Raw genomic sequence first — 144,179 nt, 5'->3', positions numbered from 1 at the left:
AGTTGAGTCAGGTAGCGATTGAAACCACTTCAAAGGTTCGCCCACCAGCGAAAGATAGAACCATGGAGCGACTTCTTCCAATTTGTATGGCTCCCTAAACATAGCACACATGTATCCATACAAATGAGCTTCGGGGTCTTCTACCCCACTAAACAATTTCAACACATGCATGATCCTCTGAGATGATACTTCCTCGGTTTCCTCAGTTTTAGTTCTATCGTCCATCACCTCTTCCGTTGGCTCTTCCTCCAAAACAGACACGTATAAACCATTTCCCACATTCCTTTTCTCATCGGAGTCCAACAGCTCCTCCTTAAATTCGCAGAATGACCCTACCCCCAAGTTTTCCTCCAACTTAGATCCGATTGCACTTACCCCATGGCTAGTTTTCTCGATGGCATTGAGTTCAAGCACTCCTACTATGACGGGTTCTATGTGAGCACTCGGCCTTCCGGCACCATTCCCCAACTTCCTCCGTTTAGTATGAGCCATTTTCGGTTCCTCCTCAACTGTTAAGGCGTAGTAGTACATTTGATTGAAATTGGTGAAAGGCACATACCGCAGCTCCTCCTTAATATACGACGATGTGTTGCCAATTACCATTCGGATCTGATCCTGCTCAAGCGGCTCCTGCTTTATCACTGCCGCCTTGGCTCTCCACTTGCCCACAAAGTCAAACAAGGACTCCCCCGCTTGCTGCTTGGTGCTCTCTAGCTCCTTCAAAGTAACCTCCAACATAGTGTTGAAACTATATCAGGTAATGAATGCCTTTGCTAGTTCCTTCCAATTTCTCTTTGTTATCAACGGCAACGCATGAAACCATATGAGGGCAGCTCCCTCTAGATAGGTATTAAACAGTCCCAGGACTTGATCCTCAGTCAGGATCGTGTGCTTCATTACTACAACATACTGATTCATGTGGGCAGTAGGATCCCCTGTTCCATCAAACTTCCCCATGTCCGGGATCCGAAATTTCAAAGGCAAAGCGGTTGCCGATAAACAGTTCTTCAAATCATAAAAATCCTGACCCCCGGAGCTTCCTCCATGCAAATCTTGCACCTCCTGAGTGATGTGCTGCTTCCATTCCTCTCATTTAACTTTCTCCTTCTCAAGATGTTTCTGGATGTAATCCTGATAGTCATCCTCGTTCCCAAAGCGGAGACCGGTGTTCACGTCATTCTGAGTACGCTTACTCCTACTCTTGTTATCCTTCAATGCCAGCCCAGTTAGCTGGTTTAAAATTGTAGTCAACTGATCGCTGATATTGTTTACGACTCTTTCTAACCCAGCAATCCTCTCATCTGGTGTAGACATACTGACAGAATATCAAGCTGACTTGAACGAAGATGATTCAGAAGCCACTACTCTCGATTCGGAACTTCAATCCGTAGCTGATCAAACTGCCCGACTAGCCGGTTACTCTCGCGAAACCACAACCGCTGAATGATGAAGTCTGTGCGAATGGCATCCATTAGTATGTATGCATGATTTTATATGCATGATTCGTGGTGTGTGCGTTTATTTATTTACGGATATATAAGATAAGAAGAACAAACGTCAGTCTAATTACACGTATCACAGCATCTCTCTTCCACCCTTATTCCTCCGCACACTCGATGGTCCAAGTCTCTTTCTTAGGATTTTGGTTTGGGGCTCACATTGCGGTCCAGGGGACGCGTGATGCCGATGATTATTACGGAAAAAGTAAATCATCCATCAGACAATACAGTTCGTTTTGACGTATCCACATCCAGTGACTAAGATATCGACCAAATGGATTGTTCTTTCGAATAACTCGTCTTTTGTCATTTCGCGAGATGCATTAGTTCGGGTTTTGATTCCCTTTTGAGCGTATCTCGGATTTAGACGTGGTACGAGTTATTCTTTTGGTTCAATTGTTCGTTATTGACAATGACTCGTTCCCTTTTATTTGTGTGGGTTCGTGTCTCGATTTTTGGATTACAACGGAATCTTTTTGGATCTATCGAGAGACATAACCACATGTTTATTTAGTGATGAAATCACTTTTTATTTTAGGGAATGGACTCATCGCATAATGGGTTTGTTTTTAGCGTCAAGAATCCGTTTGCTCGTTTTGGCTATATGAAAAGACGGCGAGTCTTATTTGAGCACACGGTAATCTTTTTGCTATTAACAACTCTTTATTTCTTCCAATCTACGGGATATATCACCCTAGCGTGGTTATAGAAAATCAACGTTTCGTTGAATCGCATGCTTATTCGAAGCAGGGATATCACCGTTCTTTTTCATTTAGGCACGAGTCAAGCAAGCACGCAGATCGGGCCATACTTCTTGTAGTTTTGGTAACGGTCGAAATGATCGAGCCATTAGTCAAACCCACAGTCTCGTCCATATGGCGCAATTATATGGTTTAGCTTAATTCGGCTTTATGATTTTAAACGGCGTACATACCGGCTCGAGGCACGTATTTAACGGCATTGGTTCATTTTCTTTAACTACCCTCGGGATGGATATATATCGTAGATACAAAATGATTTTGGTCGTTTGTTTATTTTTGCTTTTATTTTCTTAGTCACCTTCGCGGATACACCCATTTCTCTTAAGAACAACACAAGGCATAACGTAAGAGTTTATTTTTCATTCCGAAGGGACGGGCCACGTTTATGAAACTCTTTACGTTACAACGGGGTCATTCGAAACAAAAATGTTCTTTGTTTTCATTTTGTCATAATCTCGTTTTATCCCAACCTATTTAAAGAATGTGAATAACGGCTACTGTTAAATAGTCTTTTGAATCGAGATATAACTATCCTTAATACCAAACCGATTCATACTAATACGTGCTTACGTCATAACGCATTTCCTGAACATGTGCCTTCTTCGGGACACGGAAAGGGACCAGACGGGTTGCACAAGTTCATTCCTACGAGATGACTAAGTTGTCTTTAGTTCGAATCGTTTCGATGTTTTGGGGTAGTTTGTACATCGGTTTAAGAGTATATATTAACGTATCGTTTCATTTTCTTTACATATTTTAGGATTAGACACGTATCATGGCAATTTGAAAACACGAACTGATTCATTCATCACATCAAAAATGGTAATGGGTAATCCTATGGCAACTTCTAAGGCTACTATATGCTGACATGGCTAATCGCGGGACCTCACAAGACCGCACAAATTCGCCCCTAACGAATGGATGGGGACCCTTTGGCGCCTTACTGTAAGGGGGAACTTACACTAGCCTCTTTCGAGCGACGAATGGACTCTCGCTAGAGGTTTCGCGGAAATTACCCAAAAGGTTTGCAATAATGCTTATGAATGCATACGAAAAGAAATAATACGATCAGTCCCCGTTAAGGGCTTAATACACGCCTTCCGGAATCAAATTTCTCGCTTCCCCAGCGGAGTCGCCACTTGTTAGACAAGGTGCCGAACGGCCTTGCCCGGGCGGACCGGGGGGTGGACACCTCATGGCGATGTAAGCGGTGATTGGCGCCGAAAGCAACCAATCATGGAATCAAGCTGCTCGGCAGGACCGGAGCTCAGAGTATGGAAGAGTCGCCACCCACGAATGGGAAAATGAACACCGATCCCTTGCGGGAGACCGGTGAGGGTTCTGGAAACTTAGGTACGAGCCGAGAAGGCTAGCTCCTTTCCGGAGAAAGGCTACTAGGCACCCCGACATCGCCCGGTTATGAACCACCGGCCTCCTACTCAGCGTGTTAAGCGATAACGGACTAATCGCATATCTCTTTAAGTTTAAAATTCATTTGAAACCTTTTCTTTCTCGCTTTGAAAACCGTTTTGAGCATGTTATTCGAAAGCCACTTTAGTAAAGAATCACCCATTTTGCATAAATTTAAAGTATATAGGAGAGAGAGGGGGAGAAGAAAGAATTGATTTATTCACAGTGTGATTTTATGCTTTAGACTATACACTAACTCTAAGCTAATCTCATTCCCCAAAAATGAGTTTATTTACATGGTTCGTACCTCGGTCGCCGTTGGAACGATTTAGGTACGTTTCAAAATCCCGTTAATTAACATGACATCGACTCGAATCGCCTTTGGAACGATCCGAGTGTTTGAAAGCGTGAGATAAAAAGCTTTAACAAGAAAACGTGATTAAGCATACAAGTACATTTATTTTTGTACAAAACCATTTGAATAGGAAAACGATTCAAAACACTATTATGTACAATTGAAAGACGATTTTAATTACAAGGTTCGCTTAATCCGTCGTTGGAACGAATTAAGGTTTTAAAACATGATATTTTGGAAACGGTTTAAAAAGGACAAGAAAACGTTATTTACACTTTAGGAATATCTAGAAAAGCTTTAATTTAAACAAACAAATTAAACTTTCTTTTTGTGGTTTATTTTCCCCTTTTTCCACTCAATTATCCTTTATGTGAATAAAATGACAACAAGTAAGGAATTAAATCCAAATTCACCCAACCAAAACACTTTTCAAATCATATATATACATATAGGAAATTTAAAAGGAGAAGAAGAAAAATATACATATATATTTTGATAGAAATGATAACTATACATATATATATTTAAAAGGTAAATAATGAAAAATATAATTAATAGATAAAAATGACAATAATATTCACAAATGATAAGAAACTAACTTTTAGCCCAAAAACTAACAAAATTCCTGACATCAAGGAATACCTCTGAGACTATGTTCGGAAATGGATGAAGGGACCCGTTGAAGAAAGCAAACCTGCCTCCACCGTCCAACTAGTGGATCTTGAAGAAGTGCCCCCGAAGTCTGGCGAGGAGCTGATAACCGATGGCACCGTTCTTCCTGGGGAAATACTTTCTGTGGAAAAGGAAGTCCCCTTAGCGAGCGTATCCGAGGCTGTCGAGAAGGAAGCCTCTCAAACATGTGCTTCTCAAGCGGGTGCTTCTGGCGAGAAGAATGTTAAGGAGGATGCTCCTGTGATTACTTGATGTTTTTGTTTTGTAAAACTTGTTAAGTACAATTTGTTTAATCCTCATGGTAGCTATTTGTTTTACCTTTACATCTGCGTAAGTAAATATATAAGTGTCTAGGATTTATTTTGGAGTAGGTGGCCAGCCATACTCCATTGTGCGAACCTTTGTGAAGGTTTGAAGCTGTTTTATTCCTTTAGAGGAAGTAAAGCTGCCTTCAGGGATCATCTTGCAACCTATCTTTGAGGTGAAGTGATTCGCCTAGAGGACTTTGTAGACCCTTCTTTCGAAAGGGAGTAAGAGAGTGTAAAGACCTTGCGTCCAAGGATCGTTTTAACTCTATCTCGAATGGGGATCCTCTAGAGATGGATCTGCCCATGAGATTTGTCCTCTTATCTTTGAGGAGAAAAAGTAGCTATAAAATAGCAGTACTTTCTCGATGTGGAGAGCGTTGGATGCCCCCCTTCTTTTTAAGACTGGAATATTTATATTGCTGCAATAAATTTTTTTAAAAAGAACATAGACCATAGAACAATTGGCGTTTATTGATAGGAGAAATGCCTTATTATAGCAAGCAGGTCTTACATGTGAGCCTCGTTAAAACCTCTAATAAGAAAAACCACATGGGAAAAAAGCTTACTAAAGGAAAACGAGTACTTAAGACCGTATGCACATCTTATTTTCTGACAAAGTATTTGCGGAGATTTTGGAGGTTCCACGTGCGTGGTAATGTGTTCCCCTCCATGTCTTGAATCTTAAATGTGGCGAACCCAATCTTGTCCACTATTTGATATGGTCCCGTCTAGGTGAGCCCTAGCTTGCCCTTCCCTTCTCGAGACTGGATTTTGTCCGCCTTGTGGAGCACGAGGTCTCCCACATTCAGGTCTACATGTTTGGCATTTTTGTTATGGTAAGCGGCGATCTGCTGCTTGTATGCCGCCATACGTACATAAGCCTTGTCTCTTCGCTCCTCCACTTGATCAAGACTCTCTGTTAGTCTGTGGTTGTTGGCCTCCTCGCAATAGAATGCAACTCTATCACTTGGGACTAGTATTTCAACCGGGATTACAGCTTCCACGCCATGAGAAAGGGCAAATGGTGTTTCTCCTGTGGCCGTTCTAGGAGTGGTGCGATACGCCCATAAGACGCTTGTTAACTGATCTGCCCACTTCTTATCATGTTCCCCCAATCTTTTCTTTATTCCTTTTACGATCGTCCGATTCGTAACTTCAGTCATACCGTTGGATTAAGGATAATAAACGGAGGCGAATCTGTTCAAAATGCCCAATTTCTCACAGAAAGTTTTGAATTCGTCACAGTTGAACTGTGTTCCGTTATCAGTGATGATGGTGTGGGGTACGCCATATCTTCCCACGATATTGTCTTTGACAAATTCCACCATTCGTTCGGCCATGATGGAGGAGACAGCTTCGACTTCTACCCACTTGGTGAAGTGATCTACTGCCACTACCACATATTTCCTCTGTCTACGAGTTGGAGGAAACGGTCCCACGATGTCAATTCCCCAGATGGCAAAGGGTCGCCCTTCAATGATAGGCCTCTAGAGATGTTTGGCCGTGTGTGATTCATTCGCATGAATCTGACAACTATGGCATGATTCCACCAATTTTTGTGCATCAAGCTCCGCAGTGGGCCAATAAAACCCTGCTAACCTGGATTTTTTTACGATAGTGGCAGATGCCTCATGGCCCCCACATGATCCCTCATGCAGCTCCTTGAGGACCTGTTGTCCCTCTTCTGGCAGAATGCATTTTAACCATGGATGGCTAAATGACTTTCTATAGAGGCAATCATTGGTCATGGAGAAATAGGCCACTTTTCTAACGATCCGCCGAGCCTCCTCCTTATCGATGGGTAGAGCTCCATCTGACAAATACTGGCGAAGGGCTATCCGCCAATCATCTTCTACTGTTGTGACTAGGGATACTTCTTCGAAGACGATTGTCGGAGCTGCTTTAACCTCAAAGGGACACTGCGGATCTGTCCAGCTTTCTTCACTGGAAGCCATTTTTGTTAGGTGGTCGGCTTCAGTGTTTGATTCTCGGGGCACATGGACCAATTCCCATTTGGTTTCTTTAGCTTCGAGGTGGTCCAGCAACTTTTTGACCTCGGCAATGTATTTGGCCAGAACGTCATCCTTCACCTCATAATTTTTTATCACTTGATTGACCATCAACTTGGAGTCACTATAGATCACAATCCGCTCGGGAGTGATTTCCTTAAGCAGGCGTAACCCTAATATTAGAGCCTCATATTCTGCGGCATTGTTGGTGGCATGGAAATCCAACTTTGCTGCGTACCGTAATTTTATGTACTGGGGGCCCTTGATCACGATACCTATGCCAGCTCCATCTGCAGAGGAAGCCCCATCCGTGTACATCGTCCACTCCTCTACTTGAGATTTAGGGAGATTCACCCCTTCCTCTGTGAATTCATTCACAAAGTCTGCCAAGACCTGACTTTTCAAGGCGGTTCGGCTCTCATATTGCACATCAAATTCTCCGAGGTGAATTTCCCATTCCATTAATCTCCCTGAAGTATCAGGCTTTTGCAATACCTTTCTCATGGGTATATTCGTACGAACTATGACAGTATGGGCCTGGAAGTATGGCTAAGGCGGATTGCCGTGGTGACGACGGCCAGAGCCATTTTATCAAGTTTAGAATACCTGGTTTCAGCATCCTTCAATACTTTGCTCACATAATAGATAGGATACTGCTGGCCATCCTGTTCTCTTATCATGACTGTGCATACAGCTTTCTCTGTAACTGAGATATACATGTAGAGATTTTCACCTTTTAGGGGTCGGCTCATCATGGGCGGTTCCGTGAGAAACCGTTTGATCCCCTCGAAAGCCATTTCACAGTCCTCATTCCACTCGAATGCCTTTTTCTTCTTGATGACTTCATAAAAGGGCTGACACCTACGAGCTGAACAGGAAATAAACATGCCTAAGGCCACGATCCGCCCGTTGAGGCGTTGCACTTCCCTGATGTTCCATGGTGCCTGCATTTCCAGAACAGCCTTAACTTTGTCGGGATTTGGGCTCACGCCTTTTTCACTAATCATGCATCCCAGGAACTTTCCATATGTTGCACCAAAAGTACATTTTTCCGGGTTTAGCTTAATATTGTGGCGTCGGAGTACGGCCAGTACCTCCCTTACATCATCTGCGTGCTTCTCCACAGTGGTGCTTTTGATGATCATGTCATCTACATAGACAGAGTAGTTATCACCTTTGCTTTCTGCGAATATTTTGTTCATCATCCGCTGATAAGTGGCGCCTGCGTTCTTAAGCCCAAAGGGCATGACCTTGAAGCAATAAGTAGCTTGGTGAGTCACGAACGAGGTCTTGATTCTATCTGAAGGCTCCATGGGGATTTGATGATAACTCGACTTCACGTCTGTGAAGGAATACATAGCATGTCCAGCGGTTCCATCTACGAGTATGTCAATACACGGCAAAGGATAATTGTCCTTGGGACAAGCTTTGTTGAGATCCGTAAAGTCGATGCACATGCGGTAGGATCCGCCTGCCTTCTTCACCAAAACGACGTTCGCCAACCATTGTGTATAAAGGACCTCTTCAATAGCGTCCGCTCATTGGAGCTTGGTGATCTCTTCCTCTATCACCTTCTGCCTTTCAAGGCTATGGTTTCTCCGTTTCTGAGCTACGGGAACTGCATCTTTGTCGATGTTAAGTTTGTGAGTGATCACGTCTGGACTGATCCCTGGGAGGATCTCATCTTTCCATGCAAAGACGTCCTCCGCTTCATGGAGAACTTTGGTGATTGCTTCTTTAACTTCGCCTTTGAGCCCTTTAGCCATTCGGACCTGCTTTTCGTCCGTCATGAGGTACATTTCTGTCTCGCCCAAGGCCATTGTGATGAGTTCCTCCTCATCTTCGTCCTTAGATTGGGGGCGGATTATTAGTGATGCCGAATATGTCTCCTGAGCCATCTTTTGGCTCCCTCTGATCATCACACCTCCCTTGGTCATAGGGATGTAAAGAGTTAAGTGGCGTATGGAGATGAGGGCAGCTGCCTCGGAGATAAAGGGTCGTCCGAGTATAATATTATAGGCTAACTGACCATCCAAGATAGAAAATTTCAGATCACCCCTCCAGACTTGATCTTCATCTGCTAACTCACAATCCAACGTTACCTGGCCTTTTGTCTGAATGGTATGTCCTGTCACTCCTAGGATATCCACTACAATTGGTTCTACTTGGACTGGATCGACCATGAGTTTGGCGAAAGCTCCTCTGGTGATGACATTGCATGAGCTCCCAGTATCGATCATCACCCTTTTCATCTCCCAGCCTTCCATCATCATAGTAATGACCAAGGCATCTTCATGAGGAGAGATCTCTGGTCCTGCGTCTGCAAATGGGCGATTCAGCGATGTCCTGTCAAGAGCAGTGGTTTTTGCCTTTTTCAGTACTCGTTGATATCCAGGTCTGCCTGCTATGACATTGATGGTCCCCTTTCCTTTCTTCTTTGGGTCATCCTTGGATCTATCACCATCTCCCTTTTTGCCATCATTTTGGATGAACCGATCCAATTTGCCCCTCTCAATGAGACGCTCTATTTCTCGAGCTAACTCCCAGCATGCATCTGTGTCATGGCCGTTTTTCCTGTGATACTTACAATAATTTTTAGGATTTTTACCAGTATTGGTATACTCCCCCCCTTTTGGTTCGGGGTATGAAATGCTCCGCTTGTGTTGACTGTTCTCAATCCACATAAGCACTTCACTTTTGGAAGCATTGAGAGGTGTGAAGGAGGTGACAAATGCCGATTTGTTCTTAGAACCTCTTCGCCTACTTCGAGAGGAGGAATCCTGATGCTTGTCCTTTTCCCTATCTCGATGACGAGATTCGCTTTTGTCCTTCCTAGGCGGAGATGCTGATTCACGACGAATGTCATCTACCTCCATAAAGTCCTTGCAACGCTCTATTAGTTCTGCCATGCTGGTAGGCTTCTTGCGAATTAGATCCTCCTGTAAACTCTTACAAGTGGTATTTTTTACCAGAGATTCCACTTCCATGGAGATATCTACATCCACAATTTGTATACACAATTTGTTGAAGGAGTTTATATAATCTCGAAGGGATTCATTCGCCTTCTGCTTTAATTCAAAGAGCTTCCTGGATTTGACCACTGGAGGGATGCAGCCAGCGAATTTAGCACAAAACTCTCTGCTTAGTTGGTCCCAACTATCTATGGAGCCAGGTGGTAGCGATTGAAACCAGCCATAAGCGGGACCTCCTAACGTGGTGATAAACATTTTGCACAGCACTGGTTCAGTTGCACGGTTGAGGCGAAGCAATATTCGGTATTTTCGGACATGGGCCTCTGGGTTGTCAACACCCGTGTATATGGCGAGATTTGGTATTTTAAAATGCCTATCCGTTTCCTCTGCTTCAATCCAAGCCGTGAAGGGCGAATCTCGATTGGCGAACGGATTATGCCTGGCATTCTCCTCATTCATGCGAAGCACCGCAGCTCGAACTCTGTCGTCAAAATTCTCTGGATCCGCCCTTGGGCGACCCCTCCGTGGAGATCTGCTTGGAGAAGATGATGAACTAGATCCCGAAGATGGATCTGAGGGTGACCGTCCACCACGTCCGCCTCCGTTTCCACATCCGCCACTTCCTCCACCTCCACCTCCTCCACCTGGGGGAGCCTGACCGTTACCCCCTCCAGAGCCTCCAAAAGGAATGTGCCCCTCATTCCCGTGGTGTGGTGGTGGTGGTGGCCCGCTTGGATGTGGCGTGTCTATTGGCCTTTTGCTCTATCTACGCCCAGTAGGTGGGGGTGATCTGCCTTTGCGGGAGGATCTCGATCTTCGGGGCGAGGGCGATTCGGACCGCCTACTTTTCTCTTTTCTAAGCTTTTTGTGTTTTCTCCCTTTCGATCCACCTAAGGAAAGATTTGACCGTGGCTGCCTTGGGATATCCGATCCGCCCAGATTGATCCCATGGCTAGTAGATCCGCCAGCAAGAGTTTGATTGTTCCTTTGACTCCCTCCTGAGCCAGCAGGGAATAACTCTCGATTGATCGGTCGCTCTCCCAACGCCGCCGTGGTAGTTACCATGGATTCTGTATTATGGGCTTGGAGAAATGAAGAATTGTGGGCGTTTGGTCCTAGAGTCATCTGGGGCCAAAAAGATATCATAGACGAAGACGGCAAACTCCAAAACGGGGGAATGGTCATGAACGACCGCAGGCGATCACCTGTTTCAGGGCCAAACTTTTCCCTTATAGCTTCTGCACACATGTTGATGAATGTGTCCGGGGGCATACTACTTTCAGCTTGCGTTATGGGAGCATTAGAATCAGTGCGGCCACCACTAGTTATTGGTGGTGTTTCAACCCCTGAGGAGGGGTTATGATCTCCATTTGTCATACTTCTTATAACCGTGAATGAAAACCCTTTACTTGTTTAAGGATTCCACGTTCACCGCACCACCAATTGATGACAAGTAGGGAAATTCTGATCAACTTCCGTCCCTATGGGGGCGTCGTTGGGTTCGACGGGGGGAAGCTCCGATGCCAAAGTCAGTATAGTGGAACAAGAGAGCAAACTGAATTGACAAAGGGTAAGGGAATGTCTACCTGGATAGCCTGAGACATAGGCTATATATAGCTAGAAAGTTGTAACCTTCAGTAACTAGAAAGTCTCCATTAATGCTCCATTAATGGCGGTTACAAGTTATCCTTAAGCTGGCGGTTAGCTAATTGATAGCTCATTAATGGTCTTTATGGCTAGGTCGGCCCAGCCGTTATAATGGCGAATGAGTGTTCAAGGAGATTCGCCTCATAGGTTCGCCGGCGGATCTCCTTTGATGGGTCCTTGGAGATCCGGTGATTCGCCAGTCGGATCTCGTCAATACGCGGCATTTCCTTAGGTGAATATCCCTCTTAGTCCTCAGGATAATATCTCAATGTTATCATAAGTGTATATAGAAAATAACCCCTAATAACCCCAAAATGACAAGTATGTATAGTTTAAATGAATTTAAAGGAAAATCTATATATATACATATAATTTTATCAAATCAAATTAATGAAAAATAATATCCAAACACATTAAATAAATATATACAAAATATTTAAAAATAGCCTGAATGCATATATTACATAATTATACATATGTATATAAAGGACCAAAAGTCTAAAAGTTGAGAAAGAGGGACCAAAACAGCATTTTTTTTTACATTTCATCAGCTTTACCGACGGAAAATCCGTCGGTAAACAGCCTTTAGTGACAGAAAACGGAAAATTACAGAATTAGTCCAACAATTTCCAGATTTATTCAAAAGCTTTAGATTAGATCTATTCTATCATTTTGGGTCCCCGAACTACCAAAATTGGATCATAGTCTATAACGGAGATTCCTAAAACGATGTTTTATTTCAAAACGTTATTTAGAAATATTTTCAAAAACTTATAATTACAACGTTTTATAATCCCGAACTACCTTTGAATCGGATCACGGTTCGTATTGGGATATTAAAACGAGGTTTTTATTTCAAAACAAAACCAAACGTTTATTTAATACGAGACGAAAATTAAATAAATACTAAATAAAACGTGATAAATAAATAACTAACTAAGTAAATAAAATTATAACATAAAAACAAATAAATAAAGAAAATAAATTAAATAAAATAAAACGAGTCTAGTCCTCGGATGATACCTCAAGTTCGATATTGACAGTTGAAGTCGGTTGATTTCACGAATCGTGATTTTCCGGTGTTTTTGGTTTTTTAGTAAATATTTAACTTTTAGGAAATTCGGACTTTTTGAGGAAAAAAAATATTTTCCTCAAAAAAATTCACTTTCTCTCTCTAAAAATGTATAGAGTGAGAAAGCTCTCCCCAAAATTCCCCCCTCCAAATGCATGGGGATCCGTGCCTTATATAGGCGAGGATCCCCGGAAACTTTGGGCGACGCCCGATTAAAATTGGGCATCGCCCAAAGGAGGTTGGGCGATCGCCCAACACTAGTTGGGCGGACGCCCAACTTATGTTGGGCGAACGCCCAACTTGGTTGGGCGTTCGTCCAACGTCGTTGGGCGTTCGCCCAACGGACGTTAGGCGCTCGCCTCACCTACGTCGGGCGCTCGCCCCACGTCGTTGGGCGCTCGCCCAGAGGCTGTCGGGCGTGCGCACCCAGCGGCCGTCGGGCGTGCGTCCCGCGCTGTCGGACGCGCGTCCAACTGTCATCGGGCGCGTGCCGACTGTCGCTAGGAGCTCGCACCACGTCGCTGAGCACTCGCGAGCCGTCCACTCGACGATCGCAACTCCTACTGACCTCTCGTTTTTTATTATATATTTTTTTTGCTTTAAAACTTCCAAAACCAACCGCTTCAACCGTCTCGTTACAGGTTTTCGTCACATGTCCTCCGACTCGGTGTCTACAACACCCTGGCAAACTTGCCTCTTACTGCCCCAACGGTAATTTTGTCTACATGGTGAACTTTCCCAACAAGGCCACCAATCTTATTCAGAAATCTTTCGTTATAGTACTCAATAAGTAATCCTGGGAATCTAACCCAAGTAAGGATCCTGTTCACAGAGCAATCAAATGAATTAAAATTTGGGACCCATGGCCTCAGCGCCAAAACATGATTGGAAATGATATAAGGTCCACCATTAACAACTGCATTATAATCTTCTGCCCGTGTAAACTTGATGACATAATAGTCATTCTCAAGGTCCATAATGGTAACCTTCCCTTTCTTCGCCCATTGAGCCTGGATCCTCTGGGCAAAGTAATTAAAGCTTATCCTTTTCCCAAGCACAGTGACAATTAAGGCAAGTTTCCATTTGGCTCTAAGAATACGCTTATCTTCAGAAGAAAGTCGGATCACAAGACACAACGGGTCCTCTTGTTCACCATCCTCAACATCAGAGTCGGAAAAGACTTCCTCCGACTCCTTTTCGATAATGTCATCCTCCATCATGGGTCCTCTTCCACCACCCCCAACACCTTATCTCTCCAGGAAAATTTCCTTGGGCCTTTTCCATAATTCAAAAAATCCATTGGATTAATATTAGGAAATGACACATTAAGTCCCGCAGCCCCTGGGGCCAACGCCCCACCCAAAGGGACTGCCTCAGCTTCCCTATTTGTCTTAGAACCCATGGGTTCCGCCGATGCAGGTGCCCTTGCTAGGGCAGTATCCATAACAGCCGGCACAGCCACAGCCCTGATGCTCTCTCCTGCACTAGTGCCAGGTCCCCTCCCGCCACACTCCCCAGTGGGAATGCTTCCACCTGCCGTAGGGGAAACCTGCGCGCCAGGACCAGGAGGCCGCACCTCCTTCATCCCAGAGACGGAGTCGCTCTCCGACCCACCCGTGGCTGAAACCAGCGCCCCGACAGTCCCCGCGGCAACCTGCCCGCCTCCCACAACACCGAGAGTCGTAGCCCACAAATCCTGCTCCCGTCCCTGCTCAGTACCAAAATCCCCTACGCCCACAACCATCCCCGCCGGATCCGGCACATCACCCCCGTCGCAGGCAGACCGGACCCGCTCCCTCGATCTCTCCCTCACGCGGTCACCGCTCCTCCGCCTGTCACGCGGCGACTCCGTCCCTTCCACAGAACTTCCAATCTGTGGCGACACCACCGATCTCCCAACTCCATCCGCCCCCAGCCCAACCGATAACGGATCCGCAACCAGCGCCCTATCCGCCGGCAGATCCGCCAATCCAAGCACCAAACGGCCGCTCGTACCGCCCTTCACCGAAGCCGCACTCAGTTTCGCCGCCGTCGCTTTTGGTTTCGGCATGACTCTCACTTTTCACAGATCGCTCGCCCTAGCCCAATCGCAGATCGCCAAATCGCCCTCAAAAGGACCCTGGGAATTTCGCCCTGAATCTCAACGCTATACAAAGAAATTATTTTCTTAAATTGGAACCAATCGCAGATCGCCAAATCGCCCTCTCCTTTATAAACCTAATACTCACTCATTTGGAATAAAATTCCGCATTTGACAAAGACATTCACATTGATATCCTTCTCTCATTTCAAATCTTTTGATTTTCCACGTAGATCTTCCAAGTTTATGGCTCACAAAAGATTGTTTTCATTTCTCATTTTATTTTTGGATTTTAATTGTATTTCTGAAATTTAAGGCATTCCTGCATGTTGTATCTAATCATTGGTTTCAAGTTTTTAGATGTTGATTTTGGGTCAGATTTATGTCTTTCATGAAAAATCAAGACAAAGTTGATATTCTTCTTCGGAGGTGATTAATTCTTGCCTTTTTATATTTGTTTAGTGGCTTATGTTAATTTTAGGCGTTTCTTATTATAGATTTATGTTTGTTGTTATCACTATCTATATTTCGTTTTATTTTTTTCTTCATTCTCTACTATTGAATTTTATAATAACTTTTTTCAATGTCCGACCATATTGATTTTATTTTGTCAAATGGTTCTCTCTTTGTTCTCTCTACTTTTTGTATTCCCTTCTTTAAGATTTTTTTCCTTACATCCTTCTTTTTTATTATAATGTTAAAATAATTTGGTGATAGGTAAATGATATAAAAGATTTAAAGCATAAATGCATGAAAATGAATTTCTATTGTAATAAAGTGTTATATGTTAGTGAAAAGTAGTACATTATAGATATACATGAAAAACAGACTTTGCAGAGATCTATTTCTCTCTGTCGAATAAATCAAGTTCGACTATAGCTCCTCTCAACATTTTCGTTATGGATTTTGTGGAAGAGATTGAGATTTAACATAGAATAATTGGAATTTAAGGGACAGATTTTAATTAAAGGTTATCTTTTCCCTCCTCGTATTAGCCGTCTAGTGACTCGACGTTCTTCTGTCGCATCAAAGTTCTGGTTGCCTAATGTCACTGACTGTTCTTCGTTCTTCATGGAAGTAATTGATGTCATATGGTAACAGCTAGAAACAAATACAAATGAAACAATAAACTAATTGGATTCTCTTTCTTTCTTTAAGAAAAGAGCTCTTGGAGAAAAAATAGGATCTTGGAGAAATAATAGGATCTTGTGATAAATCCTCTTGGCGATTAACCTTGCGATCGTCGTTCGGTCTCCCAATGGAGACCCTTCAGCCGCCCGTCTTTGGCCGGCCGCCGGCTGACCCTCCGAATCCGTTTTCTTCTGATCCATAGGGGCCTTCGTGGTCGAGATTGAATCCTGGTGCGGAGCCACCACGTAGGAACTGGAGAGACCTATTGCTGAATAAAGAAGTGATACGGGATTCCAAGGTTCGTGAAAACCTTCGTGAGAATGGGAAAGTGGTGATTACTTTTGATGAGGCGAATCCTTTATACCCAAAGGTATCACTTGACTCATCCCTGAAACAACAATTAACAACTCAATGGAATAGTGCCCTAATCATTAAGCTGCTTGGGAGAAAGCTGGGATATATTGCCTTGCACAAGAAGGTTTCAGATTTGTGGAAGCTGATTGCCAACTTTAAGATGATGGAAGTTGGGAATGGTTTTTATGTTGTTAAATTTGATGACCCCCTGGACATAGAGCATATAATACTGGATGGACCTTGGATTGTTCAAGGAAATTATCTGACAGTGCGTACCTGGTCCCCCACGTTTTCTCCTTCAGACTCCCTAATTGAATCTACCCTTGTGTGGCTTAGGTTCCCTCAAATACCATTATTCTGTTATAATCAAGATATTCTTTTGGCTATTGCCGAAGCTATTGGAAAGCCTATTAAGGTCAACGATAACACGTCCTTTGCTGATCGCGGTAAGTTTGCAAGGGTCTGTGTTGAGATTAACCTGCTGAAACCCCTTATTGCTTGTTTTGATCTTGATGGGATGGAGCAGAGAGTAGAATATGAAGGTTTACATATCGTGTATACTGGTTGCGGTCGTTATGGTCATCTTAGATAGGTTTGCTCTTGGCCTAGTGTCAATGAAGTTTTGTGCACAAGAGTGACACGAGCTGAGAGTGATATAATGGAGCATACTAAGAAGCCTATAATGGACCCTATGATTGAAGGAAACAATAGTGAGTCAATTCCGATTCCCACTGCTACTATTTCAAGTCGGGAGGAGCAGGAGTATGGACATTGGATGGATGTGCCCCGAAGGAAGCAAGCTTCTCGTGTTAGAGTCCCTTCTAAGCCGCTTGCTGTTGACCCTAGGAATGTTGATGTGAATCCATTTGAGGGAGTCCATTCGGATTGGGGCAAGAGTAAGGAAATTGGTAGCAAGGTCTTTGCTAGCTCAAGGCTAAATGAGGCTGATGCGAGTCGAAACAAGAAAGGGAAGAGGTTGAATGTGGTTACAAGTAGCAGCTCTTTTGTGAGCAAGAACTCTTTTGGGGACTTGGCTGGTCCTGAGTCGAATGAGGCTAACAAGGCCTTGAAGTTGGCTCCAACTGGCTTTGATGCAAGGAAAAATAAAGGTAAACGGATTCGGTTGCAGTCGGATGCTGGGGGACAGACTAACGGCCTCCATCCTAGTCAAAGTGAATGTTTGGCTACTGGTAGGATATTTGAGGAGTTAGAGAACATGGAAGGAGTTGTGGAAGAGAGGTTGCACCTCCCTAGATAAGCGTTGTTGGTGCTCTTTGCTTCTCTTTTTGTTTTTTCCTTTAATGCGTTTTGTTATTTGGAATTGCTTTGGTGCTGGAGGAAGGGTCTTCCAGAGGTTGCTGTTTCATCTTATTAGGACCCATCGTCCTTCTATTGTTGTTCTTCTTGAACCTAGGATTCCTGGCTCTCGTGCTGACCAAATTCGGAAAGGTATGGGGTTTAGTTCTATGGAGATTGTGGAAACTGATGGCTTCAGGGGAGGGATTTGGATGTTCTGGGATGCTGCTGAGGTGCTAGTTGATGTTCAATACAAAAATTACCAATTTATTCATGCCTGTGTCACTATCCTTGTTGGTAGCTCAAAGGGAGTTAAGTTTGAGCTTACTGCTGTTTACGTAAGACCCCAGGGTGCTGCTAAGAGTCAGTTTATGGCCGATATGGTGAGTGTGAAGTCCTCTGTCAGACTTCCCTGGGTTATTGCAGGAGACTTCAACTGTATTAAATCCGCTGAGGAAAAATTAGGAGGCTCAAGTGTCTCTGCTTCTCGTTGTGCTTCTTTTTCTAATTGGATTAACTCTCTCCAGCTCATTGATGTGGGGTTTGTTGGCCCCCCTTTTACTTAGTTTCATGGGTGCTCCCCTCGCACTCGTGTTGCCTGTAGGTTGGATCGGGCTCTATGTGATTCTGGCTGAAGGCATTTGTTTCCTAACAGGATTGTTCGGCATCTCCCGAGACACAACTTTGACCACACACCTATTTTGATTGATGTAATGGATGGTAGCCCGAGGCATAGCCGTACTCCGTTTAGATTTCAGGCTGCTTGGGCTGAACACCCTGGTTTCGCTACTGTCCTTAGAGATAATTGGGATGGGTCGAATGGGTTGGTTAAGGTCCTCTAGCATCTGGCTTCTAGTCTTTAGAATTGGAACTCTAGCACTTTTGGTAATATCTTCTATAGAAAGAAAAGGCTTATGGCTCGTCTTGATGGTGTTCAAAAAAGGTTATGTCAGGTTAATGAGGGAGGCCTATTTAAACTAGAAAGGCGATTGTCTAATGAGTTGTCAGCGGTTCTTCTACAGGAGGAACTTCTTTGGTTCCAGAAATCCCATGTTCAATGGATTAAATGTGGTGATCGGAACTCCAGGTTTTTTCATACTTCGACCTTGATCCGTAAGAGGAGAAATCGCATTGATGGCCTTCAAGATATTAGGGATGAGTGGATTTGGGATGATAGTCGTTTGAAGCAGCTAGCAGTTAGCTACTTTCAGGGAGTGTACATGGATGATGTGAGGGGTAGACCAAAGCTCAGGACTTGTCAGAGTTTTCTGAATTGGAACGCTACGGCCATTGATGGTTTGAACAGGTTGTTTTCTACTGAGGATGTCAGGAGAGCAATTTTCACTATGCCCCCTTTTAAAGCACCTGGCAAAGATAGGTTCCAGGCTTTTCTCTACCAGAAGTTCTGGGACATCCTTAGGCCCGTTGCTTGCACTTGTGCTCTAAAGGCGCTCAATTCGGGAGTTTTGGAGGAGGGTTTAAACACAACCCTCATTACCCTTATTCCTAAAGTGGCCAATCCTGTTAACCTGACCCAATTCTGACCCATTAGCTTGTGTAACGTGCTGTATAAGGCCATTCTGAGATTAAAAGATCACCTCCAGTATCTCATTGGCCCGTGTCAGAGTAGTTTTGTTCCGGGTAGGCAGATTTCTGATAATGTTATTCTTATGCAAGAGGTTGTGCGTTCCCTTAAACGAAGATCAGGTAGAACGGGAGTCATGATCCTTAAGCTTGATCTGGAGAAAGCTTATGACCGCATTAATTGGGATTTCCTCCGTGATACGCTGGTGCTTCTTAATATTCCTCCTCATTGGGTGGACTTGATTATGACGTGTGTTTCTACTCCGCGTATGTCAGTTCTGTGGAATGGAGAAGAGTCTCAGGAGTTCAGCCCGAACCGTGGTCTTCGCCGAGGGGATCATCTGTCCCCTTATTTGTTTGTGCTTTGTATTGAGCGACTGAGCCATCTTATTGGTGATGCCATTGGGAATGGGAGCTGGAAGGCAATACATGTGTCTAGAAGAGGTCCTAAGGTCTCTCATTTGATGTTTGCTAATGATATCGTACTGATGGCACAAACGTCGGTAGATCAAGCCATCACGATGAAAGGCGTCCTGGACAGTTTTTGTTTTGCTTCAGGGCAGTGTGTTAGCTTCTCCAAATCGAGGGTCTCCTTCTCCTCTAATGTTTCGAAATGGGTTACTTCTAGGATTTGCACGGTGTTGCAAGTGGCACCGACTACGAACCTGGGTAAGTATCTGGGAGTGTTTCTCTTCCATAAACGAGTGGATCGCAGTGACTTTCAGTATGTAGTGGATAGAGTGCAAAACAGGCTGAATGGGTGGAAGAGTCATTGCCTATCCCTTGCTGGTAGAACCACCCTGATTCGCTATGTTGCATCCTCTATTCCTTCTTACATTATGCAGATGACGATCATGCCGATAAATGTGTGTCGCCTTTTGGATCATTTGAATCGTCAATTTTTGTGGGGTAGTGTGGGTAGCCGGCGTAAAATTCACATTGTCCGATGGGACATTGTGTGCCGGCCAAGATTCGACCCTTTGGGTTCAAGTTTTGAGGAACTGGTATATGAGAGGTACGTCTGATCTTAAGGAGATTCGTGCTAAGCAAAATTCTAGTCATGTTTGGAAGAACATTGTGCAGGGTTCAGTTTTATTGAATCATGGGCTTGAAAGGCTCGTCGGGAATGGTACTTCAACGAAATTCTGGACTGATAGATGGGTGGGGGATAGCACTCTTGAGGAAAATTGTATTTCAGTGATTCCTGAGACTGTTAGAGGTAGATCTATAGCTTCCTATTGGAGGAGGGAAGGGGGATGGGATTGGGAGATGCTTCATGGTCTGATTTTGAGCTCTACTTTGCTTCATCTGGCATCAATAGTCGTTTTTCCTAGCGACCAGCAGCAAGATTCCTAGAGGTGGCGGCTCACTAGTTCAGGTATGTTTAGCGTCAAATCTGCGTTTAGTTTAACCCAAGTCCAGGGGAGGGATTTGATGCATACTAAGAATTGGAAGATGATTTGGAATTTGCAAATCCCGTAGAGATTGAAATACTTTATTTGGTTACTAATGTATCAAGCTGTTTTGGTTAATACGGTTCGGATGGCGAGACATCTGAGCGAGTCTGATGTGTGCTTAGCATGCGGGTTGTCGGAGTCATTATTGTATGTTTTGAGGGACTGCAGTGAGGCCGTGGGGCTTTGGCGGATCCTGATACCTGCTGCGGATTGGATTGAGTTTTACCGCGCTGATCTTAATTCTTGGCTGTTAGTTGGTCTCAGTAAAAAGGGGAATTGGTGTGGTATAGGCTGGAGTACCGTGTTTGTCTACACCATCTGGTGGTTGTGGCAGTGGAGATGCTCGGCGGTGTTCGATCCGGATACTACTGTTTGTCAAAATAAGCTGGAATTTGTATATGGTAAAGCTGGGGAATGTCAGAAAGCCTTTTTAGATGAGCAACGCGTGAGAAATAGAAGTAGAAGGGCTGTCATGGTTAGTTGGAAGCCCCCGTCGAAGGGCTGGATCAAGGTGAATAGTGATGGCGCTTGTAAGGGAGCCCCGGGTCCGGCGGCTGCAGGGGGCATTGCTCGAAATGACAATGGAGTTTGGGTAGGAGGGTTCGCTGTTAACTTAGGTATTTGTAGTGCTGTGCTTGCGGAGCTATGGGGTCTGTACTTCAGGTTGAAGTTTGCTTGGGATAGACATTTCCATAGAGTTGTATTCGAAATGGACTCGCTTGTGGTTGTGGATTTGGTGAAGAATGGTAAGGATCATAGGCATAGGTTCTTTTGGCTGATTGATGAGTGTCAAAGATTGTTAAGACAGGATTGGGAAGAGGTTAGGTTGATTCATGTCCTCCGCGAAGGTAACCGTGCCGTGGACTGGATGGCGAATTACGCAGGAAGTTTACCCGTGGGTCTTCAAGAGTGTGAGGTGCCCCCTGCAGACATTCTGGATATCTTATTTTCTGATATTTGTGGTACTTGTCTTCCTAGGATGACTAGTATCACTTAGCTTTTTTTTGTTGTGCTCCGGGGTTTCGTCCCCTCCATTAGAATAAAAAAAAGAAACAAATACAAATTGAAGTAACGGCCAGAAACAGATACAAATTGAAGAAAACTAATAGTGATTAATTAAGTTTTAATAAAATAATAAAAAAAGTAAGCTTTTAAGGTTTTTTCTCTTATAATTAAGAGTTAAGTAACAGCTAGAAACATATGCAAATTAATAAAACCCAATGGTGATTAATAAGTTTTTAAGAGTTTTTCACTAATGGTTAAGAGTTAAATAAACATATACAAATTGAATAAAACTGATGGTGATTAATAATATATGTCCAATGTCGTTTTGATTAAAAATGTCTCGCTATTGGCGAGTTTTTTTTTTCTTTGAGGTTTCTTTTCCTTTTTTTTATCCTCTCTCTCCGATGCCACAGTTTGTATGCTAGTAGACTTTGTGTCTCGCTATAAACATGATTTTTTTTTTTTATAGAAGTGAAATATAATAGAAATAAAATTGAGTCAATAGGTTTCAAAAACAATTGAGGCAATAAAAAATAAACTTGCTTATGTTGGGCTTTTCTTTGTGGAACTAATTAATTATGTAGGTGGGCTTGCTCTTTTATGGAAGGCCAATTGTACGACTCGGTTATTGGGCTATTTTAGAAACTTTATTGATGTTAAGTTGTCTATCCAAGGGATTGAAAATTGGCGTCTCACAGGCTATTATTGTTTCCTTGAGAGGAATCGTAGAAAGGATTCTTGGAACATCTTGAAACATCTTAATCGGTGTTCTACCATTCCATGGCTCATAATGAGATTTCAATAATCTGTTATATCAATTTGAGAAAAAAGAATAAGGTAATTGACATCTTAATATTTGTTAAGAGCACTACGTCGAATACCCTTTTAGATGACGGTTCAACACCGTCGTCCCGCAAGATATAAAACTGTCACGAGACTCGCTGTCGTCTTATGGTGCATCAGACAACGGTGTTGTTCAGTCATCTCTAGCAGCATCACATGACAGATGCTTACTTGTGCTCTATCAATTTTTCATTGTTACGATGACGGTATTATTATTAGGAACTGTTAATGTATACACTATAGTACTTACAGAAAATAAGGTTGTACATCTTCATAGTTTTGCAAAATTGTTAAATGAGCCATATGTAGTTGTTCTGTGTCATCCATGATAATAGTAGGCGCAGATAAAGACTTGCATCCATTTACTAGTCCCTTCATGTTTCTTTTGGGAAGCCACACAGTTGTAACACCTCCATTACTCATATGCTTTTGAACAAATTCTACGGCTTCTTCAACAATGTAGCACTCTATAATGTAACCCTCAGGAAATTGTCTATTGTTCCTCTAAACATTTACATATACCTCTCAAAGGGGTACATCCATCTATAAAAAAATATTGGACCGCACAACTTGGCTTCTCTTACAACATGTAGGGTTAAGTGAATCATTATGTCAAAGAATGAGAGTGGGAAAAACTTTTCAAGCAGACAAAGGGTATTGGCAATGTTTGTTTTGACTTTTTGAAGGACTGAAGTGCAAACAAATTTAAAGAATAAGCATAATCGAATGATGGAAATTCTAACAGGTTTGTCCAACACTAAACGCAGTGCAATAGGCAAGAGAAATTGCATTATAACATAAAAATCATGGGATTTTAAATTTCCTATTGTAGAATCTTTTAACGAAACTAGGTTTCGTACAATAGAGGAAAAGCGAAAGAAAGTCTTCATATTGAAAAATGAATTCCAAACAATCTTTCGTTCTTCTGCATACAAGTTGATCTGACTTATAGGCAACTTGTCTCTCTTTTCACCAGGTGCGGGTCTCAAGTCAGTATAGATTCCCATATCAACCATATCATTTCTAGCTGCAACGCCATCCTTTGTTTTACTCGGTATGTTCAATAACGTCCCAATAATAGACTCATAAAAATTCTTTTCAATATGCATTACATCTAGATTATGTTTGACTGTATAAAATTTCCAATATTCTAATTCGTAAAATGTGGACTTCTTCTTCCATCATGGTCTACACTCATGGTCACCCTTATATGGAAGAGGTTTCTCTCCCTTCCCACTAGCTTTGGGCAAGAATTAAACTCTTTCATATAATTGCTCTCACATTAATGGTTTAGGATGATCATCCTTTTCTACAATGTTATCAAAAGCATAAGTTTGCTTTCTATAAGGATGATTCCTTGTAGTCCACCTATGAGTCCTTATATAAACCATCTTTTTAGAATACTTCAACCTTATCGGTTTGGTCTAGTCAATACATATAGGACATGCATTGTACCATTTAACAATGCTTCCTGATAAGTTCCCATATGCGGGAAAATCGTTAATAGTCCAATAAGACCCCTCTCAACCTAAGTATTCTCCTCTCACTAAATCATACACCCAATCAATTCCATCATTCCACAATAATTTTAGGTCATCAATTAAAGGTTGCAAGTACACATCAATATCATTTCCAGGATGCTTGGGTCCGGAAATTAACAAAGTTAACATCATGTACTTTCGTTGCATGCATAGTCATGACAGAAGGTTATAAACAACCATGATCACTAGCCAACACGAGTAGGTGCTATTAAGGGTGCTAAATGGGTTAAACGCATCTAAAGATAGTCATATCCTAAGGTTCCTAGGTTCTTTACCAAAATCTGGCCACTTTGTGTCAATAATTTGTCAAGTTGGGGAATGAGCTAGATGTCTCATCAATCTATCCATTTTCCTACTAGTCGAGTGCCAAGTAAGTTCCTTAGCAGTAACTGTAGACTGAAATATTCTTCTAAATCTTGGGTTTGGTGGAAAATACCATAAACTCTTAGCTGCTACCCTACTTTCTTTGTGTTATCATAAGCTAGTTTCCACATAGAGGCATTACAAGATGGACATCATGTAGCGCTCTCATTAACATCTCTATACAAAATGCAATCGTTAGGATATGTATCGATCTTCTCATATTTCATCCCTAAAGCATGAAGAGTTTTTTTTTGCCTCATTGGCAGACATTGGCATTTCATTCCCATCAGATAGAAGGGTGTGAAACAATAATAAAATACCGGTATAACAAGACTCGGTCAGATCATGTTTGCCTTTCAGATTAAAGGTTCATATCAAACCATTCATCTTAGTTGATTTAGTACAACCAGGATACAAAAGCGTGTCTTCATCATGTACGAAGTGCATAAAATCATCTGACTATCTTGAGCATCCATCTTCTTCTAAATCTCTCCCTAAGTCATGGTTCATTTCAACTGTTTCAGAACCCTTACTAATATGATTTGAGTCTGCAATAGAACACTCATTATGTCATATCCAATTTGTATATGTGTTATCGTCGTAATTTATAGCATTTTCAGTACTTAATTAATACATTTGTAGTGATATTTTGATAATTTTTAATAATGGTTTTTGTATATTTTCTTCATTTTATGTATCTAAATCATTTTGTGTGTTTTCAGGCACTTTCGCAAGGTTTTCGGCATAAATAACCAAAGTCGGGGCTTAAGGCGAGAACTCGGGAGTAAAATGGAGTGAAAATTGAGTTTTTAGTGATTTCCCGTATGCATCTCATCGAGATGCACAAGCATCTCGTCGAGATGGAGCTGGTAGTAATACATGTCTAATTGTTCACATTAGGACAGATTTGACACATTTTCGTATTTTCATCGTATCTCCCTCATACGAACTCGGATTGAGGCGATTCAAAATGCGTTGGAAAGCTAAGAGAAAGATGTACAAATTACTAACAATAATCATTTCCAAATTCGAAGTGCAACAGGCTCAAAAAATTATCCTAAGTTGATGAACATGTTGAAGCCTATGATTCCTGGTAAATGTCGTTCTGAATAGGGACAAATGGATCTTATTATCTACAATCCTCCTGAGTTGGATATTATGACCCTCAAACCATCAAAGTAGTATATATTGACCAAATAACCAAACTTTAATTCTTGAATATTTTCATTTTGAGGTCGTTAACGATCGTTAATGGTCATTTTGAAAAGTTAGTTAAATTTGAGTGGCCGCCGATGTTAAAAAATGTAAAGTTCAGTAGCCAAACCGAGAAAAAATGAAGTTCAATTGCCATAATATGAAAATGGGTAAAGTTCAGTGGCCATAGGTGTAATTTACCCTGAGCCAAATTTATATAATGTTACCATCTTATATATTTTAACCATTTTATATATAAATAAAAAAATAAAAAACCATTGATGTTTCAACGTTTGTTTGGAATAATCTCTTCCAAACATTTTAAATAAAAAAGAAAAACAAAACAATTGAAAATCACACCGTTTGAAAGAATTGTTTTTTCAATATTTTCTGAGACAGATGAAAGGGACCCACCATCATTTACCTTTTTTGCATGTAATTATATACAACACCACGCCTACTAGGAGATTGTGAAGTACACGTACAAATTTGATTGCAGCATTGCACCCCAACTTCTTCCCACGCGTGAGCTTGATTTTCTTGATTTTCTGCTGGAGAGTCGCCAAATCCAGCGACTCTCCAGCTTTGGGAGACTCTCAAACTTGTGATTCTAATGGTCAGAGTTGCTTGCAAATTACAAATTGGTCCTTTTTTTTCCTCCACTAGGGTTGCTCTAAGGATAATATGATTTACTTATAATCTATACTATATATAATTACGGAAGCAGAGAGTAATGAGAATAAGTGTTTTAGAGGTCTTTTTGATAAGTTGTCAACGTAGTAAAAAATCAAATTAAAAATATTTAATTAATTAAAAATAACAAATTTATATTTATAATATATTAAATAATTACTAGCCTATTAATTAAAATAATAAAAGAAAGCAAGAGTTACGGGAAGATGAAAAAACACAAAGCAAAGGAAATCCAAAAGTCACAAATAAACTTCTATATAAAGCATGATAGATGTCACATCCGTGTCCCTAATTTTAGTTATTATACCATAATATTGGGTTATATTATAGTTATTTATTAATTGGAGAATTAATTGAGTATTATGGACATAGTTTGAAGGTCAATTTCATATTTTAAGTGTAAAATTAAAAGTTCAGGGTAAGTTTTAAAAGAAGCTAAAGTTTAAAGGGATCCAAAGGGACATTTTCCCTTATTGGGAACATAAATTTCCAATTTCCATACATGCAATTTCGGATATCAAAGTAGTTGAATAAAAAAAAAAAGAATCATAATTCAATTTATATTTCCATTTAATCTTCTCCATCTTTCTCTCCATTAATCCAAACTTACCTAGCTTTGATCAAACCTTGATATCTAGAGATTTAACCGTCGGATCGAGCTCATTTTTTTACAGTAGGTTCTAGACATCCTAATACACATTGTGGTCGGTGTGATTTTGATTTGGAGATTGATACATAGGGTTCGACCTAGGCAGATTATGGTGGTGGATTTGAGGTTTTAATGTGTTTTTCTCTCAATTAGTGCTAAAGTAAGTAATTATCAACTACCCTTTTGAGTTTTTATGTATATATATGTATATACAACTCTATATTTTCCAGAAAATTGAATTTTTGTGGTGATTTTTGACAAGCATTTGATTAATTGGAGTTTTTATGAATTAGTTTTTAACATGAGCTTAAAGTTAAGTTCAAGTAATTATATATGTATTTGTATGTTAATTTTAACATATAATATATAATTATATATACATGATTTGGATTTTGTTTTGATAAGCTTAGTATATTTGATTAATAGTTGTGTAAGATTTGATACTTTGAGGAGTAGAATTTAAGAAAAATGTATTGAGAAACTTTATTAAAGTTGATTTATGGATAAATGTGTATACATATATATATATATTAAGTGATTTTCTATAGATTTATTTCTCAAAGTAAATTTTAGTTTTAATTAAAGATTATTAAAATATAAATTTTGATGAATTTATGAATTATTGAAATAAAGTATTTATATATGATGATTTATGTGCTTATTTTAAGAGATTGAAGTTAGTGTTGATAAGTATATTTTAAATTATTTATTGGTGATTTTAGCTAACAATGATTTATGACTTAATATTTTGGAGAATGAAATTGAAGGAAGGCACTTGAAAATTTTATGATGTTGATTTATGAGTTATATATATATATATATATATATATATATATATATATATATATATATATATATATATATATATATTTCTGATTTTAATTATATTAAATGAGTATTTGATTTTAAATGATTTTGTATTTTGAGCAATTTTTAGAAAATATTTGAATAATTGTGGCTCTTTTGCGGAAGCCAAATGGTTTATGGTTTATGGTTGTGAAAAAAAAAATTATGAAATTTGATTGTGAAAAGAGATTTGAGTATATTATAATTTTATGATATAAGATTTTTAGTATCCATCAAGAGTAATCTGGATATGTGGTTTAATTAAAGTCCGTATTTAGTGAGAAATACGGCCTGTGTACACAGTTAAAACCTAATAGGGTATGGCAAAGAAGTGTTGAGTAAGACCATGCAGGGTTAGGCAAACTTATGAGATATCTCGATTATATTATATTGTGGGGATTGATACATACGAGGATTATCTCTCGGATGGATACAATGTGCAAAGTATTTATTGATATACGATTTGCGAAGTATTTATTGATATATGGTTTGCGAAATATTTATTGGGGTACAATTGGTGAATCATTTATTGATATACAGTTTATGAAGTATTTTATTAAGATACAGTTTATAAAGTATTTATCGAAATACGGTTAATTGCAAACTTATTTATATTGTGATATTTGAGAAATAATGCTTATAACAAGCTTATGATATTTTAAAGTACATATTTGGTTAAACGTACTATTTTAAGTATTTTACTATGATTTAATCCATAAAGTGTTCATTTTTAAGAATATGAATTTTATATGATGCATTTTGAAAATTAAACTATATATATAGTTATTTTGAGTATAAGTACTTTATGTAGTTGATAATTGCTTACTGAGATTTCTGTCTCACTTTTTAAATGTTTTAATGTTTTAGGTGAGAAAGTACAGGATAGAGAGAATGTTATCGGCCGATTAGGCGAGGATTGAAAGTTGAGGCTTATGGTTAGAATTATCATTAGAACTTTAGTATTTCAATTGTAATATAATGCAGTTGGAAAATATATTGGAGCTTCTTGAAGGACTAATGTAGTAGGAATATGAGTTATTATTTCAGAATATATCAAAGAGAAATCTTGAAAATGTGAAACTTATGGTATTTGGGAAATTTTGGAGATTGTTAAGTGCCGATTGTGATCTTTTATTATCACGCCCGATGCCGATTAAGGTCGTCTAGGGTCGGGTGTGACAATAGATAGTATTCCACCATTATATTCATTGGTCACGATAGATAGTATTATATTTCTGAAGGTAAATATTCGATTTTTTTCATATGTTGTAGTTATTTTGTTCTCAATTATGTTGTTGTTTTATTTTTATTAAACAATAGTTGTTATAGTTTTATCTTTCAGATTCATTTCTGTTATTACCCAGGTTCTATACCTCTCGCTATCTTATCCATGTTTTCTTTTTTATTTGTCTTTTTTTTTTCCAAACTGATAGCTTCAATTGAAGAAATCCAACAGACATAGAAGATGCATGAACAACTAAAACCGAAAAACACAAAAGTGTCAAAAATTACAAGAAATTCTTATGTTTTTCAAGGTAATTATTCAAATTTTTTTCATATGTTGTAGTTATTTTTGTTCTCAATTGTGTTGTTGTTTTCTTTTTATTAAACAATAGTTGTTATAGTTTCATTTTTCAGAGATGAAATTCCATTTATGTCGTTACCCAGGTTCCATACTTCTCGCTACCTTATCCATGGTTTCTTTTTTATTTGTCTTTTTTTTTCAAAATGACTAAAATAAAGATTTTGTAAACTTGTATTCTTTTTTAGTATATGTTGCTAGGTGTTATCGTTTCGATTGCTAACTCTTAACTAAAATTTAGATTTTCGACTTTATATGAACTCAATTTTTGGCTTTCTCAATTGTGATGTTGTTTTATTTTTATTAAACAATTGTTGTTATAGTTTCATCTTTTAGAGATGAAATTCCATTTCTGTCGTTATCCAGATTCCATACCTCTCGCTACCTTATCTATGTTTTTTTTATTTATTTATTTTTCAAAATGACTAAAATAAAGATTTTGTATATTTGCATTCTTTTTTAGTATATGTTCCTAGGTGTTATCGTTTTGATTGTTAACTCTAACTAAAATTTAGATTTTCGGCTTTTTATGATTAAATTTTTAGTTTTAATTGAAGTTAGATTAATTTTTCTAATTCGGAACATGTTGAAATCCACTTATTTTTTTAGTTTGAGTTTAGCTAATTGATATGAATTGTATTATTTATTTTTATGCATTTTAGTACAAATAGATATAAAGTTTCACACGATAGTTGTTCATTGAAGTTTGAGACATATTAAATAAAATATTAAAGAGATATTGGAATATTATACTTATAATGAAGTTTATTTCAATATAAATTATGTTATATTATTATTATTATTATTATTATTATTATCAAGAAGTTATTTTTTCCCAATTTTCTAGACAATGAGATTGTAAGCGTCTAATACGCTTGATAAGATGTTTATTCTTGAAGAATGTGGATTATGCTAGATACGAATTCAAAATCAAGGTAAATAAAAATAAATTTTGATGCTCAAAATCCTAAAATGTACATTAATTATGGATATTGAGATAATTGCTTTTGCAACACTGACTTATATAATTTTTAACTATTATATTATGGTTCGTACAAAATTGTTAGTATTTCAAGAGTTTTTAACAGATGAAAATGAAATATGATCATAGGACAAATTATTGAAAAATATTAATTAAGAAAATATTATTATTTGAATCTCTTCAAATTCTCAAATGTTGAGCATAATGATTCTAATTAATATAATTAATTTCACACATTAATTATAAAACGTTTTTTTTACTGAGTGGTTACAATTGCGATTTAATTCTATTTAACTAAAATTAATTTATGGACTTAATACTTTATTAAGAAAAAATAAAATGTTTAATTAATGGGCAAAAAATATTTTCGCTCTCCTCTTTATACGGTTATGTCTCGACATTCTCTCTTATTTTCAAAAAAAAAAACCCGAGAGGAAGATGGTTCTCTCCTAATTATTTTTTTCGTCCCTTCATTTTTTTTTTCAATTCTTTTGTTTGTTTTTCTTACTTACAAAATTCAAGAATATATAATTATTAGAAAATATTAATGAAGTCAAATAAGTGATATCTGCGAGTATGGTTGATATTCTATATAGTGAAAGAATGAAGAACAAATTGATCGAATGTCTTGATGAGATATTACGAGATGAAAATAAGAGAAATCATCATCTTAAACTAATTCAACTAGTCGAAAACCCGTGCGTTGCACGGGATACAAAACTTTTATATAATTTACATAAATAAATAAATTGACATATTTATTTTAAGTAATTTTATATCATGCTATGAGAAATTTGTATATTATGTATATTTGAAATTAATATATATTTTTTATTGATAATTCAAATCAAATCAAATTAATTATAAAAATAATTGATTAATGTTTTTTTATAGAATTTTAACTAAAGGTGAATGATTTATTTATTTTTACAAAATTCAATGATTTATACTTTTTAGTAATTTTAATATATTTTCATATTTTCTTATAACTGGAATTCTATGAAACAATAATAATAAAATAGGAGATTAATTAAGAAATATATTAGAATATAATAATTGACTACTTTTTTTTATAGAATTTTTACTAAAGATGAATGATTTATTTATTTTTACAAAATTCAATGATTTGTACTTTTTAAGAATTTTAATACATTTTCATATTCCAAATATTCTGTGAAACAATAATAATAAAATAGCAGATTAATTAAGAAATATATTAGAATATAATAAAAAAACCAAAAATTGAATTAAACTATAATTAAAATTAAATAGTATAATTACGATACAAAAGAATTACAATATAGGTTAAACAAAAATTGAATTAAACTAAAATTAAAATTAAATATTATATCTACGATACAAAAAAAATTACAATCTATGTTAAAATGGAAGCAACATCAATATATTATTCTATAAACTATTACAATCAATATTTTTCTAATGTTGCATATTAAGAAACTTTATCAATTCAATATGTTACATATAAAAAAAAAATTCGTAAGAATTAGTCACAATTTCATCTTGATGATAATTATTTTGGTTGATGGAATTTCATGATCACCAAGTATTCGAATTCAATTATTCATTCTGCTACAATAACCCAATATATCTAATTGAATCAGTTTAAGATGATGATTTCTCTTATTTTCATCTCGTAATATCTCATCAAGACATTCGATCAAATTGTTCTTCATTCTTTCACTATATAGAGTATCAGCCATACTCGCAGATATCTCTTATTTGACTTCATTAATATTTTCTAATAATTATATATTATTGAATTTTGTAAGTAAGAAAAGAATTGAAAAAAAAAATGAAGGGACGAAAAAAATAATTAGGAGAGAACCATCTTCCTCTCGGGTTTTTTTTTTAAAAAAATAAGAGAGAATATCGAGACATAAGCGTATAAAGAGGAGAGTGAAAATATTTTTTGCCCATTAATTAAACATTTTATTTTTTCTTAATAAAGTATTAAGTCCATAAATTAATTTTAGTTAAATAGAATTAAATCGCAATTGTAACCACTCAGTACAAAAAAAAAAACGTTTTATAATTAATATGTGAAATTAATTATATTAATTAGAATCATTATGCTCAACATTTGAGAATTTGAAGAGATTCAAATAATAATATTTTCTTAATTAATATTTTTCAATAATTTGTCCTATGATCATATTTCATTTTCATCTGTTAAAAACTCTTAAAATACTAACAATTTTGTACGAACCATAATATAATAGTTAAAAATTATATAAGCCAATGTTGCAAAAGCAATTATCTCAATATCCATAATTAATGTACATTTTTAGGATTTTGAGCATCAAAATTTATTTTTATTTACCTTGATTTTTAATTCGTATCTAGCATAATCCACATTCTTCAAGAATAAACATCTTATCAAGCGTATTAGACGCTTACAATATCCTTGTCTAGAAAATTGGGAAAAAATAACCTCTTGATAATAATAATAATAATATAACATAATTTATATTGAAATAAACTTCATTGTAAGTATAATATTCCAATATCTCTTTAATATTTTATTTAATATGTCTCAAACTTCAATGAACATCTATCGTGTGAAACTTTATATCTATTTGTACTAAAATGTATAAAAATAAAAAATACAATCCATATCAATTAGCTAAACTCAAACTAAAAAATTGAGTGGATTTCAACATGTTCCGAATTAGAAAAATTAATCTAACTTCAATTAAAACTAAAAATCGAGTTCATAAAAAGCCAAAAATCTAAATTTTAGTTAGAGTTAACAATCAAAACGATAACACCTAGGAACATATACTAAAAAAGAATGCAAATATACAAAATCTTTATTTTAGTCATTTTGAAAAATAAATAAATAAAAAAGAAAACATGGATAAGGTAGCGAGAGGTATGGAATCTGGATAACGACAGAAATGGAATTTCATCTCTGAAAGATGAAACTATTACAACAATTGTTTAATAAAAAATAAAACAACAGCACAATTAAGAAAGACAAAAATTGAGTTCATATAAAGCCGAAAATCTAAATTTTAGTTAAGAGTTAGCAATCGAAACGATAACACCTAGCAACATATACTAAAAAAGAATACAAATTTACAAAATCTTTATTTTAGCCATTTTGAGAAAAAAAAGACAAATAAAAAAGAAAACATGGATAAGGTAGCAAGAGGTATGGAACCTGGGTAACGACAGAAATGAAATTTCATCTCTGAAAAATGAAACTATAACAACTATTGTTTAATAAAAAGAAAACAACAACACAATTGAGAACAAAAATAACCACAACATATGAAAAAAGATCGAATAATTACCTTGAGAAATATAAGAATTTCTTGTAATTTTTGACACTTTTGTGTTTTCCGGTTTTAGTTGTTCATGCATCTTCTATTTCTGTCGGATTTCTTCTATTGAAGTTATCAGTTTGGAAAAAAAAAGACAAATAAAAAAGAAAACATGGATAAGATAGCGAGAGGTATAGAACCTGGGTAACAACAGAAATGAATCTGAAAGATGAAACTATAACAACTATTGTTTAATAAAAATAAAACAACAACATAATTGAGAAACAAAATAACTACAACATATGAAAAAAATCGAATATTTACCTTCAGAAATATAATACTATCTATCGTGATCAATGAATATAATGGTGGAATACTATCTATCATGCTTTATATAGAAGTTTATGGATAAATTACACCAATAGTACCTGAACTTTACCGATTTCACACTTTGGTACCTAGATTACATTTTGTCCCAAAAATATACCCGAAGTAATGATGACCGGACAATTTACTAAATTTTACCGGTAAATGACCGGTCAATGCAAGTTTGTCTGAGTAAATTACATCAATGGTACCAGAAATTTTCTTAATTCACATTTTGGTACCTAGATTTTTTTTGTCCTAAAAATATAATTCAAGTGAAGGTGACCGGATAATTTAGTACATATGATCGGTTAGTGAAGGTGAACGGATAATTTAGTACATATGATCGGTTAGTGACCAATCAACAAAAGTTTGACCATTTTGAATTAAAAATTAGGACATACAATACACTAACATAAAATTATAATACTACCATTTAATATATATGTAGAGCTAACGGGTAGTATTATATATGTTAATTGAGTGTATGATTGGTCTAAATTTCTAATTTGAAATGGTCAAACTCACGTTGACCGGTCAAATATACTAAATTATCGATTAATCTTTACTTGAAGTGTATTTTTTGGACAAAATAAAATTTAGGTACCAAAGTGTGAATTAGGGTAAAGTTTAGGTACCATTCGTGTAATTTACTCATCAAACCCACATTGACCGGTTATTGACCGGTAAAATGTACTAAATTGTCCAGTCATCGTTAGTTCAGGTATATTTCCGGGACAAAATGTAATCTAGGTACCAAAGTGTGAATTAGGATAAAGTTCAGGTACTATTGATATAATTTACTCAGAAGTTTATTTGTGACTTTTGGATTTCCTTTGCTTTGTGTTTTTTCATCTTCCCGTAACTCTTGTTTTCTTTTATTATTTTAATTAATAGGCTAGTAATTATTTAATATATTATAAATATAAATTTGTTATTTTTAATTAATTAAATATTTATTTTTAATTAATTAAATATTTTTAATCTGATTTTTTTACTACGTTGACAACTCATCAAAAAGACCTCTAAAACACTTCTTCTCATTTCTCTCTGCTTCCGTAATTATATATAGTATAGATTAGATATATTGAGTTATTGTAGCAGAATGAATAATTGAATTCGAATACTTGGTGATCATGAAATTCCATCAACCAAAATAATTATTACCAAGATGAATTTGTGACTAATTCTTACGAATTTTATTTTTTTATATGTAACATATTGAATTTATAAAGTTTCTTCATAGGCAACATTAGAAAAGTATTGATTGTAATAGTTTATAGAATAATATATTGATGTTGCTTCCATTTTAACATAGATTGTAATTCTTTTGTATCGTAGATATAATATTTAATTTTAATTGTAGTTTAATTCAATTATTGTTTAACCTATATTGTAATTCTTTTGTATCGTAAATATAATATTTAATTTTAATTATAGTTTAATTCAATTTTTGGTTTTTTATTATATTCTAATATATTTCTTAATTAATCTGCTATTTTATTATTATTGTTTCACAGAATATTTGGAATATGAAAATGTATTAAAATTTTTAAAAAGTACAAATCATTGAATTTTGTAAAAATAAATAAATCATTCATCTTTAGTTAAAATTCTATAAAAAAAGTAGTCAATTATTTTTAAAATTAATTTAATTTGAATTAACATAAAAAATATATATATTAATTTCAAATATACATAATATAAATTTTTTTCATAGCATGATATAAAATTATTTAAAAGTAAATATGTCAATTTATTTATTTATCGAAATTATATAAAAGTTTCATACCCCGTGCATCGCACAGATTTTCGACTAGTTTTAGCTAATCTATATATAATATAAAACAGTAACGATGGAACTGAGGTGTCAATTCCTCATTTTTTTAGTGATAAAAAATTTAATATATTAATTTTAATTTTATTATATATATTTATCTATAAAAAGATTATTTTATTCGTACTATATCTAAGAGTTCTACAGAATCTATATATAATATAAAACAGTAACGATGGAACTGAGGTGTCACTTCCTCCTTTTTAGTGATAAAAAATTTAATATATTAATTTTAATTTTATTATATATATTTATCTATAAAAATATTATTTTATCCGTACTATATCTAAGAGTTCTACAGAATTTAAATTAATCCCTAAAATCTCTCTAATTCTCTACACATCTATCTATATATAATATAAAACAGTAACGATGGAACTGAGGTGTCATTTCCTCCTTTTTTAGTGATAAAAAATTTAATATATTAAATATATTTATCTATAAAAAGATTATTGTATCCGTACTATATCTAAGAGTTCTACAGATTTAAATTAATCCCTAAAATCTCTCTAATTCTCTACACATCTATATATAATATAAAACAGTAACGATGGAACTGAGGTGTCACTTCCTCCTTTTTTAGTGATAAAAAATTTAATATATTAATTTTAATTTTATTATATATATTTATCTATAAAAAGATTATTTTATCCGTACTATATTTAAGAGTTCTACAGAATTTAAATTAATCCCTAAAATCTCTCTAATTCTCTACATGTCTATATATAATATAAAACAGTAATGATGGAACTGAGGTGTCACTTCCTCCTTTTTTAGTGATAAAAAATTTAATATATTAATTTTAATTTTATTATGTATATTTATCTATAAAAAGATTATTTTATCCCATATATCTAAGAGTACTACATAATTTAAATTAATCCCTAAAATCTCTCTAATTCTCTACATATCTATATATATAATATAAAACAGTAACGATGGAACTGAGGTGTCAATTCCTCATTTTTTAGTGATAAAAAATTTAATATATATGTAGAGCTAACGGGTAGTATTATATATGTTAATTGAGTGTATGATTGGTCTAAATTTCTAATTTGAAATGGTCAAACTCACGTTGACCGGTCAAATATACTAAATTATCGATTAATCTTTACTTGAAGTGTATTTTTTGGACAAAATAAAATTTAGGTACCAAAGTGTGAATTAGGGTAAAGTTTAGGTACCATTCGTGTAATTTACTCATCAAACCCACATTGACCGGTTATTGACCGGTAAAATGTACTAAATTGTCCAGTCATCGTTAGTTCAGGTATATTTCCGGGACAAAATGTAATCTAGGTACCAAAGTGTGAATTAGGATAAAGTTCAGGTACTATTGATATAATTTACTCAGAAGTTTATTTGTGACTTTTGGATTTCCTTTGCTTTGTGTTTTTTCATCTTCCCGTAACTCTTGTTTTCTTTTATTATTTTAATTAATAGGCTAGTAATTATTTAATATATTATAAATATAAATTTGTTATTTTTAATTAATTAAATATTTATTTTTAATTAATTAAATATTTTTAATCTGATTTTTTTACTACGTTGACAACTCATCAAAAAGACCTCTAAAACACTTCTTCTCATTTCTCTCTGCTTCCGTAATTATATATAGTATAGATTAGATATATTGAGTTATTGTAGCAGAATGAATAATTGAATTCGAATACTTGGTGATCATGAAATTCCATCAACCAAAATAATTATTACCAAGATGAATTTGTGACTAATTCTTACGAATTTTATTTTTTTATATGTAACATATTGAATTTATAAAGTTTCTTCATAGGCAACATTAGAAAAGTATTGATTGTAATAGTTTATAGAATAATATATTGATGTTGCTTCCATTTTAACATAGATTGTAATTCTTTTGTATCGTAGATATAATATTTAATTTTAATTGTAGTTTAATTCAATTATTGTTTAACCTATATTGTAATTCTTTTGTATCGTAAATATAATATTTAATTTTAATTATAGTTTAATTCAATTTTTGGTTTTTTATTATATTCTAATATATTTCTTAATTAATCTGCTATTTTATTATTATTGTTTCACAGAATATTTGGAATATGAAAATGTATTAAAATTTTTAAAAAGTACAAATCATTGAATTTTGTAAAAATAAATAAATCATTCATCTTTAGTTAAAATTCTATAAAAAAAGTAGTCAATTATTTTTAAAATTAATTTAATTTGAATTAACATAAAAAATATATATATTAATTTCAAATATACATAATATAAATTTTTTTCATAGCATGATATAAAATTATTTAAAAGTAAATATGTCAATTTATTTATTTATCGAAATTATATAAAAGTTTCATACCCCGTGCATCGCACAGATTTTCGACTAGTTTTAGCTAATCTATATATAATATAAAACAGTAACGATGGAACTGAGGTGTCAATTCCTCATTTTTTTAGTGATAAAAAATTTAATATATTAATTTTAATTTTATTATATATATTTATCTATAAAAAGATTATTTTATTCGTACTATATCTAAGAGTTCTACAGAATCTATATATAATATAAAACAGTAACGATGGAACTGAGGTGTCACTTCCTCCTTTTTAGTGATAAAAAATTTAATATATTAATTTTAATTTTATTATATATATTTATCTATAAAAATATTATTTTATCCGTACTATATCTAAGAGTTCTACAGAATTTAAATTAATCCCTAAAATCTCTCTAATTCTCTACACATCTATCTATATATAATATAAAACAGTAACGATGGAACTGAGGTGTCATTTCCTCCTTTTTTAGTGATAAAAAATTTAATATATTAAATATATTTATCTATAAAAAGATTATTGTATCCGTACTATATCTAAGAGTTCTACAGATTTAAATTAATCCCTAAAATCTCTCTAATTCTCTACACATCTATATATAATATAAAACAGTAACGATGGAACTGAGGTGTCACTTCCTCCTTTTTTAGTGATAAAAAATTTAATATATTAATTTTAATTTTATTATATATATTTATCTATAAAAAGATTATTTTATCCGTACTATATTTAAGAGTTCTACAGAATTTAAATTAATCCCTAAAATCTCTCTAATTCTCTACATGTCTATATATAATATAAAACAGTAATGATGGAACTGAGGTGTCACTTCCTCCTTTTTTAGTGATAAAAAATTTAATATATTAATTTTAATTTTATTATGTATATTTATCTATAAAAAGATTATTTTATCCCATATATCTAAGAGTACTACATAATTTAAATTAATCCCTAAAATCTCTCTAATTCTCTACATATCTATATATATAATATAAAACAGTAACGATGGAACTGAGGTGTCAATTCCTCATTTTTTAGTGATAAAAAATTTAATATATATGTAGAGCTAACGGGTAGTATTATATATGTTAATTGAGTGTATGATTGGTCTAAATTTCTAATTTGAAATGGTCAAACTCACGTTGACCGGTCAAATATACTAAATTATCGATTAATCTTTACTTGAAGTGTATTTTTTGGACAAAATAAAATTTAGGTACCAAAGTGTGAATTAGGGTAAAGTTTAGGTACCATTCGTGTAATTTACTCATCAAACCCACATTGACCGGTTATTGACCGGTAAAATGTACTAAATTGTCCAGTCATCGTTAGTTCAGGTATATTTCCGGGACAAAATGTAATCTAGGTACCAAAGTGTGAATTAGGATAAAGTTCAGGTACTATTGATATAATTTACTCAGAAGTTTATTTGTGACTTTTGGATTTCCTTTGCTTTGTGTTTTTTCATCTTCCCGTAACTCTTGTTTTCTTTTATTATTTTAATTAATAGGCTAGTAATTATTTAATATATTATAAATATAAATTTGTTATTTTTAATTAATTAAATATTTATTTTTAATTAATTAAATATTTTTAATCTGATTTTTTTACTACGTTGACAACTCATCAAAAAGACCTCTAAAACACTTCTTCTCATTTCTCTCTGCTTCCGTAATTATATATAGTATAGATTAGATATATTGAGTTATTGTAGCAGAATGAATAATTGAATTCGAATACTTGGTGATCATGAAATTCCATCAACCAAAATAATTATTACCAAGATGAATTTGTGACTAATTCTTACGAATTTTATTTTTTTATATGTAACATATTGAATTTATAAAGTTTCTTCATAGGCAACATTAGAAAAGTATTGATTGTAATAGTTTATAGAATAATATATTGATGTTGCTTCCATTTTAACATAGATTGTAATTCTTTTGTATCGTAGATATAATATTTAATTTTAATTGTAGTTTAATTCAATTATTGTTTAACCTATATTGTAATTCTTTTGTATCGTAAATATAATATTTAATTTTAATTATAGTTTAATTCAATTTTTGGTTTTTTATTATATTCTAATATATTTCTTAATTAATCTGCTATTTTATTATTATTGTTTCACAGAATATTTGGAATATGAAAATGTATTAAAATTTTTAAAAAGTACAAATCATTGAATTTTGTAAAAATAAATAAATCATTCATCTTTAGTTAAAATTCTATAAAAAAAGTAGTCAATTATTTTTAAAATTAATTTAATTTGAATTAACATAAAAAATATATATATTAATTTCAAATATACATAATATAAATTTTTTTCATAGCATGATATAAAATTATTTAAAAGTAAATATGTCAATTTATTTATTTATCGAAATTATATAAAAGTTTCATACCCCGTGCATCGCACAGATTTTCGACTAGTTTTAGCTAATCTATATATAATATAAAACAGTAACGATGGAACTGAGGTGTCAATTCCTCATTTTTTTAGTGATAAAAAATTTAATATATTAATTTTAATTTTATTATATATATTTATCTATAAAAAGATTATTTTATTCGTACTATATCTAAGAGTTCTACAGAATCTATATATAATATAAAACAGTAACGATGGAACTGAGGTGTCACTTCCTCCTTTTTAGTGATAAAAAATTTAATATATTAATTTTAATTTTATTATATATATTTATCTATAAAAATATTATTTTATCCGTACTATATCTAAGAGTTCTACAGAATTTAAATTAATCCCTAAAATCTCTCTAATTCTCTACACATCTATCTATATATAATATAAAACAGTAACGATGGAACTGAGGTGTCATTTCCTCCTTTTTTAGTGATAAAAAATTTAATATATTAAATATATTTATCTATAAAAAGATTATTGTATCCGTACTATATCTAAGAGTTCTACAGATTTAAATTAATCCCTAAAATCTCTCTAATTCTCTACACATCTATATATAATATAAAACAGTAACGATGGAACTGAGGTGTCACTTCCTCCTTTTTTAGTGATAAAAAATTTAATATATTAATTTTAATTTTATTATATATATTTATCTATAAAAAGATTATTTTATCCGTACTATATTTAAGAGTTCTACAGAATTTAAATTAATCCCTAAAATCTCTCTAATTCTCTACATGTCTATATATAATATAAAACAGTAATGATGGAACTGAGGTGTCACTTCCTCCTTTTTTAGTGATAAAAAATTTAATATATTAATTTTAATTTTATTATGTATATTTATCTATAAAAAGATTATTTTATCCCATATATCTAAGAGTACTACATAATTTAAATTAATCCCTAAAATCTCTCTAATTCTCTACATATCTATATATATAATATAAAACAGTAACGATGGAACTGAGGTGTCAATTCCTCATTTTTTAGTGATAAAAAATTTAATATATATGTAGAGCTAACGGGTAGTATTATATATGTTAATTGAGTGTATGATTGGTCTAAATTTCTAATTTGAAATGGTCAAACTCACGTTGACCGGTCAAATATACTAAATTATCGATTAATCTTTACTTGAAGTGTATTTTTTGGACAAAATAAAATTTAGGTACCAAAGTGTGAATTAGGGTAAAGTTTAGGTACCATTCGTGTAATTTACTCATCAAACCCACATTGACCGGTTATTGACCGGTAAAATGTACTAAATTGTCCAGTCATCGTTAGTTCAGGTATATTTCCGGGACAAAATGTAATCTAGGTACCAAAGTGTGAATTAGGATAAAGTTCAGGTACTATTGATATAATTTACTCAGAAGTTTATTTGTGACTTTTGGATTTCCTTTGCTTTGTGTTTTTTCATCTTCCCGTAACTCTTGTTTTCTTTTATTATTTTAATTAATAGGCTAGTAATTATTTAATATATTATAAATATAAATTTGTTATTTTTAATTAATTAAATATTTATTTTTAATTAATTAAATATTTTTAATCTGATTTTTTTACTACGTTGACAACTCATCAAAAAGACCTCTAAAACACTTCTTCTCATTTCTCTCTGCTTCCGTAATTATATATAGTATAGATTAGATATATTGAGTTATTGTAGCAGAATGAATAATTGAATTCGAATACTTGGTGATCATGAAATTCCATCAACCAAAATAATTATTACCAAGATGAATTTGTGACTAATTCTTACGAATTTTATTTTTTTATATGTAACATATTGAATTTATAAAGTTTCTTCATAGGCAACATTAGAAAAGTATTGATTGTAATAGTTTATAGAATAATATATTGATGTTGCTTCCATTTTAACATAGATTGTAATTCTTTTGTATCGTAGATATAATATTTAATTTTAATTGTAGTTTAATTCAATTATTGTTTAACCTATATTGTAATTCTTTTGTATCGTAAATATAATATTTAATTTTAATTATAGTTTAATTCAATTTTTGGTTTTTTATTATATTCTAATATATTTCTTAATTAATCTGCTATTTTATTATTATTGTTTCACAGAATATTTGGAATATGAAAATGTATTAAAATTTTTAAAAAGTACAAATCATTGAATTTTGTAAAAATAAATAAATCATTCATCTTTAGTTAAAATTCTATAAAAAAAGTAGTCAATTATTTTTAAAATTAATTTAATTTGAATTAACATAAAAAATATATATATTAATTTCAAATATACATAATATAAATTTTTTTCATAGCATGATATAAAATTATTTAAAAGTAAATATGTCAATTTATTTATTTATCGAAATTATATAAAAGTTTCATACCCCGTGCATCGCACAGATTTTCGACTAGTTTTAGCTAATCTATATATAATATAAAACAATAACGATGGAACTGAGGTGTCAATTCCTCATTTTTTTAGTGATAAAAAATTTAATATATTAATTTTAATTTTATTATATATATTTATCTATAAAAAGATTATTTTATTCGTACTATATCTAAGAGTTCTACAGAATCTATATATAATATAAAACAGTAACGATGGAACTGAGGTGTCACTTCCTCCTTTTTAGTGATAAAAAATTTAATATATTAATTTTAATTTTATTATATATATTTATCTATAAAAATATTATTTTATCCGTACTATATCTAAGAGTTCTACAGAATTTAAATTAATCCCTAAAATCTCTCTAATTCTCTACACATCTATCTATATATAATATAAAACAGTAACGATGGAACTGAGGTGTCATTTCCTCCTTTTTTAGTGATAAAAAATTTAATATATTAAATATATTTATCTATAAAAAGATTATTGTATCCGTACTATATCTAAGAGTTCTACAGATTTAAATTAATCCCTAAAATCTCTCTAATTCTCTACACATCTATATATAATATAAAACAGTAACGATGGAACTGAGGTGTCACTTCCTCCTTTTTTAGTGATAAAAAATTTAATATATTAATTTTAATTTTATTATATATATTTATCTATAAAAAGATTATTTTATCCGTACTATATTTAAGAGTTCTACAGAATTTAAATTAATCCCTAAAATCTCTCTAATTCTCTACATGTCTATATATAATATAAAACAGTAATGATGGAACTGAGGTGTCACTTCCTCCTTTTTTAGTGATAAAAAATTTAATATATTAATTTTAATTTTATTATGTATATTTATCTATAAAAAGATTATTTTATCCCATATATCTAAGAGTACTACATAATTTAAATTAATCCCTAAAATCTCTCTAATTCTCTACATATCTATATATATAATATAAAACAGTAACGATGGAACTGAGGTGTCAATTCCTCATTTTTTAGTGATAAAAAATTTAATATATATGTAGAGCTAACGGGTAGTATTATATATGTTAATTGAGTGTATGATTGGTCTAAATTTCTAATTTGAAATGGTCAAACTCACGTTGACCGGTCAAATATACTAAATTATCGATTAATCTTTACTTGAAGTGTATTTTTTGGACAAAATAAAATTTAGGTACCAAAGTGTGAATTAGGGTAAAGTTTAGGTACCATTCGTGTAATTTACTCATCAAACCCACATTGACCGGTTATTGACCGGTAAAATGTACTAAATTGTCCAGTCATCGTTAGTTCAGGTATATTTCCGGGACAAAATGTAATCTAGGTACCAAAGTGTGAATTAGGATAAAGTTCAGGTACTATTGATATAATTTACTCAGAAGTTTATTTGTGACTTTTGGATTTCCTTTGCTTTGTGTTTTTTCATCTTCCCGTAACTCTTGTTTTCTTTTATTATTTTAATTAATAGGCTAGTAATTATTTAATATATTATAAATATAAATTTGTTATTTTTAATTAATTAAATATTTATTTTTAATTAATTAAATATTTTTAATCTGATTTTTTTACTACGTTGACAACTCATCAAAAAGACCTCTAAAACACTTCTTCTCATTTCTCTCTGCTTCCGTAATTATATATAGTATAGATTAGATATATTGAGTTATTGTAGCAGAATGAATAATTGAATTCGAATACTTGGTGATCATGAAATTCCATCAACCAAAATAATTATTACCAAGATGAATTTGTGACTAATTCTTACGAATTTTATTTTTTTATATGTAACATATTGAATTTATAAAGTTTCTTCATAGGCAACATTAGAAAAGTATTGATTGTAATAGTTTATAGAATAATATATTGATGTTGCTTCCATTTTAACATAGATTGTAATTCTTTTGTATCGTAGATATAATATTTAATTTTAATTGTAGTTTAATTCAATTATTGTTTAACCTATATTGTAATTCTTTTGTATCGTAAATATAATATTTAATTTTAATTATAGTTTAATTCAATTTTTGGTTTTTTATTATATTCTAATATATTTCTTAATTAATCTGCTATTTTATTATTATTGTTTCACAGAATATTTGGAATATGAAAATGTATTAAAATTTTTAAAAAGTACAAATCATTGAATTTTGTAAAAATAAATAAATCATTCATCTTTAGTTAAAATTCTATAAAAAAAGTAGTCAATTATTTTTAAAATTAATTTAATTTGAATTAACATAAAAAATATATATATTAATTTCAAATATACATAATATAAATTTTTTTCATAGCATGATATAAAATTATTTAAAAGTAAATATGTCAATTTATTTATTTATCGAAATTATATAAAAGTTTCATACCCCGTGCATCGCACAGATTTTCGACTAGTTTTAGCTAATCTATATATAATATAAAACAGTAACGATGGAACTGAGGTGTCAATTCCTCATTTTTTTAGTGATAAAAAATTTAATATATTAATTTTAATTTTATTATATATATTTATCTATAAAAAGATTATTTTATTCGTACTATATCTAAGAGTTCTACAGAATCTATATATAATATAAAACAGTAACGATGGAACTGAGGTGTCACTTCCTCCTTTTTAGTGATAAAAAATTTAATATATTAATTTTAATTTTATTATATATATTTATCTATAAAAATATTATTTTATCCGTACTATATCTAAGAGTTCTACAGAATTTAAATTAATCCCTAAAATCTCTCTAATTCTCTACACATCTATCTATATATAATATAAAACAGTAACGATGGAACTGAGGTGTCATTTCCTCCTTTTTTAGTGATAAAAAATTTAATATATTAAATATATTTATCTATAAAAAGATTATTGTATCCGTACTATATCTAAGAGTTCTACAGATTTAAATTAATCCCTAAAATCTCTCTAATTCTCTACACATCTATATATAATATAAAACAGTAACGATGGAACTGAGGTGTCACTTCCTCCTTTTTTAGTGATAAAAAATTTAATATATTAATTTTAATTTTATTATATATATTTATCTATAAAAAGATTATTTTATCCGTACTATATTTAAGAGTTCTACAGAATTTAAATTAATCCCTAAAATCTCTCTAATTCTCTACATGTCTATATATAATATAAAACAGTAATGATGGAACTGAGGTGTCACTTCCTCCTTTTTTAGTGATAAAAAATTTAATATATTAATTTTAATTTTATTATGTATATTTATCTATAAAAAGATTATTTTATCCCATATATCTAAGAGTACTACATAATTTAAATTAATCCCTAAAATCTCTCTAATTCTCTACATATCTATATATATAATATAAAACAGTAACGATGGAACTGAGGTGTCAATTCCTCATTTTTTAGTGATAAAAAATTTAATATATTAATTTTAATTTTATTATATATATTTATCTATAAAAAGATTATTTTATCCGTACTATATCTAAGAGTTATACAGAATCTATATATAATATAAAACAGTAACGATGGAACTGAGGTGTCACTTCCTCCTTTTTAGTGATAAAAAATTTAATATATTAATTTTAATTTTATTATATATATTTATCTATAAAAATATTATTTTATCCGTACTATATCTAAGAGTTCTACAGAATTTAAATTAATCCCTAAAATCTCTCTAATTCTCTACACATCTATATATAATATAAAACAGTAACGATGGAACTGAGGTGTCATTTCCTCCTTTTTTAGTGATAAAAAATTTAATATATTAATTTTAATATATTAAATATATTTATCTATAAAAAGATTATTGTATCCGTACTATATACAGAATTTAAATTAATCCCTAAAATCTATCTAATTCTCTACACATCTATCTATATATAATATAAAACAGTAACGATGGAACTGAGGTGTCACTTCCTCCTTTTTTAGTGATAAAAAATTTAATATATTAATTTTAATTTTATTATATATATTTATCTATAAAAAGATTATTTTATCCGTACTATATTTAAGAGTTCTACAGAATTTAAATTAATCCCTAAAATCTCTCTAATTCTCTACATATATATATATAATATAAAACAGTAATGATGGAACTGAGGTGTCACTTCCTCCTTTTTTAGTGATAAAAAATTTAATATATTAATTTTAATTTTATTATGTATATTTATCTATAAAAAGATTATTTTATCCCATATATCTAAGAGTACTACATAATTTAAATTAATCCCTAAAATCTCTCTAATTCTCTACATATCTATATATATAATATAAAACAGTAACGATGGAACTGAGGTATCACTTCCTCCTTTTTTACTGATAAAAAATATAATATAATATATAATATATTAGTTTTTATTTTATTATTATATTTATCTATAAAAATATTATTTAAAGTAAATGTGAAAATCAAATAATAATATTTAATTTATATAACACATTTATGTCATTAATTGTAATTATTAGATTGTATTTTTATTAATATTTATATATTAAGATGAATCCGTGCATCACACGGGTCAAAAACTAGTTACTGTAACTAAAAAAACCCAAAACATACCCCTGTCAAAATGATCTGAAGTCGGAGGGTCAGAACTGTCCTTAAGGAAATTTCATTCAAATTTGACCTAAGTAGACAGATGCAATGAAACAATGTCGTTTCAGTGTGTAAGCCCTCCATAAACCCTAGAACAGAACAATTGAGAGCACAAAATAAATAGCCTCCATAAAACCCTAATACAACAATTGAGAGCACAAGTAGGCTCCAATTCCATTAAAGGCTGCCGGTTATAAAGGAGACCGTGGAATCGCTACTTATCTCATTGGCTTCAAATCCATTGCCATATCCAGTTCCAAACCGGTAATATCAAGTCTGGTTGCTTAGCCTTTTTTGAAATTTTATTATCTGTCAAAAATTGGATGGAAATGATGGTTATAAGTAAAAGGTATGAGCAGTAAGATCAATGGAGGTAGTAATGGATGTAAAAATGGGGGAAAAGGAGAGGGCCCTAGTCCTTGTTTGAGTTATTGCATTGTGCTGTCGCAACCTCTCCTAAAACAAACATGCCTTAAGCTTCGGCATTGGCCAAGGGTTGAAATAAAAGGCGTGGGTTGCATTCTAACATTGAATGCTAATCTAGACTTCTCCCGACATTTTGCTTCTTCTCCCGTTTTCTATACATTCATTTTCTGCCGCCAGGATTACTGCGTTGATCAAACCTAAATGCTGATCCATTCCACATTGTCAATTATTATTTTTTTTATTATTTTACTCAACTTGAAGTTCTTAATATTTATTTGGGTAAAGTAAAAAAAACACTCTTTACTCTCATGTTTTGTCAAACAGATACCCGTGTAATTTTCTTTTTGTCCAAACTGGACTGAGTGTTTTTTTGGGGACATTGAAACCAGAGATTAACGAGGTTTTTTCTTTTTGTTAAAAACAATGACCTCAAAATTGAATGATTTAGATACTTGATGATATTTCAATCAACTTTTAATTCTTCAACTTTTCAATTTCAATGTCATTTTGTTGTTGTCTGGTGAGAGAGAAATTGAATGGGTAAAGAGGAAAATCTCCGAAAATGATAGATTTTGTAAAATGAAAAATTTGGTTCCATGTGCTACTAAGCAACTTTAATTCTTATAATTTTCCATTTTGAGGTCTTTAAACGTCATTTTTTAACAGTGTCAAAGTAAAAGATTCTCATTCTTAGGTTTTTTTTAGACTTCAGCCTATTTATTTCATGAATACTTGTTTATCTGATATAAATTTTTTATCCGTTTCTATCTCACATTGCACTGCCCCTTGGAGACTTACGACTGTTGTACCAGAAATCTCCGGTATGTGCTCAAATACTTTCTCTTTGTGTTTTTCCCATAGCTAAATATTACCCTTTGTTTAGTTTGCAATATAAATGTAAAAGGGGTAGTTGCCGCTAAGTCTGCTTAGCTTGAAAACGGTGGCTTAACACGTCAGGTTTAGGTGGTTTGCATGTTCCTGCTGTGGGTATATATGCACTTTGCTGTATGGTTGTGCACTTTGTTGTATGGTTGTTTCTCACATTTAGGTAGCTTCAGTGCTGGAAAACAATCTGCTCTGTTTATTTGGTTATAAATGCTGTCAGGACCTTACTTAGTGATAATGTTTAAATTCAAAATGATAGAAGTTTGAGATTGGAGTTCTAAGTGTCAAAATCCCATTTAGCCCTGTACAAGAATATAAAATTTGAATGGCCTATTGGACCTGATTTCTTTAGCCCATTATGGCTTTGAGATATTGCATTTGTTTATCACTTTGATACAACTGATGCTAGCATTTGGGAAAGCAAAAAGGTACTGAGCTCTGTTGGCTACTAGATGGGCTAGACTTTGGATCAAGATATATGAGGCCCATGGATTGCTTGACGTGCAGATTTTTTATTATGTTTGAAATTTTGGGGTTTTTTATGCTTAATGTTTGTGAATAAGAAAGATAGAATCCAAGAGAAAGACTAGTGGATTTTAATTAATAAAAAATGGAAAAACTTGGGAATTTGCTAGTTTACTTGATAAATAAGAGGAACACCCCAAGTTTCACAACTAGAAGGCATCACATTTGTATTCAAGAAGATTACCTACAGGCTTATGTAAGACAATTAATCTAAGATTGAGATTCTATTACAGTAGCTCTTTAAGTAAAGGACTTCACTCTAATGTGTTTTTTTTTACCCCCCTTCAATTTTTGGATCAGAAGTTAATCAAATGGAGCAGCTTGAATGAAGTGTGTAATTGGCTCATGAAATGGAGCACAGGGTCAAATTAGTCTATTACAGTAGCTCTTTAAGTAAAGGACTTCACTCTAATGTGTTTTTTTTACCCCCCTTCAATTTTTGGATCAGAAGTTAATCAAATGGAGCAGCTTGAATGAAGTGTGTAATTGGACCATGAAATGGAGCACAGGGTCAAATTAGTCTATAGTCTAAAAGAAAAAGGACCAAATTGACTCATCACTTGGTCATTTATTGCCAAGCTCACCCATGTGTATGCCTCACACTTGGAAAAAGATGTTTGACTCGTTATAGTTCTACCAAATGTAGAATGAGTTTTTTTTTTTCCAACTCAATGGACGGGCCTTTGCTCCCATTCATGTGGCAATTTGGTATTTAATCTAATCCAAAACAGTTTTCATTCTGAAGTGGACCTGTTTATGGCAGTTACTTACGAGATCTTTTAGCTATATTTTCTGATCAATTGTTTAAATTTGCACTTCTCTTTCTTTCAAATTCTTATTGATTGCTTTTAGTAAAAAAATTGTTTGTTTCTATATTGATTTCCTTGGGTTTTTCAAAGTTTGTAACCATAGTTCTAATGATTGGGATTTTTGACGTAGGTGAATATTGGCCAAGAAGATGAAAATAATAAACCTATTCATGTTCATTTGGGAACTTATGTTAGTTACTGTTTATTTCTTGACTAGGGGATAAACAGAATTATTAAAGTTTTAGGTTCTATATTGTTAGATTAGAGGTGTTACGGATGGATTCTGAAAGGAAATAGAACTTTCAGATATGGCATGCATATGAATTATTTTTCTTGTATTCTTTTCCTTGTTTCTTGTCCTATTTCTGGTATCCTTCACTTTTAATCTAGTCATATAGAGGATTCATTGAATTGAACTGCTATAAATCACAAATAACCAAAATGCTGATAATTTGCGTCACTCATTCTTACATGCAGGTCCTTTTGGCTTTACAGATTTGAATGGGTTATACTTTGACAAGAAAATTGACTGAGTGATAAAGCTGTTGGGTGAGACACTTGGTAAAGTAGACACTAGACAGACAAAAGTGAGTGTGGTTGATGAACTGCCACTCCCATATTTGAGCATTCAGAAACTTGTGGTTTCCTTAGCGTTTGGGACTCTTGGATTGTCCTTCTTACAAAAGGTAAATCAATCAAAATTATTGGATACTCCTATCCTGAACTTTTGACTCTAATGTGGAGTCAATAATATGGTAATTTGATTGCTATTTAATTATAATCCAAAGGTTGACAATTGCCTAAAAGAACTATTGTTTTAATCTTAAAAGGGCATCACTTTCTATTGTACACATTATTTAAAATGCCGCCCCACTCGTGTACTATAAATTTATGTACAAGTTGATGTTTCATAAATCTATTGGTATTGGTGCTCTTGTAGTCTTATTATTTCACGCATGACGTCTTCTTTTCTTTGCTGTATTCAATTTATGAGAATTAGGATGGAGGTACTTATTGGATATATCCTCAGAAAAAGCATCACCATGGGATGAGCTATGAGCTGAATAATTAGGTTTTTATTGGAGTAAATGTTGTTAACAATCAATTTCAATTTATTAGTTAAAATGTTTTATTTTTGTAATTTCATTGTTGTGTGTACACGTCAAAAAGGTTTTAGTGTTGATGAATTTTAGAGAAAAGTAAAAAAAATAATCGCCGTGGTTTAGTCGATTTACAAAGACAGTCTTCGTAGTTTAAATAGGGGTTTGTGTTCTGTGCAGTTTATGAAATCAATTAAAAAGATGGACTTTGCAAGTTATTCAAAATACAAACTTTACAAATTAATTAAAGGGTAAATTTCAAATAAAACTTTTGTGGTTTTACTAATTTTCAGATAAATGATTGTGGTTTACTTTTTGTCAAAACGAGGATTGAGGTTTCGCACTTGGATTAATGCTATTAAAACCATATTTAACGATCTGAAAATGAAAATTTTCAAGAATTAAAGTTGTTCAATGTCATATTTTTTATTGAACTACATTTTCGATTTTCGAAAATCATCTTTTTCCTAACTTTCTTTCTCTAAACATTAACTTTCTCTCTCTTTACCAAACGTCATTTAAATAATCTCAAAATAAAAAAGTTGAAGAATTAAAGTTGTTTAGAATATTAGTAGTTTTTAAAATATGTCATTTTTGAAGTCGTCAAGAGTGATATTAATAGTATTAATCGAAAAAGTCCTTATTTTATTAAAGGTGAAAACTTCAATCCTCGGTTTGATAAAAAGTAAACCACAGTCCTTTATCTGAAAATTAGTGAAATCATAAAAGTTTTATTTGAAATTTACCCTTAACTAAATCACAAGTATTGTTTAAGACTCAGATTTAACTTTAAATTTCACAAAACAAATACTCCATGTATCCTTATCTGCTGTGTATAGATGTAGTCAAAACAGGAAAATGGGAGTAGTAATCCACATGGAAAGAAGCACTAAATGATGGTTGTAACTTGTATATCTATACCACATATCCCATTTAAGAAAAATAAACATTTAAGAAAAAAAAGAGAAGGTCAATCCATTTTTAAAATAATTTTCTTCAGTGGGTAGCAAAGTGTCCCGTAAAACTAGCAATTTTAGTAGAAGTGGCAATTTGTGTTTGTGTCATGTTTGTTTTATATCCTGTTTATGTAGTGGCTATATGCTTATTTTGATTTTGATTTTTATTTATTATCTCTGTTGATAAAATATAGGAAAATATTTTTATATATTTGTATCATTTTGCATTAATAAATTTATTTTACTATTTAAAAATGTCAATATTATATTGAGATAAATATAAGATTTAGTCTTAATCTTAGGTGCTGTTTGATAAAAATGAAAATTAAGTACTGAAAAAATAAGTACGTTGATAAATACTAAAAATAAATGCTAAATATAAATATTTTGACTTATCAAAATAAGTGATTTTTAACTTAATTGATTAATTTAAGTGGTGGAGAAATAACTCTTATCAAACACACTTAACATAAATAAGTGTTTAATAATATAATTTAAGTGATAAAACTTGTTATCAAACGAGGCCTTAAAAATGCAGATTTAATCTTAATGTATAAAATAGTGTAAATTTAATCTTAATGTTTTCAAACAAGATCATTTTAAGTCATACATTATCAAAAATTAGAAAAATTGGTTTGACTGATATTTAGCTATCATTTCAGACATTTCAAATATCAATTATGTCTAAGATATTTAGTGTATTACTAACAAAATTGTAAAAATTTATTAAAATGTTAAAAACTAAATCTGCTACCTATAAGTTAATTATATTTTTTTCTCAAATTGTATAAAATATTTATTGTATTATTAATATAGTTACAGAAAATGTATAAAGGTGCTTCAATTTGTAACATGTTTGGAAGGTTTGATGTGACAGTTGAATAATAGTCAAACTAATTTTTTCAAATTTTTTTATAATGCAAGATTAAAATTGATCTTATTTAGAAATATTAGGGTTAAATTTACATTATTTTATATATTAGGACTAAATATGCAATTCGTTTCAAATGTTAGGGTTAAATTTAATCATCATTCCTATTATATTGGATTCAATGTGTTAAAGAGATCAATAATTTTTACAAAATATCAAAAATCTGAAGCAACAATTGGTAAATATCTTAGGGAAGTTTGGAAATAAAAACATTTTGGTTATCTGAAGTAGGAACGACAACTGTATAGAACTTAATTCTAATGAGATTATCTGAATTCCGAATAAAATGATTTGGGATGAGAATGTAATTTAAAAAATGTATCTGTGATAGATATGAGATGAGAATGGTATTTCCTTTTAGGGTATTTGCTACTCCATGATCTTCATGCATAATTTGAAAGTTAATACATAACAAAGAAATGGAGAAGAAATGAAAATTTAATTTTATATTATTATTGAGATGCATATTTTACTTTTAAAACTTTAATATTTGATTTTTTTTTGGTTAAATTTGTGACTGAATTTGTTAAACTTATGGAATATTAAATTTCTGTTTATTTTGTTATATTAATAATCTATTTACTTAAAAAATATTATCTATTGTATTATTTAATTCATAAATTTAAATAGATAAAAATGCTCGTAGATATTCATGGATTATATAGAATCAGAATAAGATTAAGTTTATCTACCTTTTATGGTATGGATTGGGACGTAAACCCTCTAAAAAGTGATTGTGTTTATAAGACATTTGATGCGGACATCCTCGCTAGAACCGGCGGATCCTAGGCGTATCGGATCCTAGACGCATCCTGGCGGATCCTAGGGGGGGCACTAGAGTTGGCGGATCACTGGGGCGTACGAGAGGAGGATCCTCAAGCTATTCCTGGGCGGATCGTCAGGTTTACTTCCTCCCGAAGGAATTCACCAACAACCTTGACACTCCGTACCTGTACCTTTGTACTGATTGTCGGGGCGTATTACCTATTTTACCCTTTTGTTGATAACCTTATTGTAACACTAGTAGGGGTAGTCCTTGTCCTTTTGTTATCTTTAGGGGGGGACGTATTTAAACCCCCATTTTGTAAGGATGAGTCAACTTTTAATCAATCTAAAATCATTCTCTTTGAGAACCTAAGGTTTATACCTTGTTTATTGGGATTCACTCCTTCTAGTTTAGCTAGAGAAGAACCTCTTTGTTGGTTTACGATTAAAACCTTCATTTATCGCTTTCAATCTGTATCAGTTGGTATCAGAGCCGATCGTTTTCTGACCCGAAACTTCTTTTGGAAATGGTTCAACCCCAACAACCGCAAGATTCCATGGAGGCCAGCGACTGGAGATATGAGGAGCTGAGAGAGCACCTCGCGGAGCAGATCCAAGCCAGCCATGAGCGGTAGAGGCAAACCGACCAACGGTTCCTGGAGCTAGCCACCTCCCAAGAAAACTTCAAACTGGAAGTTCTGGCTCTAATCCGACCCACCGCGGGAGGATCAAACCAGAGAAAGGAAGGAGTCCCTGAACAACAGCTTCCACAAATGGGTCCTAGGGATCCTGAGGTAAGAAGACCCAACTATGTCCTTGTGCATAATGCTGATAGTGATAGTGATGACTTTGAGGGTATTGGGGATGATGATACCGTTAGAACTACGAGGGATGTTGGGCCTGTTGACAACCGGCGTGTGGATGTTGCTAGAGTATACCCAGGTCTAGGAAACTTTGATAGAGATGATGCCTTTAAGCTAAAAATAGACTTACCATCTTTTGGAGGCGAACTGGATATAGAGGGATTCTTAGACTGGTTATCGGAAGTTGAACGTTTCTTTGAGTATGCTGGGATTCCTGATGAGAGGAAAGTGAGGCTGGTGGCGTATAGCTTGAAGGGTGGCGCATCAGTTTGGTGGGATCAGATGAGGGAAGAAAGAAGAAGAGGGGGCAGAGATCCGATTAGATCTTGGCTATGGATGAAGGCGATGTTAAGGGAGCAGTTCTTACCGCCGGACTATGAGCAGTATATTTACAGCTCCTACAGGGGATGCTCTCAAGGGACCCGAAGTGTCCATGAATATACCTCAGAGTTCTTGAGGCTTTCGGCAAGGGCCAACTTGTCAGAAACTGAAAGCCAAAAGACCTCTAGGTATCTAGAAGGGTTGAGATACAACATCCAGGATCGTATTGGCACACAGATGGTGGTTCAGGTACAAGATGCCAGGAATTTAGCCCTCAAGGCTGAATCCCAACTAACCGGGAGATCCAGGAGATCCGCCACTGCTGAGTGTACGCCTGGAGGAGGAGGCAATATGAAGTCCTATGACAAAGGCAAACAGGTGGCGAATGCCAGTGGGGCCAAGATCAGTAACGCTGGAAGAGGATCTGGAGGAGATACTAGGCCTTACAAGGAGGTACCCATACCACCTAAGAACAACAACCCATACGCCAGGCCAACCCCTTTCAAAATGTTTCAGGTGCAATGAGCCAGGCCATAGGTCCAACGAGTGCCCTAGGCGGAAGAGCGCCAACATGGTGGAAAGATATGAAGATGATTATGAAGAGGGGGATGAAGTGTTTTGTGAACCCTTAGGGGAATACGATGACGAGGCGGATGAGGAAAGACACGCCATTCATGTGATACGGTGATTATTAGTCTCCAGCTGGGTAGAGGGAGATCAGAGGCACCAACTATTCAGGACTCGCTGTCTTGTGAACAGTGGGCGATGCAACGTAATAATTGATAGTGGTAGCTAGGAGAACATTATGAGCAGCAGCGCCGTTCGAAAATTCGGGTTGTTGGCGGAGGCGCATCCTGACCCCTACAGAGTTGGATGGATCAAGAATGTGGGTGAACTCAGAATGACCCAGAAGTGTAAGGTCCCTATTGAGATTGGTGAGTATAGGGATAAAGTCTGTTGTGACGTGGTCGATATGGATGCTTGCCACCTATTATTGGGCAGACCATGGCAATTTGATAACGACGCCATCCATGCCGGAAGAAGGAACACTTACAGATTTATGAAGGATGGGGTGAAGTTCGTACTTACGCCAATGATGAGAGAACCAAAGGCCGATGAGAAGTCTACCTTGGTGGTCTGCCCCACACACAAATCATTCGTTAGCGAATGTGAGGAGAGACAGATGGTGTATATTATAATGGTGAGGGCGAATCACGAATCATTCCCAAAGGAGCAAAAGGGAGATGCCGAATGAAGTGACCCGCCTACTTGGCGAATATCAGGATCTGTTCCCTGAAGGGCTACCAAGTGGGTTACCACCTTTGAGGGACATCCAACATCATATCGATCTTGTGCCTGGGGCTAGTTTACCAAGCCTCCCACATTATCGAATGAGCCCAAAGGAGAATGACATCATGAGACAGAAAGTGCAGGAACTCATCGAGATGGGATACGTTAGGGAGAGCATGAGTCCTTGCGCCGTTCCAGCTTTACTTACACCCAAGAAGGATGGATCTTGGCGGATGTGTGTTGACAGCAGAGCCATTAACAAGATCACCATCAAGTACAAGTTCCCAATCCTAAGGATGGATGATATGTTGGATCAGCTTTGCGGATCCAAAGTCTTCTCCAAGATTGACCTCAGGAGTGGCTATCATCAAATACGGGTTCGGGCTGGGGATGAGTGGAAGACTGCTTTCAAGACCAGAGATGGATTGTATGAGTGGTTAGTAATGCCATTCGGGATGACTAACGCCCCCAGTACATTTATGAGGCTGATGAACCAGGTGCTCCGCCCAGTAATTGGCAAATTTGTAGTTGTGTATTTTGATGATATTCTGATTCATAGCCAGACCTTGGCGGAACATGTGGAACACTTGCGGACAGTATTTGACCTGTTAAGGAAACACCAGCTATACGCCAACACTAAGAAGTGTGATTTTGTCATGGAGAGCCTGGTTTTCCTTGGGTTCGTGGTCAGTGGCGATGGAGTCCAAATTGACGGGGAGAAGGTAAGAGCTATCCGAGAATGGCCTACTCCGAGGAACGTGGGGGACATCAGGAGTTTTCACGGGCTAGCAACCTTTTATCAGCGATTCATTAAAAACTTCAGTTCCATAGTCGCCCCGTTGACGGAATGTTTGAAGAAGGGAAAGGGGTTCGAGTGGGCGGATGCCCAAGAGGAGAGCTTCGCCCTGATCAAGGAAAAGTTGAGTACAACGCCCGTGCTGGCGTATCCCAATTTTGATAAACTGTTTGAAGTTGAGTGTGATGCCAGTGGAGTTGGGATTGGTGGTGTCTTGATGCAAGAAAAGAGGCCCATCGCGTATTTCAGTGAAAAGCTCTGTGAGGCAAGGCAAAAGTGGGCCACGTATGATCAGGAATTTTATGCTGTAGTTAGGGCGTTAAAGGTATGAGAGCATTACTTGGTGGGGAAGGAATTCATCCTCTACACTGACCACCAAGCCCTCAAGTATCTGGGGAGTCAGAAGCAACTTCGAAGCTCCATGCATGCCCGATGGTCCGCCTTCATAGATAAGTTCCCCTATAAACTTGTCCATAAGGCTGGAAAACAGAACAAGGTGGCGGATGCCCTGAGCCGAAGGGTGTCACTACTAAAGACAGTAAACCTGGAAGTCGAGTGTTTTGAACACATCCGGGGAGAGTACAGGGCGGAACCAGATTTTGACGGTATTTGGGAAAAGTGCCAGCACTAGCATAGAGATGGGGCGTATCACTTGGTGGACGAGTATCTTATGAGGGAAAACCAACTTTGATTACCATGCACTTCCATCCGTGAGAAAGTGGTGCGTGATCTCCATGGCGGATGTCTGGGAGGAAACTTTGGGCGGGACAAAACGTATGAAGCAGTGAGTTTCCGTTATTTTTGGCCTAAGATGAGAAGAGACGTAGCCTACTTAGTGGAAAGATGCTATATCTGCCAGACCGCCAAGGGACACCCGACAAACGCCGGCTTGCATCTACCCCTGCCCGTGCCGGAAACTATATGGGAGGATCTATCCATGGATTTTATCCTAGGACTACCCAAAACTCAAAGAAGCGTGGATTCCATCTTTGTCGTGGTTGACAGGTTTTCAAAAATGGCGTATTTCATACCATGCCGGAAGACCAACGATGCCTCCGCAATTGCCAAGCTATTCTTCAAAGAAATAGTCAGGTTACATGGCGTACCGAAGAGTATTGTATCAGATCGAGATACGAAGTTCCTAAGTCATTTTTGGCGGACGTTGTGGACTCTTTTTGATACGTCTCTGAAGTTTAGTACCACTGCCCACCCTCAGACAGACGGGCAGACAGAGGTGGTCAACCGAACATTGGGAAACTTACTGCGCAGCAAATGTAAGGACAAGCCCAGGATGTGGGACGTGGTTTTAGCCTAAGCTGAGTTCGCCTACAACGGATCGGTACATTCGGTCATCGGGAAATCCCCATTTGAGGTGGTATATACGAAGATTCCAAACCATACTCTGGATGTAGCACACCTTCCTAAAGGAAATGCGACTGCTACCCAGTTCCCAAAGACTATGTACAGATGCACCAAGAGGTGAAAGACACTCTGGAGGAGAGAAACGAAAAGTTAAAGGCTAAGGCGGATGAGCACCGTAGGGACTTATAGTTTGAAGTCGGGGATGAGGTTATGGTCTATTTGGGCAAAGAAAGACTAGCCAGCGCCCCAAGCAGTAAGCTTCGATCCAGGAAATACGGGCCTTATAAAGTCACTAAGAAGGTCAATGCCAATGCTTATCATATCGCGCTGCCAAATTGGCTTGGTAAAATGTCACCAGCTTTCAACGTCCGTGACCTTAGCCCGTGGAAGCCAGATGGTCCTTTGGAGCTTGACAAGAACACACTAGCGTCTAGCTCTTTCAAAGAAAGAGAGAATGATGCGGACATCCTCGCTAGAACCGGCGGATCCTAGGCGTATCTGATCCTAGACGCATCCTGGCGGATCCTAGGGGGGGCACTAGAGTTGGCGGATCACTGGGGCGTACGAGAGGAGGATCCTCAAGCTATTCCTGGGCGGATCGTCAGGTTTACTTCCTCTCGAAGGAATTCACCAACAACCCTGACACTCCGTACATGTACCTTTGTACTGATTGTCGGGGCGTATTACCTATTTTACCCTTTTGTTGATAACCTTATTGTAACCCTAGTAGGGGTAGTCCTTGTCCTTTTGTTATCTTTAGGGGGGACGTATTTAAACCTCCATTTTGTAAGGATGAGTCAACTTTTAATCAATCTAAAATCATTCTCTTTGAGAACCTAAGGTTTATACCTTGTTTATTGGGATTCACTCCTAGTTTAGCTAGAGAAGAATCTCTTTGTTGGTTTACGATTAAAACCTTCATTTATCGCTTTCAATCTGTATCAACATTGTTTGTTTATCGAAAAATATTGGATAAGTGATAATTTTATATTTGAAAATAAAATAATTTTTCGATATTTTGTTACCATAACAAAAAAAAAAAAAAAATAAGCGATTACTATTTCTAAAAATATTTTTTTTCCAATTTTTTATATGTTTTTTCATCGATTAATCTAAAACTATCCATTGATTTATTTTTCTAAACTGAAAAATCTAAAGAAAATATTTTCTTGCACAATTTTTTTTTAGAACACAATTTTATTTATTTATGGTAAACCAAAGAAGAAGAAAAAAAGCCGACAAAGCAACTCATTTGCATCCCTATCTAAATTCCCAATTGTGATTGAACAAGTGGCTCTTTCTCATCCAATTAATTTCAAATCACTTGTTATTTTTAGTATGGTTGGTAATCAACATTTTATTATAAATAAATGTTCTTCACTACTAAAACTGTCCCATATTTCTTATTTAAGAAACTGGAACAATATTATTTTTATGAATATGACTGTTGTTGTAGCACCGACTTTAATTAATTTGTTCTTTTTTAACTAAGACAAAAGTAATGTTATAAATATTTATGCTCAAAAATAGTGATGCCCACCATGTGATTATTATCTTATTAAACTCGTTGGCTATTCTATTGTAGATTGGGGATTTGCTAAAGTGGAACAACCATATTTAGATATAATTATTGGATTGAGCTACTGATGACAAACCTATAACAATAAAATAGCATGTGGTGTGATAGAAAATAATAGTCTTAAATACATAGACTGGGGGTTAAAGCACTATTTCGTCCATAATCTATCCAAAATTTTGTTATTTAGCTCTGATCTAGTATTTAGTTCATTTGACCATTGATCTATCTCAATTAGTGAAATTTTACCCAATTTATATTCAAACTTAACTGAGGCTTTATCTCATTAATAAATAACGATATTTTGACACTTGAACTTAATAGGTTTTAGTTTATGATTTGTTTTTTTGTTTTTTTAATCTAATTAATTATTTCCACGTAATGTGGCAAAAAAAACTTTAACAAAATATCACGTTTCAAATTCAAGTGTCAAAATATATTGTTACTTGTCAATGAGATAACGATTTCATTAAGTATTCATACAAATTGGGTGAAATTTCACCAAATATGATAGGTCAAGGGCCAAATATGACCAAACAATAGATCAGGGGCCAAAGGATAAAATTTTAGATAGGTCAAGGGCCAAATAATGCTTTAAGCCCATAGACTGGTATCAAAGATATACCAAATTTAAAATTTGTTATTTTGATATGCACGTTTTACAGTTAGTACATGTCAAATCTAATGGTCCCATCAAAGGATATACTCCCTTTCACGTCTTTACACTTGTCCGTAACATAAGTTAAGGCACCAAAATCGACATCTTACCAAAATGCTCCCAACACATCTTGTAAATAGAATAAAATTATTGTATAACTAAGGCATTTCATCACAAAATCTTAGAATTTTCTCCTTTTTCATTTCCATATATCAAATTCTGTTAACTTAGACATCAGACTTAGATCGCGGGTTCTCGGCTTCTCCTTTAACTCATTTCTGTATTATTACAAAAGATTACTATAAAATCATTCTCAAGATTTTCTACGTTAATTATAATTCATAATGAATCAACGTTTGCCAATGGAGATGCTCCAATATTTATGAGTGTTAGTTAAAAATTATACTTGTCTTTATTCTTAAAAATTTAAAACTCCATACATGATATCCGAAGGAAATAAAAATTAACACGTGGAAAAGTGAGAGCCTTCAGATCCACTAAATCGCATGGAAGAATAAGAGCCTTCGGATCCAACAAACTTTCATGAACCGTTTTTCATAAAGGAAGAAGGCTCTCCTGCTAACAGATAGAGACCGCCCCGAAAGCGTCATTTAGAAGAAGACTCATCCTAAAGGATTCTCCTAATAGAAAAAGAATTCCCAGAAGAAAAAGGAATCGGAATACCATAAATAGATCGGTATGGCAAATCCTAAAGGGACGTCAAAATCACTATCTCATAATAAATTCATCACCTTCAACCCTTTCATCCCTCGCTTACTTAGACAATGGAGCGGGTTCGTCGGACTCCGGCCCTTCTCTGATTGATTGTTCTATCTTGTAGGTGTCCCAAGGAAGGATTCACCAGGAGCTTCAAAAACATAGTTAAAATTAGTGCGGTGAGCGTTGACCCTCAAACAAACACGTGAATTCAGAAAAAGCAATGATCCCAAGAGGAAGCCACACACAATGTCCCACTGTCAGCAAAGCCCTTCTATCAGAAATCTATGAAGAAAATATAGAGGACTCTAAGTCAGAATCTAGACATCGAGAGCCGCTGTAATCTCAATACTAAAGGCTAGTGGATGAGATTATAGGCCATTTTACCCAAAATTTGGGAAAAATCCAAAAAAAGACGGATGACATCAGAGTAGCGCATGCATTATTGGAGATGACAATGTTAAAATAAAAACTGAAAAAGGTAAATGAAATAATGCGCGATAACCAAAACAACACCAAAAAATCTAGCCACCGTCCATCTCTGCTAGCAAAACAATATGCCAAGAGCCCATTCCCATACAGGAAATGGTCTAGATCACGTAGCCCTTCTAGACGGAGGGAAGATTCAGGAATTTCTAAAAGAAGGATGTGACATCATTCAGAAGCAAAAGGCAGAAGCGATAAGAAAGCTTTCCACAAAAACCGATCAGCTCACAAGAACAAACCAAAAATAGAATGACGAAGATATACCCATCAATAAAAAGGAGATGTATGATATACACTAGAACTTCGGGCTTAATAGATACATGCACACCTTTATCTATAGAAATACAACGCTGACCAATGCACATGGGGTTTCACATCCCTACTTTTAGCCAATATGGGGGCTGTGGACATCCCGTGAATCATATAAAAAATTCCAAAAGAATCATGGAAGCAACAAACGCTACTGATGCAGTTCTTTGTCGCCTTTTCCCCACAACTTTGAAGGATTCAACAACCTTCTGGTATGAGCAACTCCTCCCAGGATCTATCCACAATTTTAACCAGATGGTGAAATCCTTCATAGACCATTTCATATCCTTCATACCGAAAGGAAAAACAATGCAGGACTTGAATATAATGGTCCAGACCGAAAGGGAAACCCTAGCCCAATTTATTAAATGGTTTCAGGCCCTAGTCACTCGGGTAAACAAATTTAGTGTTGGAAATCGAGCATTATAACAAAGCATCATCACCTTCAGTCCTAAAGATTTTGAGGAGCTGATGAAGAGGGCAAGAAGTTCTACTTGTTGGGACAAACACAAACTGAATCCTCTACTAAAAAAGGAGCTAGGCCCAAATAACAACAACAAATTGTCAAGAGAAAAAAAGCATAAAGAAAGGAATCCACAATTCGAGAGTAAAGTGACAAACCACATGTCACCTTTAATGCTTCAAGGCAAGTTAGGCTCTTCTAGGTAGAAGACAACCAAATGTGAATCCAATACCCACCCAGGCTCAAGAAAGGTCAAAGCAATGGGAAATATTGCCACTTTCACAATACCGAAGGCCATAAGACAGAAGATTTTAGGCAATTGATTATAGAGCTTGAGAAGAGAAGTTAAGAAACAAGCATCTTCATCAGAAAGATAGGACCAAAAGAAAAAGCATTAGCATCATAATGTTGTTTGTGTTTTTTTACAGTACTCAATAAAATATTGATAGAAACGTATCATAGTAAGACTAATATCTACAAGCTTAGAGATAACCTCCCCATAGTTCATTTTCAGATGAGTAACCTTATTTTTAGAAGCTTGAATCTTGAACCGACGATGAAAAAATGATGTATTTCCATTTCCTAATTAAATCCATTAAACACGAGCTTTTTGTTTAAAGAAAAATTCTCATCCCTCAAAAGTATCCTCAAATGACTGCTCGTTACACGTTCTTCATTAAGCAAATCAAAATTTAGCGGATCTCGTTGAAGATTAATTTGAAAATCTTCAACCAACTTCTTTTGTTGTTGAACCCTTAAAGGAATATCACTAAGAACCTCCTTATTAAGCTGCAAAAGAAACATTTAATAGCCCTCAAGTTGCACCAGACTCTAAGCATGTTACTCCCCATCATATCGTGCTTCCACAACTCTCTAATAGTAAGCCCAAACTCTTGATGTTGCATCCACATATTATAGAACTAGACACAAACCCTTCCTTTTCTATCTAAATAAACTGCCTTGCATCCTCTGAATCATTAACGACGAGTGGTCCAAAATACACGAAGGTAAAACATTCCCCACATAATCAGGAAATACGTCAAGCCACACTTTATTACACAAAGACTAGTCCAACTTGTACCAAATTCTATTATTATCAGTTTGATTGTTAGTCCATGTGTATCTACACCCTTTCCACACTAACTCAACCAAATCCAAGTTAACAACTATAACCTTAAACACAACACAATCACCATCATCCTCATTACCACCTATGTTCTCATTAGCAAACAATGAAGAGTTAAAATCCTCCTAGATAAGACATGCTCCTACCGCTTACCATTGCAGCACATGGAAGCTCTCACATAAGGCACATCTACCTTCACAAGAATTAGCAGCATAAACCACTCTCCACTAAAAAAATGATACACCTCATAGAAACTTTACAGTGCAAAAATTGCTCAGAACTAAGAACCACAGAAATAACAACCTCCCGACGATTGAAAATAATCCAAATTCGAATTAATTGATTCTAACCCGTATTATGTAATAACTTCCAATTCATAAGCTTTAACCCTTTCCAAACCTTTTTCACATTATTCTGCAGAATCCGAGTTTCTAGAATACCAAAGGAAAAAAAATTATGAGTTTTAATCAACTTGTGAACCTCACCCTGCTTCACCGGGTCATTGAGGCCACCACATATACTCCAAGCGCCTAATACCATTTATGAGGGGTTTGCGCATCCATCTTCCCAACCTCCCATCTCTAGTAATACCAAAAGCCTGATCAGTTTGTAAACCAGTATCATTCTCGACAGACACATAAGCCTTAACTTTTTTACATTTCACAATTGTCAGCCAATCCTCATCTCTAACACTAGGCCCATTCTTATGTATAATTGGTGAATTGCTACATGTTTTATTCACATATTCAGGCTCAATACTACTAATAGTATCACTAACCTTTTCAATACGTTGAACATGAAAAACATTCACATGAGAAGGTGCAACGACATATTTCGACCTCCATATTTTCACCAACTTCTTAGAACACGTATTCTCATGATACCCAATCCCTTTGCAAACAGAGCATAGAACAATTTTCCACTTATGTATGACCTTTATGTTCAAACCTCTCACATGCTTCATCTTCCAAAACTACCATATTAGGAAAAGCTCCATTTATTTGCATATCAATAAATACCTAGCATATCCAAAGCCTTGATTTTGTTGTAGTACATTCATGGCAAACAAAAAAAAAGAGAAACCCCAATAGGACTTGCCATTCTACTTAACATATTTAGATACCAAAATTCTTATAACAAACCAGCAAATTGAATCCATACAAAGAAGTTTTTGAATAAATTCCATATCTAACTTCATTCTAGATGTCCAAATTCTACCCAATAATACAAAACAACTCAATTTTATCCTCATAATAAAAATTCCAACTCAATTTTACCATTTTATTCTCTTATTTTTTTTTATATAAATTTACTTTGAAAAATATAAAATTAAACTAGATTTTTCATCACGGGAATAAAACTTTGAATGTAAAAATAAAACTCAACTATATTTTATAGCATCATTGTAAAATTAATCTTCTCCAACAAACATAAATAAACTATTTAAAATTGGCAAAAAACATCATTAGACCCTGATCTTATATTTTTTGGTTCATTAAGATTTTGATCTTTTATTTGAATATATTAAAACCACTGATCATTTATTTTTGGTCTTATTAAGCCCTTGATGACCAAAAATAATAATTTTGACCATAAAATTCGGTTAACAGATTGTTATTCATTGCACATGCATTCGAAATTTATATATTTTCACTGTTTGAAAGTAGTTTTGGATGTGTAAAGTTGTTATAAGAAAATCTTAATTCAAACTGTAAAAAATATTTTTTTTTCAATAATTTCAAATACAGAGAAAGTTAATAACATCTATTTAATAGAATTACATGTTAACAACTTACTAATTTGGTCATTAAGGGCTTAATGAAATAAAAATAAATGATTAAGGGGTTAATATATATAAATAAAAGATCAAAGATTTAATGCACCAAAAAATGAAAGATATGCTTTTTGGCTTTAAAATTTGATATACAAGCTTACAAGTTAAAAAGTAATTAAAAATAAAAAAAAAAGATAATAAAAATATCAGAATGTTTTATTTAGCAGAAACGGACATAAAATTATCTGACTGTTAAATCTCCGCCCTTCCTTCCTTATCGTGCCCACCTCTCTTATATCTATTCCTTTCCGTCCCCATTTCTATACTCAAACCTTCAATCTTCATTCATGCCTTCTTCATTTTCCTACCTTTAACTATCTTCCTTCTTTCCCTCCTCCCTTTTCAGTTTCACCATATCTATCTATTATATATACACGCTTATTTTTAAGCAATATATATACATATATAGTTGGTGCAACTTATATTATACTGCGCTACCTTATCTACTTCTCTCAATGCATTAATTTACTCTCTTCTTCCTCTAGTTTTGCTGTTTGGTAATCATTTCTGCTAAAACTTTGAATTACCGAACTTTTTGTTTTGGATAAGGTTTTGATTTTTGAATGGGTGTTTTGGTAATTGGATTGGTTAAATTAGTTTGTTGAAATAGGTGGCAAGAAGAAAGAACAGAGTGCTTTTTAATTTACCAGAGAAGAGACTGAGAAAATGGCACCTGCAAGGAACAGTCGTGGAAAGGCGAAAGGAGATAAGAAGAAGAAAGACGAAAAGGGTATATATATATAAATAAACTCTTTATGGTTACATTGTTGGATTTTTATTAATTTTACTGCTAATTATTTTAAATTATGATTCTGCAGTTCTTCCTGTTGTTACTGATATCACAGTCAATCTCCCCGACGAAACTCGTGTCGTTTTAAAGGTTTGCTCGTCTTTGTTTATTTTTTTTATAAGAGGATGAGTTCGAACACGCAACGGAATTTGTTATTTGATATTTTGCATTTATAAATATCATTCATTTAGTGTTTTCTGTTTCTGTTTTTTATTTAATGTAACTGCTTTCTCCACAACGGGGTCTCCTATTAGCTCATTGGCTATATTGAAATCCAGTACAAATTAAATGTCATATGTTGTTTAGAAAAAATGGTCCACAACATGATTTCAAGGATTAAATATAAAAAGAAATTAAAGTTTATGTTTTGTTATTTGTGGATACAAGTTAACTTATTTTTATCGGCACTTGGATTTTTTATTTTTTATTTTTAGATATTCTAATTTGTGAATATGATAAAATTGAAAATATTGAGCAGGGGATATCCACTGATAGGATTATAGATGTTCGTCGGCTTTTATCGGTGAACACGGAAACTTGCTACATCACCAATTTTTCTTTGTCCCATGAGGTATGAATGACTTTCTTTGCTTAACAATTAAAAATGTCTTTATCTCTATTTTGCGTAACTCAACCAGGTTTTCTATTAACATTGTCAATTTTTGGGCGCAAAACTCCAATATGTATCTTGGCATAGAGTGAAATAATGCAATTTTTGGTCCATTATGGAACTTTCAAGTTTTAATTTCGGACAAAATTATGAAAAAAGAATCTCTAAGTGTCAATCAGTCATTAATATATAGATAATAATTATTTTCTCAATAAATGATTTTTTATTTTTTTTATGTTATAGGTAAGGGGGCCACAGTTAAAGGACACTGTGGACGTTTCAGCTCTCAAGCCGTGTGTTCTCACGTTAAGCGAAGGTACAATACGACGTCATTTCGTTAAAACATATGTAGTAGCTTGAAAACGACGTCGTGCGTGAATTACTTTTTTGAGAACGCCTTTTGTAATATCTAAACGGCGTCGTGCTATGTATATTATGTCACTGAAAAATGATGAGTGCTTCTTCCTCCTCTTGTGACTTCGTATTAGTAACGATGTTTATTCTCCTTGAGCAGAGGATTACGATGAGGAGCTTGCCGTGGCGCATGTTAGACGGCTGCTGGACATCGTCGCCTGCACAACCTGGTTTGGTCCGTCGGCGAACGGGCAGGATAAGTCCAAGTCTGATTCTGGAAAAAATGTGCCTGTTACGCAGGATAAGACTGTTAAGAAAAACGCAATCAAGTCTCAAGCCACGACGACGACGGCTGCTACTGCTAAACAAACAGCGTCGTTAAAAGATGCGCCAATTGATGCAGAAGGAGAAATGAGCCACTCTTGTCCCAAGCTTGGAAGTTTTTACGAGTTCTTCTCACTCTCCCACCTGACTCCTCCTCTTCAATGTACTCCCTTCTTCTACTTACACAGAGAACGTAGCTTTTGAAATTATCGAAGTAAAATCGAAAATTAGAAGATGATGAATATTGTGATGAATGTTGCAGTTATAAGGAAGGCAACCAAACGGCAGATTGAAGATATTGCAGAGGAGGATCATCTCTTCTCCTTGGATGTACGAACTTTTCTTTTCTTCTATCTATTTATCTACATATTTATATACTGATTTGAAATATTTTATTCGATTATCAGGTGAAGCTCTGTAACGGGAAGCTGGTTCAAGTTGAAGCTTGCAGAAAGGGGTTCTATAATTTTGGGAAGCAGCGGATTCTGTATCACGATCTCGTTGACTTGCTGCGGCAACTCAGTAGAGCCTTTGATAATGTTAATCTTGCTACTTTTACTCAATTTTATCTCGCCTTTGGATTTATTTTAGATATGTTTTCATTGTATGACTCTTCAATCCATATTCTAAATTATGAAATGGAAGCATTTAGATTAGAAACAATCAATTTATCAGGAAAATTCTAAATTCATGGCCGTGACTTTGTGCGAGGCACTTATCATATCGCCTTATTTTAGAAGCAGCTTTTTCTTGAATTATAGTCTCTTATCCTCAATATCCCTAAGCTTAATACAAGTTGTCTGTGTCTCATCGTCTCTGATTCCTCAAGCATAATGTCACTGATATAGGATTGTTGTTTTCTTAGAAATGGTAAATTTTGGTTTTGGAATTTCTGCTTATGGTCTATTGATTTCATAAATCCTTTGGACAAAGAATTATTCACGTGGATATGCTGGATGTGTTTCTTACAGTTTTTGTCCCATGAATTTTGGTCGTCCAAAGTTAATCTAGTCAAGCAGTTTCCCTTTTTTCTTTGATTGATGCTTTTCAATTTATACGTTTTGACTGGTTAAAATTTGGTCTGTTGTTGTGTCTCAAATGTCAGGCTTATGATGATCTGATGAAAGCATTTTCAGAACGTAACAAGGTATACAGCCGTTTTGCTGAATCTTACTATTCCTTCTCTCTCCTCCCTTCTTAACTTATGCTGGTTGATAATTAAAAAAAGGGAAAGAAAAAGCCAATGAGATTTTGAAATACTGTCATAAGGAAATAGAATGAAGTTCAACAATATAGTTTATTGACTTTTATACTGCTGCTTTATGCTGAATTACTCCCTTGCAGTTTGGGAATCTTCCATATGGCTTTAGAGCGAACACATGGCTTATTCCACCATTCTCGGCACAGTCACCTTCCATTTTCCCTTCTCTACCTGTTGAGGATGAAGTGTGGGGAGGAAATGGAGGTGGCCTTGGAAGAGACGGGAAAAGTGATTTAATACCCTGGGCTAACGAATTTATGTATGTTGCATCTATGCCCTGCAAGACAGCAGAGGAGAGGCAGATTCGAGATAGGAAAGCCTTCCTTCTTCACAGCTTATTTGTTGACATTGCCATTTTCAGAGCCATTAAGGCTGTGCAGCATGTTAAAGAAAATCTAGACTTAACGTGTTCAGTTGGAAGTGGTGAAATTCTTTTTACAGAGAGAGTTGGGGACTTAAGCATCACAGTGACAAAAGACGCTTCCAATGCAAGCTCTAAGATAGACACTAAAATTGATGGAATTCAAGCAACTAGAGTTGATAAAAAAAATCTGCTAGAGCGGAACCTACTGAAAGGAATTACTGCTGATGAGAATACAGCTGCACATGTAAGTTTCTGTAGTATCATCAATTATATGATGCTTGGACTTTAGGATCTTATTCTATTGTAATCAATAAATTTATGAAAAATATGTTACATTATGAGTGCAGGACATTTCCACACTCGGTATTGTTAATGTGAGATTCTGTGGTTATATTGCTGTTGTAAAAGTCGAGGAAAGAGAGGAGAAGAATGTCAGTCCATATCAGAGTATTGAAATTGAGCAGCCAGAAGGCGGTGCCAATGCCCTTAACATTAACAGGTTTTCTCATCTTTGCCATGGATCAGCAATATATTAACCAATATGGCTGCAAAAGTTTGTGGTTTCACATGAATCTTAGGGTTTTACAATGAAATTAATAAATATTTATGTTATTGGCTTGGATCTAGCTTGCAACAACCTCATAGTTAAATCTGTGCCTTAGGCTATTCATTTAAAGAAATTTGAAAATATATGCTAGTCATTTATCAAACTTTTTGCATTTGGAAGTGGGTGCTTTGCTGGAAGCTTGAATGTTTCAGATGTTCTAAGAATCTACTGGAATACTGCCATCTCCTGTATTATTTGGATCTTCACTAAGATGTGTGAAGGTTAAATTTAATTTCTCCTATAGAATTCGAAAGCTAAGATGAACTCCTAAAGAATCTTCATTTTTCTATATTGGCAAATTTTTGTTTCTTCTGCTATGAATTATTGGAAAATAAGAAATAGGAATATTGATTATGCTCTACATAAGAAATAAAAAATTCTCCTCAGATTTTTTCCAAAGATTCTTCAAAGGGATGCTTGATTTATTTATGCATCCATGGTGTAACGTTAGTTACTGTTATTGGATACTACTGATGCTTGGCATCATTTCCTGGATGTCTGGCTTTGTCTTCTTTATAGCATCCGTTACTTCTTCATAAATGGCTTTACCTTCTTTTCAGTTTGAGACTACTTCTTCACAAGACAACAGCTTCAGGAAGCAGTAAACCAGTTAATTTGCAAACTTCAGAGCGAGAAGAGCTCATTGCTTCTGAAGGTTTTGTGGAGACAATGCTGGAAGAAAGTCTTGCCAAGCTTCAGCAAGAGCAATTGGAGCAGGATGGTTTTATGAGATGGGAACTTGGAGCCTGCTGGATTCAACATTTGCAGGACCAGAAAAATACAGAAAAAGATAAGAAGCTGCCAATTGAGAAGGGCAAGAAGCCCTCCACAGAAAAAGAAATGAAGGTTGAGGGACTTGGCACCCCCCTTAGGTCCCTTAAGAACAACAAGAAAAAAATGGATGACAGCAATATGAAAATGCAGTCTGAGAACTCAAGATATCCTGTTGGTGGTGTAACTGGGGATGTTCATGATACTACTTCAGCTTCTAAAGAATCTCAGCTTGAAAACACTGCCAAACAGAACGAGCTTGCACTAAAGCAGTTGGTATCTGATGCAGCCTTCGCTCGGTTAAGAGACTCAGATACCGGACTTCATCGCAAGGTAGCCCTTCTTGATATTATTTGGCCATGTTCATTTTTATGTTTTAGCGTGAACTGACCAAAGATGTGATCAACAGTCTCTGCAAGAGCTAATTGACATGTCTCAAAAATATTATAGTGAAGTTGCTCTTCCAAAACTGGTAATTTCTTGATCTGATTTGGTGTATATTTATCTACCCATTTTGAATATCTGGATCATGTATTAACAATAGAATACAGGTAGCAGATTTTGGGTCTCTGGAGCTATCACCAGTGGATGGACGGACTCTTACTGATTTTATGCACACTAGAGGTCTTCGGATGCGCTCGTTAGGGCACGTTGTAAGGCTCCTTTTCTCACGACTGAAGGATTTTTTCTTTAGAATATGTGTTCACTTTTATATTTTTATTCTGTCTATAAAGGAAATTGTTTTTACCCTTCTCTTTGTTTGCAAGAATGCACTTTCTAATTCTTTCTAGTTTTTCAAATCTGATATTGTGCATCCATGCTGTATATACTACGATTCTAGTGCTCTCAGGCATTACTTATAGAATACAAACAAGAAAATTATTGCCTATAGTTTTTTACTTGCAGATATCTCAATATGTTGAAATAACTTACATTGTCCTCAAGTTTTAAAGCAGCTCCAAGTTGCTCTATGTATGATCTGTCTAATGTACTCTCGAAGTCACGCCTCATCACGAGGAGGTGAAATGTTCTCTTTAGGAGTTAGTTTCCTAGTTGTAATTTAAATGGATGGTTCATGAGTGAAGGCTACATGTTTTATGCTATTCTTTTAGGTGCATGGGGTGAATGATTTTTGGACTGAAGAATTACTTGCTTTTTACACTTCTCATAAGTTTTCAATGCTTAATGATTCTCTAAAGGTGGCAATGCCTCTTTTTGCTGGCTCAATTAAATGACAAGCCTTGCATAAATATATTATACATAATTTGCAGATGTATAAAAATTGTTTATTGTACTGTATACGTGTGGTGAGGGGTAGGGGAAGACCTAAGCAAACTTGGAGGAGGGTGATCGAGAGTGATATGAGTTTATTGGGAATTGAGGAAAATATGGTAGTGGATAGGACGGAGTGGAGGGAGCGAATCTGTGTCGCTGACACGACTTGATTTTCACGGTTTTATATGATGGTTCATGTTAGCCGACCCCGAATCATTTCGGGACTAAGGCTTTGTTGTTGTTGTTGTTGTTGTACTGTATACGTGTTTACAAAATATTTTTCTTTTGTTCTTTCTCATTTCCCGTTTATTTTAGAATGCTTATTGTTGTAATCCTATCTGTTTCTATGTTGTCAAACAATTTTATTACCTAAAGGAAATACATTTGTCAGATCTTGTATTTCATTTTAATATAATCAAAATGTTGGTAATGATACATATTGTGCCCAACTCGCTGTTTTACCCAGGTAAAGCTTTCTGAAAAGTTGTCACATGTACAGTCGCTCTGCATTCATGAGATGATTGTACGAGCTTTTAAGCATATCCTTCAGGCTGTGATTGCAGCTGTTGCTAACCATGATAAGATGGCTGTATCTATTGCTGCTGCATTAAATCTGATGCTTGGAGTTCCTGAAAGTGGAGATTCAAGCAAGTCTTGTAATGTCCATTCTCTTGTATGGAGATGGCTGGAGGTGTTTTTGAAGAAGCGGTATGAATGGAATTTTAGCAGCTCAAACTTCAGAGATGTGAGGAAATTTGCAATCCTTCGTGGATTGTGTCACAAGGTATATCTTTCTAGAATGCTTTATAAAGGTCTGGAAATTTTGAATGTCTTAATGCATGGTATTTGAGGTTTCGTAATTGTGGAATCCACAATATGCTTTTACAGTTTTCATTGTTTTAAGGATTGCTTTGTGTTTGGAACACATCGCAGCCAATTAATACATCTCATCTGAGTCATGAGTTGAGACCTGACAAGATATTGGAATGGCTCAATGACTTGAACAAGGAAATAACTTGCTGGAATCCGAACTTGACCATGTGATTTTTACATAAATGGATGACTGTAATGGCCATTTCTCAAAGTTAACTGTTCATCTTATTTATTTTTGACAATGATGAAGATGCCCATTTGTCGAGGTTATTTGGACAGTGCAATTATAAGTGGATCAGTTTTTGGTTTTCACCAATATGGTTGCTGAATAGGTGGTATTATGGTATAGTTTCATCTATCTTTGAAGTACTCATCTCATTGCAATAAACTCCTTTAGCCGGATTGCAAAAATAGGCAGATGCATTTAATGGTTAACTTGACTGGACACTGAAAATTTGGTGCTAAATAGAGTGCAATGGAGAAAAAGAAGATTCACAAGAGGTCGACTAGTTTAAGATTATGGCTTAGCTAAGGAAAATAAGAATATAACTTATACTCCTTTTCTTTGGGCCTTTGTGGTGCCTTTTTTTAGGTGGGTATTGAATTGGTTCCGAGGGATTTTGATATGGATTCTCCACAGCCATTCAGGAAATCAGATATTGTCAGCCTTGTTCCGGTGCATAAGGTGATGAATAGAATATAGAATGCATAAGCTTTTCTCAATTTTTTTGAGAGCTACTCAAATTTGCCCTTAATGTGTTTTCTAATTATTTTCAGCAAGCAGCTTGTTCCTCTGCTGATGGAAGGCAACTACTGGAGTCATCAAAGACAGCCTTAGACAAGGGAAAACTTGAGGATGCAGTTACCTATGGGACAAAGGTTTATCTCCTGTTATAGAATGCCTGCTTCATTATATGCCAACTGAAAGTCCTCCGACATACCCCTTTGTCCTCATATGGATGAATTGCTTCTACAGTTACTTATAACCCTCTCCGTTGGCCCTGTAGCAAGAAAAAACTGACTAAATTCTGTGGTTTTCCAGGCTCTGGCAAAGCTGGTGGCAGTTTGTGGTCCTTACCATAGAATGACTGCAGGAGCTTACAGCCTTCTTGCTGTTGTTTTGTATCACACTGGAGATTTCAATCAGGTCTATTCTTTGTCTATTTATTTTGTTACTGCAAAATATCCTTAGTAGATCTATCACCTTGCTAAGTTGTATATGATTTAGTGACAGAATAGGCATTTGTCCTCTGCACCTTATCGCGTTGGTTTAATTTAATGCTGTTTCAACTTTGCAGGCTACTATATATCAGCAGAAAGCCTTGGATATCAATGAGAGGGAGTTAGGACTTGACCATCCCGATACAATGAAAAGCTATGGGGATCTTGCCGTGTTCTATTACAGACTTCAACATACAGAGTTGGCTCTCAAGTATGCTTTATTTTTCTTGCAAGAAGTTTTCCATTTGAACTTTGAACGAGGAAATTATGCTTTTTGTTTGTCTTGTTTCTTACCTTTTTCCACTTGATTTCAATTATTACGGTGTGGTCATGCTCTATTTTCTTTCTCTTACATATCATGCTTACATTCATTATTAGAATGAGCAAAGTTCAACCACTAAGCAATGATTTGGTGGCTACCACACTCCAAAAAGGGGTGTGGTCTTATGGGTTCAATCCCCGCTATCTCTAAAGTTGGCAAAAATTCCCCAAGTTTATCAAAAAGAAAAAAAGAAAGAAAGGAAAAAGAATAGAATGAGCAAAAATCCTGCTTCTTGGTGCTGTTAGATTTGAGAACTGTGATTCTTATCATTATTTTGCTTAAGATGGCATCCTTTTTGCCCCTTCAAAGTTTCTTTCTCAGCATTTTCCTTCTTTTTTCCATTCAGTTCTGGGATATCATCGGTGTTACATGTGTATGTCCTTTTCATTTGTGGATATTCAATCTTCATGTATCTTGATGGCCTTCTTTGCCTAGTGTGAACATTAGTATTTTATTGTTGTCCAGGTATGTAAAGCGTGCTTTATATCTTCTACATCTCACGTGTGGTCCATCACACCCAAACACTGCTGCAACATACATCAATGTGGCCATGATGGAGGAAGGTCTGGGAAATGTTCATATTGCCCTCAGATATCTTCATAAGGCTCTGAAGTGCAACCAAAGGTTACTTGGTCCAGATCACATTCAGGTGCCGTGTTGCTTTGACTGTGATTATTCAATATTATATTTTGCCATAAAAAGTTTTACTTTCTGGTTGAAATCTAGCAATATTGGTGCTGTTAGAAAGAGATAATAAAAACTATTACTGGAACCTTACCTATTAGTTTAAGCTTTTCGATTGGGTGGTTCTTAATATGTCACTAGGGCTTTCTGAACCACGGGGTCTAAAGTTCGAAGCAGACCCATTTATTAGTGAAGTTTCAGCACAAAGTAGAGTGGCTATGTACTTGTACACCCTTTAAGCTCAAGGTGCTTTCATGTGCAGGGATATGTTAGTGATAATGAAAAATATCCTTTAGTAAGCTTTTGGATGGAGTGGGTTCTTTGACAGGTGCAAGTACTAGATTTGGAGATTCTTTTGTTCCATGCCATGGCGATGTCCCCCCTCTCTCTTTTCTTTTTGTCTTTTGGTTCAATGGAGAGAAGAGCAGGGGGGTTGAATTCTTAAGTGTCCATTCCATGGGAAGTTATGCTTTATCTGGATGATTTATTTGCCCTATAATTACCGGCGTCCCCTTTAAAGAGTAGAAGCACTGTTTTGTTTTGTTTTCTTTTTCCTGATGGTCCATTTTATACTAAAGTATCTTTGCTTTAGGGTCAATTTGTTTTTTACTCTGTTTATGGCATAAGTGCTTGACACAAATGATATAACTTTTTCAATCTGTATGTTTTATGCTTGTTAAATAATGAGCGGCTTGCTGTAGCTTTTTGTAAGTTTTGCATCCCACATTTCTTATTGAATTTTGAGTTTTGACTTTGATCTCAGACAGCAGCAAGCTACCATGCAATAGCAATTGCACTCTCACTGATGGAAGCATACCCATTAAGTGTGCAGCACGAACAAACAACCTTACAAATTCTCCGAGCAAAGCTTGGTCCAGATGATTTGCGTACTCAGGTTAGATCATGAGTTAATCTGCCCTCCCTTTTCCTCTTTTCAGCACGGACATCCTCTGCTACTTATGCTCGTCTATAACAGTAAATTATTCAAAGGGTTAGAAATGCATTGAATGTTGATAGTTCACTAAAGAATTATAGTTTTTAACATGACAAGACTCCAATTGAACAAGCAAAATTGAAGCCACTGTGCTAGGTTTCTCTCTCTATACATACATCTGACTGGGTAGTCCATGTCTTTTTCAATGAAATGCTGCAGGATGCTGCTGCCTGGCTTGAGTACTTTGAGTCCAAGGCCTTCGAACAGCAAGAAGCTGCACGGAATGGTACTAGGAAGCCTGATGCATCCATTGCTAGCAAAGGTCATCTAAGGTGAATGAGTTTAATACTGTCCTTGGTGATATGGATTTTTATGCATTAATCATATTCTGGGTTTGAGTCTTAGGAGCAGCCAGGCTTGCCCCCGGTACACCCTTGTGGTGGGACCCCTCCCCGGATCCTCGCTCAACGGGGACGCGTAGTGCGACCGGGCCGCCCTTTTTTTTTTTTAATCATATTCTGGGTTCGTTGTACTTTATTTTCGTAATTCTTGGAACAATCAGCTATCAACAACTGCAATGTGGATTTTGGTTTCCGGCAGCCTTTGTGTGACTTCCGGGTTACATGTAATTCATTCGAGTTTCTTTGCTAGAAACTTCCATGCAACTTACGAAGGATATCCTGATATTTGGTTGCTTCACTGAAAATCTTGTGGTCATGAACCAACCTGTCATACTCTTCAGTCAATCTTCCTGGCTGGAGTACTTCTACAGTGCTGTTTAAATTCGCAGTCTATCAAGGAATTTTACGTGAATGCTTATGAGAATCTACCGGTAGTTACCTTTATTTGTTCTGTAAATATAAGAACCATGAATGCGCTATTGCCAGCTAAGATATGCTTATGATACATGTTCTTATGATACAGATACATTTTCCTGTTACTGACAAGTCACTTAATTTTATATTTGACAGTGTTTCTGACCTACTGGACTATATTAATCCAAGTCGTGACACAAAGGGGAGAGATTTTATATCAGTAAAGAGGAAAAGCTATATTACAAAGGTAAACGGGATTAACAGTTTGCTGTTATATAATAAACTTTACCCAACTGACAATGGAATCTTGTCTAAAGCCTATGGTAGTTTTAACTTTTGTATTTGATTTTTATTAAAGCCATTTTGTTCGATTGGGCAATTTGGTGGTGTTTTTTTTTTTTCTCGACAATAGTTTCAATATTTCTGCACATAAAGTAATCAAAATCAAAATATTATTGTAAAGACAAGTGCAGTTGGTCAATTTTGTGAAAATATGGTTTCTCAAGCTATAAAAGGATGACAGAGTCCACTAGGGCTAGGGATTTTCCTAGAGTTATGGCCCATGGGAATGATATTCAAACCTATCAAACCTGCAAATAGATAGATGAATATATAGATATGGGCCTTTTAACTTTGTTACCTTGCCTTCAGTTAAATGGTCCAAGCTGTTTTAGTTGTCTTGAATTATAAACCATTCTTATTGATTGTTTTATACTGTGGGACTGTTGTCCGTTACCATATTCCAACATATTTCCCTAACTGAACATTTTGGACTGACTGAATTGTATTGTCTTTATGTTACTATTATGTTATTTTTAATGCTTGTCATACAATTCTTAATTTTCAATTTCAGATAAAGGAAAAAATCGAGCCAGATGCAAATCTATTGATCACCGATGAATCTCCAAAAGAGATACCCAAAGAAATTTCTGATGAAGAGACAACGATTGCCCCTGTTCCTAACCAAGAGAGTAGCTCTACTCAAGCAGAGTTCCAGCAGCCCAGTGTGGAAGAAACTGCAGAGAATAAATCTGCCACAACAAATGAAACATTGTTGGAAACACATGGCGAAGGAGATGATGGATGGCAACCAGTTCAAAGACCGAGATCAGCTGGCTCATATGGGCGACGGCTGAAGCAGCGGCGAGGAATTATTGGCAAGGTTTATCAGAAGAAGATTGTGGATAATAATATGGAGTACCCTCCTGTCAAGAATGCTCACCAGAATAATAGGTATTACCTTTTGAAAAAACGGACACTATCTCATGGAAGTTATGTTGATCACCATGCTGCAAATCCTTCCCATGGTACCAAATTTGGGCGGAGAGTAGTGAAAGCTGTCACATACAGGGTCAAGTCTATCCCTTCAGCTAATAAACCTGCTACAGCAGAGGATTCACAAATTGCTGGCAAAGTTCTCACAACTTCGTCGGAGTCTACTCCAATTTCTGCCTCCAATGATGTTGGTCTAATGAAGAATCTTGTGATCAGTCTTGGGAAGTGCCCTTCATACAAGGAAGTAGCATTGGCACCGCCAGGAACTATTGCCAAGTTTCAGGTCTGGAGTCCACAAAGTGATGTTCCAGATAACCAAGATAATCAGGAAAATGGTGTTGAAAAACATAATGTTCCAGATAACCAAGAGGCAAATGAAGCAACTAATATTTCGCATGTTAGGATTTCAGATTCGCAAGATGCATGTGGAGGCAAGAGTAATAATTCTGCAGAAGGCTCCTCAGATCAAGTGCAAAACGCAACTGACCTTGTTGAGAGTAAAGAAGTGAACTCAATTGATGCAAAGGAAGATGATACTTTGGGTGTGACTCGGGACATATTGGGATCTGAATCTGGTATTCTCGAGGTTGGTGAAGTCATGAAGAATAATATCTTGAGTGATAGCACGTCAGATGCAATGGATTCTGTCCCACAAAATCTCTCCCCTGAGAAGGATTCACCTAAGGAGGAAGGCGTTTCTGATTCTAGCTTGCCTCAAGTAGAGGATTTGAAGGATAAACCATTGGTTGTCAATTCAGGTGAGACTCATGGACTCCCCAATAAGAAGTTGTCAGCTTCTGCTGCTCCATTTAACCCATCACCAGCCATTTCACGTGCTGCCCCAGCTGCTGTGACCATTCCTTTACCGTCTGTCCCAGGTATGGCACCGTGGCCAGTAAACATGGCTCTTCATGGACCTCCTAATGTCTTACCAGGGGTTAGTCCAATGTCCTCCCCTCATCACCCATACCCATCACCTCCAGGAACCCCAAACATGATGCATGCCTTGCCCTTTATGTACCCTCCTTACAGTCAAAGCCAAGCAGGTCCAACTAGTACCTTTCCTGTAACCAGCAGTGCTTTTCATCCCAATCATTTCTCTTGGCGGTGTAATGTGAACCATACTGTATCAGAGTTCATTCCTGGCCCAATGTGGCCTGTGTGCCATGGTATGGAGTTTTCTATCCCGCCACCTGTTACTGAGTCAATTCCTGATTCTAACTTGGAGCCTAAAATGCAATTGGAGAGACTTGACAGCACTAGTCCACCTCCAGTTCTTCCGGTAGATATTGACAATGTAGAAGTTAAGGAAGAAGTGCACCTTCTGGCACCAGAGAAAGCGGATAATGTGAATGAACTTGCTGGGGTTGGCTCAGAAAATGCAAAGGAAAATGGTCATTCAACTCAGTGTAAATTTGAATTTCCTGGCAGCGATTTAAGCCCAAACAAAAGCTTCAAAGAAGATACTAGCAGCATTAATGAAAGGAAGACTGACGGTGATAAAACCTTTAGCATTTTGATAAGAGGAAGAAGAAACAGAAAGCAGACTTTGAGGATGCCAATAAGTTTGCTTAGTAGACCTTATGGCTCGCAGTCCTTTAAGGTTATATATAACAGAGTAGTAAGAGGTAGTGAAAGTCCAAAACCCACAGGGATTTCATCTAGTGAGGATTATACTGCTAGTGCCACATGATCTAGGTTCTGCTTATCATCCTAATCAAGTGATTATCAATTTGGAGGGATGTAGATGGTAGGAAGCTTATTTATGCATAAGAAGGATCTGGGTATCTTTGACATGTTCCGACTTTAATGATCAGATCGCCTTCTAAAAACATGCAGGTCAGTTTTCTATTATCAAAACCAGAGCCTTCACTTCTTAACTAGCACATGCCAATTCCTGATAAAAGCTGAATACAAGTCATGGCTTCAAATTTCTAGTTTCTTGCTTTCTTTTAATGAAGTAACTATTGATTATCGTACCGGGTCTATGGAATATGGAACTTTTGCTTACAATTTAATGCTTTTATTGACATCTGAATTTTATATTGAGAAAACTTTTCGCAGAAGCTCTGGATTTGACTGTCTCTTTCTGTGCAACAGAGTGGATATTGGAGGGCAAAGGAGATGCTTTAGTTACTTAAGGTATTACCAGAAAATAATTTACTTTTCTTTCTCTTCTCCAAATATTTATAGTTCTAAAAGAGGATGCAATTTACCTACAATATATTTATAAGAGAGAAATTATGCCTTCGGTTTAATTGCTCTTTAGATTATTGCCGTAAACCATATGCCCTGTGAGATAATCAGAGATTATGAACATTAAATTGAAGTAGCTGAAATTTATGAATGCTTCTATTCTGCCAATACACTGAGCCCCTAAATTTTTCTGACCATCTGTTTACTTGATTTTCAGGTTGAGGCAGTTGTTTACTTTTGGGATCTTTGAAATGTTCGTTGAGGCGACAATTTTGGCTTACAATACAAGTTAGATTTTTTCTGATATTTACCTAATAAGTGATGGAACTAATTTTAAATTATTAGGACATTCCAACATCCGAAGACACTTCAGTTTTTTTTTTTTCTTTTTCTTTATGTGCAATTAGAAATTAATTTGATTGAACTGTAAATAATTGCAATTGTTTCATTGAATTGGGCGGTGGCACTTTATTCAAGCCAACTCATGCTCATTTTGCCGTTTAATTATTGTTTTATCGGAGACGAGGATACATTTTGCAGAAAAACAACTGAGGTTCACTCCCAATTCATAGACGAGAATCCTAATGGTAACTTCGTCATATTAATTGCCTATATTGACATATAGTATCTTCTTGTTATAAACTTATAGTTACTGATATTCGGCTCCAGGTTAGTGACATTGCTGTGAAAATTTGGCAATGATGTTCATGGTTATTGCTGACTTAGTAATTAATTTTTCTTTGGGTAGTTTCTCTATTTTGTTGAAACCATCACATAAATACACTTCTTTTGGGAACTTTCATTTTGTTTTTTAATCAAATTTCTTGTTTAGTAGTAATAGAAAGAAATTATTCAGTTATTTCTTAAAAAAGGAAGTTAATTTGAGATAACATTATCATATAAAAATTTGATTATAGACAATTCACAAGGTCTGATAAACAGGACAAAACTTTTCTTTCTTGTGATCACTCACTCTACTACGGCTGTAGTTTTCAAACAGCAATAAAGCCCAAAGGAAGCTCACTGTTACTATTAGTTAGGTGTTGTTTGCTACTAAAACTGAAAATTAAGTGCTGAAAAAATAAGTGCTGAATTTTAAATGCTGAATATTATAAGTACGGAAAGTATTGAATGATATGAATTTATAAAAATATTAGTTGATAATATCTAACTTAAAATGTTAAGTTAAATATTTTGACTTATCAAAATAAGTGATTTTTAACTTAATTAACTAATTTAAGTGGTGGAGAAACAACGTTATCAAACGCACTTAAATTAAATAAGTGCTTAATATTTTAAGTTAAGTAATTAAGTGATTTATCAAACAAGGCCTTAGTGTTTTTTTTTTTTTTCACAATCTTGGTCACTTCAGCTTCACAAACAATTATCCATACATCCAATTTTTCTTCATGCATTCACCCAGATAATGAATGGTTTGTAGAGCAACATTTCGCTATGGTTCAGTTGAAAAAGAATGAAATTTGGCATAGCTTTTTCGACTTCTTACAAGGGGACCTCACCAAATTCAAAATTGTAAACCCTGTTTGAGGAAAACTTGTCTTGAGAATCCAGTATTATACAGAGAAGATCCACAAATGTGCAGAACTAAAAGATCAGACCTGAAATTTATTTATGAAATTGAATTCATCTGGAAGGAAGGATGTGGAGTAGTTTCTGGTGTCCTCATCCTAGACAAAGTTTCTAGGATAATAGACGTGATTACAATTGTAGCAATTAGTAAGCCATAACATAATTTCCATGCAATTCCTGCTGATCCAGCCTGAATTCCCAATACCACATTCAGAGCTCCAAAAAAGAGGGCAATCCTTCCAAACCAACCATGATACCAGTTCCAGTACCGACGGATCTTGGCATCCTTCTGGGGTCGTAGGAAAAATGCCAATATCTAAAATTCCAAATTACATACATATTAGAATAAATGCATCATGTATAACATAAATTAAGTAGAACAAGTTGGGATTGATTAATACCTGAAGAATAGTAATGGTGAGAACAAAAATCCCTATAGCTCGGTGTGCCGGTATTGAAGCATTGATTTTAGCATAGAGTTGCTGTCCTAAGACTACAGTTGCTAAGGCAAACAGAAATCCCACAAACTGAATTCCAGCATGTAGATAGTACCAAAGTGGATCTTTATGCCTCAAGTATCTAGCAACTATTGCCCCAGCAGGAAGTAGCAATGCCCATGCAAATATTCCCAATATCCCATGATTCTTCTTCATCTCCCCAGGATTTACATACTCAGCAGAAGCTGAACCTGTGCATAGAAGAACAAATTAGACCAAAATCTGACATTATTGAAGTAAAGTAAATAGGAAGAGGAGAGTGAACAAACCGGCAGAGAAATCGAAAATAATGGTGGTTTTATCCTCATGAATCGATAAGTGGCGGTGATTAGGATTTTTGGTACTAAAAGCTAAGAGAATTGGCTGACGAGTGAGACTTGTTTCAAACTTGGCTTGAAATGCTAAATGAATCATAGGGCCATGAAGAGCAACAGCAGGTGGAACTTTAGTAAGATCAATTTCACCAGCATCTGGTATTACCTGAGAAGACTTTCTGCCTTGTAAAAAGTACTGTTTGATTCTAGCATGACCTTCTTTTGTAAACCAACCAACCATGGCACTTGATCCAACCATCATTCCATCTCTTGAAAATCCTATTCCTACCCATCCAGCTGTGTATACACCTGATAATATGAATGTCACCAAGTTCCCTTCTCTCTTGTGATACTGCAATAAAAAAACACTTAAAAGACTTAATTTTTCAAGTTTTGTACGAAAATTTCTACAATGGGACGGAGCTAGTAGTGGTCCCGCTCCCTCAGATAATGCCATGTCAGTTCAATTATTGAGTTATCATATGAGTGGAAGGACCAACGTCCCGGTCTACAGTAAAATTTCTCATTTTGCAGTCAGTAACAGAGCCGACACCTAAGAATTTGGTGTCCAACAATATATAACAAGCGAAAGCGATATCGTTTTGGTCTAGCTAGAATTTTTTTTTCTCAGAATTAGGAAATCTGGTTAAAATTTCAGGATTCTTTTACTCCCAGTCATATCCTGTGCGGGTCCCACAAGTGATTCGGGGAATCTCATCCAAAAATAAATGAGAATAATTCATTAATATAAAAAAACAATAATTTAAGAAAATAGTTATAATAAGCAGGAAATTGGTTATTATGAGAAATTTTACTATACTACTGAAATAATACACTAAATCAATCTAAATAGTAATACATATTATTTTCACAGAAGAGGAATGACGTAACAAGAAAAATATGCACATTTAGTATTAATTGATTCTGTAGGTGTATTAATCTCAAAATATTCTATTTTTTTTTTAATTAATTTATCAAAATTATTTTTATAATTAAAGTTCCATTGATATTTGATAATTTAAAAAATTGAGATTAGTTCTAATCAAGTTAACTATATATGGTAAACAACTAAATATATATAAAAATGTATATAACATAATTAAAACTATCAATATTCAAAGATCTCTCCGGGGATTCTCCGAAGATCCTCGGGAGATTTATTCAGAGACAGAGCGGAGATGACCAAGGTTTGGGAATATACCCCGCCCAATCCCCATTTGGACTTAAAATGTGTCCAGTCCCCGTCCCTGTCTTTGAATGATTTCCGTTTCTGTCGCGAGTATCAGAGTATTCTCCATTGCATTGCCACCCCTAGTGTTCTTACAACCCAACACTGCCCTCTCTGGCAGGCGGGATTGAACCACTAGGTTCTCTGGCACCTCGGGACCCGTGCCTCCGGGTCTGTAATTGGAAAGATTAAGAAATGAGGACATACCCTTAAGATGAAAGTATTCCAAACAGGTGCGCAGGCCATGTTAGATATGTTGTTGTAGGGAGGAGGAAGAAAGCTACTCATATCAGTATTACATAGCTCTGATCTATTATCAACAACTTCTTCTTCTGCTGCTGCTGCTGGAGAGGAGGTGATTGTAATTAATGTAAGAAGAAAGAAAGATGATAAAAGAAGCACATTACTATAATTTTCCATATCCAAAGTTATGGCAACAAGGTGCATGTGAGTCCAGTGAAAGTTGAAGAAGAGAAAGAGAGAGTGGGTGAGAGGTTTCTATTGCTTTAAACTCAAGATTACATCATTTGGTGGTTACTCATCAATCATCATTTCCTCTTAAACTTGCAAACTCATCACCCAACAAAATCATATTATCAATACTCTTTTCTTTACACTAACTAAATTATATCTTACTCTATATACAAATTATACTCTTATCATGTAATGACCCGATCCACAGTAGGTGGCGCCGGGTTAGAAGGTCTGAGCAAGGAATGATCTCAAGAGATGATGATGGGACATAAATGAACTGAATCCCAGATCGGAAATGGAGAGAGAGTAACGGTTAGTAAATTGAGAATCCAATACATATAGACGCGTTTTAAAACCATGAGATCTAAGATGTTAAATTTTGATTAAAGTAGACAATAACTATATGGTACTCTGCTAGGTTATTACATATCACCATATTTCATATTTATGTTATTAGGTTATTACATATCACGATATTTCATATTTATGTTTCACTTGTGACATTATATAAATACTATTTGTATACACGTGTTCTCATTTTAAATTAATAGGAACATATGAAGTAAGAATGATTATCATATTCGATTGTATTGTACATAATTAATGGTAAATAATTTATTAGTTTCTACATTTTAAATTAATACGCTGTTTAGTTTTCATATTTTAATAATACATTATTTAGTCTTTAATTTTTTTGTACTTACTACTCTCATTTTAAATTCTACTAACTTATGCATCAGAGGGGGATCACGGTCAACGTTCTTATATTGATCTTTTTGCTATCTTACTTCAAGCATAAAAAGAATTCTCGCATATCGCAACACTATCACACAAATTAATCGTGTCAAAATGGTGCTGTAAGCGTGGATGAAATATACGAACTCCGAGTCAAGAAATTTATAAAAGTAAATGAAATATTTTTATTATTTATTCCAATCATAAATCATTTATAAATGAATTTAGTGTTTATTTATAACTGAAATCTGCTTTTTAAATTTATTAACTTCAAACAATGTTTATTGTTTTAAATTAGAGTATTGTGAATGACAAAAACAGTCATTGAATTATTGAAAGAACTTTACTATTTTTGAAGATTGATTATTTCAGACCCAAATCAGTATTCAGTTGTATAGTCAAAATCAAAACACAAAAAAACACAACACTATTGTTTCTATATATATGAAAAGTTGCTTTAATTATTTTAGGGTGTTGTTATAGCCTCCATTTCCCACTCGGACGTATGAACATTACGTCCGACCTATGGTGCGGGCGTATGAACATTACGCCCGACCTGTGGTTCGGACGTTTGATCATTACGCCCGACCTATGGTGCGGGCGTGATAGGTCGGACGTGATGTTCAAACGCCCGAACCACAGGTCGGGCGTACATTACGCCCGAGTGCGATTCCGACGATTTTTAAAAATCCCTCACAAATTCAAAAAACAACAACAAATCAACAAAATAAAACCATAAATCATACCATTTTTTCTTTCCCTTTACCGCCCCTATCACCAGGGACGAATCCAGGATTTCTCCTCCATGGGGGCAACAATACGACTAAAATAATTTTTATCCAAAAAATAATAATTATAGAAAACCAAGGATCAAAGCTCAAGTTCAAGTAAAATAGTAGCAGAAATATCAAAGAGGATTTAGATGGAGTGCTGGACCAACGATCCAAGTACGGAGGGATTAGCTGCCGATTTTGATTTAATCTTACTTAGGATTAGAGATTTCAATTTAGACTTAAGAAGAAAGAGGAATTGAGGAACAAGTAGGAGCAAAAAAATACCAAAGCAGGGAGGATCTAGACGGAGTGTTAGACCAACGATCCAAGTACGGAGGGATTAGCTGCCGATTTTGATTTAATCTTACTTAGGATTAGAGATTTCAATTTAGACTTAAGAAGAAAGAGGAATTGAGGAAGAAGAACTAAATAGATTAAAGAGAGACGAATGGTTTGATTTAGAACTTTTTTTTTTTTTGGCAGGGATTAGAACCTATTTAGTTTTACATTTAAATATTTACTTTTTATTTTTGTTGTAAATAAAACGACATAGTTCTAATTAAATAAAACGATGTTGTTTTGCTTTAAAACAGAATTAAAAAAAAATCTTAAATTTAAAATCATTCTTTATCCTCAATTATAAAACCAATAAACCCTAAACCTGAGGGGGGCAAAGCACTAAAACTTCAAAATTAATACCTGGATTTAAAAAAAAATACAAATGTCAGTGGGGGCAACTGCCCCCACTGCCCTCATACTGGATTCCCCCCTGCCTATCACGATCCATGGTTTGGTTGAGAAATTGGTCCGGATTTGATCCAATAGCGGTGTTTGAGAGGTTTTGAGATTTTTGAAAAATTGTCCAAAGGATATTTCCGTCTATTCACGAGACTAGAGGTAGGAAATTGTGGCTATGTATAGTAATTCACTTATTTTAAGGATAAATAATTTATTAGCCCCCCATCTTTTGACGTAATATACTATTTAGTTTCCTATTTTAAAAAGGGTAAATTCCAAAAAAAAACCCCTGTGGTTTGATGTTGTTCCAAAAAAACCCTTGTGGTTTGTTATTACAAAAAAAAGGACTGTGGTTTGCGCCGTTAACCAAAAAACGGAAAATGGCTTAACGGTGTTAAAATGCTGACGTGGCACAGAGGTAAGGTTGGAAATTCGATTTTTTTAATTTTTTTTTAAATTTTTCTTTTTTCTTTTTCTTTTGTCTTTTTCTTTTTCTTCTTCTTCCTCTCCTCCTTCTTCTTCTCCCTCCTCCTTCATCTTCTTCCTTCTCCCTTCTTCTTATTCCTTCTTCTTCTTCTTCCTTCTCTCCTCCTCCTTCTTCCTTCTCTCCTCCTTCTTCTTCCTTTTTTTTCTTCTATTCTTTTTTTTTTAATTTTCGATACTCGAAGAAATCTGGAGATTTGCGGAAATCTGGAAATTTCCAGATTTCTGGAAAATTTCCAGAAATCTGGAAATTTCACACCCTTTTACACAGAGGCTACTGTTCATGCTTCTGTCCAAAATCCATTTTCAGTTGACTCGATGATGGAAACTTCAAGGAAAGAAAAAAAAGAAAATATATTGTAGGTTCCTTACGATCTCATCTTCCTTCAAGAAGACGCAAGGAGGACTGTTATCACCGCACACTTCTCTTCTGCTTATCTCTTTCATTTAAGGTTCTCTTTTTCTTTTTGATTTGTTTGTATATGGCTGCTGCTATCTAAAGATTTAATTTGATTTGCACTATTCAATTACAGAGTAACATTTGGAATCTTATGGATTGAAATTAATTTGGTGGTATGAGTTTGAGATTTAATTAAAGGTTTAATTTGCAGCATTACGCGAAGCAGCAACGTTAAAGGCCAGATCATTGAAGGAGGTATGGAATATATCAGCAATGATTCCTGCGGAGGAAGGATTAAACGCAGGGGCAGTCGGAAATTTTCCAGAAATCTGGAATTTTTCCAGATTTACGGAAATCTGGAAAAATTCTGGAAATTTCTGACAATCTGGATTCCAGATTTCGGAAATTTCCAGATTTCTTTGGAAATCGGAAATTAAAAAAAAAGAATGGAAGAAAAAAAAAAAGAAGAAGGAGGAGGAAGAAGAGGAGGAGAGGAAGAAGAAGGAAGGAGGGGGAAGAAGAAGAAGGAAGAAGAAGAAGGAGGAGAAGGAGAAGGATGAAGAAGAAGGAAGAATGAGGAGGAGAAGGAGGAAGGAGAAGAAGAGGAGAGAGAAAAAATAAAAAAATAAAAAAAAATTCGAATTTCCAACTCTACCCCTGTGCCACGTCAGCATTTTAACACCGTTAAGCCATTTTCCGTTTTTTGGTTAACGGCGCAAACCACAGTCCTTTTTTTTTGTAATAACAAATCACAAGGGTTTTTTTGGAACAACATCAAACCACAGGGTTTTTTTTTGGAATTTACCCTTTTAAAAAACATACCATTAATCCTTTGACCCTTTTGACTATTTTTTTTAGATTTTTAACTAAACATATCTTAATTCTCATGACAGCCATAACGCGATACAAAATGACTCTGTTACTCTGTTTGTCTGACGGTTTATGCCTTAAACTCAAGTGTGACTTTCTGATACTCAGGAGTGTACTTAAACTTATCAGGCAGCTTGGCTATGATATGCCGCAAGTAGAATCAGTGAACTGCATTAGAAAGTATAACTATAATAGCTCCATTTATGCTCTCACATTGATGTGTGAGGATCGCATGAGGTTCTCATTCCATTACCCCAATCTAAGTTTAGAACACCCACTTAAAAGAGTCAGTATCTTCATTAGATATTAGAGCACAATCTAATATCATTAATCTCCCACGAGGATTCACAACCATAAATGTCACAAATAACATTTTATATTTGTTAACAGAATAAGTTGTGTCAAAGTTCACTATATCATTGAATTCTTCAAATGCTGCATTTGAGCGTGGATGAATTCATACAAAACATCCTACAGTTTTCCTTCATCATCCATATTGGTCAAATAGAAAAATCTCGATCTTTCTTTTGCCAATCATAAAAAAGTTTGCTTATTGCATCCGCATCGTCAAAACCGAAATCGTCCAAACCAAGCCTTCGTCTTTTGCTACTGTTAATGAAATTCCCGCAAGTAACCAAAGTTTTCTGGTTCACCACTCTGAACTTGCATGATTTTAATGCTCTTAGATACCTTATTGCTACCATATCATTGGCTTCCAGTTTTTTTCTTTGCGTGGATAGTCAAATTTCTTTCACTAGGCATCATTATTTTCAATGCTGGATGCAATCCTTGGTTGTGGTCGTCAATTCAACTTTTAACTAACCAACAACCATTTTCAAATGCATCACTGATTTTAGTTTTGCAACCTACCTTTTTGAAATTTTTCCGAGCTGCTCTTTTCCTCACTCTGTCACACGTTAACAACCTATACTTATCATCGCCTCCTCTATCTTTCCTAGACGATGGTATTATAACATACAAATCTTTGAAACTAACATATTGTCGGTATACATCAGTCAAACTCTGTAAAGTCGAATATGACATTCCTATTTGTGAACCATATTCCACGTCTATATTATTATCATATGATCTAGCTACTTCTTTATCAATGGTATTGTGCTCAACTAAAATGTTAGGTGCTTGATGTTCAGACTTGTAGTATCATTAGAACCATCGCTATTGTTGTCTACTTCATTATGCAGTCCTATGCTATCACCTTCACTATCCAAACATCTATTGAATCGATTGGTTTCCATACTGATCATCCATCTCTCTTGTGAATAAAGTAAAATTTGATGTTCAATTTATTTTTCAAGGAACAATATGCAATTCTCGTAAACGGAGATAATTAAATAGATGATGTTGTTTAATAATCCAATCAACCATTATCTCTCTCAGAAATTAGAACATTTAGAGATAACACTTGTTTAAGCGGAGTTTGGATGTACAATTATTCCCACCGAAATATTTTGACGCCTAGCTATACAAGATAGTTTAGGAAGAACATTTTTATTACGTCAAACATCATTACCATTAAAAAAAATTAAAATACGATGGAAACACTTATTAAAACTAAATTGAATAGAAAGACATACATATATAGTACAATTAAATGAGATTGGGAGAAGAAATGGCAGCTTGTTTGATGAGGTTGAAAGACACAACAATATCGTCAATAAGCTGGTGAGGATCTGGAATGGTCCCTTCATCTACTGATACTACCACACTCATCTTTTGAGCATAACTCTGGAAGTTTATCATCAATGCCTATAAATAAACACAATTTACTTAATTAAACATTATTAACATTTAATTAATTATTATTATTAAAATTCAAATGAAAATGATATACTGTATACGTACGTGTGGTTGATTATAAGAGCTTGGAGCTATATAAGCCAATTGATGTCCATAAAAAGTCAGCTCTTCTTGTGGTCCAACCAGATTTGAGAAACACATTGTTGTGTTGTGGATCGCTCTATGGGATAATCCACTTGCTTTCTGTCAACATAACCCTAATTATATATATAATCATGTATTAAGAAGTACTATTAATTAGGTGTTTAGGTACCTTAATACCGAAAAGTTTGAGGAAGATATCAGCAATACAGAAAGTGAAAAAGGCTTCCAGAGAATGCTTTTTTCGATCAACGGTGGATTTAGCTTCACGAACATAATCTAATGGATCATCTTTGATGGCTATGGTAATTGGTAGTAGAACGTAGCCTATCCAATTACCCCACTTTGCTTTTGTATCCTTCTCCATCATATCAGCTAATGCCTGAATCCCTGCAACTGGTCTTATATTTATCAGAAGAGTTGCTCTCAGCCTAATATTCTTAGGAAGGTTGTTCTTCACTTCACTTGCTTCTTCTTCCTCATTCATCTTCTCTTCTCCTGTTATTTTAATAATATTTTTAGTAATACATAGTAGATATAAAAATAGATTTCAGATAACAAAATGTAAACATGATAAAGTTTCGTATAAAAAATATAATTATATTTTCTGGATTGATTTGATACCCGTCAATTTTAGATTTTGTTTGGATAGAGTATAATTAAACTAAGGTAGAAATACGTGAGTCGTATGAAAAACTATTCAAAATTCATTTTCATTATGGCTTACTATTCTCATTCATTATGAGTTTACTATTGTCTTAAATTACAACTCAATACAAACAAGATTACCTAAATATATTTATGGTTACTTTGTTTTTGACAAAGTACCATTACTTGGTGTGTTTTCACCATTGGATGGTGGATTAAAAAATTAATCCAATGGTGAAAACACACAAAGTAAGGCCAAAACAAAGTAAGTATAGCCTTTACCTATCCTCACTTATTTTAAAATACTATGTCCAAACAATCTAAATTAATAACTAAAAATTGATAAGGCTGAATTACGCTTATGCTAATTTTAAAAGCCAATTTTAGCCTTTATTAGAAAAATGTAAATATAACACTCATTTTAACTTTTAAAAAAATCAATTACAACTTTAAACTATCAAAATCATCAATTAGATTCTTGAATTAAATAAAAATCATTAATAGAATTCCTATCTTAACCTAAAATAAAAAAAAAACGGTAATTATTTGATATGAATTGTAATAATTTTTTATGTTGTTTCAAAATGGGGTTGGAGAAAGCAAATATATGCCAAAAATATATATTTGAGGCTAAATTATATGTAGCAAAAATAAAACAGCTCACCATATTTTCTATTAAGATAACGTGACAAACCAGCTTGTGTAGCTCCCAAAGCGACATCGTTTATGGTCTGTATATAAACCCCAATATTATACTATCATTTATGAAAAACCACGTTAAATAAAGAAGTGAACTGAACTCACAGCATTCATAGCATTCTTGACCAACTTAAAATCATCCAAAGAGAGATTCCGCCAAACAAATCGCCGAGGAGTAAACTCAACGCCGTCTCCACCTTTAAGCGGCGTCTCCGTATCCTTCCAAAACGCCGTCGTCGCTATAAACATAAGCACATCAATCACAGTATTCAAAACCAACCCAACGAACCACCAAATCCCCATTACAAATCTCTCAAATCTCCCATTTTTAAGCTGCTGTGCTCTTTTCATCTTACTCCTTCCGGCAGTCGGAATTGTAGGGAGCGCGTTCGGATCAGAAGTTTGGCGAGTGCAAGCGAGAAGTAGAGACATAAGAGAAGTTCCATCGCCGAGTGAATGGTGTGCTCTTAAAACGCCAACAGATTCAGCGTCTTTAGTTTTCAGATTGAGCAGATGCATATCCCATAGAGGCTGAGACATGGTTATGGTGGTTTTGCTGAGCTCGTGGATGTAGTCTTCTACCCATTTGTCTGTGTTTTCGATGTTTTCGTCTAGTTTTGGTACTACTATGTGATTCTCTAAATCAACTTGTGTTTTCACCCATTTCATTTTGTTCTGATCTTTCTCGTCTACTACCTGTGAAATAAATGAATGTAATTTACTCATTCAAAAAGGGGGAAAAAGCGGAAGAAGATAGGTCTAGTTACCTGCAAACTGGAGAAGCGAGGGTGCTTAAGCAAAGTGTGGGGTAAATTGGATTTGACAATCTGTGGATCAATTGGGGTTTTCAAGCCACTAATGGCTATGATGTATAGATTGAAATTGGGTTCGTGCAACAATCGAGATGATGGGCTTAAAAATTCTTCTTCTTCTTTGAATTGTGATGTGGTTGATGATGAGGAGCCCTTAATTTGAATTGATTGAAGATGTGGTTTTCTCCATTTGAGACCTTTCTTTTTCTCATCCATTGGAGCTAAGTTTAGATAGATGGATAGATAGATGTTGATGATGGTGGGGAAATGCATATAGAGGGAAGAAATAAAGGGGGTGGGTGTTGATTACAGGTGTTGCTGATGATGCCATGGAACTTGTCTGTAAGTAGGAACACTAAGGAAGGAAGGATGAAAACAAATGTTTTTCTTGTTTATTGCATCATAATAATGTAACTGCTTAGAAAATGAGTTGAAAGTTTTGAGTGTCATAAATGGAAGTTGACTATTGTTTAGGTTTTCTATGTAGCGGTGAAAGAAAGGATGCATGCAGCAGGTGTCTTCACTTCATCGCGGCAATTCTAGACTGGAATTCGTCAGCTTCGATAAAGATAAAAGTAAAACACAATAAACCAAAGCTAGTAAAAGGAGTTATATGATACTATGGGAAACAATTTAACGTGGGGGTGTAGCTCATATGGTAGAGCGCTTGCTTCGCATGCGAGAGGCACGGGGTTCGATTCCCCGCACCTCCAAATTTTTTTTCCCATTTTGTTGAAAGCGTGTTTCTCTTTTAACACCTGGCGTAGCTTGTTTGGCTATGAAACTGTTATATCATTTTTCTCATTTTCTTTTTTGGGCTTTCGTTTCATTGTTTGGGAAAAAAAAAAAAAACATTGAAGTTCCTTATTAAAATTCAATTATTTATCAGGTGTTTTTCTACATTTGAAAATATCTTTAATACACAACAACTTAATAATTACTAATTGCCTAAATACATTTTTCACAAACTATTTTCAATTTTTCTCAAAAAAAAAAAACTATTTTCAATTGAAATTGAATTCTGATAAAATCATTTATAATTAGATATAAAATTACAATCAAATCATATTACCAAATTTAATTCTAAATATATCACGTTTTTCTATATATCATAAATAAATGGTTTTATATCATAATTTATAAATCTATAATAAATCATAAACTTAAAAAATATATATTCTAGATTTATAATTTATAAACTTTAATTCTTTTTTTAAGCAATAAATCTTAATTCTTAAAATATATTAAAAAAAATAATTTATTTAGTTTAATATAATTAAAATTATTATTTGATATAGTTATATAGATAATTTTTAAAAAATAAATTATATGTACATTTCACATTGTTTTTCTCACATCACAAGTCCAAAATATGAGCAAATTCATTTTTTTTTCTCTTTTAAACATAAAAATTGAGCAAACAGAATTGAATTCCATCCAAAATTAGTTTTCCAACCACTGTAAATAAATATGTATCTTCTTATGTGTGTGGCACATAGGTTAAATTCATATAAGTCTTTGAATTTTTAGGATTCTCTCATCATTTTTTTTTTCAAATTAAGCCCATGAATTTTGATTTTCATATACATTGAGCCTCACTAACTAACAGTTCAATTAGCTAAATTGTTAGTGAATATTGTAAAAATTAAAGGAGGGTCTAATACTTAAAACCTTAAAAAATTCAAGGACTTACCTACATGTTTTGATAATTGTTTACTTAATTATCTTATTTTTTTTTAAAATAATAAATAAATAGTTTTTTTTCTAAAGTTTAAATATATATATATATATATTTATATATTTAATAATTAAAAAATATATATCTAATAATTAAAGAACTTGAAATGAAGAACCAGAATCTTATCAAGGCTATTTTGAGGCTTCGTCCTGCCTTTCGGTGGAATCTGATAATTTGGAGGCGATCAACAGGATTTCTGATAGCCAGGCTGTTGGTCTGAAGAACCAGAATCTTATCAAGGCTATTTTGAGGCTTCGTCCTGCCTTTCGGTGGAATCTGATAATTTGGAGGCGATCAACAGGATTTCTGATAGCCAGACTGTTGGTCTGAAGAACCAGAATCTTATCAAGGCTATTTTGAGGCTTCGTCCTGCCTTTGAGGCTCTTAGTTTCTCCCATATCTATAGGGAGCAAAACCGCGTGGCGGATCGCTTGGCTGCTGCTGGGCATGGGGGGATGTTAGGTGTTTCTACCCTTTCTGTTCCTCCCTCTTTTCTGTTGTCTATCCTTCTTGAGGATAGGGTTGGGGTCAGCCTTCCTAGACTGATCCCGGGTTAGGTTTTTTGTTTGTTTGTTTTTCTTTTCTTTTCCTACCAAAAAAAAGAACTTGAAATGAAAAATAAAAGTTTCGTGGTAATAATTTTGTGTTTTTGACTTTAAACAATATTATTTGAATTAGTAATTGAATTGATTATTTTACTTCCAAACTAATACATAAAAAGAGTCTAATAAAAAAATATATCACTAATATTGGTTACACAAACTTACGTTCATATACAAGCATCATATATTAAGCTAACTTATAATAAATTTAGTATATTCAATTCATAGTCATTTTTTACTATTATAGGCAAAAAAATTATAATTTTCTTGATTAAACTCATGACCTTTATAATTTTTCTTGATTAATCCTATTATTTTTATAACTTTTCTGATTAAACTCGTGATCTTTAATTTTACATACATTGAATCTTTCACTAATAACTTAGTAATGAAACCTTCAGTAGTTCAATGTTTGGAAAAATTAAAGTGTAGGAAGTTATAAATGATTAGAAATTTAACATTAAAATCATAAAAGTTCAATGATTTAATTATGGGTTTCATGACAAGCGGAGAAATTCTGGTCAACTTCCGTCCCTGTGGGGGCGTCGTTGGGTTCGACGGGAGGGGGGGGGGGGAAGCTCCGATGCCAAAGTCAGTAAGGAAGAACAAGAGGGCAAACTGAATTGACAAAGGGTAAGTGAATGTGTACCTGGATAGCCCGAGACGTAGGCTATATATAGCTAGAAAGTTGTAACCTTCAGTAACTAGAAAGTCTCCATTAATGTTCCATTAATGGCGGTTACAAGTTATCTTTAAGCTGGCGGTTAGCCAATTAATAGCTCATTAATGGTCTTTATGGCCAGGTCGGCCCAACCGTTCTAATGACGAATGAGTGTTCAAGGAGATTCGCCTCATAGGTTCGCCGGCAGGTCTCTTTTGATGGGACTTTGATGATCCGCCAGGCGGATTTCTTTGGAGGATCAATACGCGGCGCTCTTTAGGTGAATATCCCGTTTGATCCTCGGGATAATATCTCAATGTTATCAGAAGCCCCCCCTAAAGTTCCCTTAAAGTCCTTTAGGACTTTTGATCTTCTACGCGCCGTCTTGACTACCTGCATTAATGAGCACTCTGTTCGATGCCAATCGCAGGGTGACACGTGTAACGAGCGCCCTGTCCAAGGAAAGAGAAGACGCCGTCTTCTTCCTTCTCTTTCTCTTTCTTCCCTATTTCGTTTCCATTTACCTTTTCACTGCTCGAAGCTTTTCTTGGGAGTTTCAGAGTTCCTTCAAAGCTTTCTTACATGTAAGTTCATCTTTTCTCCTTCTATTTTTTCTGAATGTTTAGGAGTTCTTCGTCCTCCTCTAGATCGACCTCTGAGCTTTTTAATTTGACCCCTCCTCCTGAAATTGTAGTTAGTTTTAGTTGGACCACTTCGTCATCGGGAAATTCATCTTCCTCCGAGGACACAGTTAGCTCCGATTTAGCCGAGTTACGTGACTCGGCGTGTAATCGTTATCGAACTCGTTCCACTAGGAGTCAAATTCTTTCTACTTCGGCCACCGGTGTTGCGCCGGCCGTAGATTTTAGGCATTTTTCGGGAACAATGGCCTCTTCCTCTTCCCTACCTAGGAAAAAGAATCCTCGAGCGGAGTCCACTTCGTCTCGCATGAATGCCGCGGATCTAGCGGATCTGGCAATTCGCTTCCCATGGATCAATAACTATGAGACTCAATTAGCGGCGGCTCATCAACGTCCCTCCTATCCGCCAAGTGGCTTTCTAACCGTATATTGTAGTCACGTAGAGAGAGGGTTCCGACTTTCTCTTCCCAAGATGATGGCGGACATCCTTTCCTATTTTGATATCACCGCCAGCCAACTACACCCCAATGGCTGGTTAGATATTGCTTTAGATTGCTATCTAGCTTCGAATTTAGGGGTAGTATTCACTGGGCGGATCTTTAGAGCTTTTCATAAACCGTCAAAGCGAAAGTCGGAGTCGTTTCTTACTTTTGCAAAATTTGGAGTGTATTCGCCATTCAGTGGCAAAATGTCCAATGTCCACTGTTGGGATGAGAAATTCTTCTACGTGAAGATAAACGAGGGCGAATCACTGGGTTTTCCAACATTCTGGAATCCCAAACCTTTGCATATGGCGGGTGATATGCGAATATTGACGGCGAGTGATGAGGTTATGGCGGAGCTCATGAAGAGTGTCAAGGCGGATGCCTGGACATATGCGGACGCTTTAGCCTTCATGATGAGTGATATTCCCTTGATTCGCAATGATGGGGACAAGTTCATTTACTCGAAGATTACACAGTTTGACCAAGGTAACTTTGTTTTCTTCTTGAACCTTGATTACTTTATTGTTTTCTTTGACATGGGTTTATCTAAGGCCAATCACACTCTTGCAGAGAAGCGTAGGAAGTTGTTGGAGGATGAAGCTCGCAAGAAAGCTCAGGTGGCGAATCCTCAAAAGGACACAGGGAAACGTCTGGCGGATGCAATGGTCGATCCGCCTCTGAAAAGGAGGAAGCCTGCAGCTTCTGGTGGTCCCAAGTTTATGGCGGATGCCATGAGATCCGCCATGCCTGCGGGGGAGATGGAACAAGTAGGTTGCCTTTACCTTTCACTTGTTCATTACGTTTAGAATTTAAGTTTTGATCCTTACTTCTTTGTGCAGACGGCGAAGCCTGACCTAGGCAAATACTGGTCCGCTAAGTATGGGGCCGAAGGATCCTTGGAGAATGAGTCTGTTATCAACGACTTGGATGAGGCTCTGGGCCAGTTGGGTGAGGTGCAGAGGAATCAGAATCAGATTCCCAGATCAATTCATGCTCAAAGGGGGAAGACTGAGCTTCTCACGGTAGGTCCCCTTGCTAGAAAGGAACTTTTTCAGAAAAAGCTATACCTTTGTTCTTTCATTCTTGACAAAAAGGTTTGCCTTTGACAGATGTACACTCGCATACGTGCTATGGAGGCGGAGCTCCTTCAAGGTGTGGCGGATAAGGCTACCATAGATAGATTGGAGAAAGAAATAGCTGACGCCAAGGCGAATATAGCATCCGCCACGACTGCCATGGCCCTTAAGGATGCCGAGATAAAAAAGCTGAAGGAGAAGATCGAGGCTGATGCCAAGGAGCTTGAGAATGCTGTAGGAGAAGCTGAGTACATGGCTGGTGAGCAGGCTTTCTTTTACGGCGAACTGATCATGGCGTATGTCTCGCTGGCGCATCCTGAGATCGATTTCACAGATCCGCAGTTCGCCGTTCCAGAGCCAGAAGATGTTCTTAAATTTAACAAAATCCCTGACATCAAGGAATACCTCCGAGACTATGTTCGGAAATGGATGAAGGGACCCGTTGAAGAAAGCAAACCTGCCACCAACGTCCAGCTAGTGGATCTCGAGGAAGTGCCTCCGAAGTCTGGTGAGGAGCTGATAACCGATGGTCCCTCTCTTCCAAGGGAAACACCTTCCGTGGAAAAGGAAGTCTCCTTAGAGGGCGTATCCGAGGCTGTCGAGAAGGAAGCCTCTCAAACAGGTGCTTCTCAAGCGGGTGCTTCTGGCGAGAAGAATTTTAAGGAGGATGCTCCTGTGATTACTTGATGTCTTTTTTGTTTTGTAAAACTTGTTAAGTACAATTTGTTTAATCCTCATGGTAGCTATTTATTTTACCTTTACATTTGCGTAAGTAAATATATAAGCGTCTAGGATTTATTTTGGAGTAGGTGGCCAGCCATACTCCATTGTGCGAACCTTTGTGAAGGTTTGAAGCTGTTTTATTCCTTTAGAGGAAGTAAAGCTGCCTTCAGAGGATCATCTTGCAACCTATCTTTGAGGTGAAATGATTCGTCAAGAGGACTTTGTAGACCCTTTTTTGGAAAGGGAGTAAGAGAGTGTAAAGACCTTGCGTCCAAGGATCGTTTTAACTCTATCTCGAATGGGGATCCTCTAGAGATGGATCCGCCCATGAGACTTATCCTCTTATCTTTGAGGAGAAAAAGTAGCTATGAGATAGCAGTACTTTCTCAATGTGGAGAGCGTTGGATGCCCCCCTTCTTTTTAAGACTGGAATATTTATATTGCTGCAATAAATTTTTTAAAAAGAACATAGACAATAGAACAATTGATGTTTATTGATAGGAGAAATGCCTTATTACAGCAAGCAGGTCTTACATGTGAGCCTCATTAAAACCTTTAATAAGAAAAACCACATGGGAAAAAAGCTTACTAAAGGAAAAGGAGTACTCAAGACCGTATGTATATCTTATTTTCTGACAAAGTATTTGCGGAGATTTTGGAGGTTCCACGTGCGTGGTAATGTGTTCCCCTCCATGTCTTGAATCTTAAATGTGGCGAACCCAATCTTGTCCACTATTTGATATGGTCCCGTCCAGGTGAGCCCTGTTGAGCGATTTCCGCAAGTGCACGGTATACGCTTGTAGTAATAAAAGATATCGATCCCACAGGGAACGCTTTTTTAAACAAAACTTATTTATAATCGGTTAAATTTACTTTTAGGTTTATGATATGGAAAATTCGTTTAATCGGTTTTGGTTTTGAAATAGCTAGAATAAGAATTAGATTAGAATATGAAGATGTTAGAAAATATCTGATTTAAGATTGAATTTGCAAAACAGGAACGTTTTAGTACTTTAGAAAAGTAAACAGGTATATTTGTTTGCATTAAGCAAAGAAACAACTTTAAACTTTGTACGAATTATAAAGATGAAATAAATGACGGAACCTCTAATTAATTGGCTTTGAACGCGACAAAACCCTTTCGGGATAGTTGCCCTTAATCAAATTAAAACTCTTTCGAGATGATAATTTGCCTAAGTGTTCAACAAAGTTTCCTTGTAAAGATTTGAATTAAATACGTTTTAATGAAAACACCAGCATCAATCCACTTCGGCTCATTTACCAAAGTGCTGCATAAAAATCTATCGAATAGAACAGACTTTATTAGATGAAATATAAATTGATACAAGTTTACAGAGAACATGGAGCATTGAATTCTTCGACGGCGTGCAAGTGAACGAGTTGTCAATCCTTTCCTTGGGTTTCGTTCGAGTTTGTCAGGCTCAGGGGCGAATCCTCTACTCAATCTTCTCGTTGAATCTTCGTAATAGAGACTGGGTCGGTCTACTACCAAAATGAAAACTAAACTGGAACAATGTCTAAACACTACTGAATTTGTTATTAATTTGTAAACAATGTGTGTACATCATATTGCTTTTTACAGAATCTAAATCTAACTTCTGAATCACTTGATTCGGAATTTCTGCATAAATTCTACACTAATCTCTTTCTTCTACACATATATCATTATATGTCATTATTCTCTCATCAACTCTCCATCAACTCTTTATTTATAGATGTTGAAGAGTATTGATCGAAGTGTCGTGTCCGTTGCGAAAAGACGTATCCGTTGTGGAGAGTCGTATACCTTGTGAAGGGACGTATACCTTGTGAAGGGACGTATACCTTGTGAAGGGACGTTCTTATCCACCCGAACGATCGCGTTCCGTCGAAAACGAAAGTGTGTAACTAGGCTTCTAAATCTCCTGCTCGTACCGAGATTTATCAAATTCACTACCGAGAATGGAGGAGCATCAATTGTACTTCGGATGAAGGGGAAAAGTGACTGGCGACGCGTGTCGCGACCGTGAAAAGGGGAAGCCACGGTCGCGGCACGGAGCTTTTTTCGTTTTTCAGCTCTCGTTCGTGTCCTCGACTTGGCGTTATTAATTTTCGTCGTCTTCGACTCCTTTTGTAGGGCTTTTCTTCTATTTTTGAGCTCTATTTACTCCTATTTGGATTTTACCAAATATTTATGTACCTTGCATGAAAGAAACATATTCGAAAGTAAAAGCTTTCTAAATAGGTATAAATAGCATAAATTCGTAGCAATATTGATGTAATTATTGATGATATTTTAGGTATATTTTGGGCTTAACAAATCTCCACACTTAATCTTTTGCTAGTCCCGAGCAAAATTTCACTGAATTTATTCTTTAACTGATCTCTTTATGAAAATAAAACATATATCTTTGTATTATCTTTTGAATTAGTTAAGCCGAAAAGACTAACTTCGCATGGCAAATTTATACGCAAAATATCAAACTAACTTAGTATAAATACGATATATCATTCGTCTTGTATTTCCAATTTTGAATTGAAGCATTCGGGACGATATAAGCACGCATGTTATTGAGTCTTTCATCTCAAGGCATTTCAAAGCACAAAATTTCCTTTCCCAAACCTAAACTAATATATAAGATATATAAAAATGAATAAGTACTTGATTTTAATTTATTCGCTTGGTTACGCCCGAAATAAGGGTGGTTTCAACCGTAACCTTATACGCTTTTATTGCTTTGTGTTTGCTTAAGAGGTACCGACCATGCCATGGGTGGACGCAATCGTTACTTTAAACTTATACACGCTTATTATTATTATTTTTTTTAAACGTTCCTTTCATACCTCGATTGTGATAAGGGTGGTCGCAACCGTGGCCAAAAGTAAACGGTACTTTAATTTTCTTCTCTTTCATACCTCGATTGTGATAAGGTTGGTCTCAATCGTGGCCAAAAGTTAAGAATTCAACTAATTGATTAATTAACATGAATTATAAAATTATAAGTTGGGAAAAAGAAAAATAGCACATTCATCCTATATTGACTTAAAATTCAACATGTATTATGGCTAAAGTTTCCTTAAAAACTTCAATTGGTTTTAATGTAAGACGAAATCAAACCGAGCTAAAATTGTTAATTCAATTTAATGCCTATAAACCTAATTGAAAACTTAAAATAAGATTTATTGTATCATGAATTGCATGATATAAAAATAGAGATTGAATAAAGAATTTTTACTTAAATACATTCACTCGAGACAATTTTACTTAAAATCGTATCGGAGATTTGTGAAAAATTTGAAAAATATATTACCCGTATAGAAATATTATTTCTAACGATAATGATAACCTAAAAAATAATCATAAAAACTTATATGATTAACTTTCTAAAAATATATGAAAAATGTTAAGTTATTGTGAAAAATGTTTGCAATATATATATGTGTTGCATTTGCATGAATATCATTCGTTGCAATTATTATTTTGTTTTGCAAAATAATATCTTTGTTGAATTTATTCGTATTTTGTATTTATGTAGAAATTGATATATGTATGTCTCCTCCCACACTTAAATTGGACCATGTCCTCATTGGTGCAAAAATAATGGAGAAAATATAGAATACGAAATAAGGCATACGAAACAAAAATGTAAATTAAGCAAATGAAACATTCAACATAAAAAAAAAATTGTACCAAACATAATAAAAGAAAATGTATCAAACATATAACAAGATAAAAATAAAATGAAAGGAAAACAACCTAAGCATGAGGTGGTGAATCGGGAGGTGTAGGTGACGTCTCCATATTGCGGCGTCGGAAAAAGGAAAGCATCCGATGCCGAGTCGATCGATGTTCACGCCTCAAAAGATTGAGGTTGTCATTCATCACCATATTGTTTTCAACCAAATCATCAATGCGTAGATTCATTGAGCGATTGTTGGAATTGATTGGGTCCAAAATCCTCCTCAAATCTACCGGATCATCCTCCGCTTGAGGTGCTTGGGGTTGTGCTTGAGCCGGTGGTGCATCCTCCTCTCCTTCCGCATCTCCGCCGCCTTCGGTACCTACAAATTGAGAACTTGAAGCGCCACCACCCATAGTGCCACGAAGATGGGCAATACGGGTAGCATAGGAAATAAAGACGGGAGGTCCTTGGGGAAGCAATAAATGAGCTCGCTCAAGAGCCGAGATGTCCAAAAGCGGAACATACCCACGGTAGGTAGACATGTCATAGTCGGCCAATTCTCCCCGTGCTCCCAACACAAGACCGGTGATAAAATTACAAAGAGGGATTTGAATTGTACTAGCCCTCGAAGCACGGAACAAATTGTCAAACATGATTCCAATACTATCAATCCTCAAACCTTTAAGCAAACTATCCAAAACATACAAATCCCGAACTTGGACCTTTGAACTCTCAACACGACCAAACAAGGAGAAACTCAAAAATTTGTGAAAGAAGAACACACAATTGTCCTTAATCAACTTGCTTGAAGTGTTTTTTGAATTAAAATAATCTTGGTCCGAGAGAGTTTGCCAAACAGCATCATTATCAAAATCCTTAGGCTTATCGTAAAAATCAGAAGTAGGGAAGCCAAACATGTTTCGCATTGCTTCATAATCAATGGTATAAGGTATACCATTACTCCTAAAAGAAATTGAAGTTTTCTTCTTGTTCATGGACAAAGTGACCAAAAATTCCACAACATACTCATTAATACGCGGGAAACTCATATTAACGAACTCTTGCCAACCCAAAGCTTCAATAAAGGCATCAATTCGAGTAGAGAAATTTAATACTCTTACCGAATGGAAGTCTAAGAAGTGCATATCCACAAATTGGCGGTCGGCTTGTGAAAAATGTTTGAAACGAGAGGCTTCTTCCTCCGAATAGATGTCAAAATAAGCTCCGTATTGAATCCGGAGGCGATTAGCTTCCGTAACAGCGGGCTTGTTACCAACACGCTTTGTCCTAACCATGGTGATGGTGTTTAGGGGCTTATGGTATGAGAAAAAGAAGAAGAAGAAGAAGAAGAAGTGAAAGAGAAAAGCTTGAAGATGAGTTTGGGGTTGTGAAATGGAAGTGATTGAAAATAGGAAATTGGATAGAAATTGGAGTGAATAAATTGGGAAGATAAAAAGTAGATTTTTGGGGAAGAGTTTAGAGTAAGGGATTGGGTAAAAATAGAGGTGATGTGAGGTGTTGTGTAAGAGGTAGGGTTATATAGGGTGATTAGGTAAGTGAATAGGTAGAAATAGAATAGGAATAGGCAAAATCGGATTTAATAGGGCAATTTGGACGCATGTCGCGACCGCGAATGGCATAGCCGCGGCCGCGGCACGCGATTTTCAGGCAATTTTTTGCCCTGAAATCGGTCCAAACCTGCTGCTCATACCAAGAATTTCTTAATTCTCGGTAGAGAATTGGTTGAAATAGCCAAATTTGGTTCCTTTTGACTTGGTTTGTGCATTGTTTTTGTTGAAAAGGTTCCTGAACTTAATATTAATTGTTCCTGTACTAAAAACGTTAAATAAATGACATTAATTGCAAGGAAAACCAAAGGTTTTACCTTAATAAATTGAATTGAAGTATAATAAATTGATTTATGAGTAATTAATGAAACTTAAATGTTCATTTATGCATATAAGTTAAGAGAACCATATTAAATGCATAATAAGTGCATGTTAATACATATTTAACACATGAATTAAAATGATAAAAAGATAGCTTAATTTATTGAAAATAAATTGAGTTACAAAATAAAATTAAACGTGGATAAATGTGTGGAAAAAAAACAAATAAAAAAAACACATATTTAGTTCAAGTGAATCTTTTTAATCTTAATTTAAATAAGAAAAAGTAGAAAGTACCCATATGAAATATGCTAAGTATAGATAATGGATCAAATGGATAAAAATTAAGAATTAAACTAAATAAGATTTTTATTATATAAACATATGTACAAAATAATGAAAACAACCCAATAATCAAAACAAAACAAAATATATACAAAAAAAAACAGAAACTATTTTACATATTCATCCCTATCTAACGGGATATTTCTGGCCTTAATACGATCAATTTGAAACTGCACGAAAGTTTCACGTTCCGGTGCAGACAAAAATTGAGGCCCTGCTCGAAAGACACGTTTCACAAGTCATTCGCGCTCGAGAAATTCATAGTCAATTGTCGGAAAGAATTCATCTTCACTCCAGGGAACATCAATAGTACCCTTTGAACCAAGAATTATTCCACAGATTATATTGCCGAACCCAATCTTCTTATCTTTGGATCGAGAAGCGGCGACAAGACCTTCCATCAGAATTTTGGAAGAATCCACTGCATTGCCCTGGAATATATCTCCAAGAACATACAAATCTGTGTCGCGGACCACACTACTGAATGTGCGCCCAAATAAACTGTGACACAGAAATTTATGTAAATACAGCATGGAGTTGGAGCGAAAAGAGTGATTATAGGCGAGTTTTGAATTGAATCGCCAGAATCCTGTAAGCATTCTCCAAATGTCCGAGGATGTCATGTCTCGTCCAGGATGACGTTTGATTGTATCCCTCGGGGGAAAACCAAACCAAGCATGCAACTCGGGATAGCCGAAAGTGAAGATTTCGCCTTCTCGATGAAAACTGAGACGTACTCGTCGTTTATTAGTAAAACGCACGGTACAGAAGAATTCGAGTATCCAGTCGCCTATTATTGGAAATCGCATTTGGGCGAATTTTGTCCACCCTAGGCGCTCCATATAGCGGCTCATGTCATCAGTAATGCCTAATTGGTTGTTAAGGAATTCATCCATATACAACATTCCGGTGAAGAATGTGTAACGGTGATTCCAATAACGTCTATTTTCATCGTGGTTGAAGATAGGAAAAGGCGCTCCATATCGCTTGGATAAGTCTGGGCGTTTGTTGATTGAGGCAACATTGTGCCTAGGTGATTTGTATTTGGTAGGCATGGTGAAAAATTAGTGTAACTTTAGCAAAGAACGGTATTTGCGAAGAAAAATCAGAGTTCTGACAAAGATGAAAAGAATTGGAACAGAACCTGAATCCTCTAAGATTAATTTATAAGAGTTTAGGATGAAAAGAGGTATTGTTTTAATTATAAAAAGGTATAATTTGTACCTTTCTGGAATGAAAAAACTTAATGTTTCAATTCCCAAGAGGTTCGTCGAAAGGGTGAGAGTGTTTCAGACCTGATAGTGCAGGAAATACGCGTGTCGCGACCACGAATGGCAAAGCCACGGTCGCGACACACTGATTTCCTTGCGGAAATCAGGTATCAAAGCCACCTCCTGATTCACGGTAGAAAATTTAAATATTCTCGGTATGACCAGAGAAATCCGAATCAACATAGACAATTCTGAAACAGAGTATTCTCGGCAGGGAATTTCCAATTCTCGGTAGAGAATTGCCTTAAACTACAAAATCATCCTAATTTCCTAAAAATTAAATCTAAAATCATGAAATAAAAATATTTACGTTACTAAATCATAACATAAAGTAATCTAATCATAAAAATGGCATTTTGAAATAAAAAAAATAAAAAAATAAAAAAAATAAAATAAAATAAACAAAAACATAAGAAAAACAAAATAAATTGTGCAAGAAAAACTGAGTAATTTATACGTCAGATAATCTCGTTACGAACGGAATTTCAATTTGTGAAATATTTTCGTAATAGATTTTACATCGATTACCATTAACTTTGAATCGAACTCCGTTAGGACCTTCTAGTTCCAAAGAACCATAATCGAATGTTTTGACGACTAAATATGGTCCTAACCATCTGGACTTAAGTTTTCCTGGAAATAAACGAAGTCGTGAATTAAATAACAGCACTTTATCCCCAACATTAAAGTGTTTAACTCTAATTTTGGCATCGTGCCATTTTTTCACTTTTTCTTTATAAATCTTTGCATTTTCGTAAGATAGATGACGCAACTCATCTAACTCATTTAAATTGAGCAAACGTTTCTTACCTGCTTGATGTAAGTCAAAGTTAAGTTCTCTAATAGCCCAATAGGCTTTATGTTCTAATTCGACTGGCAAATGACATGCTTTACCATACACTAAACGGTACAGAGTCATTCCTATTGGTGTTTTAAACGCAGTACGGTATGCCCATAACGAATTATTAAGTTTAGAAGACCAATCTTTTCTAGAAGATGAGACCGTTTTCTCGAGAATCCATTTGAGTTCTCTGTTTGATATCTCTGCCTGACCATTTGACTGAGGATGGTACGGCGTTGATACGCGGTGGCGTACTCCATATTTTTTCATAAGCGTTTCAAAACTCTTGTTTATAAAATGAGCACCACCATCACTAACGATAACTCTTGGGCAACCAAATCTACAAAATATATCGTCAAGAAAATTAACGACAACCTTAGAATCACTCGTCGGGGTTGCAATTGCTTCAACCCACTTTGAAACATAATCAACGGCAACTAATATGTAAGTTTTACCATTGGAAGGGGGAAAAGGTCCCATGAAATCTATTCCCCACATATCGAAGACTTTAACTTCTAATACGGTTGTGAGGGGCATCTCATCTTTCCTTCCTAGATTTCCTGTTCTTTGGCACTTATCACAACGAGTAATAAATGAACGGACATCTTTAAACATCGTAGGCCAAAAGAAACCACTTTCAAATATTCTAGCTGCTGTCTTGTTAACTCCATTATGTCCTCCATAAGAGCTAGAATGACATTCTGACATTATGGATTCAAATTCATTTTCACCAACGCATCTCCTAATTATCCCGTCACCACAAGTCTTGAACAAAAAGGGATCTTCCCAAAAGTATTGTTTAATATCGAAGAAAAATTTCTTCCTTTGGTGGGAATTTAATCCTTCCGGAACAATATTGGCTGCGAGGTAATTAGCAATATCTGCATACCAAGGTGATATAAAAATTTTCATTTGATAGAGATGTTCATCAGGGAAATCATCTCGTATACCGATAGTTTCACCTATAGGACCATTTTCATCTTCAAGTCTCGATAGATAATCGGCGACAAGGTTTTCAACTCCCTTTTTGTCTTTAATTTCTATATCAAATTCTTGCAACAATAAAACCCATCTAATTAGACGTGGTTTTGCATCCTTTTTAGCAAATAAATATCTTAATGCTGCATGATCAGTATAAATAATAACTTTCGAACCTAACAAGTATGACCTAAACTTGTCACATGCAAAAACTACGGCTAACATTTCTTTTTCTGTTGTGGTGTAGTTTAATTGTGCACCAGACAGTGTGTGACTTGCATAATAAATGACATGAAGTTTCTTATCTTTCCTTTGACCTAAAACACATCCGACAGCTAAATCACTTGCATCACACATGATTTCAAAGGGTAAATCTCAATCGGGTTTAGCAATAATAGGTGCACTGACTAAAGCAGTTTTCAATGTTTCGAAAGCTTTAACGCATTCTTCATTAAAATCAAAGGTTGAATCTTTCATGAGTAAATTAGTAAGTGGTTTGGAAATTACAGAAAAATTCTTAATAAATCTTCTGTAAAAACCAGCATGTCCTAAGAATGATCTTACTCCCTTTACAGTAGTTGGAGGGGGTAATTTCTCTATTACTGAGGTTTTTGCTCTATCTACTTCTAATCCTTTTTCAGAGATTTTGTGACCTAAAACAATTCCTTCGTCAACCATGAAATGACATTTTTCCCAGTTTAATACCAAATTTGTTTCTTCACACCTAGACAGAACTTTATCCAAGTTTTCTAGGCATGAATCAAAATAATCTCCATAAACTGAAAAATCGTCCATAAAAACTTCCATGATATCTTTAATGAAATCATTAAAAATCGCAGTCATACAACGTTGAAATGTTGCAGGTGCGTTACATAGACCAAAAGGCATTCTTCTATATGCAAATGTTCCATAAGGACATGTGAAAGTTGTTTTATCTTGGTCATCCGGGTAAATGTATATTTGAAAGAATCCGGAGTAACCATCAAGAAAACAGTAGAAAGCATGACCAGCTATCCTTTCGATCATTTGATCAATGAAAGGAAGAGGAAAATGATCTTTCCTAGTTGCTTTATTTAAATTTCTATAATCTATACAAACCCTCCAATTTTTAGGTACACAATGGATTGGACTAACCCATTCACTATCCGAGATAGGGTAGATGATTCCATTGTCCAGAAGTTTAGTAATCTCATTTTTTACTACTTCTTTCATGTTCGGATTTAGGCGCCTTTGCCTATCCGCTTTAGGTGGCTTATCTTCTTCTAAGTGAATTCTATGCATTACAATACTTGGATTAATACCTTTTAAGTCTGAAATTTGCCAACCCATACTTCCTATCCTATTTCTAACAACTTCTTTCAATTTCTCTTCTTGAACTCGTGTCAACTTGTTAGAGATAATTATAGGTAGAGAATCGCCTTCGCCTAAGAAAGCGTACCTCAAATGACCTGGTAATTCCTTAAGTTCTAATTTAGGTGGAACTATAATCGAAGGCGGAACTGGTCCATCTTCTCGAATCAAAGATTCTGGGTCCTTATCTTCTAGTTCCTTACTCATTATAGGTTCTATTATTTCTTCTTTTTGAACAATGTCATTTACACATTCTTCAATTTAATCAAGTTTCATACAAGCGAAATCCTTCATAGGATATTTCATCGCTTGATTCATATCAAACTCAATCTTATCATCTCCTATTCGTAAAACTACTTTCCCTTCCGACACATCAACTAGAGCACGTCCCGTGTTCATGAATGGTCTACCAAAGATTAGCGGACAATTTACATCATAAGAAAAATCTAAAATAACGAAATCGGTAGGAAAAATAAATTTGTCAACTTTAACTAAAACATCCTCAATTATACCGTATGGTCTTTTAGTGGTTTGATCCGCTAATTGTAAAACCATGTTGGTACGTTTGATGTCTTCTTCTAAACCTAACTTATTAAATATAGATAATGGCATCAAGTTAATGCTTGCTCCTAAATCACAAAGACAACTGGGGAATTCTATATCTCCCAATTTACACGGAATGGTAAAACATCCGGGATCTTTGAGTTTTGTGGGCAATTTACACAATCGAACTGCAATCTTCAGTTAGTGAAATGGATGAAATCCCTTCCCAACTGATTTTCTTTGAAATTAAATCTTTGAGGAATTTACCATAATTGGGAATTTGCGTAATCGCATCCATAAACGTTAAATTAATATGCAAATTCTTAAGTTTGTCTAAAAATGTTAAAAGTTGTTTATCATAGTCCTTGTTGCGGACTTTGTGTGGAAAAGGTGGTTTGGGTACAAAAGTTTTTGTACTAGAGTCAATCGGTGCATCTTTTTGATTTAACGTATCTTCTTTGGGCTTTGGTAAATTAGTTCCAGGTAAAATCGAATTTCCGGGCAATTCCGGACCTAAGTAATTTTTCCCTGAACGAAGAGTGATAGCCTTAACATGCTCTTTTGGATTTTCTTCCATATGGCTTGGAAGACTTCCCTCTTTGCGGGATGGAATCGATTTAGCGAGTTGTCCAATTTGAATCTCCAAATTATGGATGCTAGATGATTGGCTTTTAATAAGCTGATCGAATTTATTCTCGATCCGTTTAAAACCATCGTCGTGATTACTTATTTTTCCGCTCATCGCATCAATGAATTTGTCGATTTTAGAAGATAATGTGCTAATCGTATCTCTTGATTGATTTTGATAATTAGTAGTACGATTTTGATTAGCATTAACATTATTATTGTTATTATCTCTCCAGTTAAAGTTAGGATGATTTCTCCATCCAGGATTATATGTATTGGAATAAGGATTATTAGTTTGGTTTTGCCCTTGGACAAAATTTACCTGTTCAATCTCACTCATACCTTCGTAATCCACATATGTTTGGATTGGTTTACCATTAGGATCACACGGTGCCATAAACCTATCAATTTTGTGTGACAAGGCAGAAAATTGGGCTTGCAACATCGCTACTGGATCAAGATTCACTATACCTTTAACTGATGATGTTGTTGAGGATGATGGTTTCGCTGATGGTAGGTGTCCACGTTCCGCGGGCCACATACTGCTGTTGATTGCCATTTCCTCCAAAAGTTCTCTTGCTTGGGCAGATGTTTTCTTCATGAATAACCCTCCAGACATAGCATCCAATGAACCTCTAGTTGTAGGATTTAGTCCATTATAAAATGTTTGCATTAAAAGTTCAGCGGGCAATTGGTGGTGTGGGCATAAACGTTGAAGTTCTTTAAAACGTTCCCAAGCCTCATAAAGAGTTTCGTTATCATTTTGAGAAAAAGATGTTAACTCTTTAATGACTCTTGCGGTTTTTGCTAAAGGAAAATTTTTTGATAAAAATGCTTGGGCTAATTGCTCCCAAGTCTCAATTGATGCGGCTGGCATAGAAGTTAACCACTCTTTGGCTAGATCCTTCAAAGTAAAAGGAAAAAGGCGAAGATTGATTGCTTCTGCAGTCACATTTGGTATTTTTAAAGTGTCACAAATTTCTAAGAAATTTGTCAGATGGGTATTAGGATTTTCGTTAAGTAACCCGTAAAACGTTACATTATTTTGCAACATGTTAAGCAACGCAGGCTTAATTTCAAATTGATTTGAATTGATTTGGGGTCTAACTATACTGTTTGTTACACCGGCCACTCCTGGCCTAGCGTAATCCATAAGTGTGGCCATTACTTCTGGCTCGGTAATTTTAGTTTTTATTGGGGTTTGGTTTTTCTTTTTCTTTTCTCTCTTGTTCTTTTTAAGAGTTCTTTCAATTTCTGGGTCAATAGGATCTGGTGACGTGCCCGAACTTTGAGAACTGCGCATGAACTTGAAATTTCGCACGAACCGAAACTACCTACAAAATAGAACTTGAAAAATAAATAAGTTAGTAATTGAAAATAAGTAAAAATATAAAAGTTTGAATAAGTATGAATAAACCTAGATTCGTAATAAAACACGAAAAATTTAAAATTTTGTCAAAAATTTTGGCGTCTCCCCGGCAACGGCGCCAAAAACTTGTTGAGCGATTTCCGCAAGTGCACGGTATACGCTTGTAGTAATAAAAGATATCGATCCCACAGGGAACGCTTTTTTAAACAAAACTTATTTATAATCGGTTAAATTTACTTTTAGGTTTATGATATGAAAAAATCGTTTAATCGGTTTTGGTTTTGAAATAGCTAGAATAAGAATTAGATTAGAATATGAAGATGTTAGAAAATATCTGATTTAAGATTGAATTTGCAAAACAGGAACGTTTTAGTACTTTAGAAAAGTAAACAGGTATATTTATTTGCATTAAGCAAAGAAACAACTTTAAACTTTGTACGAATTATAAAGATGAAATAAATGACGGAACCTCTAATTAATTGGCTTTGAACGCGACAAAACCCTTTCGGGATAGTTGCCCTTAATCAAATTAAAACTCTTTCGAGATGATAATTTGCCTAAGTGTTCAATAAAATTTCCTTGTAAAGATTTGAATTAAATACGTTTTAATGAAAACACCAGCATCAATCCACTTCGGCTCATTTACCAAAGTGCTGCATAAAAATCTATCGAATAGAACGGACTTTATTAGATGAAATATAAATTGATACAAGTTTACAGAGAACATGGAGCATTGAATTCTTCGACGGCGTGCAAGTGAACGGGTTGTCAATCCTTTCCTTGGGTTTCGTTCGAGTTTGTCAGGCTCAGGGGCGAATCCTCTACTCAATCTTCTCGTTGAATCTTCGTAATAGAGACTGGGTCGGTCTACTACCAAAATGAAAACTAAACTGGAACAATGTCTAAACGCTACTGAATTTGTTATTAATTTGTAAACAATGTGTGTACATCATATTGCTTTTTACAGAATCTAAATCTAACTTCTGAATCACTTGATTCGGAATTTCTGCATAAATTCTACACTAATCTCTTTCTTCTACACATATATCATTATATGTCATTATTCTCTCATCAACTCTCCATTAACTCTTTATTTATAGATGTTGAAGAGTCTTGATCGAAGTGTCGTGTCCGTTGCGAAAAGACGTATCCGTTGTGGAGAGTCGTATACCTTGTGAAGGGACGTATACCTTATGAAGGGACGTTCTTATCCACCCGAACGATCGCGTTCCGTCGAAAACGAAAGTGTGTAACTAGGCTTCTAAATCTCCTGCTCGTACCGAGATTTATCAAATTCACTACCGAGAATGGGGGAGCATCAATTGTACTTCGGACGAAGGGGAAAAGTGACTGGCGACGCGTGTCGCGACCGTGAAAAGGGGAAGCCGCGGTCGCGGCACGGAGCTTTTTTCGTTTTTCAGCTCTCGTTCGTGTCCTCGACTTGGCGTTATTAATTTTCGTCGTCTTCGACTCCTTTTGTAGGGCTTTTCTTCTATTTTTGAGCTCTATTTACTCCTATTTGGATTTTACCAAATATTTATGTACCTTGCATGAAAGAAACATATTCGAAAGTAAAAGTTTTCTAAATAGGTATAAATAGCATAAATTCGTAGCAATATGATGTAATTATTGATGATATTTTAGGTATATTTTGGGCTTAACAAGCCCTAGCTTGCCCTTCCCTTCGCGAGACTGGATTTTGTCCGCTTTGCGGAGCACGAGGTCTCCCATATTCAGGTCTACAGGTTTGGCATTTTTGTCATGGTAAGCGGCGATCCGCTGCTTGTATGCCGCCATACGTACATAAGCCTTGTCTCTTCGCTCCTCCACTTGATCAAGACTCTCTGTTAATCTGTGGTTGTTGTCCTCCTCGCAATAGAATGCAACTCTATCACTTGGGACCAGTATTTCAACTGGGATTACAGCTTCTACGCCATGAGAGAGGGCAAATGGTGTTTCTCCTGTGGCCGTTCTAGGAGTGATGCAATACGCCCATAAGACACTTGTCAACTGATCCGCCCACTTCTTATCATGTTCCCCCAATCTTTTCTTTATTCCTTTTACGATCGTCCGATTCGTAACTTCAGTCATACCGTTGGATTGAGGATAATAAACGGAGGCGAATCTGTTCAAAATTCCCAATTTCTCACAGAAAGTTTTGAACTGTGTTCCGTTATCAGTGATGATGGTGTGGGGTACGCCATATCTTCCCACGATATTGTCTTTAACAAATTCCACTATTCGTTCGGTCGTGATGGAGGAGACAGCTTCGGCTTCTACCCACTTGGTGAAGTGATCTACTGCCACTACCACATATTTCCTCTGTCTACGAGTAGGAGGAAACGGTCCAATGATGTCAATTCCCCAGATGGCAAAGGGTCGCCCTTCAATGATAGGCCTCTGGAGATGTTTGGCCGTGTGTGATTCATTCGCATGAATCTGACAACTATGACATGATTCCACCAATTTTTGTGCATCAAGCTCGGCAGTGGGCCAATAAAACCCTGCTAACTTGGATTTTTTTAAGATAGTGGCGGATGCCTCATGGGCCTCACATGATCCCTCGTGCAGCTCCTTGAGGACTTGTTGTCCTTCTTCTGGCAGAATACATTTTAACCAAGGATGGCTAAATGACTTTCTATAGAGGTAATCGTTGATCATGGAGAAATAGGCCGCTTTTCTGACGATCCGCCGAGCCTCCTCCTTATCGATGGGTAGAGCTCCATCTGACAAATACTAGCGAAGGGCTGTCCATCAATCATCCTCTACTGTTGTGAGTAGGGATACTTCTTCGGAGACGAATGCCGGAGCTGCTTTAACCTCGAAGGGACATTGCGGATCTGTCCAGCTCTCTTCACTGGAAGCCATTTTTGCTAGGTGATCGGCTTCAGTGTTTGATTCTCGAGGCACATGGACCAATTCCCATTTGGTTTCTTTAGCTTCGAGGTGATCCAGTAACTTTTTGACCTCGGCAACGTATTTGGCCAGAACGTCATCCTTCACCTCGTAATTTTTGATCACTTGATTGACCATCAACTTGGAGTCACTATAGATCACGATCCGCTCGGGAGTGATTTCTTTAAGCAGGCGTAACCCTAATATTAGAGCCTCATATTCGGCGGCATTGTTGGTGGCATGGAAATCCAACTTTGCTGCGTACTGTAATTTTATGTACTGGGGGCCCTTGATCACGATACCTATGCCAGCTCCATCTGCAAAGGAAGCCCCATCCGTGTACATCGTCCACCCCTCTACTTGAGATTTAGGGAGATTCACCCCTTCTTCTGTGAATTCATTCACAAAGTCTGCCAAGACCTGACTTTTCAAGGCGGTCCTGCTCTCATATCGCACATCAAATTCTCCGAGGCGAATTGCCCATTCCATCAATCTCCCTGAAGTGTCCGGCTTTTGCAATACCTTTCTCATGGTTATATTCGTACGAACTATGACAGTGTGGGCCTGGAAGTATGGCCTAAGGCGGATTGCCGTGGTGACGACGGCTAGAGCCATTTTATCAAGTTTAGAATACCTGGTTTCAGCATCCTTCAATACTTTGCTCACATAATAGATAGGATACTGCTGGCCATCCTCTTCTCTTATCATGACTGTGCACACAGCTTTTTCTGTAACTGAGACATACATGTAGAGATTTTCACCTTTTAGGGGTCGGCTCATCATGGGCGGTTCTGTGAGAAACCGTTTGATCCCCTCGAAAGCCTTTTCACAATCCTCATTCCACTCGAATGCCTTTTGCTTCTTGATGACCTCATAAAAGGGCTGACACCTACGAGCTGAACAGGAGATAAACCTGCCCAAGGCCACGATCCGCCCGTTGAGGCATTGCACTTCTCTGATGTTCCGTGGTGCCTGCATTTCCAGAACAGCCTTAACCTTGTCGGGATTTGGGCTCACTCCTTTTTCACTAATCATGAATCCTAGGAACTTTCCATATGTCACACCAAAAGTACATTTTTCCGGGTTTAGCTTAATATTGTGGCATCGGAGTACGACCAGTACCTCCCTTACATCATCTGCATGCTTCTCCACAGTGGTGCTTTTGATGATCATGTCATCTACATAGACAGAGTAGTTATCACCTTTGCTTTCTGTGAATATTTTGTTCATCATCCGCTGATAGGTGGCACCTGCGTTCTTAAGCCCAAAGGGCATGACCTTGAAGCAATAAGTGGCTTGGTGAGTCACGAACGAGGTCTTGATTCTATCCGAAGGTTCCATGGGGATTTGATGATAACTCGACTTTACGTCTGTGAAGGAGTACATAGCATGTCCAGCGGTTCCATCTACGAGTATGTCTATACACGGCAAAGGATAATTGTCCTTAGGACAAGCTTTATTGAGATCCGTAAAATCAATGCACATGCGGTAGGATCCGCCTGCCTTCTTCACCAAAACGACGTTCGCCAACCATTGTGTATAAAGGACCTCTTCAATGGCGTCCGCCCGTTGGAGCTTGGTGATCTCTTCCTCTATCACCTTCTGCCTTTCAAGGCCATGGTTTCTCCGTTTCTGAGCTACGGGAACTGCATTTTTGTCGATGTTAAGTTTGTGAGTGATCACGTCTGGACTGATCCCTGGGAGGATCTCATCTTTCCATGCAAAGACGTCCTCCGCTTCATGGAGAACTTTGGTGATTGCTTCTTTAACTTCACCTTTGAGACCTTTAGCCATTCGTACCTGCTTTTCATCCGCCATGAGGTACATTTCTGTCTCGCCCAAGGCCATTGTGACGAGTTCCTCTTCATCTTCGTCCTTAGATTGGGGGCGGATCATTAGTGATGCCGAATATGTCTCCTGAGCCACCTTTTGGCTCCCTCTGATCATTACACCTCCCTTGGTCGTAGGGATGTAAAGAGTTAAGTGGCGTATGGAGATGAGGGCAGCTGCCTCGGAGATAAAGGGTCGTCCGAGGATAATATTATAGGCTAACTGACCATCCAAGATAGAAAATTCCAGATCACCCTTCCAGACTTGATCCTCATCTGCTAACTCACAATCCAACGTTACTTGGCCTTTTGTCTGAATGGTATGTCCTGTTACTCCCAGGATATCCACTACAGTTGGTTCTACTTGGACTGGATCGACCATGAGTTTGGCGAAAGCCGCTCTTGTGATGACATTGCACGAGCTCCCAGTATCGATCATCACCCTTTTTATCTCCCAGCCTTCCATCATCATAGTAATGACCAAGGCATCTGCATGAGGAGAGATCTCTGGTCCTACGTCTGCAAATGGGCGATTCAACGATGTCCTGTCAAGAGCAGTGGTTTTTGCCTTTTTCAGTACTGGTTGATACCCAGGTCCGCCTGCTATGACATTGATGGTCCCCTTTCCTTTCTTCTTTGGGTCATCCCTGGATCTATCACCATCTCCCTTTTTGCCATCATTTTGGATGAACCGATCCAACTTGCCCCTCTCAATGAGACGCTCTATTTCTCGAGCTAACTCCCAGCATGCATCTGTGTCATGGCCGTTTTTCCTGTGATACTTACAATAATTTTTAGGATTTTTACCAGTATTGGTGTACTCCCCCCTTTTGGTTCGGGGTATGAAATGCTCCGCTTGTGTTGACTGTTCTCAATCCACATAAGCACTTCACTTTTGGAAGCATTGAGAGGTGTGAAGGAGGTGACAAATGCCGATTTGTTCTTAGAACCCCTTCGCCTACTTCTAGAGGAGGAATCTTGATGCTTGTCCTTTTCCCTATCTCGATGGCGAGATTCGCTTTTGTCCCTCCTAGGCGGAGATGCTGATTCACGGCGAATGTCATCCACCTCCATAAAGTCCTTGTAGCGCTCTATTAATTCTGCCATGCTGGTGGGCTTCTTGCGAATTAGATCCTCCTGTAAACTCTTACAAGTGGTATTTTTTACCAGAGATTCCACTGCCATGGAGATATCTACATCAACAATTTGTATACATAATTTGTTGAAGGAGTTTATATAATCTCGAAGGGATTCATTCGCCTTCTGCTTTAATTCAAAGAGCTTCCTGGATTTGACCATTGGAGGGATACAGCCGGCGAATTTAGCACAAAACTCTCTGCTTAGTTGGTCCCAACTATCTATCGAGCTAGGTAGTAGTGATTGGAACCAGCCATAAGCGGGACCTCCTAACGTGGTGACAAACATTTTACACAGCACTGGTTCAGTTGCACGGTTGAGGCGAAGCAATATTCAGTATTTTCTGACATGGGCCTCTGGGTTATCAACACCCGTGTATATAGCGAGATTTGGTATTTTAAAATGCCTATCCGTTTCCTCTGCTTCAATCCAAGCCGTGAAGGGCGAATCTCGATTGGCGAACGGATTATGCCTGGCATTCTCCTCATTCATGCGAAGCACCGCAGCTCGAACTCTGTCGTCAAAATTCTCCGGATCCGCCCTTGGGCGACCCCTCCGTGGAGATCTGCTTGGAGAAGATGATGAGCTAGATCCCGAAGATGGATCTGAGGGTGATCGTCTGCCACGCCCGCCTCCGTTTCCACGTCCGCCACCTCCTCCACCTTCACCTCCTCCGCCCGGGGGAGCCTGACCGTTACCCCCTCCAAAGCCTCCTGAAGGAATATGCCCATCATTCCCGTGGTGTGGTGGTGGTGGTGGCCCGCTTGGATGTGGCGTGTCTACTGGCCTTTTGCTCTGTCTACGTCTAGTAGGTGGGGGTGATCTGCCTTTGCGGGAGGGTCTCGGTCTTCAGGGCGAAGGCGATTCGGACCGCCTACTTTTCTCTTTTCTACGCTTTTTGTGTTTTCGCCCTTCCGATCCACCCAAGGAGAGATTTGACCGTGGTCGCCTTGGGATATCTGATCCACCCAGATTGATCCCATGGCTAGTAGATCCGCCAGCAAGAGTTTGATTGTTCATTTGACTTCCTCCTGCGCTAGCAGGGAATAACTCTCGATTGATCGGTCGTTCTCCCAGCGCCGTCGTGGTAGTTACCATGGATTCCGTATTGTGGGCTTGGAGAAATGAAGAATGGTGGGCGTTTGGTCCTAGAGTCATCTGGGGCCAAGAAGATATCGTAGATGAAGGCGCTAAGCTCCAAACCGGAGGAATGGTCATGAACGACCGTAGGCGATCACCTGTTTCAGGGCCAAACTTTTCCCCTATAGCTTCTGCACACATGTTGATGAATGCGTCCGGGGGCATACTACTTTCAGCTTGTATTGTGGGAGCATTTGGATCAGTGCGGCCAGCACTAGTTATTGGTGGTGTTTCAACCCCTGAGGAGGGGTTATGATCTCCATTTGTCATATTTCTTCTAATCGTGAATGAAAACCCTTTATTTGTTTAAGTATTCCACGTTCACCGCACCAATTGATGACAAGCGGAGAAATTCTGGTCAACTTCCGTCCCTGTGGGGGCGTCGTTGGGTTCGACGGGGGGAAGCTCCGATGCCAAAGTCAGTAAGGAAGAACAAGAGGGCAAACTGAATTGACAAAGGGTAAGTGAATGTGTACCTGGATAGCCCGAGACGTAGGCTATATATAGCTAGAAAGTTGTAACCTTCAGTAACTAGAAAGTCTCCATTAATGTTCCATTAATGGCGGTTACAAGTTATCTTTAAGCTGGCGGTTAGCCAATTAATAGCTCATTAATGGTCTTTATGGCCAGGTCGGCCCAACCGTTCTAATGGCGAATGAGTGTTCAAGGAGATTCGCCTCATAGGTTCGCCGGCGGGTCTCTTTTGATGGGACCTTGATGATCCGCCAGGCGGATCTCTTTGAAGGATCAATGCACGGCGCTCTTTAGGTGAATATCCCGTTTAGTCCTCGGGATAATATCTCAATGTTATCAGAGTTTAACCACTCAAATATAAGCATTTACAGTGTAATTGTGAATAATTTATTTTTAGTAAAAAGGTTAGATTCAAAATAATTTATATGTTGCTACTAATGATTTAGGTTCAGGCCCAAACAATTTAAGAATAAAGAGTAACGTAAAGGATTTGTTTTTTTTTAACATGAAGTATTTTTTTTAGGGATAAAACCAAATTTAACTTTAATATTTCTAAGTAAGATCAATTTTAATTTACGTTATTGAAAATTAGAAAAAATTGGTTTGATTGGTATTTAACGGTCAATGCATTACTAACAAAATTAGAACCAATTAAGATTAACTTGAGTGTGAAAGACTGCAAATTGCTATTAGAGTACTAGTATGCGCAATAAAAACTTTAATTGGAAATGATAGTGTGCTTGACAATTTCTCGAACCGAGAGATCGGAATATAAAAAGGGTTTGAATGAGATCTGTTGCAGACATTATTGCACTTCCTGGGGACATAGGATTAGTTTATAAATTGAGTCAAAATTTAAATTAACAACTGATATGAGAATTTGATATTTTAAGAAACATTTACAAATTTGATCTCTTTTCCAAGTTTTGAATTTGATGTATACTAAAAGTGGCATATCAAAATCATATTGGATCGATTTTTTTTTTTTTTTTCTTTTACACCTGAGCTTATTCTGGTGAAAGTTTCTTTCTTGTGTTTTTTTTTTTTAACTATTTTGTAGTATATAATATTTTGGTATGAACTGAATAAAGAATGAAAGAATACAAAATTGAGAAAGAATGGATCGAATTCACTACTTGGCCCATGCTACTGCATCTATCTCAGCTTGGGCACTTCTGTACAACTCCAGTCTCTTTGCAATGTTGATACGTCGTTGCATCACTGCTGGGTCCTCATTCAACAAATTAGACAATTGTTTTGTCTGAAACACATAAAAATAAAACATTATTGCTTATTAGCCCCTTTTGGCTCTTTCTCATGCCCATGAAAAAAGACCAAGAAAATAGATAAAAATATCTCACCTCTTTCTTACCCAATTCTGCAAAGAAATAATCAAGTAAACTGCGTTTGGCTTCCCGCACTTGACAATACACAACGGACTTGGGTATGGAGTTCCTCAAACTTGCACATACCATGTTCACATAGGACAACACATTACTTCCTGTAAAAGAAGAGTTCATGAGTACAACACCAAAATCATGAGACAATCCGCTTGACACGACTCATTTAATAATCATGTGTTATATATAGATCAATTAAAACGATCATAACACTATGACTCGTTTTGACACCGGTCTATCACTATCCAACCAAGCAAAGATGTCAAGATCTTTAAAAATCTAAGACATGACAGTCTCTTTAAGCTAAGCATAAAAAAAAAAAGGGCGGCCCGGTCGCACTACGCGTCCCCGCTGAGCGAGGGTCCGGGGAGGGGTCCCACCACAAGGGTGTATTGGGGGCAAGCCTTCCCCTGCCAATTTATTTGGCAAGAGGCCGCTCCTAAGACTCGAACCCGTGACCTCTTGGTCACACGACAACAACGTTTACCGTTGCGCCAAGGCTCGCCCTCTTTAAGCTAAGCATATCTTTCCAAAATTAATTTGCTACATTAGCCACTTCTATCTACTTACCAACTCGCCTAAGATATGAATCGTTGTATCTGTCAAAAATCGAATGTGTTGGATTTCCACCCTTCTCAATATCTTGAGGAAGCTTTCGGAAAAATTCAACAGTCAAGTAACAGCACTCCATATCAACTAGCTGTAAAGTTGCTTTCCTGCTTTCTTCTCTCATCCTTTCCAATGACTCAATAGCAGCATTGCTGACTTCCACTCTCAAACTTGGGTATTGCTTAAGTTCCTACATGATTTACAAAGAAACAGTACTCAGATGTGATGAAATAGATCACTGAGTACTTAGCTTTCGAGGACAAAACAATAATGGGGAATTTTTTACAATCATTTTACAAAAAAGTTCAAGAGTGGCAAAGGGATGTAGTGGTGAGGGGTAGAGGAAGACCTAAGCAAACTTGGAGGAGGGTGATCGAGAGTGAGTTCATTGGGGATTGAGGAAAATATGGTAGTGGATAGGACAGAGTGGAGGGAGAGAATTTGTGTCGCTGACACGACTTGATTTCATGGTTTTATACGATGGTTCATGTTAGCCGACCCCGCATCATTTCGGGACTAAGGCTTTGTTGTTGTTGTATTTTACAAAAAAGTTCAACTTTTCCCACCAAGTGATGCTTAAGGAATCTGCATCATTTTTTAGCAACTAGCTAGAATTTATCAGCTAGTAACATATGTGTGTTAGTGTTAAAGCAAATAAATATGCATGTGACAAGATTGAGATACAGGCGAATGAAACTCAACAAAGCTCATTAAAGTGACATTAGAGGTACTTGCCGTAGTTTCATTGATAGACTTTTGAACCAGCTCCTTAAGTAATGAATGGACCTGAAATTATGAGAGAAGTGAGTATTGTAACTTGTCACATTTTATAATATACATCTGCAGTAAAAAAATAAGTACCATACCAGTCTTGGGAGCAAGACTTCATAAGTAATAAATGCCAATCACAAATCAAATCCCATTTCATTTCCTTTAACTGTGAACTGTTTTTAAGTACCTAGAAAACTTCCCAAACTAAACAAAATTATGTCTAAATTTCTTTAACTCAGGTAAAGATCAAGAAGGTAAAGGAGCTGATAAGTGAGGATTTATACAAGAACAAACGTAGCAAAACATGCATTACTTAAATCTGGGACGAAAAGACATTAAAAGAAGACATGTGGATATAAATGGCAAGTAAATGCTGACACATAATGCGGTTACAGAATTCACATTCTCCAAAATAAAGGGAAAAAATATGCAGATTTTGCAGTTAAATTCCTCTCAGATTAGGCATTGACCATAATATTATCACTGAAAAGTTATTATTTGCTAATGGAACCACTTGCTATGAATATGAATGCATACCGTATCAACAGCTGCCTCAGCAGGACCTCTAATAGTTATCAGAGTAGATTCAATAAGCCGGCGGTAACCCTGCTCAGGAGCAATTAGATGTGGCTGATACCCATCAGCTTCAGTTATTAGTTTCCGCACATTATCCATTGCAAGCTGCTTATCAAATTGCAACCTCTTCAAAGCAGATGGTAGCTGATTATCAAACACAAGGTAGATTTTGTCACCTCCAGCACGTCTGCAGATAAGTATTGTCCAACTCAATACAGAAATTGCAAACCCACAAGATAAATTACACTAAGCTTATATCCATCATAAGAAACTCTCGGAATGCAATATACATACATGCCATCGAGGTGCTCTTTAAATACTTGATCAAAAGAACGGCAGATTTCCATTATCATGTATAACTTCCCCTGCATTTGAAAAGAAATAATGCAAGTTACCAATGTTTTTAACAATAGACTATTCTGCTGGTACAAATAAACACTGATTCAGAATCACAAGGGAAAAAGGGAAGAGAAAATGTATCATAGCAATAGCATAGCCTGTTGAAAGGGCTTAGCCAACTTCCACCACATGGACAATAATGTAATGAACCAAAAACAAATAGAAACTGAGGAATTAGATGAATTCAATGCCCACCCCAGCATCAGTAGCAACAGGCTTCCCTAGACGGCTCATTTCGGCTTCTAGTTCCAGAATAGTTTTATTTATTAGAGACTGAAGTCCAGGTATGCGAGACTTGATAACTTGCTCCAAATGCTGAAATTTTAAGAATGAGCACAAAACATTAGTTCAAGTACCACTACTACTGGTAATTGTCTTTCTTTTCTTTTCTTTTCTTTTTTTCATTTTTTGTAAGCAATTCCATCTATAATCAAATAAAAGAATTCACTCAGAAATCTGTAGTATGTGTATATGAAAGCAAATGCATGTGTATAAGCATGCTTGTTATTAAAATCTCAGAACCTCCCTGCCTACCTTGGAAAGCATCTTTCCCAAATGCTCAGAGCCCATCCTTTGAGCAAGATGACGGTACTCAGGGCTAGTTTGAAAATACTCCCTTTCTCTACGTCGAGCTGCAATCATGTCCACACTTTTATTGATATCAGCTTGAGAGCGATTAACAACACCAATCCACGGAAATTGCAACTTATATGATCTCCCTTCCAAGATCTGTAGAAAGCCAAAATATTTGGAATAATTCATTGTGATAAAAATTGAGTACTGCCATGCTAGTGATAGATGACAAAAGTGATTAAATTGAAGAATGACTTTTCTACTACAACATCTAAACTTTAACCCTGTACATAATTAAAATAACTAATTCGAGTATCTACCAAGGAGCACCATATATGAGTTTGTATATTAGCTTGTACAACGAGTTCAAATGCAACACAGATATATTTTATTTTGTAGTATATGAAGTTATAATATTTTAACAATGCTTCTTGATAGATTAGTGGGACTAAAAATAGGATCAAAATTTTTATTGCTTGCAGTCCATGTAGAAATAAATGACATAATCAACCCACTGGGAAAAAAATTTGATGTCTAAAACTGAGAATCTTGTGGAATTTGAGGAAAAAAATTAAGCAAGAGATCAGCAATGGAGAAAACAAATATCATCAGGAGAACAGAGCCCCAGAATATGCAGATTTGAGGAAATGAATGCTGAAAAAAGGAAAAAAAAACAAGAGAATGACATAACAAATTCAAGAAATGACTTCAAAAGAGTGAACTTACATCAACAGCATCAGTACCCTTGTCCATAAGATCAATCTTTGTAAGGACTCCGAATGTCCTCCCCCCTAAAATTTGGAAATCAAGCATATTCATTATATATTGTCCAAGTAAAAGGATAACCATTGAGTATGAAAGTCATAGAAATTCTGCCGAACTTGAAACAGCATTGGCGAGCAAATAATATAATCTGGTTCAGGGAACAGGCAGTGTTTATATCTAAAGATGTTTGAATCCTACAGCTAAAACTAGCAGAAAGGACGAACTGATTTTGTTGTAGACTTGATACCGAATCCACCTATTCTCCTGCTAATGAATTTAAAATTGACACGTTCCATTCCACCAGAAAGGGGAAATCATTTGGTTTCACTCTTTTGATATTTCAAATTTGCACTTGTTCTCAATTCATCACTTCTGTTTATCTTTTATATAAGCCAGCAGTTTAATAACAAACCCGACTCAATAATGTGAAGCAATGAATTGGATGCAACATCTAGACTTGTCCTTACCTTTGGGGTCAACTTCTCGAGAGATTTTAATCGCATCTGATGTAGCAAGATCTTGATTGGCAGGAGAAATCGCAAGAATAATGCAGTTGGGCTGCAATTATGAACACGTATGTTTCAATAAACTTCGCTTAAGATTATCCATCCAAAAGACTATAGACTGTGCCAACAGAAAGCATCATTTTATCCATGTGATATGATATGGGGATACTAGTGATATTGTGCCACTACCTGTGATGTACATATTCACCTAACAAGATTAAGATGACCATTCTTCCCATTTCAAGTGTCTGATACAATACACATTGTCAAAAGACTTGGGACATCTAATCAACACCAGATTCCATCAAGTTCAACTCGATCACTAAGCCGACGACGGATTTTCAAGTCTTCAGATGAAGAATTTCCAGAACAAGTAACTATATTACCTTCTCAATAAATCCGCGGATCATGTTCTCAATATCTTGTACAGTACTTTCAGGTTGACCGTCTACAATACAAAAGTAATATATTGTCTTTTAGTCTTGTAATAACTGATAAACAGGAAGAATACAAACAAACATTATATCATACACGAGTTAGGTAGCAAATAACTCACCAACAGCTACTTTAGTGAGACCAGGAAGATCAACCAATGTCAAATTTACAACTGCAAGGGTCAAACAACTGACATATATCAGATAGCTCAAGAAGAAGAAAAGTAGCTTTGAATTTAAACCAACTCAGAATACATTATGAAAATTCTATTATCAATCTGATGAGAATCATTTATGTTGTTGCATTTTCACATCAATATTAAGAACAGAACAAAATCGCCATTTGTCATTTTGGAGTTAAAAAAAGAAAATGACATAGAGCAATTAATTCTCCAACCTTGAATTCTTCACTCTTCAAATCAAAACATTCATTCAAGCAAATAACTGAACATAAAATAGACAATCTAACAAACTTAAAAGCCTATACCACATCCATTTTCAGAGTAAGAAGGGTTCAGGCTCTCCATCTAACCATTAGGGGAAAAGATGCTAAGATGGATTGGAACAGTAGAGACTTGTTTGGAGCGGCCAGTCTCCCTATCAGTCTCATCGGAGATCTCTTGCCTCACAGCAGCTATACACAATGGAAAAAGTATTAGCAATTGAGGGGAAGGAATACATACCAAATAATTTCTAAAAAGTCAAGTCAATACACTACTTCATATAAATAGTTATCATAATTTTTGTATTCATGAGCAGTGGATTCAAAAGAAAACGATAGATATTGCTAAGGCACGCAGCCTGGAGAGAGAAATAAGGATTTCTAACAGATACGGTACCAAAATCAGTATATTTCTTCCTTGGTTGGTGCATAAATTCAGCATATTCTTTCCCCTCATCAATCCTATGAAGCTGCAGGACAAGAGGACGCCGTGTAACAATCCCTGCATGCAAAGCACTTGGATCATTGCAAGGAGAGGAGGAAGATATATGCTTGCATATAAATCATCTGTATGTTCCTGTTAGTGGATATGACTATAATTAGCAGAACAATTTACCTGATCCACGAGGTAAGAAGTCCTTCCCAACAACACTCTCCAGCACAGAAGACTTCCCAGAACTCTAAAATCAATGACAATGATGGATTGCAAAGATCAGTTTTCCATTTTTAAGACAAAAGCACTATAGGGGCATGAAGCCTACATAGCTCCCAGTCCAAATTATTACCTAAAAGTACAGAAATAAATTTATAACATGAAGTGCTGAAAAAAGAAAGGCACAACACATGATACACAAAAAAGAGAATAATAATCTTTTAAGATTAAGCCATCAAGAAACACAATATCTGGGATTTTCACCAAATTCAGTCGTATTGTCCAAATGATTTTTTCCTCCTGGAATCAAACTTTCAAAGATCAAAAGTCTAAATGCCGATTTTGTATAAAGAAGAGTACCCAGCACTGATCAAAACTGTAAATTGCGATCAACAGAACTTTCTGCAGCTGCATGCATAGGATTAAGCTAGTCAGCAGGTCGATAGTAACAATTTGGGCCTACTGGTCTGTTCCTGCTCATTATTTCTTTCTATTGAAAAAGAAAAACTCAATAAAAACAGTGAAAAACAGTTGGCCAGGTAGTACTATATCCGTGCACATATATTGGGATCAACTTTTGAGGGTACTCCATAGACCACTTATACAATCAATTTCAACTAAGGAACATTGTTGTGAGGTTTTTGAAATGAATTTTATAGATAATCAGTAAGATCTTACTGAGAGAATATAGAATTTAGCTTCCTTATAAATGCTGCATGCTTTCAGGAAACCCATGAAGCAAATGTATTGAACATAGGGAAGGAACTTCATTCCAATGAACTTATTATTTGAATCACATTAGATTGTTAGGTTATTAACATCTGACAATAAATTAGTTCCTCTAGTAATTAAGAACTCTGCTCATATATGGGCTTTTAACAAAAATGGCAGAAAACTTTTAGAAAATAACAATAATAGCATTAAAAAAAGTTTATTACAAACTTAGCAGTATCTCCATTGTATCAATTTGGTATTCGAGATATAAATAACTAACTGATACCGCGTACTAGGGCTGTAAATGAGCGGAAGCGCTCATGAACGGTTCAGTAGTCGACTCCATAAAAGCTCGACTCAACTCGATTCAATTTATAAATGAGCAGCTCGTGAACAAGCTCGATATTTCGTGAATAAATACATGAATAATATTGGATATTATTTATATTTAATAATTATAATTTGACATGGCCATTCTAACTTTTTTTTTTATTTGATATTATAGTAAAATATAAATTAGATTAGAAGGATATGGAAGAGATTTAGGGGTTTTTCCTAAATCATTATCAGATCACTTCATATATTCATCACATTCACTTCTTCTCCTCTTCCCATTCCTCATTCCGTTTTTACCTCCCTCTCCGCACATTATATTTTATTTAATGACTAAAAGAAGGTTTTTAACGTTTATGCATGTAAAATTGTATTATTTCATTTGCTAAACATGCTATTATTTTATTTGATATTATTTCGTTCGCGAACACAATAAACGAGTTTGTTCATGAACATGCTTAACAGGCTGCTTGTAGGTAAAGCTCGAAAACAAAATAAACGAGCTACTCGCAAGGAAGCTCGTGAACAAAATAAATGAACAACTCACAAGCTAAGTTCGTGAACAAGATAAAAGAGCTGGCTCGTGAACCAATGAGCTTCTAAACGAACCGAGCTCAAATACCAATTTGAGCTCCAAACGAGCTCGAAACTCGGCTCGATCTCGTTAATATTATAATGAGCCGAGCCTCAACAGGCCAAACTCGGCTCGGCTCGATTACAATCCTAGATACCAGGGAGACTGGAGACACCATTATGCCCCTCATTGTATTGCAAAACTATTTCTGTTAATATTTCTAAAAAGTTGTCATTCTTTGTAAACAGCTCTTCCTTGCGACTAATTCCTATGTCCTTTTTTAACCAGATTGAACTTCTAAAATTTATCTATATATCTTGCGCAGTCTAAGTTATACACCCACCTATCTCATGCTTCCATCAGACAGAGCATCACTTACCATTGAATGGAATTTCTCCATTCAGTATATTTTGGTCATGCAATTGCAAACCCGTAATGTACAGAAAAATGCCTTCAAGACCAGGTGACGAAAGCATAACTCTAAATAGCTCAACCAAGCTTTTGTGAAACGTGGCATAGCTACTTCCGACGAACAAGTATTATGATACTCTTAAGGTCAAGATTGAACACTGAGAGATACGATCAAAGACCAAACACGTTAAAAATCAAAAGTAAAAACTGAGATTTAGGCATCCCTTGAAAGTTGTTGCTGATTTGTTCACGAGCTAGAACCAACCATCGGAGTAAAAAGATCAAACGAAATTTCAAAAAAAAAAAAAAAAAGAAATGATAGAAAGGATTTCTCGAGTCGAAACTAATTTAAGCAAACACCAAAAAATTACATAACTGCTTACACTTAATGGACTGAAAACAAATGATCTAATCATTAATTAGCACTTATCTTACATATTACCAATGGCAATTTATTCACATGATCTCAGGCAAAAAATAAGATCCAACCAGACGCATTCAGTGTTATCAAGATCGACAGAAGAAAAAAGGAAAAACAAATGATGAACGAAGTTGAATAAAGAAACAAGGTCATTAGAATAAAAAAGAACGATACATATACCTGGCCACCAACGACCGCAATGGCGGGTAAAGCGTCCCAGAGAGTAGGCAATGCACTTTCTTCTCCGTGATCGCCAAGGGCCGTACACGCTCTTTGTATCTTGTTCACCAGTGATATCAAATTCTCCATTATGTCGAGATCGAGTCACAATGGCAGGTCGATCCTTTACTTGATCGATCGTGATGGAAAATGGCGGGTAAATCCGAGGTGAGAAAAGGAATATTATAAGAAATTTGTGGTTAAAAAGTGGAGGATGAAAGGGGAAAATAAACGGCGCAATTTAGCTTCAAATAAAGAGAAGAAGAAGAAGACATAATCAGCCAAGAAGTGGCTGGCGAGCGAACCGGGAAATTTGAAGGAAGGTCTGTTAAGAAAGAGAGGAAATTTTCAAATTGTTTACACATTTATCTCTTTTACTGTACTGCCCTTATGGTTTCAATTTGCAAAAAGTGGGGTGTCATTGATGTTTGAAATATGTTTTATTAATCAACTTCGTTTCATTTCATCCTAATAAAATCAATCAATTTTACATTTTATTTCAATAAAATCAAGGTTTAAGTGTTAAAAAAAAAATTTGATGTACTTTCTCCTATTCTTAAATCGGTACAATATAAGTTTGGGTTCGAACTCTCAACTGTTTGATCTAAAAGACTCTGATATCATGTCATGAAATCGTTTGAACTAAAAACCCATACTATAGTTAAGACACACATTTGTTAGGTCTTCTCTATCCATTTATTGCTAAAGTCTTCAATTTGTGAGAGGCTATCAACTGGCTTAAAGATGTTAATGATAATAAAATTCTCTTTAAAATGAATTTGCATTTGCTTATCTAGGCTTTCCACAAAAATAGCCATTTCAACTTTCACATAGGAATCAGCTATCAAAAAAAAAAAAAAAACTTTCACATAAGAATCTAGTAAGATGAATGTAGGGTTTTGTGTTAAAATCTTTTCGATACTTTTATGTATCTCTTGTTTGTAGATTAGCGAATTATGTAGTGATGTGATATCAAAATCACAAAAGTATGGAATAAATGAGTTTGAAATTAAGAAGCCTAGTAGAAGCATGATGGATCTATTGGAGTTGTCAATTGAACCTATGACGAGGAATCGTGCAAAGAAAGATCAACAAATGCTTAATGGACTCATCTTGAGTTATCTTGAGTTTTTTTTTTTTTAAACAAGGAATGAATTCTAGCGAAGTCATTAGAGATTGTGTAATCTATATATATAATATAAAACAGTAACGATGGAGCTGATGTGTCACTTCCTCCTTTTTTACTGATAAAAAATATAATATAAAATATAGGGTAAATAATTATAAGGTCCTTATGTTTTTACTTAACATGCTAGTAAGTCCATCATATTATTATAAGGTCCTTGAGTTTTATCTTAATCAATTCTTTAATCCTTCTATTTGTTTTTGTGAATGAAAGTCCGAAATTACCCCTGGTTATATACATAAAAAAAATATCTTTTAGTTTCAAATTTAATCTAATTAATTTTAATGAAGTTTTTGAACTACATATACACCGAAATTAATATACTTGAAAAAATGTATTATTAATTTTCTTAAATTCTAATTATTTTTTTTTATTTTTTAATATAATATCTTTAAACTAACATTAAATATTATTATAAATTTTTTTAAAATCATATATTTTTTTTCTTCATTTAGTAAAATTTATTAGAATTGTAAAAGGATAGTCTTACTCCTATTTTAATAATTTTTGAAATATTTTTTATTTATTTTTTAGTCAATAAATTTTACGTTATTAAATTAAAGTTCTATAATTAGATAAAAAAAATTAATAAATCAATTACTTTATATTGGAGTTTATATTGGAGAGATTGTGATTATGTAGAAAAAAAGAGAAAAAATATAAAATAGGAAAAATAGATGTTTTATTAATAAAACATAAAGTTCTCCTTGTTAAGGATAATTGGCAACCCCATTCTAATGTTCTCCTTGCTGCTGAGGAGTTTAGAAGAAATGTGGTGGGATGGAATAAAAACATCTTTGGCCATATTATCCGAAGGAAAAATAAACTCTTAAGGAAGATGGAAGGCATTCAACGCTGTTTGGAGATCCGTTTTGACCACAGTATGAATTGTCATCTTAGATCTCTCCAGAACGAGCTGGAAGCGGTCCTTAGACAGGAAGAGCTCCTTTGGTTCCAGAAATCTAGGAAGGCTTGGATTAAGGATGGTGACCGGAACACCAGATTCTTCCACCTTTCTACTATTATTAGAAGGCAAAGGAACCAGATCGATGCTATTAAAGATTCTAATGGTGACTGGATTTATGAGGAAGAAGATATTCGTCGCCTTGCTCTTGAGTTCTATAAAAACCTCTTTAAAGAGGAAGTTGTGGATCTGGACAAAGCCCACTCTGGGGTCACCTTTCCTAGGCTGGAGGAGGAGGTAATTGTTGATGCCTTTCATCCTATCGACCGGAAAGAAATTGAACTTGCCTTCACCAGTATTGGAGCTACTAAAGCTCCAGGGATCGATGGTATCCCTGCTAGTTTCTACCATAAACACTGGGACTCGGTGAAGGAAGGTGTCTATAATTTTATCTTTGGAATCTTCCGCAGTTCCAACGAGATTAGCCTGGTGAATAAAACCCTCCTGGTTCTGATCCCTAAGGTTGAAAAGCCCTCCTCCTTTTTACAAATGAGCCCGACCAGCCTATGTAATGTTTTATACAAAGCTATCACTAAGATTGTGGCGAATAGGATCCGGCGGATCCTTCCTGAGATTATTAGCCAAAATCAAGGTAGCTTTGTTCCTGGTAGGCAAATGATGGATAATGTGGTAATTGCCCAGGAGATGGTCCATTCCATGAAAATGAGGAAGGGTAAGAAAGGGATCGTGGCTCTCAAGCTTGATCTGGAGAAAGCTTATGATCGTTTAAACTGGAGCTTTCTTTTGGATAGCTTAAGTAAAGCTGGTATTCCTGAGAACTGGAGGAGTTTGATTGAAGGTTGCGTGTCTTCTCCTGTTTTCCAGGTTCTGATCAATGGAGATATGTCTGATGAGTTTTCTCCTTCTAGGGGTATCCGTCAAGGAGATCCTATGAGCCCTTTCCTTTTTGTGATAGCAATGGAAAGGCTGGCTCACCTAATTCAAGAAGCTGTGAATAAGGGGAGTCTCCATCCTGTGTCCATTAACAGATTTTGCCCTCCTATTTCCCATTTGTTCTTCGCTGACGATGTGATGATCTTTGTAGAAGGGAATGAGGAGCAAATTGGTGTGGTCATGAATATCCTGGAGTGCTTTTGCGTTACTTCTGGCCAGAAGATCAATGTCCACAAGTCCCGGATGCTTTGCTCTAAGAACATGGATAGAAGCCTCTGTAATAAGCTTAGCGATCTTTCGGGTATCCCTCTTACCCAATCCTTGGGAAAGTATCTTGGGATCCCCCTTCATAGTGACAGAGTTTCCAAAGCCTCCTTTAAGGAGACTCTGGACAAAACTAATGGGTTGTGTGCTAGTTGGAAGGCCAATTCTCTTTCCTTGGCTGGCTGTCTAACCTTAATTTAGTCTATCAACTGCGCAGCTCCCAATCATATCATGCAAGCATGTAAGTTGCCTAAGCCGGTTCTCAATGAGCTTGATAAAATCAACCGGCGTTTTCTTTGGGGTGAGTCTGGAGAGGGTAGGAAGATTCACCCAGTCCCTTGGAAGGAGGTCTGCCAGCCTAAAAGCAGGGGGGGTCTTGGCATCAGACAAGCTAAAGATAACAATAAGGTCTTGTTGATGAAGCTCCTCTGGAGAATGTGGCAGAACCCTTCTTCTCTTTGGGTTCGATTGCTTTGTGGCAAGTATCGAAAGGACAAAATCTTTGGGGGCCCTAAAGAGAGGATTGGCAATTGTTCTTTCCTTTGGAAAGGGCTCAGTGCTGTGTTTGCTGAGTTCTGCACGGGGGTTGGCCTGGAGGTGGGTAATGGTAAGTCCATAAGCTTCTGGTATGACACCTGGATCAGAGATAAACCTCTTATAGAGGTTTGCTGCTCTCCTCCGCCTAGCAATTTCCGCAACTGGAGGATTGCCGATGTGGTGGACTCTGATGGGGACTGGATTTGGTCTATGTTTGATTCCTTCTTGAGCCTTGATTCTCTCCTCAGAATCAGCGGAGTGAAGATTAGTAACCTTGAGGAGGACAAGGATATGCATTGCTGGGCCCTGACAAAAAATGGAGCTTACTCTTGCAAGTCTGCCTTTGAAGCTTTTACTCTTGACAGCTCCGACCCTCTTTCGGACACTTGGAAATCCATTTGGGCTCTGAAAATCCCTTACCGAATGAGGAGCTTCCTGTGGCTTGGAGTCAAGGACAGGTTGCTGACTAATTCGGATAGACATAGACGTCACTTGGCGGATTCAGGTGCTTGCAGTAGATGCAGAGGCCAAGTTGAATCTTTGTGCCATGCCCTTAGGGACTGCCCTAAGAGTAAGGAGGTTTGGCAGAAAGTTCTTCCGCACCACATTCTCCCCTCCTTCTTTGCCTACCCTGAGAATGACTAGTTCTCCAATGGGGTTAAAGGTAGGTTAATGGCTAGCATGGAGCAGGGATACATTTTATTTGCTATTATCTGCCACCACCTTTGGAAGTGGAGAAACGAGGAGATCTTTGGTGAGAAGACTGTTTTTATTCAGAACTTACCCGAGTTCTTCTCTAAAAAGCTCCTTACCATTACGGGGAGCTTCAAAGGGGACCCCCTTGCCAATTCTACCCAGAATAAAGAGGTTCAACTCGTTGGGTGGTGTATGCCGAAGGATGGGGTGGTTAAGTTGAACATGGATGGCTCCTGTCTCAACAATGGAAAGATCGCGGCTGGAGGCGTGCTCAGGGACGCGGGAGGTGCCTGGTTGTCTGGATTCACCCATAACCTGGGTTTGGGCTCATCCTTTTCAGCGGAACTTTGGGGTATTCTTTCTAGAGTCAAGCTTGCCAGAAATCTGGGTATTAAAAGGCTTGTTGTGGAGTCTGATAATATGGAGGCTATTAGTATGATCTCTAATAATCATGCTTTTTGTCTTAGTAGCCAGAACCTTATCAAAGCAATAAGAAGTCTTGGCTCCTCCTTTGAGTCCTTAGAGTTCAGCCACATCTACAGAGAACAAAATCGAATTGCGGATCGCTTGGCGGCGGCTGGGCACGAGGGGATGTTAGGTGTTTCCACCCTTTCTGATCCTCCTATCTATCTTTCTTCTCTCCTTTTAGAGGACAGAGTTGGGGTTAGCTTTCCTAGGCTGATCCCATGTTAGCTTTTGTCTCGGTGTTGGTTTGTTTTCTTTCCTGTTTCTACCAAAAAAAAAAACATAAAGTAAAGGGTAATTTTGGTATTTTAAAATTTATTTAGTATAATTTGACCATTGACCCAAGTATAAGGACTAAGGAGTTAACAAAAACAAAAACTGGGGGACTATATAATTATTTCTAAAAACACAGGGACTAAGTAGTGCATTAGGTAAAAACACAAGGACCTTATAATTATTTATCCTAAAATATAATATATTTACTTTAATTATATTATTATATTTATTTATAAAAAGATTATTCTATCCATACTATATCTAAGAGTTCTACAAAATTTAAATTAATCCCTAAAATCTCTATAATTCTTTGCATATCTATATCTAAAAGTTCTACATAATTTAAATTAATCCCTAAAATCTCTTTAATTCTCTGTATATCTATATATAATATAAAACAGTAACGATGGAGCTGAGGTGTCACTTCATTATTTTTTACTGATAAAAAATATAATATATTAATTTGAATTATATTATTATATTTATCTATAAAAAGATTATTTAAATTAAATGTGAAAATAAAATAATAATATTTAATTTATATAGCACCTTTATATCATTAATTGTAATTATTAAATTATATTTTTGTTAATATTTATATATTAAGATGAATCCGTGCATCACACGGGTCAAAAACTAGTTATTATATAATATAAAACAGTAACGATGGAGCTGAGGTGTCGACTCCTCGATTTTTATTGATTAAAAATAATATTTTTTAATTATTATTTTTTTTCAATTTTTGTTAACATTAATAAATAATTATTGATTAAAAATATTAGATAAATGATGAATATCACAGAAGATGTATTCGGCCGATAATTATCTAATTGTAAATCTTCAAATTGAATACGTACAACAAATATTAAAATATTAGATGAATAAAATACTCTCTTCTATAATATCCTCTCCTACTTTCTCTCTTTATAAAATATCCAATTTTAGTGCAACTGTTTATCATTTTATAACTTTGAAATACTAAACGTTTGAAATACAAATAAACTCTAATTTTTTAGTTCACTCATGATTAAAATTATTATAGTTATACCTTACATCTATTTGATTTCATTTAAAAAAAATAGTTGCATTTTCCATAAAAATAGCCCTCAATCCACTTAGAGTCTACCAACTGCATTTCCTATCAATCTACACGATTCATCACCCAGAAAGACTTCTTCTCTCACATCAACACTACCCTTCCTTATCTTATCCCATACGAATTCTATTCTCTATTACGGTTTTCAATCAATAGAATTGTATTAAGACTAAACTTCAATTAGGCGTTCCTAAACCTATCACAAGATTTGTATATATATTTACATAAACTGTGCATTTCAGATCAGTGGAGTCGAAGCTGTTGGCTTCTTTCAAGGATTCTGATTTCCTTTCTTTCCTATTAGCAAATCACCAAGTTCATATAATTGAAAAGAAGCTTGGATCAAATAAATAAACTTTCACAGGTAACAGAGGAAGAGTATAATTGATGGAAGAAAATTCTCTTATAATTCTCTTACCTTACTACATATATTGATAGGTATTTATAGATTACAAACATGACTCTTAGTAAACCACATTAACTCTCTATAAATACAGATACAGAAATGACTCTTGGATAATCCATTGAATCAAATTAAAGACTATTAATTATAAGTTCATTATTTCAACACACCCCCTTAAACTTATAATTTTTTTATCCCTTAGTAACACCAAGAACAATTCTTAATTTGCTACATTTTCGAACTTCATCGTTATTGACCTCTTCACTCCGAGCTTTCATCATTCCCATTATTATCTCCATCGTTTTCTTCGAATTTGATTGTTATTGACCTTTTCACGGAGTATTCCATCATCGACATTATTATCTCCATCCTTTTCTTCTTCCTCATCATCATCGTCATCCCAATCATCTTCGTCAGTACCATCAACATCACTATTATTATCGTCAACTTTTATTTTGGGGTTTGGATGTGGAACATAACTTGAAGTGCACCTTCTACATGACATTGACATAATACTACTCATGTCAGTTCCCTGGACTTCTTTCACTCTTTCCTTCCTCTTTTCAACTTCAGTGATGTCTTTGGGAAACATCTCACTTGGTTCCTTCATTAACTTGGCACATGTTTGATTTTATCAGAGGATTTCTCAATACCTTCTGCACTTCTGTTGTCTTTTGCTTCTTCTTCCACATGCTTGCTCTGCTTCTCTTCTGATACTTTGATTTCTTTTTCAAGCCTCTGCCTCTTCTTAGATACTTCCGAATTTTTCACATTTTTCTTCTCTGGTTTTACTTCTTCATCTTCATCCTGATCGTCGTCTCTGTCTGAAGACTCTGAATTCTCATCAGCCCATTGTAATACGTCATCTATATGATTGCTTATATATTTGTTGAATGGATCAAGTGCAAATTTCTCAATTCCCATATCTTCCTCTAACAGTCGACAAAGACGGGCCGTTGTAAGTTCCTCATAATTGGCTTTAATATAGGAAACTCTCTTCATCATGGCCTTGCTAATGTTGAACTTACTTGGAACTTCTTTCTTCTTACTGACTGGATCAGTTTCTGGCAAAAGACCCATCACAGGAGAATCTTCCATTTTCTCCTCATCATCAGATACATGTTCTTGTACCTTCGCATGTCTTTCACCAATTTCTCCTAAATCCTCAGAATTCTCATCATCATCATTTTCTAAGGATTCCACCAAACATTGCATGACAAATTTCTTCCGTCCATCCAATGTATATTTCTCCAATCCCAATTCCTTCTCCAAAAACCTCCTGATCTCCTCAAAGGTCAAAGAATCAACTTGTTCTTTGATGTCATCTATGCATAAACGCATAGCTTTCCAAATTTGGGACTTGGTCTCCAATGAATCAATGGTGATTTCTCTTTTCACCATTATTCTCAATTTTCAGGAGAATTTTTTTCTAGCTCTGCTACCAATTTGTTGGATCAAATAAATAAACTTTCACAGGTAACAGAGGAAGAGTATAATTGATGGAAGAAAATTCTCTTATAATTCTCTTACCTTACTACATATATTGATAGGTATTTATAGATTACAAACATGACTCTTAGTAAACCACATTAACTCTCTATAAATACAGATATAGAAATGACTCTTGGATAATCCACTGAATCAAATTAAAGACTATTAATTATAAGTTCATTATTTCAACAAAGCTGTGGTTTACCTTGATTTAATCTGTGATTACCTTGATTTCTAATTTAGGATTCAAATATTCTCTACATAGCTTCATATTGGCAACATGAAACAGTAATTGAGGCCACCAATTGAAGCATTAATTGATTTTTCTTGGTGTCGATGTGATGATAAAGAAGCTGCAACTTATGCCATATTTCTATACCCGTGTTACAGCATCTGCCACGAGCTCTACTCTTGCCGCAACATCTGTACCGGCCACTACTACTAATCAAGGTATGCCATTACAAAGGATATCAAGCCTTTGTAACAAATATTGTTCGACTTCTGTTAGCTCTATCTGCCATTGGTGAATTGGTGTCTATATTACTAACATCGTTGGACTTCTGTTAGCAATATCACTAAGAAACTGCCACTCATGATGCCCTATTTCAATTTGCACCCTTTGCTCTCTCTCTCTCTCTCTCAGTTTCATGTTGTACCTATCCAATTATTTCTCTATTTTACTAACTTTTCATAAATATTGAGATTTTTTGGGATAAAATTGTCTTTATGCTAATGCATGTTATCTTTCTATCATTGTTTAACATTTATTTTGATTCATATATGCTGATTCATGGGCATTGACTATAATCGGAATCAAGTTAATTTTCGAATCATACAATCACTTTAAATTGTGATTTGAATATTTAGTGAAGGTTGCTAAAATATTGTGTTCTTTTCTCTTGGATTCTACATTAATATGTTAAATTTCCATTACATATTGGCTGTGAAAAATGGTATCTCTTTTAAGAACTTGGTTGTATTAAAGTTCCATATTTCTATTCCTTTGATGGTTGTATTATATTAGAATTGAAATGTGATGACCCGCGAGGCTAAACCGGGTCATACTCATTTCGCAGGCCCAGCCCATACTTAGACCTATGGTCTAAGATCGGATGAGACCCGAATAAAGGAAGCGGGCGTAGCGAGTAACCGCCCCGAATGGGACCCGAATAAGCGGAAACGGGTGAAGCGAGTAACCGCCCCGAATTCCTAAATGGAGCATCAAGACTCCCACTCAGAACCACGTTCGTTGCCATGAAAGCCACGAAAGGGATATGGCCTAAAAAGGGGGAACCGCCCTCAGAACGTGGCCCACTAAGGAGTAACCGCCCTCGGTGGTTACCTAAAAAACACCTATAAAAGGCCTTAAGAACGAGGGAAAAAGGTACGCTCATAATTTTCCCCGCAATACTATTGTCAAATTACCAACCTTCTTACAAAAACTGACTTGATCGTCGGAGAGTTTTCCCGGAGATCCTGTCTCCGGTTCTGTTTTGCAGGTAACTCTGGCAGAGAATATCAAATCGGATCCGGCAAGTTATCATTGGTGCGGTGAGCGTGGACCTTTTTTACCAACATTTGGTTAAAGGTACACGAAGAACATGTCAGAACCATCACGAGCGACCGGCGTTACCACTAGATCAACCAGTATGAACTCCAGGGGACCACGGATTGCGAATTCGCAACCAGCAAGTACACAGCCTGTGGTGCCTAGCTCATCGGGTCCTTCGGGACAATTGAGTCCCTTATTGGAAGTCCAAGTGCAAACTGAGATGGAAATGTCCAATAGTGATTTCGTGCAGATGGCAGGACAAGTCTTGGCTTCGAACATGAGCCAGACAGCTGGAGATCGAATGATTAATTTACTAACTGCCCTCGCCGAACACAATACCACCGTGGCGGCTGCTCCTCAAGAACCTGTGGTTATCTCAACACAATCACCGACTATCCCTGTCATATCGGCCCTCTCGCAGCCATCTCAGGCGCCAAATCAAGTGGGCCAGAGTAGTCGCACAAACCCACACAGCCACCCGAGCAACTACTCGCACCCAGATCTCATTACGACGATACATCCGACCTGGCAGCCATCCCAACCGTTGCCAGGAGTGCAAGGCACTCTTCCGCTACAGCAAGTGGAACCTTTTCCTCACAGACATTCGGAGTTGATGACTCCTGGGCGAGAGCACATATGGAACTTTGATCCTATAATGGGACAGCAGTTAGTCCCCCAACAGGCACACGTCTCAACACCGATGGGCGGATGGATGCCACCCAGAATTCACCAGCAGCGGATGGAAGAAGTCCGGCGAATACCCGATATTGACTTAGAAGATCAATTACGAAGCATGATGGAGCGAATGGGGTACTTGCCTAGGCCGAGAGCAGAGGTCCAGAGCGATTCACCTTTTGCCCCTTCGTTGCGGGAATTCATTCCAGATCACAGAATCAAAGCGCCCGCGATACCTAAATACTATGGGGATCCAAATTCTGATCCCGAGGCTCATGTCAGGAACTACAGAGAACTAATGGATGTTGCAGGAGCGAGTGAAAGCATCATTTGCAGGTTATTCTCGACAACTTTGGGCGGAGCCGCATCTGATTGGTTTCGATCTTTACCCGCAGAATCTATTCACAATTGGCATCAATATAGTCGGGATTTCTGTGCGAAATTTATGGGCTGTAAAGCAGCGGATGTGACGGATAGGCAGCTGAAGGAGATCAAACAGAGGAACTATAATTCCCTAAGGGAATTTGTTGTCGCATTCAACGATATTCTGGTGCGATTGCAAAACCCGGATATCGTGAGCATCCGCAACATCATGGCAGATGGAACCACAGATTGGAGTATGCGGGAGGAAATCATCCGCAACAAGCCGCGCACAGTGGCCGAACTCATGAAAATAGCAAAGGAATTCATGGAAGTGGATGATGTCAACAGGGAACATAGGGCTCAAACCCGGCGAGAAAGAGATGCCGCTAGATCCACTTCGGACAATCGACGCCAGACCCAGTCCAAAAGTAATTTTGTTCGAAGAGGCGATCGCCCCTTTCAAAGTGGCGGATATCAGACACCATTAAACACGACTCGCCAGGAGGTGTTACTTTAGATCAAAAAGAGCCCCCTGAAGAAGGATGTGCGGTTCCCCGAGGTAAAAGGTCGAACCAGTTTGGGGCGACATCCTAACAAATATTGCAGGTTCCACAGACTGAACGGCCACGACACGAACGATTGCTATGAATTGAAGAAGGAGATTGAAAGGTTGATCGAAAGGGGCAAGCTGAATCAATTTGTACGAAAGGAGACTAGTGACGAGAAAGCAACGTTACCACATCAAGAAGAGGCAAGGCCCGAAAAGAAGCAGAAAAAAGGAGTGATAAACGTGATAGCCGGCGGGATCTATGAGCCTCCAACAAAAAGAGCTCGCCGTGAACAGCGAAAAAACAACACTCATAGGGGGGATGCCCTCAATTACTCATTCGCGCGAATCACGGAGCCGCATGCGGATGCTTTGGTGATTACAATGGCTGTAGAAGGATGGGACGTCAAACGGGTCCTTATTGATACTGGCAGTTCTTGTAATGTTATTACTCGGACTGCATTCAACAAGTTGGGAATTAATGACGAGCGAGTGGAACATACATTCATGGATGTAACAGGTTTTGGGGGTCAATCCTCTCAAACAAGTGGACAGGTGGTGTTGGAGGCAGAAATGGGCGATAAAAAGCTAAAATGGCGAGGTGATTTAGAATTCGCAATTGTTGATCTCCCATTGGCCTACAACATAATTCTGGGATGCCCATTCCTGTCAGAAACGGAGTCGCTCATCTCAATGAAGCATTTAACATTACATTTACCAACACACCAAGGGTGAGTCATAGTTGAAGGTGATCAACTTGTATCTCAACAGGCCTATACATTGTCACTTGAACCAAAGCCAGACGAGGAAGATAGGGTAGAGGAGAAGTTGCCAGCGGAAGCATTGGGAGAAACGGAACTATTCGCCATCTCAAGCGACAAAAATGTGCGAATAGCGACGGGCCTCCCCGAAGAAACGAAGAAAGCCATTGCCGAGGTGCTGGTCCAATGTGAGTCGGCATTTGCCGCCCCAAATGAAATACTGAAAGGAATAAGTCCAGACGTAGCAACCCATCGTTTGAATGTAGACAAAGGTGCAACCCCAGTGCGACAGAAAAAGAGAGGACATGCTCCTGAGTGGTAAAAGGCGATTGAAAAAGCAGTGGCGGATTTGCTAAAGTCAGATGCAATTCGAGAAGTCACCTATCCGGAGTGGTTAGCCAATATGGTGCTAGTCAAAAAGCCAAATGGAACGTACAGAATGTGCGTCGACTTCAAAGATCTGAACAAGGCATGTCCGAAGGATATGTATCCGCTTCCTAACATTGATATATTGGTAGATGGAACTGCAGGATATGAAGCTTTATCATTCACCGACGTGAAATCCAGTTACCATCAGATACCCATGGAGAAGGCGGATGAAATCAAAACATCGTTCATAACTCACCAGGCGACTTATTGCTTCAAGGTGATGCCCTTTGGATTGAAAAACGCGGGAGCAACATACCAGAGGATGATGAACAAGATATTTTCAGACAAATCCGGCGAGAACTTCTCGATCTACGTTGATGACATGATCATCAAAAGCAAGAAAATGCAAGACCACCCGCAGGATATCAAAGAAATCCTGGAAGTGCTAATCAAATATGGCCTCAAATTGAACCCAGAGAAATGCACATTCGGAGCAAGAGCGGGAAAGTTCCTGGGTTTCATTGTTAGCGGCAAGGGAGTTGAGGCGAATCTCGAGAAGGTTAAAGCAGTAATGGAGATGAAAACGCCGAGGAGCATAAGAGAAGTACAGAGACTAAATGGGCGGTTGGTGGCATTAGGGCGATTCATATCATGCTCAGCTAGGAGATGTCTACCTTTCTACAATGCCATCAAAAAATCCAAGTCCTTTGAATGGACGCCGGATTGTCAAGAAGCATTCGAGGGGATAAAGCGATTACTGTGTTATCCGCCCTTAATGAGTAGGCCGGAGGATGGAGAAGATTTATTTCTCTACGTATCCGTCACCAATATGGCGATATGCACTGTGATGGTGCGAGAAGAAGAAGGGCAACAATATCCAGTGTACTACGTGAGCAAAGTCCTAAAGGATGCAGAACTCCGGTATTCGAAGTTGGACAAAATGGCCCTCGCAGTGATAACCACGGCGGCTAGATTGAAACCATACTTTCAGGCGCATACTATCATTGTGAGAACTGGCATCCCAATGCGAAAGGTATTACAGAAACCTGACGCATCCGACCGGTTGATGGAATGGTCAATTCGCCTGGGAGAATTCGATATTCGCTATGAAGGGAGACCAGCGCTAAAGAGCCAAATACTCGCCGATTTCGTGAACGAATTCACCTGGGATGACGATGAATGTCTGAAGGCATAAAAAGAAGAGTGGAGCATGTACACAGATGGGGCATTATCTACAGATGGAGCTGGGCTGGGAGTCGTCATCAAGGGCCCGGAGGTTATTCGCCTATGCTATGCAGCAAAATTAACTTTCAAAACTACCAATAATGCCGCAGAGTATGAAGCAATGATATGCGGATTGAAGTTGCTCAATGAACTCACCCCAGAAAGAGTGGTAATCTACAGCGATTCCAAACTCATGATAAACCAGATCACAAAGAATTATCTGGTGAAACAGGAGGAGCTAGTAAAATACCATCAGGTAGTCGGCAGATTGACACAAGAGTTAACGTACAAGGGAGTCGTTTGGGAGATGGTGCATGTTCCGCGAGGCCAAAATGCAAAGGCTGACGAATTGGCAAAAGCAGCGGCAAGTAGAGAACCATGGAGTCAAAAGGCATGCAATTTGGAAATAAAATCGGCACCAGCATTCGAGGTCGATCAGATTATGGTCATCGAAGAACTGGAAGACGATGAAGATTGGCGGATGCCCATTCGCCAATATCTGGAGCAGGGAGATTTACCGGTTGATAAGAGCTTAGCCAGAAAGCTAATTGGGCAGTCAGCTCGATACTCAATTCGGGATGGAACTTTGTATCGGAAATCGTACACATGTCCATGGTTGAAATGCATTAGTCGCAACGAAGGAGACTACGTGCTGCGAGAATTACATGAAGGAATTTGTGGCGCGCACGAAGCTTCGGCGGCGTTGGCAAGAAAGGTCAAACTGATGGGATACTACTGGCCCAAGGTGGTGGAAGATTCCCAGAAGATGGTTGCGGAATGTCACAATTGTCAAATACATGCGAATGAAAAGCATGTTCTCGGAAACGACAAAGAAAAGGAAGTACTTGATAGTCGCAGTTGACCACTTCAGCAAATGGGTAGAAGTGGAGGCAGTAACCGCACAAACACCTGAGCGAATGATCGAGTTCTTACGAGAGAACATTATCATGCGATTTGGAATCCCGCAAAAGCTTATAACCGACAACGGCACCCAGTTCAACTGTGCCAAGTTCAAAGCATACAGCGAAAGCATGGGGATCAAAAATCATTTTTCTTCCGTAAACCATCCCCAATCGAATGGTATGACGGAGGTTACCAACAGGGCCATGATTCAAGGCATCAAGAAGCGGCTAGGAGACAAAAAACAGGTTGGGCGGATGAGATACCCCATATGTTGTGGGCATACAGAACCTCTGTAAAGGTAGCAACAGGCGAAACACCTTTCTCGCTAGTTTATGGAGCCGAAGCAGTCCTACCTGTTGAAATCAAGTCGCCCACCGATCGGATAATTTATTATTGCGACACACAAAATCCTATCAACATTAGAGATGCTTTGGATTCTGTGGAGGAACGAAGAGAAAAAGCTTACATGCGAATGGCAGTATACCGCAATAGAATCAAGAAATATCATGACAGAAGAATGCGAAAAGTAATAATCAACGAGAACGACTTGGTCTTGAAAAAAGCGGATAAAATACAATCCAGAGATGGCAAAGGCAAGCTGGGCGTCAACTGGATCGGACCATACAAAGTATCCAAGAAGCTGGGACCAGCCACTTTTGAAATAGAAGAAATGAGCGGAAAGAAGCTCCCGCGCACCTGGAATCTAGAGAATCTACGCCTATATAAAAAGGCCGAGTAGTTCGAGGAAATGACGAGTACTCTTTTTCCTTTTATGAGTTTTTCCCATTGGGTTTTCTGATAAAAGGTTTTAATGAGGCTTTGATCCCACACAGTTGGTGTACCTATGTAATAAACATTTTCTCTTTATCAATAAAGGTATTCAA

At 36.2% G+C, this 144,179-nt stretch overlaps 4 protein-coding genes and 2 non-coding genes across 8 annotated transcripts; 3 read left to right on the top strand and 3 right to left on the bottom strand.

Annotated features, from left to right (window-relative positions):
- The first annotated feature begins 65,943 nt into the window (after nucleotides 1-65,943).
- Nucleotides 65,944-80,880, top strand: LOC136217560 (protein REDUCED CHLOROPLAST COVERAGE 1). Of its 3 annotated transcripts, none has more exons than XM_066004138.1 (26): nucleotides 65,944-66,194; nucleotides 66,308-66,427; nucleotides 66,516-66,577; nucleotides 66,966-67,058; nucleotides 67,341-67,413; nucleotides 67,612-67,938; nucleotides 68,038-68,105; nucleotides 68,183-68,314; nucleotides 68,881-68,922; nucleotides 69,120-69,644; nucleotides 69,748-69,899; nucleotides 70,568-71,111; nucleotides 71,188-71,250; nucleotides 71,330-71,431; nucleotides 72,520-72,837; nucleotides 73,519-73,611; nucleotides 73,704-73,805; nucleotides 73,969-74,073; nucleotides 74,225-74,358; nucleotides 74,935-75,118; nucleotides 75,917-76,048; nucleotides 76,307-76,419; nucleotides 77,059-77,149; nucleotides 77,756-80,016; nucleotides 80,242-80,319; nucleotides 80,591-80,880. In XM_066004138.1, exons 2-24 carry the CDS (start codon nucleotides 66,364-66,366, stop codon nucleotides 79,868-79,870), a joined length of 5,634 nt encoding a protein of 1,877 aa, XP_065860210.1. In that variant the 5' UTR covers nucleotides 65,944-66,194; nucleotides 66,308-66,363; the 3' UTR covers nucleotides 79,871-80,016; nucleotides 80,242-80,319; nucleotides 80,591-80,880. The 3 variants fall into 3 exon arrangements, with proteins under 3 accessions (XP_065860210.1, XP_065860212.1, XP_065860209.1); XM_066004140.1 differs by having other exon boundaries at nucleotides 66,295-66,427; nucleotides 80,278-80,319; XM_066004137.1 differs by having other exon boundaries at nucleotides 65,945-66,194; nucleotides 66,295-66,427.
- A 957-nt stretch (nucleotides 80,881-81,837) lies between these two features.
- Nucleotides 81,838-84,491, bottom strand: LOC136220268 (cytochrome b561 and DOMON domain-containing protein At3g61750). Its single transcript, XM_066008073.1, has 5 exons — nucleotides 84,210-84,491; nucleotides 82,730-83,126; nucleotides 82,365-82,651; nucleotides 81,993-82,279; nucleotides 81,838-81,913 (listed from the first exon to the last, which is right to left on the bottom strand). The coding sequence occupies exons 1-4, from the start codon at nucleotides 84,447-84,449 to the stop codon at nucleotides 82,004-82,006; spliced, it is 1,200 nt and encodes a 399-aa protein (XP_065864145.1). The 5' UTR covers nucleotides 84,450-84,491; the 3' UTR covers nucleotides 81,838-81,913; nucleotides 81,993-82,003.
- A 5,346-nt stretch (nucleotides 84,492-89,837) lies between these two features.
- On the bottom strand, nucleotides 89,838-92,805 carry LOC136217559 (wax ester synthase/diacylglycerol acyltransferase 11-like). The gene is made up of 6 exons (XM_066004136.1): nucleotides 92,489-92,805; nucleotides 91,827-92,417; nucleotides 91,687-91,753; nucleotides 90,547-90,872; nucleotides 90,339-90,476; nucleotides 89,838-90,242 (listed from the first exon to the last, which is right to left on the bottom strand). Exons 1-6 carry the CDS (start codon nucleotides 92,747-92,749, stop codon nucleotides 90,084-90,086), a joined length of 1,542 nt encoding a protein of 513 aa, XP_065860208.1. The 5' UTR covers nucleotides 92,750-92,805; the 3' UTR covers nucleotides 89,838-90,083.
- A 368-nt stretch (nucleotides 92,806-93,173) lies between these two features.
- TRNAA-CGC (transfer RNA alanine (anticodon CGC)) lies at nucleotides 93,174-93,246 on the top strand. The gene has a single exon. It is a non-coding gene; the product is annotated as a tRNA-Ala (tRNA).
- Nucleotides 93,247-110,675: 17,429 nt separating this feature from the next.
- On the top strand, nucleotides 110,676-110,782 carry LOC136221177 (small nucleolar RNA R71). The gene has a single exon (XR_010684960.1). It is a non-coding gene; the product is annotated as a small nucleolar RNA R71 (small nucleolar RNA).
- Nucleotides 110,783-119,648: 8,866 nt separating this feature from the next.
- On the bottom strand, nucleotides 119,649-128,960 carry LOC136220258 (phragmoplastin DRP1A). Its single transcript, XM_066008062.1, has 16 exons — nucleotides 128,591-128,960; nucleotides 125,922-125,985; nucleotides 125,703-125,807; nucleotides 125,396-125,497; nucleotides 124,986-125,036; nucleotides 124,816-124,877; nucleotides 124,391-124,481; nucleotides 123,885-123,949; nucleotides 123,120-123,314; nucleotides 122,781-122,900; nucleotides 122,481-122,551; nucleotides 122,148-122,373; nucleotides 121,575-121,625; nucleotides 120,801-121,029; nucleotides 120,192-120,331; nucleotides 119,649-120,091 (listed from the first exon to the last, which is right to left on the bottom strand). Exons 1-16 carry the CDS (start codon nucleotides 128,717-128,719, stop codon nucleotides 119,963-119,965), a joined length of 1,830 nt encoding a protein of 609 aa, XP_065864134.1. The 5' UTR covers nucleotides 128,720-128,960; the 3' UTR covers nucleotides 119,649-119,962.
- Between the last annotated feature and the right edge of the window lie 15,219 nt (nucleotides 128,961-144,179).

The sequence above is a fragment of the Euphorbia lathyris genome, chromosome 2, assembly GCF_963576675.1.
Source record: "Euphorbia lathyris chromosome 2, ddEupLath1.1, whole genome shotgun sequence".
Classification (NCBI taxonomy): Eukaryota; Viridiplantae; Streptophyta; class Magnoliopsida; order Malpighiales; family Euphorbiaceae; genus Euphorbia; species Euphorbia lathyris.
This window is presented reverse-complemented; position numbering and strand designations above follow the sequence as displayed.

Excerpts from the sequence above, each read along its gene's own strand:
- LOC136217559 (XM_066004136.1), bottom strand. The coding sequence starts at position 92,749 with ATGGATGAGAAAAAGAAAGGTCTCAAATGGAGAAAACCACATCTTCAA. Across the intron at positions 91,754-91,826 it reads TCAAGAATGCTATGAATGCT|ACCATAAACGATGTCGCTTT; the intron begins GTGAGTTCAGTT and ends GTTTATATACAG. Across the intron at positions 90,477-90,546 it reads TCAAACTTTTCGGTATTAAG|AAAGCAAGTGGATTATCCCA; the intron begins GTACCTAAACAC and ends TTATGTTGACAG.
- LOC136220268 (XM_066008073.1), bottom strand. The coding sequence starts at position 84,449 with ATGCACCTTGTTGCCATAACTTTGGATATGGAAAATTATAGTAATGTG. Across the intron at positions 82,652-82,729 it reads TATTTTCGATTTCTCTGCCG|GTTCAGCTTCTGCTGAGTAT; the intron begins GTTTGTTCACTC and ends TTCTATGCACAG. Across the intron at positions 82,280-82,364 it reads TCACCATTACTATTCTTCAG|ATATTGGCATTTTTCCTACG; the intron begins GTATTAATCAAT and ends TTGGAATTTTAG.
- LOC136217560 (XM_066004138.1), top strand. The coding sequence starts at position 66,364 with ATGGCACCTGCAAGGAACAGTCGTGGAAAGGCGAAAGGAGATAAGAAG. Across the intron at positions 66,428-66,515 it reads GAAGAAGAAAGACGAAAAGG|TTCTTCCTGTTGTTACTGAT; the intron begins GTATATATATAT and ends ATGATTCTGCAG. Across the intron at positions 67,939-68,037 it reads CCTGACTCCTCCTCTTCAAT|TTATAAGGAAGGCAACCAAA; the intron begins GTACTCCCTTCT and ends TGAATGTTGCAG.
- LOC136220258 (XM_066008062.1), bottom strand. The coding sequence starts at position 128,719 with ATGGAGAATTTGATATCACTGGTGAACAAGATACAAAGAGCGTGTACG. Across the intron at positions 122,552-122,780 it reads CTGTTGCTACTGATGCTGGG|GGGAAGTTATACATGATAAT; the intron begins GTGGGCATTGAA and ends TTTCAAATGCAG. Across the intron at positions 122,374-122,480 it reads AAAGAGCACCTCGATGGCAT|ACGTGCTGGAGGTGACAAAA; the intron begins GTATGTATATTG and ends ACTTATCTGCAG.